Raw genomic sequence first — 144179 nt, 5'->3', positions numbered from 1 at the left:
GCATTTATGTTTTGTGTTACATGGTTGACCTTTAGTGCCCAGATTTAAATAAAATATGTATTTTATGTTATTTTCAACAGCGGTCTTTTAACAATGTTATTATTGTTAATTATACAGGGTGAGTCGCGAGGAACGACCGAAACTCCATACGTGTGAAGTGTACAAAGTACAAGTGAACACTCGGGAAGCACTAATTCGACGTATTAGAAATGCACCGCAGCCAAGAAAAGCATCAAGCAATTAATAGAGCAACAAGCGCCCTTCGTAGGCGAAGCAGAAAGTGTTTAGAGGTCAACGGGCAACGGCGGTATTTTTTAACATTTAATAAAAGAACGTGCTTATTAAGACAATGTTAATGTTTGCAATTTTGTTTATTTCTTATTACGCTATAACTTGAAAACAAGGGAAAATCGGATAAGAACATGAGTTTATTTTACATTATTTTCATGTATGAATACACTCATGAAGTTTCGGACGTTCCTCCCGACTCACCCTGTATTGTTCGATTACTACAAAAGATAAATTGAAAAAAAAAATCTTATAAACTATTGTAGAAAGGAGGGGTGACTAATAAAACATTAATAAGTTTTCTTATAAAGAACCCGACAAATGTTTGCTTATAAAATGTTACAACTCTCAAAGTTTCCTTTCTTTTACCGTGTACATAATATAGTTCTGCGTTGTAATTTGTAATTTCCAGTAATTCTCGAAACATTGCGTTTAAATTTTTCTATGGAGCTTTCCTGTATAAAAAACACTTTAACTAAACCCAGTTTAAATGTCAACGCTAATTGAAAAGATTATCTGATCAGTGATCATTTATTATAACTGATTAAATCTGAATTTTTTTCTTTTGTTTAGATATTTAGTTCTTATTCTATTATAAAAAAAAAATGTTTAAAGAGTGCCGTAATAAGTAACCAAGGCTAAAAAATAGGTTACTGAAAGTTTGTCGTTGTGAGACTTTTATAAATAAACGCAGAACAAATTTTTATTATCGATTACTTATAAGCTTAGTTACGATAAAGCGATGTTAACAATTATTTGAATGATACAGATCAGTAGATAGGTTAAATTAATTTCGAAATAACAAAGCGTTAAATATCGAACCATAAATTTTTGTTTATTCACATAAAATTTGTAGTCGATTTTTCTTTTCTTTTGCTGCAAGTCAATAACTTATAGAGGGCCGGGCGCCATGAAATTTTAATATGGCCATTTTCCTCGGGTAAATCCAATAATATCGAATGATATGGACATTAATCCATATTGGGTTCGCCACCATGGCGTAGTATTCGGGCCATCTGGTGGTTAAACTGTGGCGGCGGCGATCCGACCGCACAAGAAGCCGATCCAGCTACTCGGAAGATTTACATGATTGATGGTTCGGAATGACTGGTGGCCGGATTATCTGCATTGCGTGCATGTCTCCGTATCGATTGGCTAATGGTTGTCGATACAAAGTTTCATTACGTGATCGGCCGCTTGACTGCTTGTTTCGTTTCCTCGTCATCTACAAAACCAGAGCATCCCAACAACCCTTATTTTAATTTTAAATTCCGTCAGCTTGTCTCACTCTCCGCTCGGCTGATAGCGTACCCTCGATCTATATTTATGCCCGATGAGTCCTTAACTTTCGTTTAATCGATAATCACTTCTTCGGTTGCATAATTAGAAGCTATTCCTTTCAGAAATGGGCCTCGAGGAATTTGATAAAGACCTTCACAATCATCATTTAAGCGTATCCGTTTTAATTATTTTATTAATTAATCATCCCCTGTAAGACCACATCGGGATAAATACATTATGATAACAAAGAGCAAACAGTCACTTCCCGTTAAATAAAAATTTGGTAATACTCACTAACAAATCCTCTACGACAAATTTTAAACAATAAAAAAAATTGAAACAAATAAATCACGAGACAAGTTTTATAAATGATAATATTAGAATATCGACGTTTGAAAACCACATAAAGTAACTGTTGTTAGTTAATTACTAGATTGTAATTTATCGTTATTTCTATTTCAAGTTTTTTTTAATGACTTTTAAGGACAAAGTTGTTTTGGTACATAACAAAAACTATTAACAAATTATGAAAAAATTTAAGAGGACCTCTAAAACTGTTTAAAGTGAACAAAGAAATCAAATCAGTTAAATAAAATTAAAAATTCAAATTTAATCGTTATTGCCTTCAACTTTAAGTTTTCTAAAACTAATTTAATTCTTGACAAGGACTCACTACATATCTAAAGAAATTTTGTAACTATAATTAAAAGTTACGGAAGAAATAAAAAAACTATATTGAATGGTTAAGAAATATGAAGACGGCTTTCAAATAGGCCGAAACTTTCTCATCCATCAGGTATTGGATAATTAATAAATTGTGAAAAGCTATATAACTTTTATGTGACATTAATAATATCAAAATCCAATAGTCCAATAATCCTCAACGTCAAAAACTCCCCAACTTCCGTGGTTCACTTTACACATATTGCTTTTTCAACTGGTGTTATCTCCAGAATAAAGGAATTATTATGTAATATATACTTATTTTCTATGAAAATTGCAGATGCACCAAATGTCTTGTAGCATTAACCCTTTTATTCAAATTCTGAATAGGGGAATTGTTTAATTAAGACATCAGGTCAGATTAGTTCGACGACCATGAAATTGGGAATATCTTTAGCATTTTGATACATACCTACATTCGATCCATCAGAAAAATATTTTCGTTGTTCGTGCTTTTGACAAGCTTGCTACGTTACAGATATTATGATATTAAGACGTGTAAGTTTGTAAGTTATGTATTCATCATTCTGTAAGTCAGTTTTATCTTATCACCATGGAAACTTCAGGAACTCTCCAACTTGAATGAATTCGATGAATGCACAACTTTTCATCATTGATGGTTTAAATTCGAGGGATTAATGTATCAGGCCCTTGAAATCCCACGTGAGCTGTACTTAAAATGGACAGACAAAGGTAGTTATCTGGTATTAGCTGGTATTTTACATCAAACCTTTTTGATCTGTGTACGTCGGTATTCTAATTACGATTTTATACAATTTAATTAAATAAACGAGCAATTGTGACAACAGATTAATTCTGTTATTAAATTATTTGTCTAATTCCATTAAGACTTGTTTCAAAAATGTAGCTGCACTTAGGGCCAGTTTACAGAAGCGAAATTAAGTTAATCGTAATCAAATGCGAGATTAACTGAACACGTGATCAGATTGAACCAATCGCAGTTTCGGTTTCATAGGTTAATCGCGCATTAAAATTTAATTCAAATTAAATATTTAATTTTCTTTCTATAAACTGGCCCTTAATTTTTTTTTTAATGAACTGGTTTTTATTAAAAATTTGTTACACAGTCTAGGACTGGTTTTACAAATCTATGAGGGGCATGATGACCAATGGCTTAACGTGACTTGCAAATCACGAGACATAATATAGCTTTTTTTTAAATTTCTCCCTGGGTCGGAATTGAACCCCCGACCCTCGCGACCCTGAGCCGAAACGAACTCCCTTAGGCTATATTCTGCCTAAATATAAATATAAATATAAACATACTAGTACCTTATAATTATTTCGTAATAATTTGGTTACGTTATAAAGTGTGAAATAAAGACTACGTTTACAAATTTGGCTAAAATAAAACACTTTGGTTAATATGAGAGATTAACGTTGTTATATAGATACACATGATTTTATAATTTGGAGTACCTTCAGTTATTGTGTAAATACGTACTGGTGCTAAAATTAATTACTAGGAGACGACTGACATGGGTTGCCATCATAGTGTTGCTGAAATGTGATAATATTGATAGAATGTAGGGCCAGCATCAGAATTAAGTTAATCAATATTGTTACAAATAAATTTATACGGAAAAGCTAATCCGAATTAGTAACTCCAAGTTCTCTAAACTATTTATTTATTTATTTATTATATTATACGGCTGAAAAACCTCGGTCAATGGCCCTTTGGCTTGTACTTACAAGTGCGGTCAATAAATATTGTTATATACAGGGTGTAGAATGGATTTTGATACATAGGCACTTTACGTGTAATAGTAAAAATCCTCGGATATTGACTCGCCTAATTATTTTCGAACAAAACCTTAAATACAAAATTTGTAGAGTAAAAAAAATTGTACTTAAATTCTTTTAAAATTATATTCTAACGCCTTCTGGTTCTGTTAGACAAGAAAAATTAAATATTAAAAATCTATCGATAAAATAGTAATAGCCATGATTCCTGACTGCAATAAAGTTCATTTTTGACAAACGTAACAAGTTTGCTGATTCCTCAAAGAATGAACTCTTTTAACAAAGAAGAAAAAGTTAACTTCGTAAAATGGTATTAGTCCGGATTGTCTTTAAAGACATGCAAGCAAAATTTTCTGCATTCTATCCGGAGCGACCAATTCCAAGTTTGACATATCGAACATCATACATTGTCATCTTTGGTTGTCACCTCGGTTACACTTCACAGCTATTGCTACTTTGACAAATTCTTCAATTCCTTTTCCCATTATTGTGTACTTTCGGAAGATGTTAAAAAACGAAAATAGTTATTTATGCAACAAGTGCAAAAAGTGAATGATTATTGCAGGCGACGTGGAAATTGTCCCAACAGCCGCAGGCGAGTGGGACAACACGTCAAGTGCAATAACACGTTTTGCACGTGTTGCATACAACATTTTTTCTACGATCGAACAAAAAAACGAGAAAAAAACAACGATAAATAACAGTTCAGTCCTGTGCGTCGTGTGTGAAAAATGCAATAAACACTCACTTTTTGCACGATCGTAAGAAAAAAATAATTATGTATTGGGAACCCCATTTTTAAAACTCTACAACTTTTGTATTTAAGGCTTTGTTCTAAAATAATTAGGGGAGCCAATATCCGAAGATTTGTACTTTTACACGTATACTTATTAATTGAAATAAACAACGTATTATTATGAGCCCGAAACAGAATCCCTCAAAATAAATGCCTAGCTTATTATTTTTGTGAAATTTTAATATAATTATTTTGATTACTAGAAAGTTTTAAAGTTGAATATCACGCAAATTTAAAAACTACAAGTTCTTTATGTGCAAAGAGGGCCAGATAGTGAGATTTATGAATAGCTGCCTACCTTACCATGCGTAGTTACGTCGTAGTTATGTCAACTTTTCAAAAATGTTGTAGTGTAACGTTTTTACGTACTTTATTTTAGCTGGTTACTATGTTACTAATATCCAACATGCCAAGTAGATAACCTACAGTCTATTCCATTTAAGTATGCAGTACAGAATAGCATAGGGACTATTTTCCCGTCGTTGATTGGTCAAAATGAGAGAAAAGTTTACACCAAGCAATGTTCGATTTTTGATAACTACTGTCACATTTTGATATTTGATCGATTTTTTGGTTATTACTGCCAAACTTATCGAGTTTTTGTATCAAACGCATCATTAAACTACAGTTTTGTTATTAGAATACCACTACCGTAAGTTTCTTTATGACTTTTTGTTTGTTAATTTTGCTTGGAATGTATGTTTTCAAATTTGACGCGTTCGCCAATGTGAAACGTTCTCCATTCGAAGCGACATCTACTGCATTATTAAATGGAATGGACTGTAAATACCATGGCCAACTGTATCGATATACACTAGACGTGTATACATGGCCGTTTCATTTTGCAATTTCTCCATAAGAGAAAAATTCCGATGAAACAATTGAAATTTCCCGTAAAGTAGCGGCGCCATACGACTATAATTTTAACCAATCTTCAATCTACGAGTACGTCAACTTGTCAAATATATATTCTTGGTTAGGTAACGGTTAGTTGTCGTATGTTATTTGTCTGTTAATTTGCTTGTCACTCGAAATTAATAAATTAAAATGGACACAACGAAACTAAACACGACAATCATCAACTGAACAATAAATGTTATAATTGACAATGAGCACAGAAAGGTAAGAAAATACTTCCAAAATCTGACGTTTGCGACGTTCAATTTGACAATTTCAAATTAAAAAAATTATTATGAAAGGATCCAACAGATGTCGCTACTTTACGGTAATTCATGGTTTGCTTTCTAGGAACACTTTTATTTTGAAATTGAAACGGCCATGTATACACGTCTAGTGTATATCGATACAGTTGGTCATGGTAAATACGTTTGACGTTGGATTGAGCATTGCTAAATTCGAACTGTCATAATGACAGACGTTGATATTTGACATTTTCACGTAGCCCAATTTACTCCAACAAAATTTTGCTGTACTAGTTTTTCATGAATTCGATAGTACCTTCTTTTTGAAATTATAACTTAAACGTAAGCCAGCGTACATAGAAACCATCGATGTCTAATTAAAAACATGAGGAGCAAGTTGTATTCAAAAACTTATAGATAGTAAAGTTGGTAATACTTCTTTAGTAAGTTAATTTAAATATAGATGTTATCATCAAATGTTACTTTTTATACATTTTGTGTTCAGCATCCTATGTGTTAAATGGTCAAATTCAATAGTTTGCCTTGTTAAATAAACCAAATCCGACATGTCAGCCTGGAAAACCAAAAACACTTGTGTAAATTGAATGTGAGTAATTTGTCTCTTAATGAAATTAAATTAGTGTAAATTGCACACTACAAGAAATTTGAAATTAAAGTGGATTACTTCGGTTGTAAGTTACGTTCAGACGTACAGAAAGCTTCTCACCAACAAATACAATTTTCTTAGCAGAAGACTGAATTTCAAACATGAGTTCCACGACTTAAAAAGTAACTAACAAATATTCATATGTTAAAATTATTTTTTATTAGATCTTAAAAAAATATATTTTAAATCTGCATCAAAAATGAAAAGGAAAGATGTATCGGGCGTTCAAATGGAATTCTGAGCTGGAAAGGCGTTGGAAACCGTCAATTGTTTTGCTTTTTTAAAGTGTAGACTCATAGTTGTAATTAGAGCATGTTGACAGCTAACCTAAAATTTATTAAAAAAATCTTCCTGTTCTTTCTATCTTTGCAATGTTTTACGCTATTCCAAATGGTTTACTTTTTTCAACGTCTACTCAGCCTAGGTTTTCATTTGAACGCATGATATGAGATCACACGACCCCCTAACTGCTCTTACGAATTAAGCTATTATATAAGAAATGTTATCATTTATTTGTTTGAAAATTTTATAAGTTTCTCATATGTTTACAGATTAAGATAATATTTATTTTCACCAGTCATAATATGTTTTTAAGATTCCTATTGAATCTTGAAGCGTACACTGCTGGAAATTGGAAGGTGGTCCATCCCTCTCAGTTCTCAGTGTTGAGAAAATTGCAAATTGTAATTGTTCGTAAATAGAACGTGATTTCTGAGTAAAAACTGTTCAATAACTTAATGGAAGTTAGTTATTTCTTGGCCGTATTTACAGTCGTAAATAGCAGAAATGGGTGGTTCTTAGAAAGACGGCGAGAAGGCGTCGCTTCTCGGTAGAATAACAACTAGCGGAGAACGCATTATTTGTCTGCTCCGGTTATCTCGCAACGACGATTAGCAAGGCAAAACTAACGTAGGATTATCCGTATCTGAAGTGGGACGACACGCTACTGATACCAGTTTTGCAGGCAAAGTTGTACAGCCAACAGACCAATACAGTAATCCCCTTGGAAACCTCCCTCTGATCTTTGTTCTGTTCTATTACAACCGTGTTTTCGAACAGTCTAACCTCCTCTCACTGTTCTCATAATAGTAACTGTTGTCGGTGAAACGGCAACGGCGCTGGTTAAGTTGACCCCGGCGCATCCACCAGAATCTCGTCGGGCTCTCAAACTTTTTTCCTCGGACAGAATCAACATCGAGCTCAAAATATTATTGTAAACGCTGCCGCTATTTACAGAGTTGAGGGGACTTTATTCCCGCAATTTCTACTCTATTCACAATTATGTCGTAAATTGTCCGGCATCACGGTTTCACTGCAGATGTGCCGAATCAAAACGTAATTACTAACTCAATACACCTTTGACTAACGTCATTGTAGAGATGTGCGGGGGCGGCGAGAGCATTATGGTTCGAGAACATGAATCGCGAACTGTTTTACTCGATGTAATAGTTTCTGACGACTGTAAAAAGAAAATTGTGAAGGGGAAAGAGAAATTGCGAGACATTTCAAACGAGCGAAAAAGTGGCGTGCACAGCATTAGTACGTACGTATGCGTCTAACTTCCACAAACTTTAAGACACAATGTTTTGAAGACAGCAATAAAAGTCAATGGTATGTATAAGGTCGCGTCTTATGTCCGCAGGGATAACGGAATGTCGAAAATTCTCCTCCGGATAACTAAAACATACCTCTGTAGATGGTGGCACACCGTAATGAGTAAATAAGAAACATTATTTGCAAGTTACTGCAGAACCAGTACCACACGAGCAAATATTAAATTTTGTATGTAATAATTAAAAGAAAATGTGAAATATTTCGATTTTTTTCAATGTTTTATTAGAGTTTAGATCGAATTGTAATAGAACGAAAATGATCCGTACTTAAGTAAAGCTTGGTCTTGATATTTGACGTAGATTGGGGGGTAGTGTGTTGAGTTGGTTTAAGTCATATCTTAGTGGTAGGACACAAAATGTTAAAGTAAGGGAGACAACGTCAACCAACATAACAAATAATCTTGGTGTTCCACAAGGAAGTGTTTTGGGACCGCTGTTATTTCTATTATATATTAATGATATGCATTTAAATGTAGTTTGTGATTTTCTAAATCTGTTCGCAGATGATACATTAATTGCGTGTATATGTGACAATATTGATCAGGGAATAAAAAGAATAAACGAAATATTAGAAAAGGTAAAAATATACTTAGAAATTAATAAATTAAAACTTAATGTAAGTAAAACTAAAGCCATGATTTTAACTACAGACAACAGGTACAAAAAAATCAATATAAATCAAATTAATATTATTATTGATAAGCAACAAATTGAAATTGTTAAGGAATTCAAATACCTGGGTTTTGTCATAGATAATACGATATCGTTTAATAGTCATTTTAGATATATAGTTGATAAAATTTCTAAAAAACTTTATTTTTTCTCTAGAATCTCAAATTTTGTAAATATAGATATTTGTTTAGTGATATATAAATCAATAATTTTACCACACTTTGATTTTTGTGCCTCTGTTTTGTATCTAATGGATAAAACAAAAGTTGGTGTATTACAAAAATTACAGAATAGAGGCATGAGAATAATACTTAAATGTAATAAATATACACCTATTCGACTCATGCTCAGCACTCTACAGTGGATGTCAGTGGAACAAAGATTGTATTATATGTCAATGATTTTTATGTTTAAGATGGTACATAACATGTTACCGGCATATTTTAAATGTCTTATTAAATTCAATTGTCAAGTTCATCGGTACTCAACTAGAGACAAGCTTGATTTAAACATAACTAAAGTCATGTTGAGCCGAACAATGAACTCAATTTTCTACAAAGGAATGAAAGAATACAATGAATTGCCGATGAATTTGAAAATTTTAGGCAATGTAGGTGAGTTTAAAAGACAATTATCCAGATACATGCAATTTTAGAGCATAGTTGTAGATGAATAATGGTAACTAAATATTGTAAAAAGTATATTGTATCGAGACAATAATAATAAAGTTCTTCTTCTTCTTTGATTCCAGGGGCCTTTAAATATCTGTATTGGTGAATCATGATCATTACAAATTTATATACTTACAGGGTATTTCACGAGTGATAATGAGCCCGACGGAATTGAAAACACAACCCACAATACATTTGCAAAGCTAACGTGGATATTTATTTTTTGATTTAAAAAACGTAATAAATTTTGACATAAATGTGATACATATTCGCTTTTATTACATTCGCCTTAAATCAGGATTATGTCTGGTTCTCATCGTTCGAATACATTTTAATCGTCGTATTTTAACTTTTTCGTAAATGTCAGTTGTGACAAATAAAATTATTGGAAGCAAAGCTATTATGGATTCATAATTTCATTTTAAAACAATACGATATTTAAAATAGCCATGTTAACTTTGAAAATGTGTTGTGGGTTGCATTTTCAATTCCGCCGGGCTCACTCATGAAATACCTTGTAATTCAACATAACACGCCGATCAAGTAAGAAAGTCTTCTATTTTGTCAAAAATAGTAAAATATAATTTTGTTATCACTTACAAGAACACAAATGTCTCTGTTATAATGAGTACACATTTGATTTTTTTTTCATTTAATTAACACACCTTTGATTAAAAATGCAACTGGCAAAGACAACACAGCATATTAATGTAAGAATCTTATCTACTAATAACAAAATTAAAAATACCATTGAAGCGCTATGTTGATATAAATTAATTAACAGCTATTTTAGGTATTTTGCTGCTGCTTTTATTTTAACGTGGTCTATTTCATTTTAATTAAGTATAGTAGCGTTTCACTTAAACTTGTTAAAATATTTTTCCGTTGACCACTTGTTAATTTCAATATTAATGAATTCTTTTGTCTAAATTATAGTGTCTTAATGGACCTCATTAATACACTATTTTTCATTAATCAACGATTTTTGCGATTTTGATGTTTTGATTCAATTTTGATGTATAAACAACCTCGAACATGCATTGTTTGCACTTACCAGCACTGCAGCAGGTAGTGCAGCAGGGTTTTCTATATTTTATAGCTCGATAACTGCACAATTACAAATTCACTTTTTCAAAAACCGACATTTTTGGTTATAATTCGCATGTCATATTTTTCAAAGGTAACTAGGTTTCCGTAGCAATCGTGATTTTTACGTGAAATTGAATGTGAATGGAATTGACGTCTTCTGACACTCTTTGTGGAAAAGTGAATAGAAAGTGTTGAAAAAATTTTAAAATGGCCTACCCTGAGGACAAAGAAAGAATGAAGGTATTTATAAGGTCTCATCTTTATGGAAAAAAATGAAATTGATTTTGATTTGGCTTTAATTTCAAAATTTGTCACCAAAAAAAAAAGTTTGCGGTCAACGAAAAAATTTTGTAATAAACTCTTTTGTTAATGGGCGATTAATAATCTCAACTATTAAAGCCACTCACTCGCTACACTCGTTCGTGCTTTAAATAGTTTCGATTATTAATCGCCTTCATTAACAAACTAGTTTATTAAATAACTATAAATCTAGTGGAAGATGATACTAATAAGGTAATTCAGCATTTAATATCTCTAACCTAGAAAGTGTTATTTGACAAATAAAAAAATGTCATCTTCTGACACCAACATATCTGCAATTTAGTTGGTGCATCTCACAGTGTTTAATCGAAATAGCTAATTAATCATTCAATGAAGTTTGTCTTGATTAAAAAATTGTTCTGCGACCCCCTTTACAGCAGAAATAGCTCACAGTGATTGGTTTTGCTTTTCAAATTAAAGGAACGATTTCGTGGTCCTACTCATGAAACAATAATGGCAGAGTTAAAAGGTTCCATACTTAAAAGTGGGGTTTACACGACACAACAGATGAAGGCAAGGTCCTTTTTTTATTTGAAGGATACGTCTTTCCTCTAGGGCTCTATCTTTTCTTTTTTAGATTTCGTTATAAATAACAATAAAATAAATTGCAATTTGAGGACTATGCAGGAAACTGTAACACTAAAACCTAATTCGAAATTAACAAAAAAAAAAGTATGGGGCCCTCGGAAATTGAATTCTAAAGCGTTTGGTGCCATCACCGTGTTTCCAAAAAAATCACAGATCTTATTATACATAAACATACGTACCTACGTACGATTTTACCACTAAATTCACATTTGAACGTTTATTTGGGAAACGAAAATATCTAAAAGCTTAGTAATGAGATTTGCTGATTAACTACACCTTCTAGCAGGTACCGCAGGTACTTACCCATTTCAGGTAAAACTAGGCCAACTGAAAAGCCGTTTATTTCATTTCAAACATTTCAAATAATGCAACCCAAACTACACGAATTCTGAAATTTTCGTCAGGTAAACTCTATCGACAAAAGAGTTTCTTTTTGAAACATTTCTCAAGAGTTTTGTTAAACCAAGACAGTAAATGATAAACATTCCTCATATCTTCCTTTATGTTACGTAGCTGCAATGATTCCTTCAAAAATATGTTCATGTTCGTGAAACTTAAATTAAATTTTTAAAGAAAAATTTGTCATTTTCTCAAAAAAAAATGTATTTATGTAAGTTACCTACCATTTTTTTTTCATTCATCGTTTAGGCAGTATGAGAGTCTATCAGAAAGAGAAGAAAAAAAGTGGAGGTTGACATTTAAAAAAATTATTGATGACGTACTGTACTGAGTAAAGTACTGGAGATAACGCACTTTTTAAAAACAAAGTTGACCTCTTCGAGGATTTCGAGGATTTTTCCCAGAAATTAATACTTACAACTTTGTTGAATCTATTCCAAACTTTATGAACGCACTGTATAGTCATTTCCAAATAAACATACATAATAATACGGATCTTTAATAATTAATTTGTTTATTAATAATTGTGTTTATAGATTATATAATAATTGTATTTCTTAAATTTTTAATTGTATACTTGCTCTTTCTATAATTTCCCTACACATCAATCTCGGTTAAAAAGTTATTTCTTATTTAAAAATCTGCTGTTTCGAGCAGTTTTTTCTTTTAATCAACCAACTGCATAAGTTTTGAAGACATGCTACATTACAAAAGGGTAAAAAACTATGTATTTCGGTTTCATATCGAATGATGATTGAAAACAACATCTCTGGCAATCTTCAATAATAAATCAAACAATTTACTGCATGCAACTTTTCCTATTTGAAATCGATTTCTATAAAGAAATTCAACCTAAACATGTTAAACAATACGAAACTTTAAAACATTAATTTAGAGCATGAATTTTGTCAAAATATTAAGTAAACCTTAAATTTAATATTTTTAGAACACTTTCATTATTCCAAATGCCCAGCGATTTTTAATTAAACGTCCAAAATTGTTACATCTCGTTTAATGCAAATAGGTTTCTTTAATTTGCATTTATCTGATTAGGTTCATGGGTTCATCTTGAAGAAAGCTATCCAACTTCTGACACAACCCAATTTGAAACAAATTTCCACAATATTCTACCCAAAGATATCTTTTCCAGGAAACTATTTGTTGAAATAAAAAATGATAAATAACTTAATAAATGCATAATAAATAATAAAATTGAACTTTACCTGTTACGTTGGAAAAAATAATGTAGGCAACACATAATACACGACGGTTAGTAGAGAATTAACTGGATATTTAGCCGACTGTTTTGTATTAGTTTTGAATTACATAAAAAGACATCATTGCGTAAGAAATCTGAAGAAATGTAGAAATCGCCTGTTGTTGCCGAACCGCCGCAAACTAGAACATCCGTGCTGCACAAAACATTTAAATTTCGATTTATTCCTTATTGCAACCTTTACGGCGTTACTTTTTCATAAAGTTTAAAAAGGTCAATTCACGTGCAGATACGCTTTCGTATTTTAAATGAAACGACGCTGTTATATTACAATAAAAATGCACGGTACACAGTTTTATCAAGAATCTCAACACCATATATTTGTACTGAAGCGCCAAGTAAATACAACAGTGAACACACAGGACATGTTAGACAACTAAACTGCTCAATTTTGTTAAACCCTAATTTGGGTCCTTTTTTACTGCACTAAGCAATTTGAAGTCAAAAGTCTCTTCGTTATGGCGCGACTCTAATAATGCTGATAGCATGCAGTTACATCGTCGTGCATAAATTTCAAAAGATAAAACTCAACATTTCCTAGCTTTCCCGAGGGCTTGCCTTGATCGAGTCGGAATGGAGTTAAAAGCAGTCTCATTTTTATTCTATATTATCATAATATGACGTTTATGACCATATGAGTTCCTTGCATTTGGTTTCGAAAATATCCAAGTACCTAATTATTATGGATCTCATAACTCCGCTTTTATTTAGACAAGCCAACAACCCGAATCTGATCTTACCAGATATTCAGATTGCAAAAATCATTTTCGACGACTTTACTGCACTTTCTATCAAACTGCACTTTGGATATGTTATCGAATTGAATAAATTATCAATGCAATTGGGCACTTTGTTAAACTGGGACGTTTTGGCAACCAGCCATACTTTGAAATTAGGATTGTCAAAGAACATTCTTAAAAAATATGTCTTCCACGATCGTTCCAACACGACTCAAATTTCTTTTACAGTCACGCGACTTAATCGTGGACAATTAGCCCTCAAAGCTCTTTCCTAATGAACGGTTTAACGCAAAAAATTAATATCTCTGATTTGCATAATCTGAATAAAAATTAATGCCTTATTTTTCGACATTATAATACGATGCATAATATTACTCGGAGTTTAATTTTTTTATTGTCCTAATTTCCTCGTAAATAGAGGAGCCACGCTCTCGGAGCCGCGAAGTTGCTGACAGTAATTAGCTGTAATTCTTTTTAAAAAGTTATGGAATCATCTCTTACACAACCCCTCTTTCCCTTGTTAAAGGGTGAAATTCTCAAAAAATTAAGTCTTGTTCCAGATAAACAGTGCAAAATACCCAGAAGGATTAAATGGGGAAAAGAGATATTAAAAAACTTTTTAACGAAATTTCTTACTACCGAAAGAGGGATAATGAATAATGCTCCTCGCTTCCGGATCAAGAGGAAAATAATGTCAGCCTAATTTTCCTCAGTGATAACAAGCTTTTAATTGATTTTCTAAAACCATCGGGTGTCAGTACCAACAAGCTCCAAGACTGTAATTACTCGACAAGGATTGTTATCATGTACAGATATCGATTATCTTATCATTTACAGTTGAGTACTTGTCGATGCAGACCTCTACCTTCCAACAACTGGACCGTTTTACTAAAAAGGTCGGCTTTGTTAAATTCCGTCCCGGTTGGATCCACTCTAAATATAAACTAATTAATTTTCGTAATTCGTTTTTTATTTTAGAAATGAAGTATGTAACTATTCATTAACAAACTAATTGAGAAACTGAGTTACATGACGTGCTTTCAATTAAAGTTTTTTGTCGACATTGTGTTATCTATTAGAGTAAAATTAATTTCCAAGTATCGATGTTTCCAGGAGGAACGGTGACTGAACTGCTTTAGTTACGATGGCCCTCGCAACTTGCGGGTCTAGTCCTGCGACAGCAGGAATGTTCCAACAATTTGTAAATAAGGCGAAGCTGTCACCACCGTGCCTGCAGTATTCCTGTGTCTCTCACAGCTGCACAATAATTTTAGAAATATATTATTTTACTGTAAGATCATAATTACCGAAAATGGAAAAACTTGGGTATACTTTTGGCAGTTGCTGGCAAGTGCCGACTCTTCAGGTTTACCGGTTTGAATGATGGGGTAGATACAGTGTACCTACTTTTTCAGTCCTTAGTTTCTACCACGCCCTTGTTTGCTTTCGGTTTTTGCGCTAACGCCCTGAAATAACAGTGGAAAGTGCATTTTACATATAATGTGCCTACGAGTTGGGAATTGCATATCTAATAGGAAGTTAAACGAGAAAACATCTCTGAGCCTAAAGGAGCATCGTCATTTGCATATCATTAGGTGCGGGGTCGCAGCACATTAGAAGCGAGATGCGGTAAGCGTAGGGTTTACCCAGATTAAGTTGCGACGTCAAAATATATGTAATTTACCTAAATGGAATTTGTGTTATTGTAAATTAAGTTGTATTTTACGGATGTTGTGCTCGGAGCATCGTAAAAACATGCCCGAGCATAAGTCAAATTGTTATCAAAGCAATTTAAGGTATCGCTTGTTTGCAAAGCTCAACAGCACTGGAGGTTTTTTCCCAGTGAACAAACAAAATAGCCTTAAATTGCCGCCCTTGTAAATACTCGTTCAAAAGCGCAAGTTTCTGGTTTACACGTAACCAAAGTTCTTGAAGAGAGAATATGTTCGACCGAATCGATCGCCTAATGGATGAATGTTGGTGAACAACTGAAATAAATATCACTGCAAATCCCTCGGAAGACTAAAACTTGCCTAAGGAGATAAACTTTGAGAGAAAATGGTCACAGTGTAATCTAGCCATATTTTAAGAATAAGCTAAACACTTAAGACAGTTCTTGATTATCGCATATTAAATGCTTTTTGTTTACTCTGCACTTCATCCAAAACTTTGCGAGGACGCAACGCATTTCTACGACTAACTGCAGTGCATAATTAAGCCTTACAAAGGGCTGTTTTACGCGGCGATTTTATTTAATATAAAATTATATTTGCAGAGTATTCATAATACACCTATGGATCATCAAAAAACATCATGGACCAACGACAAATACAAGGTGATTCACGAGTAATAATGAGCCTAACAAAATTTGTGATGCAGCCAACATTACATTTGCACCTATTATGTGGATTTAAATAAATACGAATAGTATATCGTTATACGAGTTGCACAAGAAGCCCAGATGGGATAACTTGAGTACCATACTAAAGGTCAACCTTTAGTTTGGGACGTTACTATTGTAGATACACTTGCAGACAATTACGTTTTGAAAACTTCTGAAGTTTCAGGTTTTGCCGTTGAAATGGCTTGCAAACAATTATTTCATCAAATTACATATATAAAGATTTAGCCTTTGAAACCTTGAAGCCTTTGGTGCAAAGAAGCCATCGATTTCATTAATGTCATCGGAAACCGACTTATTGCGGAAGCAGGCGATTCAAAATCAAAGAAATTCCTTTTCGAGAGGATTTCCCTTGCTATTCAACGTGGAAACGCTACAAGCATTCTCGGGGCACTTTTCTAGATTCCGCATTATTATCGGAAATTTTTGTATAGTAAACCAAAAATGTTATGTATTTAAGTTGATTAATTTTTTATTATCTAGTGACTTTTATTTATTGGTATTGATGAAGCAATATCATTTCATTGAAAAGTAAATTTTGTTACAGTAATACTCGTAACTATAGTCCGTCCAACGAGAGATTTGTAGACTTGTAACCCAACACTACAAAATGGACTAAAATACATTAACTAGAACATACAGTCGCCGACAGAAAAAAGTAGGACAATGTTTTTTCGCTAATATAAGTCTGTTTACTATTGCTATGGTTACTATTAAAATATTTATTTATTTATTATAGTAAGCCCGGTTTACTCAACTTAATTTTGGCTAAATTTCTGAATAAGACTTGTCCTAGTTTTTTCTGTCCGCGACTGTATTTTCAAGGCAAAATATGTTATTGCTTGAAGGTAAATAAATAAATAATTTATGCTAGGTAGTACTTTTTCTGCGTAGAATTTAGTGATTTTTATGTCAACCAATCTCTCGCTTGACAAACTTTGCCCCCTTAATAGTTTATTTTGACCCTACAACAGATTAAGATGACATCACATTTAACATTTAACCCTGACATTTACTATCAATACCAACCCCATATTCAATCATCAACTAGAAACGATGCTATAAAATTGAACTTTGTGCGTTTGCGTTTGTGCGTGTATCTGAAATACGTGTGTTAATTTTAACCAGTGAATTTATAAAAAAAAGTTCTATAACATTTTCCAAAATTCGCAAAAAATTTCCAAAATTTTTGCCACCCAATTTTTACCAATCGAGTCGTTTTGTGTGATTAACTAGTCTCTATTTTTTTGTAACCATGATCATTTTAATTTGATTTTTTTTTCTATAACAATGTAACTTGTTTTACAAGGCTCCGTTTCTATTACAACAGAAAATGTTCGCCCTTACCCATAGGCGGGTATACATTTTGATGGCTAATTTATTCCAAATTTTAAATCAATTTGTAACGCTTTTTCGTAAAAAATTCAAACAGAAAAACGTTTCATTTAACAAGCTCTACTACGTGTTAAAATCAACTCAAGCATTTTAGATGCACCTGTATATTTTAATTTTATACAACATATTCAACATACCTGACATTACATTTGTCAAATTTAATCAAAATCATTATGTGAAATAATTAACAAAAACAGAAACTAAAAGACTATAGGGGGACATGTATAGTATAGCACCTATAGTCGACTCAAGTTGCAAAAAACCACTTGTCATTTGCAACAGCATCTTTTCAATATTTTCGAACCAAATAAAGGCACAAAGGGACCTGAAAATCATAAATAGTTTGGATTGAATATTTTCCATATAAGTACAGTTTTAAAGTAATTTCAAACGACTAATGCCATAAAATTGCTGTTGAAAATCCAAATTGGTTTTTTGCAACTTGAGTCAACTTTACTTACTATTCCGGACACGGAAGCTTGGCCACAACGGCCACAACTGACATTTAACTGACAAATATGTGTGAACTTGTCTTTATTGAATATACCTAACCCAACTTTTGACTCGACAATGCCATTTCCCTGCTTTTTTAATGTCACAAGAAAAATTTCAAAGTGATTTTTAATAATTGGCATTTATTAATGACAGTAATGATTAGTTTACATCATTTTTTTAGAAATGTCTAAAAGGGAGATTTTTTAAGCACTTCTCAAGATTTTTGTCAAAAAGCACTGTATCGTTATTAGGCTAAATGCATTCATCTGTCACTATGCTGAATTTTTCTAATCTTTTACTTCTTTGGCAAAGAAAATAAATGATAAACGACCCCCTGATATCTTTCTTTAAGTTATGTAGATACAATGATTCCTTCAACTTTATTTCTAGTAAGAGAACAGTTTGCAAACGACTTTAACGTGTTTACTATTGTAAAATGATAAGAATGTACAAATATGACAATACATCGTTGAAATTTGGACCCAGCGAAATGTATTAAACTATCGGACATTTACAGATTCCAATAAACAAAACGATTAGTTGATTACAGGGAACTTGTGAATGCAGCAATATCCTAAATTGTCGAAACTGAAAATCATTTATCGTTACGGAATAACGGTAACGTTTAAATCGACAAGACCGAATGAAATCCAGCGTTGTGTAAGCCAATAATGAACGAGACCATGTTTTGGCGATTCACTTTGCCCTCGACAATCTTTTGCGAATTTTGGATACCAAATGTAACATTTAAATGCATTGGTCGTTCAAGCAGCGGCAGCTGTCGGAATTAGCGTACTTACTGCTCCTTAGGAATTAGGATGCCAATCGCAAATATCTTCATATCTTTCTTTCACTCTTTTATACCCTTGGAAACTCAGACTGTCTTATTAGCCAGACCTCATTTTATTCTTTTTATTTATCAGTCGTCTAGTTTCTCTGGGAAAAAATTAAGTAATACTTGTCTACACTGGTTTTTCGCGAACTCAGACTAAAACTTTGGAGTTCTGCAAATAGTGTGGGTGCCTCAGAGGCAATCGGATCGTTCAGACAGTCGGCCATTTTAAAATAATTGCTTTCCACGCTTACATTAGCTCTTTAATGCTCCATTAGTATCTACCGATTAAACTTTAACACGCCGGACCGCACTATCACTTCACCTCAACCTTACACAAACTTTATTCGTCTTCTCCCTTTCTAAGCACTGCTCCTAAACCAACCCACCTTTCGATTCATTTCATTTTCTTGCACCTCTCAAAGATACGGATTTATTGTAGCTGTTGTGGTGTTATTTGCGAACAACTGTACCTCTGTACGAGCTGTAGATATTTTGTATGCACTGTTTCATAGAAGTTCCAAGGAAGGAAACAGATTTAAAAAAATGTATGTGCAGCATATTCGAGCCGTACATTGGTCTACATTATTTAGAAAATAAATAAAATGGATTTATGTTGGACGCGACTTGCATTACACAAAGCGAACAGAGTTATTATTTGGACGATGTTGGACAGTTCCAGTTATATGAATCGTTTTTGTGCATAGCTCTAACTTTATTTCATAATAACTAACATGTAATAGAGAAATATACGAAATATGGCAAGGGAAAATTGCATTAGCTTATTGTTTGTGCTTCAAGATTTAAGAACATTTTCATTTATCTCCCGCTCGGTGAACAAATATGGAGTGAAATTCAAACTGGAGATTATTTTGTTTTAATTAATTTCTCAGAATTTATTTCGTACCCGCGAAAATTAATCGGCAGTAATTTGAAGGCAAGGCGTACCAAAATATTTTATCGAATTACCTTGCACCCCATACGTAATTATTGCAGTTCGCTGGGCAGCCTCTTTAATTCTCAAAGGGTTTACTAGTGTCAATAAGATTACGATCTCGGAAAGGTATAAAACATTGCCTACACTTACATGAATGTACACTGTACCTACACCAAATTATAATGATTCCTGTTTTGTAGCAGACTTAATGAGATACTCACCTACACGTTTTGGAGTTGATAATAAACTTTTTTCAAACCTTGTGATGTTTTATTACTTCATAAATTTTATTTATGTCATTTTCTAAACTGAACTAAGAATTTGAAACCTACAGCTTCTGGTTGTTCGAACAACACAAAAAAAAAACTTTTACTACATTTCAGATAAAATCTCTGAGGAATTGTATTTTGTCGACTGCAACGCCTTTAAAGATCTATCAAATATTTTATGTTCAGTGGCGGCTCATTGGAAAAATTGAGACAATTATTCCAAATTTGTAAGACATCCATATCTGGATAAAGAGAACAATTCATCAATTATTGTCCTTAACATAGAAGCATACAACTGAGAAATTTGAAATTATTTTATTTTTCAACATAGTCCCCTGAAAGGTTTATATGTAAATTTAGCATATCGATGCTCAAGAAGCTTTAATACCGTTGTAAAAAAATCTTTGTTTTGTTCCGCAAGCCTCTCATTCACCGAAGTCATCACCTCTTCATCATCAGAAAAATGTATTCCTCGGAGACGTTCTTTTAATTTTGGAAATAGAAAGTAGTCACTAGGGGATAGATCAGGAGAATAGCGGGGCTGTCGGAAAATTTCAAAACCTGCGCTGTGAATAACAGCCATCGAAACGTGGGGGAGCATTGCGAGGTTGCTTTGACGGAACAGAACTCCGCGTCTCACTTTTCCTCGTCTTTTTTCTTTTATTGCCCGGCGAACCTTTGGTATTAATTTTGCATAATATTCACCAGTTATGGTCTGTCTACGTGGCAAACAATCAACAAGAAGTACTTCTTCAAAATCCCAAAAAAAAAACTATTGCCATAATCTTCTGGCTGAATGACGCGAAATTTTCTAGGTGCCTTTGTGCCTCTATTCCATATTTTGGCGTTTTCAGTCTGGATCGTACTGGTGGACCCAAGTTTCTCCCTATTTTCAAAAATTCATCTTGGTCTCTATTAACTGACGCCAAATTGGTCTCAGCGGTGACATGTCTGATGCACCGTTGACATTTCTGGTACCGAACGTGTCGAGATTTTTTTGAGCGCCAATTCATCGTGCAAAACTTTTTCCACGGTACTTATGGAAAACCACATCTTTCCACTATAAATCTGACAGTAGTTCTTCGATCAGTAAGAACCATATCATGGACTAAATCAATGTTTTATTTCGTAACGACTGTTTTCGGCGCCCTAGCACCTGGTGCGTGTTCACAAGACTCTCTTCCCAATACGAAGGTATGGACTATCCTTATAAATATCTTGGGGTGATAAGCCCTTTTTACAGAGGTTCTTAATCACAGCTCTTGTTCATTTTTAAAAAATCGCTAACGCCACGACGGAATTAACGTAACAGTTTTTAGACAGAAATACACATATAAACGTAACTTGACGTATATTAATGTTAATAAATAACAGCTCGGAAGGACACAACTTTTCATCTGTCAGTCAACGGCTTCTATGTTAGGGACAATAACTGATAAACAGCCCTCGTAATTCTAAAAAAGCATTCATGAATTAATAAATTAATTTAACTTACCTGAAAAATTAAATGAAGTGAATTTTTTCACGTTATGTCTTGTAGAATACCAGAGATTTTTTACCTTTGATCAAACAATACCCAAAAAGTGTTTCACTGCCTCTAAGCTACTTAAAATTTTCATACCACAAGACATAGAATAATCTCGCGTGTTTTGACTTCATTTGAATCAAATTTTACATATTACATCTCGGAATTGTTTACAAATATTTTGTCGTAATTTGGACTAATGAAAATGTTACGTCGCAAGAAACTAACGAGGACTATTTATTCCTTGTACGTTTCCCATTTTTATCACGAAAACCTTGTAGGCAATGAATGAATTTCGAACCATCTTGTCTTGCAGAATAAAAACTTGAAAATCAACAAATTACATCCCTTAACGTGTTATTCTGATTGAGTTTTTATGTTAAAATGGAATTAATGGGGAGGTATGAGTAAATGCCAGTAGTGAATGTCGCTTAATTTACCACAATAGACAGCCATTTAAATTTCGTTATTCTGTATTGTTAGTTGCATACCTACCCATAAAATGTTTACAAAATTTATAAATTGTTTTAACTATTTTGATTATTATTTAATTTAAAAATCAGTATTAGTTAGTACAAGGAAAAACCTATTTGTCCAAATTTAATACATATATGTAATCAATTTTCAGTTTACGCTCAAATACAAATTGTGTTATTGTAAATAATAATTATTATTACAAATAGCGAAATAATATTGAAAAAGTTGCAAATTAATAACAAAATCAGCATTGCCTATTCAACCAGTTAATGAGAAGCATGTTAAAAAATATACTAGAAAGCAAAAAAAAAATAAACAGAATAGCAGAATCTATCAATCCAAAATATGTCCCACAGGCGCCCTGAAAGGGTTACAATTTTAACCATTGTTAGGTATTATTCTCATTAATAAGGATATACTACATATTATTTTTAGGTCGTATAATTTTTTCTTCCAGAATAAGTAATAATAAGAAATAAAATACCTACTACTAGACACACTTCAAAAGAACCAGTAGATGACTAAATTAAATTTATAAATAAGCAAATTTATTGTCAATTGATACCTACGTCGATGTATAAATCAAAATTTTCTAGAAATAACCAATGTCTGTAACCCAAAACGTGTAATTATTAGAATCATTAAATAAGTTGTTAATATCAATTACAAGATTTTCTTTTTTGCAAATATCTTTTATGATAACTTTCAGAATTATTTTAAGAGAAATTATCAGTAGTACATGTCATCTACCTAATACATTTTGACAAAACTTACTTCTTTTGATATTGATCCAACTCAAGATTCCACCCGATTTATTCATTTTCCGGATTATGTTATACTTCTAGTTAACGTTATTCTCTACTGTTGTCAGTTGATTCTCTAATCAAAGAACAAATCATCTTAATGAAACATGTCATTAGTGTTTATTTTTAAATATACAAACAGTTGGAATAACTTCTATAGAACGAGATAAAAATTATACACTAAAAATTGTTAAAACTTGAAACAAAAAATAAAACAAATTACGTTTTGGGCGATCTCGAAGACAATACGTCCAAACAAACATTTTAATATTGGGGTCCGCTTCCCAATGGCTCTCTTTAAGGGATAAACCTCTGATCACTGTCGTAATTTTGTCCTTCTTCAAGCTTACGTTCACCTGAATAGTGGAACCGTAACTCACCATTTTCTGCAACTCCCAGCCCTCATCTTATCTCTTTTCTGGAGGGGTGGTTTAAAGTGTGTCATCGGAGAACAACCCTTGACAGGCAAGACAGGTGTTTGAGATGTGATGCAAAAGCACTAGCACTCGTGTGCAATCGAAATATTTTTATGTGGCTCAAGAGCGCAATTTCCAGTGAATGGGTAGTAAGTCAAAACCAAACAGTTTAATGAGTAAATAAATACAACAAGAAACACAATAATGCTCTGCATTCATTCTAATAGCTAGGACAAGCCAAGAAAGTAAAATAAGCGAACAGAGAGAGCAATTTCGTAGTGCACCAAATGAATAAAAACAGTAATTACGCTACTCTGTTTATATCTTACAGTGATTCGGTATTATACAATCCTATGTACAAATTGCCTAATCAACATTTACATAACAGCACAGTTATGTCGAGTATATTAATTACACGAACTCTACTTACAGCACGATTTTATAATTTAGGTACAAAAATAAACATCAGATCTCAGACAAAAGAATTTCACGTAGGAGCACAACATATTAAATATGACATCACCAATAACTTAAACTCGCTCTCTACTTCACGTCTTAATCATTTCCATATTGCCCAATTTGGCATGCTGCATGTCTCTATTGGTACACGACTTCTCGTTATTAAGAAAATCCTCCACTGAATCGATCTTTTTTTGGAGCTCAACACTGCTCGGTATAATTAGAGGATGACTGTCCATCGTCGTGTTTATTTTGGGTTCTACATTTCTCCTTGTCCCCTTGTCCAGACCATTCTGCTTATCTTTTATGCTGAACTCCTCCAGAATTTTCATCAGACTCGAATGTTCGACCTGTCCATTTTCTTCAGTTGGTAACTTGCCCGCGCTCACATATGATGAGTGATTTTCTTCTTTACTTTCTGGAGTCGAAGGCGGCGTTACACTCAACGCTCTTTGCGGGTTCGGCGCTTGGGACCTTCGTTCCACGGCTGATTCTGAAGCTTCCCTGTTAATTTTCTTCAACAAAGACTCCGACCTGCGCGCCGGAACTTGCGGTTTCTCGACGTCTTCCTCGTTGACAATCAAATCTTCCACCTGAGAAAGCACGTCTTTGTTGTTCCTTGGAAGTTTACTAGGTCTGGGCAAGCTGGTGTCTCTGGGATTGTAGTGTTCAATGATGCGAAGATCCCAGTCTTCCAGTCCTCCGAAGGAGTCGTCACTTTCTATATCTATAGGGATCTTCCTCACACGTAGTTTCTCCAAGAGTTGTTGTGGCAACAGAGATCCAAAACTCCTGCATCTCGTCATGCACGTTTCGAGCTTTCCAGTCGACACCGTTGTCAACTTCTTCGACTCTGTTGGCAAGGACACCAGAGAATTGTTGTTGGAGTGGTCAGACTTCTTGTCGATATCGTCGAAGGTGGCCACCGTCAGTTTCAACTCGTTGTAATTGGGCAGCGACACCACCGACAGATTTTTCCTCCTCTTGGCTTGCTTCAACTCATCTTCCACACTCTTCAGTTTTTCTTTTTTGTTGTCGTTCGTTTCGTTCGATTTGGGGTCGTGTTTGTGATTGCGGTTGTGTATGGCACAGTCGTGGTCATCCAGTGGACATGTGTGAGCCACAGTTTTCTTGACACATAAAGGTTCTTCCACAGGTTTCTTCGACTGGAAGGCTTGCAGGCTGTTTTTGGCCACGGCTTCGATCTTCTCTCTCAGGCCTTTCTTGTGTTTTCGCGGGGGCGGTGTGGGAGTGCTGGCGTCGTTGTCAAAAATCAGCGACAACTTGGGGTTTCGCAAATGGATGGCTTCGTCGCGGTCGGGCACCTCCAACGAGGCGTCCGTCCAGTCCGACGACTTGGAAAGGAGTTGCGTGTGCGCTACGTTTTCCTTTCGGCAATTGGGGTCGTCGGGATTTGTCTTGCACCTGAAACGGGGTACTGTCAGACAAAAGTGGCTAATTAAAATAGCATCTTGACTTGAACGGTTCAGCTCTACATATCACACTACTGACTGGATAATTTTGTTATCTTCCATCAGAAAACACAACGTACCTGTTGACCTGCTTCTGGTTCAAATGGGAATCCGACTTCCACGAATTCGGACGCAGCTGCAACAAAGAAATATATTTTAATGTTTTGCAAGGACATCTAATAAATGGAGATGTTTTCTCGTGTAAATGTAGTGTTTTTACTCATTGTTGTGCTGTAATAAGCCGCGACGTACAACCAGACACTGCCTTGTTAGCAAGTAAGGCGATACTTGATGCCTTTTTGCAGAAAATAGTTAAATTAGACCGTAGTTGAAACAGTTTTGCGGCGCTTCAGCCTTTGGCAGTCACACACAAAATCGCTGACGGTCTAATTTGATTTTAATTGTTAAAAATACCCTCCCACACTCGCTTTATATCGGCATTTCAAAGTTCGTATTCCATCTTGTGGCATTTATATTTATGCAAATTCGCCGTTTAACATTCGTTGAACTTTTTATCTACTAATTATATTCATTGTGTCGTTCCATAAACGGAAGACGCCTATTTTGGAATACCCACAAAACAAATAAGCGGTTTATCTTCACGACTTGCATCGATAAAATCATCAGAACAGCATTTTTCGCGTTATTCTAATGGGGAAAAGTTTAAACTGCTCAGAAAGCAATAGTTCGCCGAAGACGTGTGCGGAATCTTTCAACATATTGCAATTTTTAGATTTTAGCATGTGCGTTGCTGGGGAGTGTTAACGCAATGTGAAAATAAACACCAAGAACGAACACAATGATGAAAATTTATTTGAAAATACCGAAATAGTTGCGGGAAAACACTTCGGCTAATAACAATGGTAAAATGTACGAGGGGGCAAGGTGGAGAGCTGATTTCCCTGCGAAGCGGGATTTGAATTCGGTGTAATTATTCGTGAAGGCATATTTATTTTTGCATTTTTAAATTCCTCATTACTGCTTTCATTCCTTTTAATGGAATTTCTTTACAAATATTTAATTCGAGCGGAATTTGAGGTTTGATTTTTACAGGTGCGCTCAAGTAAATATTATTTTAAACACGTTACCATCTGTCTCGGTGTCTCACTCTTAAGCTCATTTTTATGTAACAATTAAGAGAAAGGCATGGCAGTTTGCTTATAAAATTGCCGCCTTGCTGATACGCCATCTGCATACAAGACGTTCTCATTTCTTTTATTTCAACAGAGAGAAAAGTTGCAATTTTTAAATGTTGTCCAGACACAGTGACTGCTCAAACTTTATTCTGTTTTTTATTAAAGTTATCGTTGGTGTGTTTTCGTCCCTTCACTTTGAATGCTATTCAAATGCAAGCGAAGCCACACCCAGATTAATCTCAATACTTAATCTTCACTGTTCGTAATCTTGAATCCATTTTGGAAATAATTTACCAACGATATTATTAGCCATCATGTGTATTAAAATTATTTACCACCTAATTACTGCGGAAGCTACATTATAAAATTAATGAAATTAAACAAAATCATTTCATTAATTTGATCTCAACACCCACCGTGAATAATTTAATAATTCTAATTGCATTTATAATTCATTGTAACAACAGATGAATAATTACGTTCAAAAAGACATTTATTTGAGTTAATTCATATTAACATTTATTATTTTCTAAACAGATACATATCGGGTGCCGACTGTTTCCCATTTATAAATTTAAATTTACAAAATGATTAATTTCACTGACTAAATGTGCACATTAGTGTCTTGTCTATCTTCTATTTTCTAAAAATTACTTCAACTTCCAAATTACCTAGTGACAATGGTGTATTTTTATACGAGTTGCACAAGACAGTCTATTATTATTATTTAGAGCACGACGAGAGTAACGAGGAGTGCTCTAAAGGAACGCGTTCGACAACATGCTTTGTGAAACGGGTGTAACATGCTATTTTTTCTATTTGGCTTTCATTAATTTAATATTTTTTAAGTTAAAAATATAATATGTATATGTTGTTCACGTTGAGTTGACAATTTAAAGGTCAAATAATTTTATTTTTTGGCTCTATTATTGTAACAACATTTGGGAGTCACTAGATAATTCTTTTTTTGTTCGACACTGTCAGAATTTGAGAATTTTCTCCTGTGTGAAGGGATTTTGATAAATGTCAAAACAAAACGTCAAGCTAATTTTAAAGATTTTAAGCGATTTGGAGGCTTTAAAGGGCTCGTCGAACAAAAAAACCTTGTATTCAACTCGTTCATGTGTAAATTGGGTCTTTTTTGGCACGAGTGAGCCATTTTAACGCGAGTGAAATGAGGCCCAATTTACACACGAGCTCATTAAATAAACTACTAAACCTTGTTTACGTTGAGTTGAACATTTCAAGGTCAAATGATTTAATTTTTTGGCTGTAATTATGTTTTGTAAATAGTGACATGCAGGTAAACACCGTTCACGTTGAATTGAACATTGCTAAATTGCATTATGTTGGTTAGCTGCATGTCACTATTTACAAAACATAATTACAGAGCCAAAAAATTAAATCATTTGACCTTGAAATGTTCAACTCAACGTAAACAAGGTTTAGTAGTTTATTTAATGAGCTCGTGTGTAAATTGGGCCTCATTTCACTCGCGTTAAAATGGCTCACTCGTGCCAAAAAAGACCCAATTTACACACGAACGAGTTGAATACAAGGTTTTTTTGTTCGACGAGCCCTTTAAAGCTTCCAAATCGCTTAAAATCTTTAAAATTAGCTTGACGTTTTGTTTTGACATTTATCAAAATCCGTTCACACAGGAGAAAATTCTCAAATTCTGACAGTGTCGAACAAAAAAAGAATTATCTAGTGACTCCCAAATGTTGTTACAATAATAATCTACCCCTTTAATAGTTTATTTTGATCCCACAACATGGATTCAAATTCAAATGATACATATCAGTATATTTACTATCAATACCAACCCCATATTCAATAATCACTAGAAACGATGCTATAAAATGTATCATTGTGTAATTGTTTTCAGTGTCACAAAATTCTCATTGTTACATTTTATCTAAAAATTATAACTAAAATTCTTGGTGTGAATCAATGAACTCAAATTTATTATTTTAATCATCACGATTTTATTGCAATCCTAATTAACATACACATAATTAACATACACTGTTAACTGAAGTGGAATTTGCAGTATGACATTTTGTGAATACATTTTTTGAAATTTATTTTAAACCAACAATCTTTTGGGTTGGTTTGGTTTTTTGAACTGGTCCTTTTCAAGCAGCTCTTTAACTCGAAAAATTATTATATTATTATTCAATGTACATCAGCTGGTTGGCGATTTAGAGTGTCAAATATCTAGATAGAATTAAATAAGGTAAACTGAAAGATAAACATATAAATCTCAAATCCCACACTGTACAATATGACGGAAAAATATTCGATGTACCATGAAAGAGTAATTTGATACAAATTTATTTAATTATATGTCAAGGTTAGTCAAGTTTTATTGTTAAACCTTCGACAGACCTGAACGTTTTTTCAATCGTCGTAAAATATTAATCGGTTTAAAAAAAATGTAGAAACCGCCTTGCTTTCAGAAACTTTGTATAGAAGTGTTCACTTGTGTACTTAAATTATTATATAATTTTTGCACTGTACTCTGTAACGTTTAGCACTTGTGAAGGCCACACAATAAATCTCTTTTGCGACCTAAAATTTATGCGTCCTAATTGTTATTATATAAATTTGTATTAAAAGATAATGACTAGCTTACAACATTTAGTGTGTAAGAATTAGAGTAGATAAATTAGTATGTCTGAAGAACAGATTTGCCTTCGGACAAAATTTAAATAGTAGGAAATTATGAATATTCGGACACAAAGTATTTGGCGCACAACTAATAACAGCATTACAAATCTCATTAATTTCGCATCACCCTCAACCCAGTAATTTTGAAAATAAATAGCAGGACAGCATGTGATTAAATTTATAACGGGGAAGGAGACTGCACCCGATCGTCAGTCAGGCTGCAATCAGTTCACCGACCAAAACGGTTTTCGATATTTAAAAATTATTAAAATGGATAAACAAATTAGAGCGATTTGAATTTCAAATTGGACTTTTCAGTTAGTTTAGGCGAACAATTAGATCGCGGTCGTCCTGCCGCGGCCGCCGCAGGATGCGTTGCGTGTTTTATTGTACGCGGTAATTACCGATGTGTGCGGTTTAAATAATACAATAATTCTTGTAACCTCTGGTTGAATATAACATAATTATGCGAAGAGTCACGGTGTTGTGCTCGCTGACGTAACACGACGAATTTAGGATCGCTTGATTGTTTACCCAGAAAATCCAACCTCATATTTCACATAATTTGAGTTTAAATGCAACTGAAAATACACGACATTTGCATTTTCATTCACGTACTGGAGCGGCCGACAAAATAGAGTTTCAGCTGAATGCGACCGAAATGCGAAATTTCTCCGCAACTCCTGAAATATAATATAGAGTGGAATTTTAAGATGCAGAAAATACTTTCATTTTAACAAACATGTAAATAAATATAAAAGTTCTAAACTGTAATTTTGGACGGAACGAGAAAGTAAAATTATATGGCATCCGCAACTCCTTTGCGCGCATCAGGGACGGCTCGTCAAGATAATCAAAAAGAAAACGAACAGCCAAGTTGCAATCAAGCCGACGCTGCACTGTCAAAATGTTGTTACTGCCGAGACGAGACGGAATTATCAAATTTGAAGCTGAGGAAGAGTCAAGATCGGTGTATTGCGTCTTAAATCATCTGCTTTTGTTCGACGAATAATTAACTAACGGAAATTACCGCATATAAAAAGGGGCAGCTAATTAACGCTCGAGCAATAAATTACACGTGGGCCAGAAAACACATTTACTTAAACAGAAAATCCTCACTTCTTCCATTATGTGGAGTGATCCGCAACCACTTTGAAGAACTTGAGATCGGTACACTTCTAATTTTAAAGTACAAGTTGTATTTTTGCGATTATCAAGCCACCGCACTAGCACAACTTCGCCTATTCCGTCTCTATCCGATTCCGATGTAATTTGTGGCCAAGGCTGAAGGTAAATAATTAAAATCTACTGAGTACACATGTCACAGGTGATCTTAACCTTGAAACGCAAATTAACGACGGTATAAACATTGCAGAACGTAAGAAATGTTTGCGAGGTGCCACTTAATCAAGAATAAGTTTTCACTTTCGTTGGGACTGTGTAGAACCGTGTTAAGGCCGTCGTCGACTGATTTCATCGCATCCTGACAAAATTTCGTGGTTTGTTCGGTAGGTGAGGTAACTTTGTAAAAATGTTTGATTTATCGGCGATTACAACCGATGAAAACCTGTTAAGTGCGTGACAGAAACAACATTGACCATCAGATGACTCACGTGTAATCTATTAATGATCCTATCGAAAGGTGTCGGCGATTTGGGATTATCCACAACATCCGATTTCTTTTTGCAGAGCTTGTTGCCCATAGCTTTTCGACGTGGAACGAAAGCACTTAAACGAAACAAAAGCACAAACGGTTAAGAGAACTGCACAAAACACTTGCGTTACTGAAAGTCTCCGCCGAACTACTGCAGGCAGATGTCGGGGGCCCTGTCGCGACCTTACCTAAGCTGTTGTATTTAACTTTCCTCTCTTTCAGGTAAGGTTAACTCGTTCACATGTGCTCTCCAACTACGTTAGCCGACTGTTACTTCTTCGATTACTTTTTGCTTTATTACGAGCCCGCAAATCTCCAACAGGAGCGCAACCGGTGACCTAGCTGTTTCAAGGTTTAACTGGTGGAAAGAGATTTAGGTAAACAATTTTTGGCGGAGGATTCGTATTCTCTGCACTACCGAAACCGAATGATGATTAAACTGGACGATTTCTGCACTTCTGCAGTGATTATCTAAATGTCACTTTGTTCTCACCCACATACCACGAAAAATAAAAGACGTTGCACTCTTATTTTATTCGCTGAGACGTTAAAACTGTTACATGTAAAGTAGCAAATAAATGTCAAGGTAATTTCCGTCTTTTTAATAACACCAAAGGAGTTATTCAATACATAGTTGTACTTAAAAAGGGGAATTTAAAATCGTTACAACATAATGTTTGCTCTTCGATTACAGACAGATTTTTTTAATGTCAAATAACAAAATGATATCGTTATATCAAAACTGTTACAGTACCCTATCCAGAAGGTATAATAAAAATAAAATGACATACATATACTCAGATAATACATATAAAATGCATATATTTTTACAAGACGCTTATAGTATTTTACAGTAGAAGTCCGTTAGGATAGCCTTTACTGCCGAGCCAGAGATTTTGTGAGACGAGCTCGCAGAGCGAGTCGAATAATACTGGCGAGGCAGTAAAGGCCCTAACGGACGTGTATTGTACAATAGTTTTTGTAATATCTCTACGATTCGTTCACAATTATCTTTTTGAAATATATTTTTTTCAACGCCATCGAAAAAACCAAATGATTAATAAGTGTGCGGAGGACGTCGTCATGTCAACCGTTGTTTGTGAAAAAAAATTGTTTCAATGTTGTTTGTCAGATTTGTTCAACGCTTAACTTTCCGTTGAAAATAAATGAATGAAACCAATAAAAAATCGCAATCAAGATATGCCCGATGTCCGGAGGTGAGGTATCGTTATTGCCTACAAAATCGCGCTTGTGTTAGTCTTAAAATTGTGAAGCATCATCTTCGATCTTGTCTACATTTGCTGCTGTTTGTCAGATTTGTTCAACACTTAACTTTCCGTTGAAAATAAACGACTGAAATCAATAAAAAAATCACGATCAAGATCCGATGTCCGGAGAGCAAGTGAGGTCATCGTTATTCACCGCAAAATTGCCCTTGTGTTGGTGTTAAAAGTCTGAAGCATCATCTTCGATCTCGTCTACATCTGCTAGTGGCATACGGATTTCGATTAATTCAAGGTGTGTCCCATAACATTAAACATTAATTATTGTACCAATTGTAAAAAAGTTGAAAAATAAAGTTTAGATCTACGTTGCTATAGTTATTTAGTCATTCATAACGGCCGCTCCCACTCATAACGGACACCCTTAACGGACTCCGGCCGTTATAAGGTTGTTTACATGGTGACAAACAGTCCGGAAAGCCACCTTTAACAACTAGATATTACAAAAAATAATTTCCTTGATATCCTCAGGCATTTTGTTTAATTAATTAAAACACTCAGTACCTCTTTAAAATATTTGTACTAAACCATTTTTGAAAAAATACATTATTATAATTCAGTGAAAGTGAAACGGAAATATTTTCTTTCAGATTGAGCTTTTTCAAAAAATGATACTTGCATGGTTAAATTACGATGTGGCGTAATTTTGATATCAACAAACTAAAACGATAAATGTTTAAAATATACAAAACCTCTTCAAACTAAAAACCTCCGAAATCAATGCATAATTAAGGATTGCTGGATGGAATTTTTTTGAGTGATTTACGGGTTCTCCCTATCTGACCCCATTAAATATTTCATGGGGTTATATCAAAATCAAGATTTACCTCAACTGTCCAGCTACATTTTAGCAACAGAAAAAAAAATACAGGATGAAATAGGGCAATCCATCTCGACACTCTTCAGAATATTTCGTTTCGACTTTTAAAAACGATTAGCATGTTGCCAAGAAGAAAATGACAGTTTTAATATTTATTTCGGTTATCTATTTTTGTTGCAAGAAGATTTTTTTAGCTTCTTAAAAGGCCCGGTTTATTCACCTTCAAGTAAATTAATCTGGCCAGTAGTTGCTATGATTTAGAATCTGCCATTGGTAGATCCATGGTAATTTTAATTACCGTTCAAATAAAGTTACTTGAAGGTGAATAAACCGGGCCTTAATGTGCATTTTAACTTGATGTTTTAGTTTGTTGATTAAAAGTACCTACTTTACTGATATTGAAATCCCGAAATTCATTCATGTGAATATAATTTTCTGATTAAATAAATTATTTTTTGTGGAATTTTCAGTGTAGAATTGGAATTTCACTGCCTTGTTACCACCTTTACAAATTGATATCTCAGGAACCAGCAATCCAAAAGTCATGCGTGATAACCTGATAACTAAACATAAATCAAAATTTAATAATATATCCAAATCCGCCAAAAAAATTAGCTGCAATTAAAAAAAAATTCAATGATGTGATTGCGCGGAAACGGTATGGTTGGAAAAATGAAAATTAACAGAAAATGTGTCTTTTAAAAAAATTAAATTGACCTGTCCCAGTTTCAGAAAGTTCAAATGATAGACAATATGTATTTCCAGTATTCCAAATTTTAGTGACACACTGTATATCCTTTTTTTTAAATTAAAATCTGAAAGCAAATCAAATTGTTTGTAATACAGATTTAATTCTAGAATACCACCTGATCTTCTGCTAACTGTTCGCAGATAATTGGTTGCAGATGGAATCAAAGAAAATAAATTTTGGCAGCCGAAAAATTAACGAAAGAATAGGTTTTATGTGAAGAATTAATGTAATTTTTTTAAATTATGTACCATTATAAATGTACATACTTACATAAATAAAAACACCGAGGATGGCTGGTCATTTATTATACAGGGTTAGTCACGAGAGACTACCGATGAACAACCGAAACTACAATTTCCAATGGTTTCTAGCTTCCTAAATTTATAAAAACAAAAAGTAATACTTAAATCAACGATTGCTGGCCTTTATTGTTTGTCATGTCAGTTTTCACATTTATACAGGGTGTTTTCGAAGTTGAAGCGTTGCTTGTAACACGAGGTACTATATACATTATTCTTAAGAATTTTAGCCTAAATCTTCTTAGTGAAATGTTTGTATTAACGGAGATAATTGATTGTATATTTTTATTGTTTTCTAAAATTTTGAGTCCGGTCCTGTCTATTTCTCCGCTGTACTAGATTAATAACTGACGTGGCCCAGGATGGTGTCTTTCCGGAAATCGCTCTGCGTACTCTCTGGACGCCGCAGCTGCATTCTGATAACCTGATAACATTACCCATACATTAGCAACATATCTGTGAGCTCACTATTTTCCTAATGATAAAGCCATTCCGACTAATTAGATGACAACTCTGACAGTGGTTTTGATTAACGGCCATGCTCATTTGATTTTTTTTTTGTCAATTCTAATTTCTAACAAATCAGCGCAAATTTGAGCAGGACCGGTTTCAAAAATTTCAAAAAAATGAACTTATTGTATCTTGATTACCGTACACATTTTACTAAGGTGATTTTGGCTAAAACTCTTTAGAACAACGCATACTATCACATGTTAAAAGGAACGCCTCAACTTCGAAAACACCCTGTATTAACTTTTGCTCATAACCTCAATAACCAGAAAATATCATGATTAATCCTATTCGCCAACCTACTTGGATTGCAAACTTATTTCGAATTAAACAAAATATCAAGTTCTAGGGGTTTCTTGTATTTTGGGTTGGATATAACGAAATTTTAATCGGAAGTCTCTCGTGAATAACCCTGTACATATGTAACACAGAAACAAACGACTAGAAGAATTCAAACCACGCTATTTTTCAAAATAGTAACCTAAAGGCATTGATACAGTTGGTACTTTGACGCCTTTGGAAAAAAAGTTTTATTTGTGCCTCGAGCCACTCCTTTACCTTCGTCATCATAGGTTCTTCGTCTGGAAAATGAGTATTAAAATACTTACGTTCTTTTAATTTTTCGAATAATCAGTAATCTGCTAGATCTGGCGAGTATGCGGGTTGGTGCAATATTTTAAAACTGGCATTTTGGATACCAGTCAATGAAATGTAACTCTTGTGAGACGCTGTTTTGATAGTACAGCACGTCAACTTAATTTTTTACTTAATGATATGGAGTGTTCCAGAAAAATATTATTGCCATAATATTCCATACTGAGAAGGTAGCACGAAATTGTTGAAGAGAAGATGAACTGTTGTTTCTTGACTCGATACTGTAGCATTTTGGTTCTGGACGACTGAAATTTTATCCTCCTTAACAATTAAATCGTCAAAATTTAATTTGTCTGGAAACGATGAAAAGCAACATATACATACTACGGCTACGGCCTAGAGTTAAAAAGATTAAAGTTGTATAGTTGCCCTTCATATTTTCCCGATTTAAGCTCAAGTAAGAACATGTTGGTTAATAATGATGCTTACTGTTAAATAATACATTTTTCCTCCAACCATCTTAAAAGAGGTTACTTTTAATAGGATCGTTTTCTGTCACAAAATTGATGTTTTTCTAACTGTACAAAAAAGTCACGTGTTACTAAGGCAACACTTTTACCTACTAGGATTAAAAGTACTTTTTCCATTACTAGTCTCAGAAGGCTTCATTATTGACTCTCGAACCGACCCCAGAAGTAGAATTTCTCTCCCAAGGTTAATAATAATTTTCATTATTAACCAAGGTCAATAATGAACAGCCGTCACTTAGCAACGAAAGATTTTCGTTGATTTCATTAATTAACGTAGACGATTTTCATAGCAACCGTTGAAAAATGAGAACTCGGATCGTCGCATCAGACAAAATAATTTGATTAATAATTATTATCCGAAAGAGTTTTAACGTATCTAGTAGCGGAAAAAATAGTATATAAACTACAGTGAAGAAGTCCCTATTAGCCTTCGCGCCTTAGAACCCTCGGCACGAATAAAACGTTCGCTTTAAAATTTTAAATGTACCCATGAGTTCCGTGCCTTTTATGATATTTATTTGATTGAAGAAAAAATAGTATATGTCATTCGGATTAAAAATGACTTTTTTTGACTTGCAATTATTGCAGTAGCTCGGCTATGCTACGCTTCGCCTCGCTATGCAAACAAATTGCTCGTCAAAAAAAGTACCACTTTTAATCCTAATAAATAACACAATCTACTATTAATATTCTGTACGCTTCATTTCAAATCATGATAATCACAATGCTATGATTTCATGTTCTTTGATAAACAAACCTCAAATATGTTGCTCTTTTCGTGGCTAATACTACTAACTACAAAGAAGTGGTTAACACAGTCAGATATTTAGATTATTTTTAATTCCTTGTTTTACTTTTCATTTACCATCTTAAACATGAGCAACCATGTCATCAAAACAAGCTCTTTTCTCCTTGTTTTGTTTTGACGGAAAACATCACCATTGTCCATTGTTTTATTTCATTTGAATATAGTTCTATGTTCGTTTAATTATTTTCGTATAACGACAAGATTTCTAATGTCAACATAATCATGTCAGCATAAAAACCTTTGTTTGCTTCCTTATACCGTTTCATTAATTCATAAAATGATTACTATTCCTACACTATTTTCACTCAGCACTTACATAAATTCGACATTTTCATGTTCATTAAATGATGCGTACAACCTTTTAGTATTAAAAATACTAAAATAAGAAGTTTTCTTCAACGCTTTAGTTCGAATAGAACACCTACAAGAATCTTTCCTGTACGAATTGATGAACTCTAACATTTAATTGTATGTATATTATGTATACACTTATAGACTCAGCTTCTAGTGTCATTTTTCCGAGAGAGAGAAAAAAGAGAAAAGAAGCAAACACTAAATCTGTTCAAATATTTTGCTCATCTTCACTGAATTACTAAGAGCATCGTACTTCGCTAAAATCTAATTTTCTGATGTAATACACACATTTAACAAAACAATCAGTTTCTCCAGTTAGCACGTAAAAGCCACAAACTTTCATTCAATATAACCATTAAAATTCACCTGTAGTGTTTGTATCATGTTTAAAAATTAACATGGCATCATCAGTGAATTTTACCGTATGTATCCAAGTAGGTCAGAGTCATTTTGATACTGCATGAATCATGTTTGGCTAACATAGCCAAGAACAGCACCAATGGGTTAATCTCTATGTTTACTTTTGTGACTTGGACAAGACGCAGTACTTATTTTTACACCCTGATAAACAATGGCTTCGAGTAATGAAAAAAATTATTAATTCTTGCAACGATTGCAAATTACCGTCAAGCTTATGCTAGTTAACTGCCTACATGCAAATTAATTTATATCTAAGTAGATCGTGCCATGTGTATAACAAGTGATCGTAAAACGTTGGTAGTTATTCATTAAACTGAATATTTCTTTTTGTTTAATGATACTACGGTAACGTTGTCATTGTATAACCACATAAACAATTCCCATCCCAGCGCTTCAGCCCGAAGATAAAAGAACATTATATTATAAACGCAGGATGTTTGTTTAATGTAATGCATTTTTAATGTGGAAGTTCTTCAGAATCGAATCAATTATATCAGAAAAGGTCACCGCAGGATTTACACTCCTGCGGTCGGCAGGGAAAGGCGCTCGCTCAAATGTGCAAAAACGGTTAGATATGTTGAGTGGTACATTATTACCACATACCTTCTACTAAACAATTGTTTTATTAATAAAAGAAACAACAAAAGTTAGCTAAATAAGGAAAAGTGGTAGCACTTCAATTTGCTTAATGACCCACTTTTTCCTCTTTAGAAACATTTAATTTCACCAAAACATACGTTTAGTAACAGCTTCCATTAGATTCGGTGAAATTTTCCATTGTTTTTTTATTGTTTGCTTCATTTAGAAGTGATCGTGTCTAATTTGAAAAAGCAACAAATATTTTTACTTCCGAGGCAGAAAATTCGATGAAATATGCTTCCGATACTAATGTGGGGAATTCATACGCAACAGGAATAATACGTATGGCAGTAAAATAGAATGAATCCCTAACGACCCATTCAATTTAAGCCTGTACGTAAACGTAACTGTAATAAATAAAAAGCTACAGTCACATGAATTTCATACTTAAGTTATTAAGCGGTAATTACCACCATCTCGATCTGGGACGTTTCAAAATTATTAGGCTATTCAATAATTACAAGGCATTATTTCTACCGAGATCCGAATTTTACTGTGATACTAAACAAACACATGTGAAAGTTACAACGTGAACGAGAAATAATTTTTTGTCAGCGGAATCAACAACCGTTTCCGATACAAGATAACATCCAACTGTATTTTTAATGCACACATACTTGTTTTACAATACGATTGTTGTTTTACTTCTGGGCAACAGTAAAGATATACTTACTTGTATTTTTAAATAATACATATGCAAAATAATTCACTACCTTCGTATCACAATCATCTCTGTAACTGTCACCGTCAGCTTACTACAAGTTTTTCAAAATATGTTATAGATGGTAAAATAGTGAGCAAGTAAAGGAGGTTTTATCTACGAAAATGAAGGTTGCTGTACGAGCCGAAGGCATGTGCTGCATGTAATCATTTGAGTGGATAAAAACTTTTACTTGCGAGTATAATACAGGGTCTCTATAAATGATTGTCGGGTCCAGCCAGCCATGGAAACTTGTCAAATTTTGAATGTGCCGCTTTGTTGGGCAAATAATGAATGTCACATTTTCAGGTTAGGTTGTTGGCTTTTAACCAGAGACAAGTTTCAACTGTGCTTTACTCTTGCTAACATTAATGTATTTATTATTTAATATCAACACCAACAGGGGAACAATTGTTGCCCCCATCGTACCGCCACACACTGTACAGGAATTGGTATGAGAACAAATCCAAACAGATAAATATTGAGAACACCTTGTCCCTGTATACCACAATACAATACTTGATACTGCCTTTTTGTCTGCTTTAGTGCTTTCACATTTCTTGTTTTATGCTAGTGGTAAATACGACCTAGACTGAATTGTCGAATATGGTATTGACTCCCATTTTTTCTTCCAATATAAATAACAGTGTTTTTCATAACAAATAAGTCTTACTGGTTTTTCAATAAAATCAAATGTATTCAACAACATAATTTACAACACTAAATAACGATAACAAATAGGTATTTTTTTTATAAAATAGATTGATGATGTCCCCCATTAACTTCTAAACACTTGACAATTCTTCATTTATTTTCAAAAATATTTTGCAGCATTTCTTAGTTAAAGGTACAGCAACACTGCTATCCACAGTTCCACACACCAATTTTCAAAACATGTAAAGGAGTCTCTACAAATTGGTGTGGATTCTCAGCACTCCAAATTATGAAATTGAGGTGATTTTCAAACTGAATACATTATTAAACACAACTTTGATAATCTACAGGTTGGAGTTCTTGTACAACACTAATTTTATAAAGATGCAGTTGTAGCCTATTTTTAATGATAAACAGGCTATGGATATCTGTAGAGTCTTTTCCACCATTTCTTTCAAATCCTCGAGTATTTCATCAGATACTGGTGGTTGTCCTAATGATTTACCCTTGCTAATTGTTCTGATTGTTAAAAATCTGTTCACAATGTTGTTCAGATATTTTGATGGAATTCATTTTTACAAACAGATAATTCCTCATTACTAAACCTTTCATTTCGAAAGTAAAAAACAACAATGAACGTGTTCTGTTCAACAGAATAAACCATTGTAAAGAAAATAAAGCTAAAATAAAACATAAAACATTAAAGCATAACCTCACAAATTTTGCCAGTGTATTTACCTCTAAAAGCGGACGTACTTGCAATTTTTATTGAAAAATACAGATTTTTGGTGTATATTAACTGTGATTAACTGCGATAAAACGAATATAAGGAACCAAAACTCGACTGACAAGCGCAAACGAAACGTCATTCACTAATGTCAGAAGTGACCGTGAAAACGAACTAGAATTTGGCATCGGTTTCAAAAAAGCGGAACAGTAAATTTTTTTTCCAAGGCTGGCTTGACCAGACAATCATTTATAGAGACCCTGTACTATACTCGCAAACAAAACTAAGCACCAGGCTACTTGACCACAACATTTTTTGAACACACGTTGCAACACCGTTTCGTCAAATATCTGCCAATTTTAATTTGTATGTTGCTTTCTTACCACCTTATCCTAGGTTATCTAAATTAAATTAGTAAATATCGTAACTGGAATTAAAATATTCCTTTTAAAACTTCTGTTTGTCCACGATATAAACAATTACATACATACTTGGACTTAGCAGACTAAAGTGGTTCATCGATGATTGTCCCTCATATAGAAGTAAAAGGCTGGGAAAATTAGAACAATTTTGTTTCCCAAAAAAGTCCTTTAGATATAAAATACGTTTCAGGTGACAATACTGGAGCACTTTGAAATCCTAAGCAAAAAGATTCTCTTATTTATGCTTAAATCCACTTACATACATATTTACTTTTGAGTGACCGCTCTATTATCTGGAAACGAGTACATATCACTAAAGTGTTAATCACTGGAAGGCAGATTTCGCACGTACTGCGGTTACTCCAAAATTTTTCAATCGGAATTGTATGTACGAGTAGATAACAGAGAACGAAATTCAACTCTTGTTCTGATATAATACCAAACTTTGTTCCAAATTTTCCCGCCTCTTTTATTAATAACATTGTACACAGCAAAATAATGTACCATAATACTCCCACAAAAAGTAAGTCAAAAACATTCCGTCATAATTTAAAATAAAATCAAAGCCTGGTTAGGTATGGCTAAATTTTGTTCAAAAATAACTTGCCAGCATTTCGATTTTGACATGAATATTTTTGGTACTGAATTTAAACTAAATAAGTTCAAGAGTGATTGTATGAAGCTTCTGAGCAAGTAATGTATTTCATTCTCAGTTTATGCTCCTATATGTTTACATGTAATGCTTTTCCTTGGCGTAAATAAACATTATTATTATTGGTATAATTAAACTTGATCCATTATGCAAAATTTTTATGCTACCTACAGGAAAGTCACAACTCTGCTATAAACTGTATTGCCTTTTTTATTGTGTAGAATTATGTACCAAATCAACTTTTTTTGTCACAAAATGTATTTAAAATCTCTGGACCAGTCGTATAAGAGTACAGCCTATATCTTTATGTGATGTCCATACATCTTGTAGTAACAAACCCGCTTTAAAAAAAATATCTTATTATCCGCTGTATTACCGTAATTTATTCAAGTGAATCTCAATACACATAAATTTATTCGATAATTTTAAATCACTGTATATATGAATACAAAATTCGGCTGTTTGCGATAATAAATAAATAAATTATGTCAAGCACCCGTGATGATCGAAATAAAATAAATATCCGCATTTAAAGAAAAGTTCAAATCTGGCCCGAAGGAATAAATTAATCGTTTATTTACTATTATTATGCTGTTGAACTAAACCAAATCTGGTTCATATACTTTCGCTAGTAATATATTAGACCAACTGGTATCCAAAATAAAAAAACAGAAACCTGGTCTGTGCATGTGATGTGTGAAACATTTTAAATTTCACTTCGTCTGATCGACAATTTTTTACTAGTTTTTGTGTAACCTAAACAAGGCAAACTAATAAGAATCAAGTAAAAAAAAACTTTTAATAGGATTTAATTATCAAAATAAGCTAGTAAAATTATAATAAGCGAGTTTTTGTCGGTGGCAAATAATGTGTGCCACCAAACAGAAAACACAAAAATAGCAGCTTACTTGACACTACACATTTTGTGCGTGTTAATTTTCAGATGTACACATAAACAGATTATTTCGTGATTAATGTTTACATGGCATAATAAAGATTTTTACAGTATTGAACAACATCCAAGAACGAACACTTCTTGCTGACTCACTGTGTAGAACATTGAAATGGAAATTATTGGCATAACTTTGTATGCAGATCTTGTTAAATGCTGGACGTTAAGAGGTCATATCATAACATTTGAATAGAACTCACTCACCCAGAAACAAGTAGTACGTAGTCGCTATAATGCAGCATATTTTTCTATTTTTAAATTACTGCTTAAATATTTGTTCTTCGTTTGGAGCAACAGTGAAATGTGAATCGATTTACCTTAAAAATATGCTGCCACCATCTGGAAATTTTTCCCTTATGCTGCTGCACTTCACACATTTTCACCCCGCATAAACGAAAATTAAGTGACTTATGACCAAACCCCGTAAATAATTTCGTGTAGACGACTTGGCGCATTCACAATATCTGAAAGCTGTTGTATCCTTGCCGACAAGTAATGACCAGCGTCATAAACAAATTAAAATAAAAATGATTTCATCACAGAAGATACAAAAACAAGTTTTGGAAATTATGAAGGGAAGAAATTTTAATGTCGAATTTTCTAAATTTTATAGCAAATTCATCATCGCAACATTTAGTCGTAAAGTTTCGAGCGAGTAAGGATCTGGGGAGCTCCCAATTTTGTAGCTTATTTAATTAGTTTGCTTATTTTAAATGTATTATGTTGTTCCTGAATTTAGGGAATGACTGTTTTTATGACTGCCTTAAACGCGAAATTCCTTCTACCTACTTCCTGACTAGCTTCGAGAAACGTTTGACTTAATTTAATTCTTCCTTAGGATTTCGGACGAATTATGGTTCACTTGTATGAGCGTGTACTATAAATTTATGTATTAATCTGCATGAATTACGTAATTTCTGCAATAAACTTGACGAAACCTTAAGTCTTCCGCCGAAGGAAACACCGATAACACTGGGAAAAGCATTAGAAATTGTTCTGTTCCATTCAATTTATATTGCATAATTTATGCAAATGTTGTGAGTTATGGCATTTAATAATAAGAGTGGGATGCAGATGGAGTATCTGCACTACGACACTGCAAGAATCACTTGCATTTTATAATTTACGAGGAAATGAACTCTTGACATAACCTTTCACGTTCTACCCCGAGTGCAACTTTTTATTTACTCTTACGAAACAATCTAATGGTGTAAATAAATATAAATCCCAAAGTGATATGCCAAGTCATCTTGGCACAAAACTTCCTCGATTGTCTGCTCTGTTAATCACGAATCTAATTGAAATTTAGCGACAATCATCATGTATCCATTATTAGAACGAAATATTCGTTTCATTGAAAACATTTTTTGCTAAATTTTAATATTGCTTCACATTTGAAAATAAATGAAATATGATTTATTTGAATTATGTGCTATTAAAAAGTCTTTATCCAATAAAGTTAAAATATATTTAAACAATTTTCACTTGACAGTGTCCTACAGAACCTGGTTAGTGTTTGCTTCCATTAAGAGATGGCTCCAGATCAACACAGGCGCATGACAGACGCATTTGATAGAAAATATGTTTTTCCACCACTAGTCTCAGAAGGCTTCATTATAGACTCTCGAACTGACCCCAGAAGTAGAATTTCTCTCCCAAGGTTAATAATAATTTTCATTATTAACCTAGGTGAATAATGAACGGCCGTCACCTAGCAACGAAAGATTTTCGTTGATTTCATTGGTTAACGTAGACGATTTTCATAGCGACCGTTGAAAAATGAGAACTCGGATCGTCGCATCGGACAAAATAATTTTATTAATAATTATTATCCGAAAGGGTTTTAACGTATCTAGTAGTGGAAAAAATAGTATATAAACCACGGTGAAGAAGTCCCTTATAGCCTTCGCGCCTTAGAACCCTCGGCAAGCCTTGGGCTCTAATCTTGGCGCTCTGGCTATAATCATGAACTTCTTCACCTTGGTGTATAATATACTATTTTATTCGATACCTAATTAACATTAGCAGCAATAACAGCAAGAGGATTTGATTGTAAAAGATGCAGCAATTTTAGAACTTGGAATGAGAAAATGAAGTCTCAAAATTCACTTCTATGAACATTATCAGTCATTGAGGGACATCAGTGGTGGTGTGAATGGTCTTTTATGAAGAAGAACATGAAGGCAGTTTAACGAAGAAATAATATTTTTCGACCTATAAATAAATGCAGTTAAAACATTATTATTGCCGCCCCGTTTCAAATATGTAATAATTTTTTTCTTTAATTATTTGGAATGCTGGAAATAAAGACAATAGCAAAAGAAACAAGCAAAAGAGCCATTCATGTATTTGTTGGCACCGCCCACTGATAAAGTTATAACAGACTACAATATATTTTTTTGCCACATCTGCAGCAAGGAAAAGACCAAACTCCCCTAAATATATAAAATACAAATAATGGGGCGTTCACAGACACAGTGAAAGTTCTAACGAACAGTAGTTTTATTATAATTAGTTTTAATTTCTTCGAGAGCCTTGTTTTATTTTCAAGAATCTTCAAAATAAAATTTTTAAAAATAAAAAATGATATTAAGGAAATGTACTGCATGGGCCATTTCGTTTCTTGTTTGGTGTGACATCCTGCGGGATTTGAGACACGCCGAGTTCTTTTCTTAAATGTAAATAAAACAAAGAGATTATCTTTTGTATCTTGTAGACGTTTGTAAAAACCTTTTAAATTGGAGCTTTATAATATAAAATTCAAAGGCAATGAACTGTCGAGATAAATACGGTGGGTGTTTCCTCCCACATTTCGTAGATTGAAAGAGCAACTCGATCCGAGAAACATAATCCAACACACTACTCAAGGTTTACAAAGACACTTCACGACCATCTAAATTGATGGAGATTGCGTCAAGTTGTTGTCCGATTTGATCAACTAATCTATTTCATCTCGAGCAAAGTTTCCGCAAGTCTCAGTGAAAACTATAATTATTGTGCTAGATATTCAGCGTTCACCCATTACGCGATTATTATCGTTCACTGTGCATGGGAGCGACAGTACAGACAATTCGTCGTTTACGCAGATAATTATATGAAAATAGAAAATAAAGCAAAATAAATTAAATAAATTAGATGGGATAGTAGAAATAAATATTCACTTGAATATAAAATCGAACTGCACCATAGATTTCAAAAATAATCAAAAATATACAGACTTTACGAGTTCGTGTCAAATTTGAGGCCACATACCTACCTATAAATTTGTTTAAAAAAAAATTGAAATTCGTGAAGGAAATATATTTTTGTAGCTTTCAAAAATCCTGATTTATACGAAGATATTTATATAGGGCGTGATAAATGTTGCAATTTGAAAGAAAATCATGAAATTTTGACGAAATAAAATGATTAATAATAATAATTAACAGTAGTATAGATGAATCAACTACAAAATTTAGTTTGAATGTTACATCAATCCCTGGAGAGGAAAATTTACCTTAGTAGAATTATTACTTAGGGGTTGGTTAAAGATGAAAGAAAACGTATGTATATTAATCAAATAAATAGTCCAATGTCAATGCAACAATGCAATGTTTAATAGTAGTTTATTTGATGAGTTTGTGTGTAAATTGGGCCTTTTTTGGCACGAGTGGTCCTTCAAAACGCTCGTTGCACTCGCGTTTTAAAATGGCCCACTCGTGCCAAAAAAGGCCCAATTTACACACGAACGAGTTGAATACAACGTTTTTTTGTTCGACGAGCCCCTTAAAGGCTCCAAATCGCTTAAAACCTTTAAAATTAGCTTGACGTTTCGATTTGACAAGTTGTGACATTTATCAAAATCCGTTCACATAGGAGAAAATTCTCAAATTCTGACAGTGTCGAACAAAAAATTTTTTTTTAACATTTTATCCACCATAATACGTTGATGAAATTTTTACAATTTTTAGACGATAAATATTTTAAAAATAAATTTTGTTATCTACCTAGTGACAATAAATGACTAGTATGGTACAAGTACGGCTACAATTAATATGTTTCTATATTTTGAAATTTTTGATTTTTCATGGTCAACTCCTCTACGGTCAACTTCGTTTACGTGGTAGCTGGCTATGGATTTTTATACTGGTTGTGCCCTCTAGCGAGGAGGTATTGAAGACTGTTGTAATAAGTGCAGGTTTCTCACTTAATAACTTTACCAGTATTGCGTGTTGCGTGTGAAATGGTCAAAAAACTTTCGAGAGTTTTATTAGAATAAGTTTGTGTTTATAACTAAATTTAAATTCAGAATACACATTAAGGGCCAGTTTATACAAAGAAAATTAAATATTTAATTCGAATTAAATTTTAATGCGCGATTAACCCATGAATCCGAAACTTGGATTGTTTCGATTTGATCACGTGTTCAATTAATCTCACATTTGATTACGATGAACTTAATTTCGCTTCTGTAAACAGGCCCTTAGACTTTTTTTTAGTAGAAAAATCGCCCATAACAACTACGAATGAATGTGTAAAGATTTGATAATGGTCAAGAGCGACCATTAGCAACTATTGCCAAATGTTCGTGAGCTACTCATTTTCATTGACGCGGAGATGAAATGATGAAATATTTGTAAATTATAATTTGTTACAGGTCTCCGAACATACCTAATAATTAATTTGTGTACATTTGAATAATGTGGCAGAGGGAAATCCTGCTATTTTTTACCTACATTTTCCATTTTGTTAATATGTACATATACATATACAGGTGGTCCAAATTTAAAAAATAAATAAAATGATATTATGGGCCGGTTGCACCAACGTGAGTTAAATTTAACTACAGATTAAAATATACGAAAACATTATAACAATAGGTAACTAAAGTAACGAAGCATTTTAACCTACAGTTAACTTTAACTGGCGTTGGTGCAACCGGCGCTATGTATTTCTAGAGAGAGGTAATTCTCAGGATACAGCGTTGTCTTTTTTATATTTTCAAAATGCGGATATTTCCTAAATAGAGGGTAAGGATTTAAAAAAAATAATTTTCCAGCACTCTAACACATCCCTAAATGATGTACTTCAAGAAAAAGCGGTACTTTTGACACCGATATTCTCTTTGGCTCAATTTATTTAAGAATAATTTTTAAACAAATAACAAATTCCAATGCGGCAAAAAAAGTCAAATGTTGTTTACACTGTTCTCAAAATGTATGAATTTTGTAACAATCAGAAAAAACTGTAATAATCTTAACACAATTATTTCAATCTGCGTGTGTGGACGGCAAGTTGTTCGGACTGTCTTCAACACCCTAATATAGAGGGTCGCTAAAAAGTATGGATACAGCTAAATATTTTCAGAACGGTTTAGCAGAGCTCGTTGAAATTTGGCAAACAGTTAGAAGTGTTGAAATTCTATTAATTGATATTTTTTTCAATTTTCTAACATCATTTACATATTTTGAAGATATAAAGCTAATTTGATTTTTTTAATGGTGCGGGGGGTGAAATTTAATATCTTTAAAAAGAGTATTTTTTATGAATTCAGTGATTATTTATTTATTTATTTTTTTTTAAATAAAGTTTTTAATTTGTTGGAGCCAATTTAGGGCGTTTTCAGTAATTATATGAAGTTCGGAGAAACCTTGCTGGAATTTAGTAAAGGGACATTCTTCCACGGAATTTTTAATATTTAGTTTCTAGTTTGTATGACTATTTACAAATGAGAAACAAATAAAATATTCAACCATACACGCAAGGCAACGGGTTTTACTGGCTCCAGAAGGTGACAGGCTCGTCTACGACTCGCCAGTCATATCCTTCTGTCCGCCAGTAAACACCCTTTGACCATGCTAGTAATGTTATAGTAAATTAAGCAAAAAATGAATAGGGAATTTTTGAATTTTTGAATTTTTTATATCTGCAGTTTAAAATTTGTAATGAAATGTGTTAGAAATATATGTATATGCACATTAAATGTAATGTACCTGTAACATTTCAAATTTATCTAGTGTTTAAGAATTAAGAAGAGGATTGGAGCAATTATTTTGTTTTTCAAGAAAAATTGTAGAATTCCCTATTCATTTTTGCCTAGTTTATTTTCTTTGATGAAATATTTCCTCCCATTTATTCAAAAATTCCTACTGTTGAACCTTTTACAATAAATTTCTTATGGTCTTTTTTATATTATTAAATATCTATTAAACATTAATTGTGAACTATTGCTTGATCAGTGGAAATAAACGCTAACAAAAAAACATAGAATACTCTGAGGTGAAAGTCGTTTATGAGGATTTAAAAAACCAAATAAGAGAAGAATGCAGGGCCATAACTCCTGGCACGTTACGTCATGTACGACGATCATTTAGAAATTGATTACGTTTGTGTCTTGAAACAAATAGAACACACTTTGAGCAACTGCTTCGTTAGCTTTTGTTTGTTATGTTATTAATTAATGTTTTTTGTTCATTATTGTTAAATTTGTTTTGAAAATTTAATAAATGATTAATGAAGGAAGGTACTGGCATCTTGACGTTTCGTACCAAGGGGCCTGCGTCATTACTCATTATCATTAATATTTTGTGTTGCGTTTACAAAAATTTCAGAAATAACTTTTATACGACTAACCATGTATAATGAGCAACTTTACTCTCTGATTGTAAAGAGTAAAGTGCCTCTTTTTCTCCCTTGTGAAAAAAGCATAGCCAGCTCAACATTTTGTGATAGAGTTAAGCCGGCCTGAGATATGTCATTTGGTGGGGGAAATCTGCGCGTACAAATCACTTAAATTACTCAAAAAACAGCTAAATGGAAACTTTTACTCGTTCACCGGTCACTGAAAAAATCAGCTGATTTTTAATCTGTTGAACACTTCTATTTTACGAAAGATGGACTCGTCCGACTGTTTTCCGTCTTCGCGCACCCCCACCAAATGACATATCTCAGGCCGGCTTAACTCTACTTACATATTTATTTCATATTAATTTTTTCTTTACCCGAGGTGCAGTTTGAATAAAGCACCGAGGGTAAAAATCATGCACTCCCGAGGTGTATATACCATTTTTTGCACGATCCAACGATTTTAATTGAAAAAACCGAAAGTTTTAAAATAAAAAAAGTTTAAATGTCATGTGTGTAGGCAAAAGAAAAGAAATCCACAGGAACAGGAATATGCAACATTTATACAAGAAATGACGTATTTATTAACATTAAATTGGGTTTCTTAAATTATTTCAAGTGTGCCTTATCAATTATTTTTTATAAATGCTGCAGTTTGTACTCTTCTATTTATTGTCTAGTTTGGATAATCCAAATAAGGTATTCGGGTAGCAAACAACGGCAACAAAATGGAAAAGATGCTGCAATAAAACACGTGTACGATAAATTTGGGTTTCTGGTTACTTTAATACAGTCAGTATAACACTCAAACAGGTTTCGAAAAGAATTCTTTTCGATACCGATTTCAGGAACATTTAAGTACTTAAATTTTTAATGTTGTTAGCGACTCACAGTGAGTAGTTGCTACGTAATCGATCACTGCACTTCACGATACTTTAAATTCAAAACTTGCAATTGTTCGTCTAGTTACTAGTGTTACCAGTCCTTTATTTTTGCCAAATATAATTTTCCTAGCATTGTGTTGTGAACTTTTTTAATTTAAAATGGGGGCAAAATAGAAAAAATATTGTATTACACTCGTTTTATAAGCCATTTTGTCGCACTTGTTTGCTTTATAGCACTCCTCGCTGTGCTCCTCGTGCTCTAAAAAACGAGACAAAATGGTGTCTTATAAAACTAGTATAATAAATTACTATTTCATGTGTCTTCACTTTCTTTATTTCAAAACGAAAATTGTACATATTACATTTGATTAAATTGGAATGTTTTTTTTTATCGTTCATAGGCGGATCGTCGGAGGCTCGCGGCGTGTTCGTGGCACAAAATTTTTAATGAACATTACAATACATGTTACAATGTTATACATACGAGTACATTAGAGGCTCGGCTCGCGTAGCCACTACGCACTCGTAGATAACAATTCCTTAATCCAGACAAATCCAACAAAACAACATAAAGTTAAAATGGGTAGCTTCCGGTTCGTCAAGACCGTGACTTTAGAGGCAACAAAAACATTAATTCCTAAAACTAAGAATTTTAATTTAAAAGTTTGAACAATTTTGTCGTTCGAACTTCCGCTTTGTAATGAAGTTCGTCGGAAAAATCCTTTGAAAGTTTCTTCCCTGTCGTTTGAAATAAAGACATAAAAGCTTTGAAAAATGGGGCAAATTTACCTGATTTGTGTACAATGGTTTAGGGAAAATTTGAATTATTGACAAAACCCCCGCATTAACGGGACAATGGACTTGTTTATGAGAGTGATAAATTTTTATTGCTTTGCACAATTGGCATCCTTTTGTTGAGTAGGATAATTGGGTTGGGAACGATAAAACCCTCTTCAGTAAAGGATACACAGCTGCATTTGCTGTTTTTGTTTATAGCCCAATTTTCACATCATTATCACGAGCACCCCAAAATAAATAGTAAAAAATATAAAATATCCGAAAAATCTAGTTTACGAAGTCGCTTTTAAATCAGGATACACCAGTCACAACAAGAAACAATTATTGCAAAAAACTGATAATTACAATAAATGCGTGAAAAATTTTACTCAATGAAATTATTTGCATTTGAAATTTACATCTAAATAAAGCATTCTTAAAATTTACCACTTAACAAAGAGTTTTGCTATAACACTAACCTATATCTAACGGCTTCTGTCCTACCTACTACAATCACGAAGAAAATGTTACCGGGCCTGCACACAATTAAATTACACCTAACTGTAACGTTTATAGTGACAACAATGACGACATTGTTTATTATTATTTATTGATCGTGGTAACAACATGCAAAAAGCGAGGTTCCTTTGTACTTAATAAAATTGTCCGTTAAGTGAACACATAAATAGTTGTACAAGCGCTTACAATACACACAATTTCTTCTAGGTATAGCAGCACGTAACACAAAAAAAACATACTTATGTGCTATAAAAAAAAAAACGAAATGGATTTACAGACACTGCACAACCTGTCCACAAATTATAATAAAGCATAGGATTTTAAATATTCTTTCTTTAAGAAGTTTAAGATTGAATTTGAACTATCTAAAAATTGTACAAAATTGTATAAAATTGGTGAGGTTATTGCTTTCATTGTTCTGATGTAAAAAGATTTCAAATTAATTTACTTGGCCGTTAATAAGTTATTACGATTTTAATCTTACACATGTTCTTATGGAAAATACGATTTTGTTGAATATAATAAAATAACCAATAAAATATTGAAGTAACGGTACTGGTTTTTTTCAAATTTTTTGTTCGTTTAGTTTTTATATAACTGAAAGTTTTTCTAAAATTGGATAGGTCTTCCCTAGACGGTTTTAGAACAATTAATTAAAATTCATGAAAATTTCGATTTTCGAACGGTGCATTTATTGACTGTGGAAGTGCGGCAACGTTGTCATCAGCTGAACAAGCGAAATAAACTTACAGCTGAAATTTTCTTTAATGGAATCAGTTTGTAAGAGCTCTATTTGTTTCCGTTGTTCTCATTTAGATACAGTCGGTAAAAATTATAGTATATTATATTATAAGTGATAGAAATGCATCATTATACAAGAGTGAAAATTTTTACCGAGGAGTGCGCTTACGCACGAGTGGGACACTTCTCACGAGTTTCATAATGGCATTTCGATCACGTGTGATATACGACGTTCTATCTTACAGATGCAACTATTGCAAAAAATCCAAGAAATGAAGTTTCATTCAAGTAAAATGACAGCTGTCAAATTTACTCACTAGTTAGTACTTTCTTTCACTTGTGATTAAAATTTGACTTCTGCCACCGAAAACAATGGTCTAAGGTAGCTCAAAAACTCCACCTGTAAGATAAAAAATATAATGGCTTTATAACAACATAATCTGGTCACAACTACCCTCAAAGTATGCACATGAGCAGGTGTTAAGATAAGAAAAGTGTTACAGTGTTGCCACGTTTAACCTGTTCCAGAGAGAGTACAGAATTATTTGAAATTATGTAGTTATTCAGTGCGATTCTGTTTCCAAATAGTTATAATATCGATCGTTACATTGAAAATTTGTTATTTTAAATATTTAAAAAAAAATTAGAAAATCACTTCCGAATCAAAATTTAAAAAAATCAAGTTAATTTAGCAAATATATACTTGTAGAGATCATCAACTTGCTTTAAGAAATCATAACAATGTGTAAATTGAATCGCACAGATTATATGAACAATACACACTTCCATCTTTTCCCATTATTTAAATCACATTTATTAATTTGCATCGATTTGAATTCACTCTCAAAATTGAATGTCACATAAATGATTCAATTGGCAAATAGAACTAAAAAAATGTTGTCAAAGAACAAAATACATTTTACAAGTAAATATAAGTACAATTCCGGCTGATATTTATGAATTTTGAATTTTAAGTAGGTACGTTTGACGAAGATTGTATGTTCGATACATCCTTAAATTTCAGAATAAAAAATTAACCTAAAGTCAACAGAACTGTTGTTTATTAAAAAGTTTTTTTTAATCTGCACAGAATCCTTGTGTACAGGAAGTAAACTGAAAGAACTAAATGTTCATAATTTCTCATTTATGAGGTAGACAAATAAAGCACTGATGCATAATAATTGCTAAAGCAAATTTATTTACTAATTTATCATTAATTTATTTTTTTAATGCTGCACGTGTCAGACAACCGTTTATTAATTTCTTTTTAGAAATAAAGATATCAAACAACACAAATGAATGGATGCATTGTTGTAATTTTCAACCATATAAAAAAAAATACGTTGCAAATATCACATTTTCTTTTTAATGGTCGATCTCAACCAAAATAATTTTGCTCTATCGTTCCATTACTAAGTTTGGCAATTTTCGATTTTCTTCGTTTAATTTTCGGTGGACAGAGATCGTACCCTTGGGGCACACAATTTTTCACCAAAAGTGTAGCAGTGGCCCTGTTATTACTCTTCACTTTGGTCACAGTTATGGTTGTGGTCTGGTAGACCCTCCTCCTGGTGTACTGCGGAAGAATAGATTCCAACTGATCCAATCTGTCTTCGATCAACATATCTTTAACTTCTTCCGAAGACAACGCTGGAGTCTTCCCTTGCTTGGTAAAAGGTCTAGGCACTTCGCTACCCTGGACGTACATGTCCAGTCCATCTCCAAGTTCGTTGACTGATCCTTGTTGCTTCCTTCTCCTGTCTTTCACGAACAACTCTTTCGTTACTAAATGTTCGACACCGCCTGCTTGGGGGTGAAGACTCTTGCACGTCGATTTCTTGCCACTAACTCTAACACACACTGGATTCTTGTATACGTATTTGGTCACGACGTTTATCACTTTGGTGGTGATCACCGGGGACGGCTTAATTGGAATGTTAACGTAAGGCATCGATAATGACGGCAATTGACTCATATAATTAAGCGGATTGTATAATTTACCGCAGTCGCGGTACAAATTGCTTTGCACGTCTGTCGATAATAGTATAACAACAAAGAAAAGAAGCGGCGACATTCTTACAAAGCGATGAATCGCTCGACATTTGTGCGGTAACTGGTAGAGAGTAAGCATCGCAACTTCTTTATAACTTTTCCAAGTAGACCACCAGATGCAAATTAGAAAATGTTCAGGCGCTTGCACGATTGTTGTGAACGAGCTTAAATTGAAATGGTGGTGGTTGATTGTGGCACATTTTTTCAGAGCATCCACCTAATTAAGTGACATTATGTTGTGAAACAGTAAAACAAGCACATCGATTTAATGAATTGGAAAATCAAGGCTAATTTGCGAAGTGCACGAACAAATGTTATGAGAAATAGGTTACAAATGGTCCCTGCTTATCGGCCAGCGATCAAAAGAACAATTTTTCTGTTTGTTAGAATAACAACCACAAAGACCGTGTGAAGAGAGTTGTCGTTTTTTAGAGAAAAGTGTGGAAAAGAGAAAATACATCTCTTACGACCACATTTTGTATCTAATGATCAATAATAATTACAGCACTTCGTTAACCCAGATGGGTCTAAAATTTTCTTGTTTTGGTATTTTTTATCAGAAGGAAAAGTGTCGAAAGTGATATTATATTCCTACAATGGCAACGTGATGTTCAAATAATTACATATCCGTTCCACTCAGAATATGTGTGTACAAAAAGTAAATGTAAATTATTGTGTTCCAGACAAGTTTCTGTTAATAGTTATGAATTGTTTTACAAAGTTTTTGCTCACGCTGATGTATTTAAGTAATTAGCTTTACGATTATACAAATGGGCTATTATACAACAAATGGCAGAGATTAAAATACAGTTATAATTTTATAACAATGTTACAGTAATTACAAGAACTTATTCAGACAGTCGTTTCTAATTTTATTATTTTCACTTCCAAAGGTAATCTTTTATAAATTATCGTTATTATAAATATAAGAAAGTAATTCAAACATAAGAACACTATCTAAAGATGTCAGTAAGAAAAGCATTTTGGTACTATGCTGTGGCACAATGATGGACAAAAAATATTAGAAGTTGAAGAAAATAGACAAAAAGTGACATTTTAAACTATTCCAATGAGAATCGCCCTCAAATGTCACATGATTTATATTGACAAATCACAACTCAGAATTGTTTGAATAGCAACCAATCACAATTTAATTAAGCGGAAATTTCCGATATAATTTACCTAAGGAAAAGTTTTTTTCGGGCGATTCTCTTCCGAATATACCTCGGGACAGATATATATCGCCAGAAATTTTTTCTTGCAGTCCAACACTCGTGTTGTCGCTCAAAATTACCCTCGGGCTGGCGCCCTCGTGTAATTTTCTTGCTACAAACACTCGTGTGTCAGGACTGCTCGAAAAAATTTCCGGCAATATATCTGTCCCTTGGTATATTATATATGACAATATAATTCATGTATCACATGATCATGAATGATCCAGTGAAAACGCGTAAAGTCCTTAGTTGCATGGCTATCACAGCGATAATAAAAAACAAAAAAAAATATCATATTTACTTTCGTCGTTACGATTTTTATTGAAATGAATTTGTCAGTTTGACAAAAATAAATGAATAATTTTGTATTTCATTAATTATATGTATTGTCTGATCGAATATAACACGTGGTATGATTAATCATTGATGATATTAAATTCGTGAAATTGAAGCAGGACATTTCACTCGTCCTTCGGACTCGTGAAATCTCCAACTCAATTCCACTCATAATATCATCGATAATAATCATACCACTAGTTATACATATTATAGCTGAAAATAATTTCCGATTATTTATCTATCCAAATCTGCAAAAAAATTCTATTAAATTTTTGTCTTCAAATAATTTCCTCATTATTTTACTTTTTTGAAATAAATGTCTTTTTTCTTTTGCTTTTTTCCTTCCGTAGTAACGCGCAAAATTAAAATATAAAATGATTGCACATTAACTCCACAAATCGAACAATATATATAACAGACAATACCAATGTCAGAAAGATGAAATAAGTTATGTCTGACGAAAATATTTTAGTTATTTACAAATCTTTAAAGAAACTATTTGCGAGTGTATGCAAATAGTTTCTTTAAAGATTTGTAAATAACTAAAATATTTTCGTCAGACATAACTTATTTCATCTTTCTGACATTGGTATTGTCTGTTATCCTACTATCCTATTCTTATCTCCTAACAAAACGACGTACATTTTACCTGCAATGTAAACGCACCTTTCTACCTGTCGATAAATCTTTGTTGGTGCAAACACAAAATTCCTCAGATAATGTAAAAAACATTTTAGACCCAAATTTATAAATAAAACTTTAAACCACAAGCACCTCAGTGAGTCGGTGGTTGTTGGTGAAGTCGTTCGTTCGCTTTGCTCGTGTAACAAAAATGACTAAGTCGCTCTGGCACTTCAACTGCATTTTTCTGTTATTATTTATTGAAATTAATCTAAACGTACACAGTGTAAATAGTGTTGCAGTTCATGAAAGAGCTTTTCGTAACCCTTACACAAGTACAGTTATTAAATCGCAAGTAGTGACATCACTGGTGCCTTCCTCATGTGTGCAAGTTGCAACCACGTTACCACCTTGTAAAAGTGTTCGTTATTTGAGATTTCCGAAACTTCCGTCCGTAACGTATAGTTCAAAATAAACAACGATTTTCTGTGTACACATAACTAATTTTGCAGATTCAACAATCCGGCTAATGAAGAGGTTATTAGTAATTGGAGAACTGACCCAAAAATTGAAACCACTCGGTTAGGATGGGGTGAATATTTCGGTTTCTATGCTCCCACTGTAACTATTACAAAAACGGATCTCCACATTTCTACTGTTCAAGATCCTTCAGTCGTAGTTACGTTTGCCGTCAAAGGATGCAAACCTCTCAAACTACCTCTAGATCTGGACAGATGTCCGCCAGAAGAGTTACCCTCGATTTCGATTGAAGAAATATTACCTACTTCTACGATTGTGCAACCTATTATACCTACAGAGACACTTTTGCCAACTAAAACAATGTCAGCGCTTACTCCATCTAGCACTCTTTATGGGATCTTGTCCGATTTTCCAGAACAACCAACTTTTCATGACGGTCTAAACTTACTTGAACCATCAGCTCAGGAACAGACGGAAAATATTCCTTCTAAACCAACAGCCACATTGCCATTAGGATCATAAATGTAAATAATTATACCATCTAGATAAAAATTAAATTTGCATTTAATATATTTAATGGTGTCCACTTATGTAACTGCGACCGAAATCTTATACAACCATATTACGAGTAAATAAAAATAATAAACAACAAAGAATGTATTTTTCTGTGACCGTTGGAGCTAATACATAGAGCATAATCCTTCTAACAATAGAATGATGATTTTTATACCGTGTGAGCAACAAGTACTGATTGAGTTGGCAATAAATTCTGGTGATTTTTGGTGACTTTTATGTCATGTTCCAACGAGAAAACCATTTTATTAATAAAAGATTACAAAAACCAAGACGTTTAAATTTGAAATGTGTACCAGGTGTCAATATTGTCAATAAAACAAACCGAAATAGGTACAATTCACAGTCTTGAAAATTTTATGTAAAATTTTTTTTTGCCAACTGTAACAGTTATTGTTGCTCACCCTGTAGTTGTGAGCCGTGTAATATCAAAGAAGAAAGGTAAACATTTGAGGTTTTATACATGTTTTGTAACAAGCTTCTTTAGGAAACAGAACAATACAGCAAAGATACAAAAAATAACAACAGTAAGACCGTTATATGTGTCAAAAATTATATTTTTATTATACCTGAATCATAATCCCTGTTTTTGACACTAAAATGCGTGCGAAAATAGTACAGCGTGATCAACATTGACTGAGTCTGTTGGCAATGAAACAACTGAAAAATATTGGTGTTTTTCTGTTTCGTGATTGGCACTGACCGGATGTTTTAACTTGACACGACATTAAAAAAAAATTAGGTTATGTCGGGTATGTTTATGCCACGGCCTCCTTGATTTATAAGAGACTCGTCTCTTATCCGGCCTGTCGCATTCGATAAATGTCTGTTTTTGAAAATTCCCCGTATAGTATGTCCATCTAGCGACTTTAATGTGACCCATATATTAGTATATGCAACTAAAAATACGTATGAATAATGACATTTTATATAATAAATTGTCAATTTGAAAAACTAAGTGCAGTCGAAACTTTAAAAAATGCCACAAACAAAGAAAAAATGTTGTATTAGTTCACGACATAAAGTTAACATTTCTTATCATAATCTACCCAATGATATCACTTTAAATGCGGCATAGAAGATAGGACTGAGAGATCCTACTGGTAATATTATGAGTGCCGCAGAATATGCAAGTAAGTAGTAAAATGTTACCAAGATTCCAAAATTTAAGGACCAATGTAAATATTTCAGTCACCTTGCAAGATAGTTCTCTGGAAAAACTAGAAAAATTGTCTTCCTTTACTTATTTGCCAAGTACCAATTTTCAAATTGAGACGGCGGCAACACCTTTTTTATCTGGCTACTTAATTATGAAAATAACGGAGGCAGTCCATGGATGTGATTATTGCTTGTCACATTTACAAGATTCAAATTCGAAAAAGAAAATCCCTTTACTGAAATTAATTTATTACTAAGATAAAGATAGAGGAAGGCTAAGTTACCCCAATGATCAATTTGTGGGTCTAGTATAGTTTGGGAATGAGAAATTGGAATTTTAGCTTCTTCACTTGCACTTGCACTTGCAATGGGTTTTGGGAAGGTTAAACATTATAGATAATAATGAAGATTTAGGACTATGAGCAGTTCATTCCAGGAGGGACAAACAATCTGCATTTTGCAGATATTCGGCATCCCTTTTTAGTAACTAGCAGGTAGATAAACTTACACTATCGTAAATCTTCATTATTATAATCTTTACAATTTACCCATTGCAAGTGAAGAAGCTAAAATTCCAATTTCTCGTTCGCAAACTATACAATTTACAATAATTTCAAAAATAGTAGAAATTCTACCAAGCATTCCAAAGGAAAATATAAATTTTGTTTTGAAGAATATCTTGGCATCAATCTTTCGGGAAATCCACTAATTCATTGTCCTGTTCATGGTAAAATGTGAGTGAGACACTTATTTAAAAATTAGAACTTCCTATCATTGTAAATTTTTGTAACTTGCACACAGACAAATAAAAAAAATATATAAAAAAGAAAATTGTTGAAATTAAATTTACCGTTCATAAAAAATCTTTTTGATTTGAGATTTTGAAAAAGTGTCAGATGTATGTGTGCGTTAAAACTGTTGAAAAATGTTGAAAACACGTATAAAACAATAATTTCCTGCAAGGCAGGCAACCAGTACAACACATAAGCCCCGTATTGTGGCGCACCCTATAAAACAAAAATAATGCTTAGAACTACGAATGCGGCAGGCCGGATAAGAGACGAGTCTCTTATGAATCTAGGAGGCCGTGGTTTATGCTAATACAAAAATGACCCTTTGATGGTAAACGTCAAATTCGCCTGTCAACTCTGTCAAAGCTGACAACCGGAAATGCGTTTAGATTACAGTGGTACCAAAATCGTTCAAATTTTCATTGTTACCAACAGACTCAGTCATTCTTGATCACGTTGTACATATTAAAGAACGACTTTTATAAGAGTTGATTTGGCGCACGAGTCCCAAGTGTAGAAAACGACCCGTGGGGGAGTTTTGTATGGGACGAGTGCGCCAATGCCCTTATAAAACGAGTTTTTTATGTTATTTTTTAGGATTTGCATCCTTGTTTTAATTTTTAAATAAAAAAATTAAATTTTCAAATTCTAGGGAATTTTATGTTAATTGGAAATTCAAGGTAAGGGATGCAACTACATCTGCAACATATATTAATATTGGAAGTTTTTTTGGTGTAAATCATCTGGAAAATAGCATTTACCTGACTAGGTAAAAAAATCGAAACAGGAATTTTTAATGAAAGATTTTAGGTTGGCAGCACAAGATGTTAATGTCATGTGGAATTTTTGTAAAATTTTTCAAGTGCGAATTTTAATGTCGGGCAAATTTGTATCCTTTATCGCAAGCTGTACAGCAGCAGTAGAGGCCGAGGGAGGTATCAAGCGATAGATTAGGAATGACAAATAACAGAAAGGACGACGATGGTTTTGAATATTTGAGGAATTGGTTAACTTTTGTCTTGACAGTCGCTTGTTGGATCCTTTATGTTGCCAATGAGCCAATGGAAGAAAAATAAATTCTCTATCCTGTAATATTTTAACAAAAATTATTATATTTTGGTTTAAATAAATTGTCGACCGAAAAAGTTTTGTATATTACACGACTAGAAAATGTTTTGCAAGTGCTCGCACTCCGCTACGCTATAATTGAATCAAATTGTTAGTAAGATCGAAACCATAGAAATCATACATAACAGTGTGTGAAATGCGATTTTAACCTTTTCTGTTTTTCACTTTACGCACTGTTGTTTATTAGTTACCTAGCAACATGGTCACTGCGTTGATACTTCAGATTTCCTCCAAAAATTTGAATTTTAAAATTTACTTTTGAAAGCAGTTATAGAAAAAACATTGTTTATATTTCGTGCACAAAAAACACTCACTTCACGCACTTAACATAAAAATAATACTATTAATGACCAATAATTTAGTTGCTATGTAAATATTTAGATAAACTGAAGTACATAATAAAAAAATATAGATAAACTGTTAAAACTGAAGCAATCAATTATACAATTGACATTAACAAAATGACATTAATAACTACGAATAGAAGTTCCATGCTCAAAAATTACTTTGATGCTAACAATGGTTGTTATTAAAGAGAAAGTAATGCTATATTCAAACAATTCTGGCATATTTTAAAATATGATGCTATAAAAAAATAGTTAAAGTAGGTAATGAACAAAATGAATTCAACAGTTTCCTTATATTATAACTCGGTAAACGTCGTCCTAAGAATGGTCGGCTCATTGGCTGCTTCAGCGGAAAAAAGATATGCGAACTTTGATTCGGTCAACTTTGGCAATTTTTTTTAAATTTCATGTTAGTTTAAATTACTAATGTTATTCATAGAGGGTTATTATAAATTATTGTAGTCGAAGCAGGGCATGCCCATGTTAAACTGTCAATTTTTGTCGCTGTCACTCTCATTTTTTAGGTAAAAAGTGCGGTGATGAGAATTTTATTTATTTTTTTAAATTAACGATTGAACCCAAAAATATTGAGTTGTTTTGCATCCAATTTAACTCCTGTGTGTGAACGGTGTGTACCATGGAGCTAGTTAATACTACCTCCATGGTGTGTACCTACTCATTTATTCACATAATTTTCATGTTTTTATTTGGAGCGGTAACCATAAATTTTACATTCAGTTTTTGCGCCTACTTGAACTATAATTATTTATACAGTGTGGAATAAAATGATTTACATCTATATAGTTACCTTTAGAATTTTTGCACATGTAAATTTTCCTGTACAGCTCTACTTTTTTTTCGAAATGCCGAACTATTGTAATGTCAATAAATGTCATCAATCGAATTGACAATTGTTACACTTTACTAAATTGAATTAACAAACATTGGTGGCACTTTCAACACTAGCTGTGACTTGCTTTTGTTAGCTCCTTTTTAATTTCAATCTCAACTTTGCATTCATATCATAATAATAAAGTTGGAAAAAATAAATTTTATAACGAACAAAAACAAGTCAAAAACTGTGTTACTAAGTACTTAAAATTATGGAATTAAATGTTTGAATTGCCATCCCCTAGCTTGTTGACAATAAGCAAGTTTATGAAGAAATTCCTCCTGTTTTAGTTTTATCTAGTTTTATCCCCGCACCCAATCAAAATTAAAATTTCTATACGTTGTGTTTTTGTTAAATGAGTCATTTTCGAAAACGTTTTGTAAAACAAATAACACATACGAGTACGAATGAAATTGACAGTAACATTTAACTGTTTGATTTACCTAGTTGATTTTTTGACTTGTTTTTGTTCGTTATAAAATTTATTTTTTTCAACTTTTTTTTTTTTTCTCAAAAATTTCCTTATGTAAGATAACAAAATTTTTATACTGTCGTTTAGACAATTAAAAGGGTTATCAAAATCAAAAAAAACAAAATAGGGAGTTTCCATTTAAAAAAAGTATCGATGACGTCATAACTCGAAAACAAATGACTGCTTGGAATTTTCTTTGGTACTAAAAGATGTATTTTTATAAACTAAAGTTTGAAATGGATGTAAACGAAGAAAGTTTATCATCTCAAAATCTTCATTATCTGTGGTAACTTTTGGACGGCCAGAGCCTGGTCTTTTTACGATGTTACCAAAGGTTTGAAGTTTTTGTTTGGCGAGCAAAACAGTGTTTTTGCTAACGTTTAGCTCGTTAGCAATTGCTCTTATGGTAATACCCTCCCCAAGGCGTTGTCTAATTACGTGTTTTTGTAATTCTGTTAGATTTGACATTATATCTGACAAGATAACTGTCAACAGTGATTGTAAAAGTCAGTTTTATTTTGACTTTATTTTGACAATTAAGAGCTTGATACAAACGTAAGAAATTTTGCGTGTCCCAGTTTTTTTTGTCCACCAACCGCACATAATCTGGTGTTTACTTTGACAGAACTATTTATAAAGTTAAATGTACTAAATGTATGTTTTTGATAAGAAAAAGTGTAAACGTAAATGCAATACCTACTTTAAAGAGAATTTGAAAATATATTCTATGATAATTTTTAAAGTTATCATCACATTTTACAGTCCGGAATGAGTTGTTCGCCTTAGTTCTAGATATAATCATACGTTTTTTGCAATCGAACTTATATACATTTCCTTATAATCGTTTTTCATTCAATTTTATTATTTGTAATCCCACATTGATGAAAAAAAATCTGCTGCAGAACCGGCACCACTGTTTTATGTGAATTGTAAGTTGTGACGTCATGCGGTACAATTGTACACAATTTACAGGTATAAAATGATATGGTAATTAGTCTCATCGAATTCCAATCGACATTTAGAAGAATAAGTGTTAGAAATTAACGATTTTACTGCGAAAAAAGGAACAGCAAACGATTCCAGCAACGTAAAATTCACCACAGCACATAACCTTTAAATTATCGCGAAATGTCAACACTAAAAGCAGTTTGGGATTGCATGTTTGGCCCCCGATTAATTAAAATATATGGAAACGGTCCAGTAGAGGTAAAATCAAGATTTAATCACGTTTTGTGTTTTAGATTTTGATTATTTTCAGAAATTTTATCAACCGCAGAGTTTCGAAAAATGGGGCGATCAAGTGATACATTCCGTAAGAGTGCTGTACTGTTGTTCTGAGACTTTTATATTAATCAAACTTGTAGTTGTATGTCATCTGGAAAATCGGCGTTTACACGTCACCGTTTCTAGTGGGAATACTGTATCAAAGAGGCTACTTTGCCATAGAGGGATTGGGGCCGTTCACAAAATTAGTTACTAGTATAAGTGTTATTCTTGTGGTGTCATACTGTTGCAAGGGGTTAGGTAGGTTTAACAATCCAACTTACGTGAGATTTTTGACCACATTAGAGGCAGCAAAAAAAGAAATGTCACGAAAAAATAAAGAACAGCTCTCTTTGTATGATTTTGAATTCCATAGCTGGCCTGTAGAGTTTGACATGCATGACTTGAAAAAGTAAGTGGTCAACAAAAATTTTTCAAATTTATTAACCAACGTTTGTTTAGGGGTTCTTCAAAATCCAAAACGTTCGTTAATCGACCTGTCTTGCACCAAAATATATTCCAGTATTTAACCAGCATACCTCTTAGAATCATAGCCTATGTAGCTATCCACACTTTCGGTATTCGATTGATTTACCCTGGATCGATTGGAGTTCTTCAGATGATACTCGGCAAGTTTTATTCTATTATAAAAATGATCAATTTCTTATAACTATTTATAGAGCAAAGTCTCTTACAAGGACGGTCGAGACTCATCGAACATAATCATGGAGAACGTTGTAAAGTGCGCACCATTGATAACAACGACATTGACACAATGTTCATAGATAGACGTAATTCCACACAACATGGAAATACTTTGGTGATTTGTTCGGAAGGTAATGCCGGTTTTTATGAGATCGGCATAATGATAACTGCAATAGAGGCGGGATATTCCACTCTTGGATGGAATCATCCAGGTTTTGGGGGAAGTACTGTAAGATGCTCAAAACAAATTTATAATTTACTTTACTAGATAAAATATTACGGCAGGGTAAGCCATATCCAACACAAGACGAGAATGCTGTAGATGCTGTTCTGCATTTTGCAATACACAGATTAGGATTCAAATTGGAGAATATTTTACTTTTTGGTTGGAGTATTGGAGGGTATACTACAGCTTGGGCGGCTATGAATTATCCTGACGTCAAAGGAGTAGTAAGTTGATGAGACAAATCAGTGATGTAAAGTCAAAAACTTATAATAAACAGGTAATTGACGCTACATTTGACGATATTTTACCTTTGGCAATAAATCATATGCCGCACTGGTGGGAGACGATTGTCCGACTAGCTATTAGAGAACATGTTAACTTGAATGTGTTCGAGCATCTTTCTAAATATCCAGGACCTATCCTGCTGATCAGACGAACTGAAGATGAAGTAATCTGCTTGAGGTAATTCTCCTTTTTGTAATTTTTAGTTTGTAATATTTACTTGCTGTAGGGAAAATGATTTGTTTTCAAATCGAGGGAATAATTTATTGATAAAATTGCTACATAACAGGTATCCTTATGTATTTGAAGAGAGGCAAATCGAACTATTGAAACAATATTTATCTGTTACTTCTGCAGCACAAGGCATGAACCATTTTCTATTTGATGTTTCTGTTACAATCTTGATATTTTTAGATCTGTTTTTGCAAAAATATGCCGTTTCTGAAAATGTCTGCAATTCACTTTTGCAAACGTACATTTCTGAGTATTCAAAGTCTTATCCAATGAAGATTGGTGAAGAATTTCAAGATCAAGAAAAGAACCAAGTGGCCCTCTTTTTGGTAATTTGATTTTTAGCCCAGAAACTTAACTGATTGACTGTTTGCAGGCCAGGAAGTACATGAAAGATTTCAAAGCTACACATTGTACCAACTTGCCTGCTGAAATGTTTCACTCACCCTGGGATGTTAACATAGAATCTGATTTTGTATTCACCTAAAATGCTTAATGTATAATATTATGAATTTCGTGATAAATGAGGTTTTAATAATATCTCTTGATATTTATAAGGTTTTATGGAGAATATTTTGGTGTAATTATGAAATAAATATATTATGTAAAGATTAGCATGTTAAATGAATTAATTTAGAATGGTGGGTGGACTGGTGTTCATATCCTGATGAAGACCAACAGAGGGCATCCGCATCACGATCTTTTTTTGATCATGATCATGGCCAACTCGACTAAACTACTGTATTATAGCACTACTTTCGTTGTTTTTTAATAACATTTGTAGGTTTTTTAATAATTTTATTAACATAAATTTGATACAACTCAAAACCACCAAAGGTCTCAGCTTACAGCATCTCACAGCTTACTCTTCTTTCTTGACATGAAGTTCATGATTCCATTAGAAAACTCTTCAGACATAAAACACTCAACCAATTGATTCAGCTCGCGCTCACTGTATTCACGAAGGATATCCTTATAATTATTGAGAACTAATTTTTTGTTAACTTTTACACTGTTGACTGACAGTTTTTTTCCCAATTTCTTTAGTTCATTGGTAAACTCAGTGAATTTGTGATCAGGCACAACTTCTGCAACGAAACCAAATTGGTATGCCTCTTGTGCTGTCATTTTCTTGCCCAAAAATAGCATTTCTGAAGCTTTACTTCTACCCAAGATGTGTGGGAAGGTGTAACTGGAAGCTCCTTCAGCACACAGTCCAAGTTTAAGGAAAGGTGTTTCAAATGTTGCTCTTTCGGATGCATAAATAATGTCACATAAAGCTGAAGAGGTAACGGAAATTCCAATGGCAGGTCCATTGACCAGTGCAATTAGAAGTTTTGGATAACAAATAAAGGCGTTTATCATGGCTCTTATTTCATCCACTCCTCTTTTATCTCCACTTCCAAACTTTCCCATGGCACTTTTAATATCAAAACCGCTGCTGAAGTATTCTCCAGTACCAGTTATAATTGTCACCACAACAGCATCATCATTTGCATCTGTATTCAATGTATTGGTGATTGTGTTGTATACATTGGAATCAAAAGCATTTTTTGTTTGTGGTCTGTTTATGCGTATAATTCTCACCCCATCTTCCAGGGTTGTTATAACTTCTGCAGAACTCATCATGATTGCAATTGGTGTTTGTTCAACTATATTCTTCAACTTCGGAATGTGATATCTTCACAAGTAAGTTAATATGTATTTATCAGTAGAAAATACTTGTCATTTTATTTGCTATATATAGAGTTCTATGTTGTTTATTATTAATAAAGTCTTAAGTCCAAGGTGCAACAATGGCACGTCAGCAAAAAAAAATGAGAAAATTGTTTAATCAACAGAGTGCTATATCATTACAATTAACTTAAAAACACGAAAAACACATCACAAGATAAATCTATTAATATGTAGAATAACAAAAATACAGTTTTGAATTTAACATAACCTATAAACATTAATTAGCGCTAAATTTAAAATGGATATCGCTTGCGCCTTTTATCTTAACACATTTTAAATTTAAATGATAACAGCTGTTAAATAAAAACATTTTATTTTGATAAATACAATAGATTCATTTTTTTGTAATGATAAAATCGATGATTAACTGCATTCGGAAATGTCAATAAAATACTGTAAAAAAATTTAAAATAAATTATAAATAAAACTCGATCCACTTTTCCTATAAAATCACATACATTCGACCTGAATTTTAAGTTTACAAAATTTGAATTAAAAAAAATCGAATTAATAAGTACATAGTGTTATGTATAGGTATTTTGATGTAACTATAGCTGTAATTAATTGCCAGTATAAAAATTCACAAAATTTACTAGATTGAATAAAAAATTCAATTTGATAAGTACACATTTTCATAACATTTATTTTTTATAAAAGCATTTACCACTCTGAAGTTCTTTAGGTATGTTAATGTAAAAGAATAATAATAATAATTATGTTTTACAATATAGAGAGCTGTACAAGTTACAACTTGATAAAATTCCACTTGTAAACAATTGCTATAAAAAATGCAGATTGTTTTAATACTGATTTTTTTGAACATTAGCAGTTTACTTTATATTTTCATCAAGTAAAACTTAAAACATATTTTCTGATACATAATGTCAATAATGAAATAGGTAATTTTAGTTCATATTCTCCTTGAGCAGCAATGAATTTATGGATGTATGCAAAAGTATGTGTGGATCAAGTGAGCAATAATCCTTAATAATAGTGGTCATAAATATAACATAAAATGTACTGAGGCAGAGTCAAGCCAAAATCTGCTATGAGTTATGAGATTGTTGGAAGTTTTGTACCATCCTTCGCCCCCAAAATCCCTCCAAGTCGAATGGCTCAAAATCTTTTAGATTCTGGTTTTCCTGTTCTTGATAAAAGATAACAGAAGTTCCTGTACTTCTGTCCACTTCTTGAGAAACCTTATTCCACGAATCAAAAATGTATTTTATTAAATCATCATGTTGAGTACCGATGGGCTTTTCATTTGATGGCATTCTGTTGAGATCTGTAGGCCTTCTGTTATTTCCGTTCATTTGAGACATACCCATACGTGGTCCACTAAAATTAGAAAACAATTTTAGGAAGTTATCAAAGCTTAAATATCTGGGTCCAGAGTAAATTGCACAAATACGGTGCTCACCTCATTCTGACGTCCACAAAATTGTAAATACTTTCAAATAAATGAAATTAACACATAGAAAAGTGTACTATAAACTCAATTATGATTTTTTAAATAATAAAACTATAATTGTTAGCACTTTTCGCCAAAACGTCAAGTTACTATGATTGTAAACAAATATCTCTGCATTGCCGACTGAGGATAAATTGAAAATTGCAGTGTCTAAAAATGTTTCTTCTTCAAGCTTACAGGGTACGTTCAACATTTTTACAGAATTCGACAGATTCAAAATTCGAAAGTGCCAGGCAAGAAGTAGATTCATGATTCATGAATGAACGTTGCTGCCGTTTGATGGCAGGAGGCATTGGTTGAGGAGATATTGAGTAATTCAAAATGACTGTGGATAAGTATGGCAACTATGTACGAAAATTTATGTGGCAACTTTGTGGGTGGGGTAGAGTTGACATTTGTATGACATTTCATATGCGTGCATTTGATTTTTTTAATACCATTGCACGTTAACTTGACAATTTTCATTTTTTATCTTTTACAAGAGTCGTTTCACAAAAAAATCTTTGAATATAAGGGGTATCTACATTTTTTATTAAAAATTCAGATGTACAGTGTGTCCCCGGATTTTGAGATTAAAAAAAAAAAAAATTTTTTTAAATTATTATTCTTAATGACGCTGTGAAGCCCGTAACAATAAGTGATTCTAATAGTATTGTTAATATAGTACGATTCTAGATGAAATTAATTTAGTTTTCTTTAATTCAGAAATCGTAGAAATTTGTGTTTCTTAAACTTAATTTTTTAAGAACCGAAAAAGCTTTTAGTTTTTATTGAAATAGAAATAGGAACATTTTTTAGGAAACCCAATCGCACAAATATAAAACAAAATACAGGGTATTTTACGAATGATAATGAGCCCGACGGAATTGAAAATGCAACCGAAAACATATTTGCAAAGTTTCGTAAATTTTTACATATAAACGTCATTCGCTTGGTTAAATGAAATTGTAAAAAAAAACGAAGAGTTTTTATAGGAACATGTTTATTGTCTGTATAAACGCGCGACAACAGAAGCATTTTTATTAGATTCTCCATAAATTATCATCATGTCTGTTTTCTCATCGTTCGAATACATTTTAATCGTATTTTAATTTTTCGAAAATGTCATTTGTGACAAATAAAATTATTGGAAGCGAAGCCATCATGGATTTATAATTTCATTTTAAAATACGATATTTAAAATAACCACGTTAACTTTGGAAATGCTGCATTTTCAATTCCGCTGGGCTCATTATTACTCGTGAAACACCCTGTATCTACCGGGTGTAATAGAAGTCCACGTAATAAATTTAACCACCAATAGGACTCGCTAAAATAACATTTATTTTTTTAATCATTTTTTCCGCAAATTTTTCCAAACAAAGTTAAAATTCATACCCGCTCATGTGTTTACACATTCATTGATAACGAAGGACGGAAAAAAATACTCGATTATAGTCTTTCTAACTCAGGTTGAGCCAGCAATAAAAATAAACTGCGCACCCTCATTATCGCAAGTGCCACCTCCTCTTAGCTTTACAATGAAGATGAATTTATGGTTTAAATGACAGATGTTTTTCTTGCTCTTTCTCGATGGTTTCCAGGTACACCGGGCCCAACAGGCCGGGCTTCTTTTCGGTATAAATCCATCTTTATTTAAAAGTTAAGAGGATGCTGGCACTTGCGGTAATGAGGGTACGCAGTTTATTTTTATTGCTGGCTCAACGTGAGTTAGAAAGACTATAAAATACTCGAATGAAAAACAGTAAAAACTGTATTAGAACAGCGATTGTTCTTTCTTCAAAACACTGTAACGTTTTTATCGCACAAAAACATTTTCACACACTCTTTCGTTTCAATTGATCCCATGAGCGAGTGTCAAATTAGGGGTTAGAAATAGTAATTTCAAACCAAGGTAAGAAAGTGGTTTCTTGCAGACCGCAGGCAAAGATTATAAACCGAGTCGTAGACGAGGTTTGTAAGTGCCTAAGGTCTGCAAGGACACTTTCTTAACAAGGTTTGAATACAATTTTTTTCCCTACCGGCACAACTTTGTTGAAAAAAGTAAAAAAAAATGGTTATATTCGTGATTAAAACGAAAAGATTTGAGGTTTGTTCGAAAATTTGATATAAACAGGGTAAAGTAATCTACCTACCTAGCTTATCTGTTTATTTTCCAGATTATATGATTGACCTACCAACTTACTTCATTGAATTGGCTTTCATTTATCAATAACTTATTTCACTTTTGACACTTTTGACATTTGTATTTTGGTACAGTTTTACCATAAACATTTCATGATTAACTTTCTTACCTTAGCGAGAAAGTTGAATTTTCTCACCTCAAATGAGGTATCCACAGCCTACATTTCTAACCGATAGGGAGAAAAATATTTAAAAATTTAAATTTAGAGAATTACATCAGATTTAAATTTTATTGAAATAATTATTAAAGCACAATTTTAAAAAATAGATAACTACAAAAATAAATGACTATGAAAGAAAAATATTGCCTATAACAGTTGTTCAAAATGCCCTCATTAATACATGACACCTGTGATCCATTGAGTCGTAAACACGCGCTATTGTTGCATCATCTTGACGAATAATGAAATTAATTAGATGATCTTTTTGTTTTTTAGTCGAATATGTGTATTTATTTCGACACTGTAAACCATTTGCTTCAAATCCCCCAAAAAATCCATTGAGTTTAAGTCGAGAGGTCGTGGGGGCCAAACAATAAAATGTTTATGTCTAGACCATCTCTAGACGCCTGAAGACCGTTACCATCATAATACCCATCAACAATATTTGCATGTTCAGCTACACTAAACTCATTCATTTTGGCAACTATCAATTACGAGTAGTTACAAATTATGTGGTTCATTACCATTGCTACTAGAATTGTACTTTATTTCAATAAAATTTAAGTCTGATGTAAAGTCCATTCAAAAATTAAAAAAACCACCACCTGTTGCTTTAGGTTGGTAAAATTTAAAAAACCCTCGGTAGATATTTTTTTATACTATGTTGGTAACTATAAATTATGACATCATCTATTTGATTCAAAATAAAATTCACTTGCTTTGAATTTCGTTCATATTATTTTATTAGCAGCACGTTTCATTTATGTATTTATTGATTCTTATTATTTTTACTTAAACATGCCCAGAAAAACAAGACACTTAATAAACATTTAACTTCAAAATTACAAGTCTCACTAAATTTTACACTAGACAGCGTTGCCGATAGTAATTATCGAGGAAAATGCGACGTTGGTGGTTTTTTGATTTTTGAATGGACTTTAGTTCTGTAAATAAACAAAATATGACCTATATTAACATAACATTTTTTTCTTAAAATGACTTCCCGAACACGATGTCAAAGTTTTTTACACCTATTATAAATCACGTATAGGTAAATACAGGAAGAAAAAAAATGCATTGTAATTTTACAGTAAGATGTATTTGCTACCAAACATTACACTTAAAACATTTTTGCACCTCGCTGTACAATACATTTTTATAAAAATACACAAATCGAGCATTTATACATATTTAATACCAACAATTTTAAGTTTCTCCTAATATTAGACCAACATTAACAGCTTTTTTAATAGATATTTTAGGCATATTGATACACATATTCAGTATATTTGTAGATTCTTTTAAAGATGAAAATCCATTAGTTGACTAAATTAATATTGTTTTTATTAGTTCCTTAAATAAAAAGTTAAGATAATTTACAAGACTCTAACCATTTTAAGTCAGTGCAGTGCTCTATTTAAACGGAGAAAACATATTTTTTAAACTTATTCTTGTCTGTAAAACTATAACTTTTTTTTTGAATTTCAATAGTTTTCAGACAGATTTTATAAAAATTATTGTAACTTATTATATTCAGAAATTTTCTTACACATACCTATTTTATATTTTAATCACCATTTTTATCAGCATTGATATAAGTCACAATTATGTATAAAAGAAGTAATTTCAAAAAGATTCACTGTTACCCCTGTATATGCCGTTCACGATTGTTTTAAACACGCAGGAGGCCATGATATTTTTTGTTAGATTGGCGTCAGGTCCTGTCATATGACGTTTCGTTATTAAATATTCGTCTTGTTGTCAATTCCCTAATTGATTTAGTGTAATCCAATTATAACCTAAAATAGATTTATTATGCCAAATCACAATACATATTGCCAACTAAAATGTCAGATTTTCATAGACAGTCCGAATTTGAAACAATCGTGAACGGATAATACATTGTTATTCTATATTTTAAATTGAGTTAATTTCACTAAAACTGTATTACATAGCGTGATTCCGCTGTAATAAAGATAAAATTTTATACATATGTAGAATTCAGCAAGCAAATTAACAAATCATAAGTCATATCTTTGTTTCAGTCAAACACATTTATAATTTTTCCCATAGAAAAATATTTTATAGTGTCTTAAATAAGATATGGAAGTGTTTTATTTGTAGATCGAAAATTGTGATCATCTTTATTCTTCATGTATTAGATATAGTTTCTGTAATGTTATTTTTAACATCATATCTTTTATAACACATTTCAATACCATATTATATTATTATTGATGTTTATCTGCCATACTAAAATACAATAGAGTATAAAGAAGTTTGACACAACAAAATAAATTAAAATATCTATCAAATTCGTAATAACCTTTATATACCTACCCTTAAAAGTGTAAAAATTCAAAATATTGGTCATTTTATAAAACATCTTAAGTGCTATCTTCATATTTGCAATAACTTGTTTACACGATAAGTCTGAAAGTATAAGTAAGATTTTATTAAAAACAGATTTCAAATAAAGCGTTTCTCTTTTGACTAAGTTTCTTATTAATCGAACGAACAGCTCCTCAAGATTTTTTTTTTTTAATTTTAACTTGCAGACACTCATCTACCGTATCAACCACCAAACCTGGCCATAGGCACATTACACATATTAAAATAATATATGAGTTGCTATGAAACATATTATTGTTTCGTCAAATTTGCCCAATAATTGAGCATAATACTGCTCTGTGATCGTTCTTCCCTTTTCCAAATTTCAAAAGTATTTCTACTTTCTACGTGACCCGCATCAAAACTTTCCTGATGGCATTGTTTGTACGGATGATAATTATAGCTGTCAATATGACATTACACAATAATATATTTCATAGCAACTCATATATTATTTTAATATGTGTAATGTGCCTATGGCCAGGTTTGGTGGTTGATACCCGGTATATGTCTGTATATTCCACAACGTTGGCTAAAAACAGTCACTGATAAAATTCTTGATATTCAATCAATCAGTATTCCTTCACTGACACTTTTAGACCATACAGTGTTACATATAAAGCCATGCTAGCTGACAACACGTCGCACGAAGCTTTAAAAAAATCAAATTAAATAAGATCATTAGCGCCAATTACTTTTTGATTACACGTGAATGCATTTTTGCACATTACAAGAAACCGACGTTACGAGGTTTACAGTACCATGAAAATGTATTATAATAAATTCTAATTTTGGTATATGTATTTGTAAGAGACGAGTATGATTAAATTTTGTAAATTATAAGCAAATGTGAATGTTTGTACACTTATGTTTACATATGTCTTACATTTTGTGTAGCGCTTCCCAACACAAACTTTTCGGGTTTCTTTAAACGTCGATTTGGTATTTTAGTTTTAAATCTACATACGTATTCTACAATACACAGAGTATCGTGTACAGAACATACGTTACATATCAATTTTCGAGAAGAATTTTCTTTGGAAACTTGTTGTTTTGTATTCTATTTAGAAGTTTTCTTCGTTAAGTTGCTGATTAATAAAATCAAAGTTTATCAAGAATTCAAATCTAGAAAATTGTAATGTACGTATATTCAGCAAGGATATTAAGTACATTTTACATAATGAACTACTGCTATGTCACTCTGTGATACATTAGACACAAACAATTACACTGTATATGCGAATTTACAAGGATTTGTAAACCAATTTTAATTCTTCTTTACGGCACTTGTTAACACTTTGGTTTACAAAACTTTAACGTACTACAAATAATCACTCTTGCAACAATATACTTAAAAAAATCACAGTTCAAAATGGTTCAGGACGTATAAAGATAAAGAGTAGATTTAGGCAATGATAGGCGTAAAGTTATCTCTAAAATTATTAATGATTTGAATAAATAATGTCGTATTTGCGTTGCGTTAATCATTTTAAAAAAGTCGGCTAAATAAGAAAATTTTGAATAACAAAATTAGATTCTTATCTAATAATACGACATTAGCTTATTCTAAACATCTTTATACAGTGTTTTAAAATTTATATTATCACAATGATTATGATATACTCGTAAGTGGTACTACATACAGACATGTACAAGTTTCTTGATTCCAAGATCGCATGACAATTATTTTCCGCTCTAGAAATGAGGAATATACTCACACAGGCATAGCTAGAATAACACCATGTGCAATCGATAGTAAATTCAAACTATAGTCCGTTTTTTTCAGAAAGTTGCGGTTGAAAAATGAACAGAAAGGATTTGTTTTTCTTTAAATTTAAGAAAAACTGTACTATGTTTTGTGTTTTTCAAACCGTTCTTATACCTAATCTTGCCATAATAAAGACTAGAGTAGTAGGGAACTAAAGTTGCTATAACAAAGTTTAGTTCACGGATCGTTTACATGCTGCTGATAATTAAAGCTGCCAAATGGCATACTGACAGGAATCCTTTTCAAAAACGAAAAATAATGTTGAGTGAGTTGCAAATGTCGCCGAATTCAGACATTCTAAACTTTGTCTGACGGATGATTTAAAGGTAAAAAAAAAGTAAAAATTGCTACAAAATCATCGGGAAATGTTCTTTTTGGGTGAAGAATTTTTCGTTGTGGAAGTGAGTGTCAAAAAACAAAACTGCATTAGTTATTTGTACAACTAGTTATGAAAGTCATGCCTACTTTTTTTTCATGAATTTGCATTTTGATTAACGAGGACGTAGCCCGAGTTAATCAAGCATATAAGTGAAAAAAAGAGACTTTCATAACGTGTTGTACACACAATTTTTTTTGCATATAAAGTAGGTATGCTTTGATAATCATCTCCAAGGGGATGGAATAAAATGATGCAAAAAAGTACTACTTTCACCACGATTTTTCGTGTAAAAAATTGCTACTTTCACTAGGATTTTGCGTGTGCCACTTTCATTACGATATGCAAAAAATAGTAGTTTATTTGACGAGTTGAATACAACGTTTTTTTGTTCGACGAGTCCCTTAAAGGCTCCAAATCGCTTAAAATTTTTAAAATTAGCTTGACGTTTCGTTTTGGCAAGTGGTGACATTTATCAAAATCCATTCGCACAGGAAAAAATTCTCAAATTCTGACAGTGACGAACAAAAAATGTATTTTCAGTCTTCTAAAGAAGTTTTTTGTAATTTGCCTCCATTTTGATTCTCTAATAGACATATTAACGAACGCGACGTCATCATCTGGGATGTCCTTATAGACATTATTTCACGGAACATTTTACGAAAATTTTTAGGTTGGCAAAACCTGATTCATCATGCGTGTCATTTTTAATTACAAAATGTGCAAAGAATTGTTTATCAGGATTTTTCAAGCAACAAATTCGCGACCTTATTTTTGGGAATTTCACGTATTTCAGCGGGCGTACATGAAAGATTATCTTTCATATTCGTGTTTTGCGACAGAATTTGGATAACACAAAAGGCGACTTTGAAGACTTGATCAAATTTTCACTTTTAAAATTAAGACATTACCAACCGCCACGAAAATCCCTAAATCGAGGAAAGTAAACATTTTTGTTTAAAAACGGCTTAAAAAGGGCAAATTACAAAAAATAGTATAAAAAACTCGTTTCATAAGACCTTGAAGCACTCATTCTTTAAAATAACTCGTGGCTTAGCCACTCGTTTTTTAATCTTGAATTCGTGCTTCAAGACTGGTCTTATGAAACTTGTCTTTTAATATACTATTTTGTAATTTGCCTCCATTTTGATTCTCTAATAGACATATTAACGAACGCGACGTCATCATCTGGGATGTCCTTATAGCCATTATTTCACGGAACATTTTACGAACATTTTTAGGTTGGCAAAGCTTGATTCGTCATGCGTGTCAGTTTAAATTACAAAATGTGCAAAGAATTATTTATCAGGATTTATCAAGCAACAAATTCGCGACCGTATTTTTGGGAATTTCACGTATTTCAGCGGGCGTACATGAAAGATTATCTTTCATATTCGTGTTTTGTGACAGAATTTGGATAAAACAAAAGGCGACTTTGAAGACTTGATCAAATTTTCACTTTTAAAATTAAGACGTTACCAACCAATAAGACCTTGAAACACTCATTTTTTAAAATAACTCGTGTCTACGCCACTCGTTTTTTAATCTTGAATTCGTGCTTCAAGACTGGTCTTATGAAACTTGTCTTTTAATATACTATTAGAACTCGTGCTTCAGATGTCGGGATCGCAGTTCTTTGCTGCTTCCGGGGCCTCTTTATCGGACCTCTTTACTCAACTTTGCGCATCCCTCACAGCTCAAGCTACAATGGGCAAGCTGTACCTACGTACAGAAAGCAGCAAGGTACTGCACAAGTGAAGCAGGTCGGATGGAACTCTTTTGCATCAGCTTCATATACCCTGTAATAGAACGGTTGTCATAGTTACCGCACGTCCATATAGATTCTAAGGGCCAGTTTCATAATAAACTTAAAGTCGACTTTATCTTAACGTGACTTTAATGGATTGTTGCAACAATATGTTTCTATGGTAAATGGTGAATTTTAATGTTAAAATAACTTTAGGCTGATTATGAAATTGGGGGTAAGTGATGCACATTTTTAACCTGCCTTTTGCTTCGCTTCGGCTTCAGTTTTAGTTAACATTAGATTATGTACTATAAATATACGGAATAGTAAATAAATTAAAGTTTAAATAGGGTAAGTTCAATGACATGTGTTAAAACTGATTTTTTTAATAAAAGTGGTACGTTTCTGTTATTATTATCAACGTCTGTGATATCCATTACAGTAGATGTATTATGGAGAAAAAAAAAATTAAATCATAAACTTAAATCAAAACAAATTTAACAATTTTTAAAGCAATCCAACTGAATCAAACCACTCATAAAAATTAAATAAAATACTCAAATAAATAATTCATAATAAATACTTTATAAATAACAACAATAAATATGTATTTTTATTGGATTGGTAGCGTCATATGCAAAATTATCTATAAAGGTAGGTATTGCATTTCCCCTAGGTTGATGATTAATGGATTTTGACACACCGTAATATTCACACAGAACAGTGTCTACACACTCAGTTATCTGCACCGAGCGCAGTTATTTTTCAAACAAGAACAGATTTAGCACAGGTCCAATTTTTTGGTTTGCATCAAGGCCGGATTTCTGTTTAGACACGATGATTTATCTTTATCTGAGCAGACGAAAAGGCAGACCAAGTTTCCAAAATTTGAGATACATACACTGTACAGTATGCCACGATACTCACGATAGAGAAGTAGGGAAACCGTTTTTTTAATGTCTGTATAAAAGTAAAGAGCGGCGCTTTCAACAAATACTTTGCTGTTTTATTTATGGCAGTGCTAGGTAATTAAATTCTGTACTTTAAAACTCCGTTTAGTGCTGTTCTTGAGCTCTGTTATGGCAATTAGTGATATATGCAACGGTTAGCCACAATGGTAAAATTTGTATTATTTTTCTGTACTTATAAGTTCTTTCTCAAATAAATGGAATATAGATAAATCTGGAAAGTCAAACAATATCTTGGACACTAGTGGTAGAAGGTGGAAGATCTGATACTTTGACAGATAGAATTACTGAATATAAAAAAATCTATAATAAATAAAGAGTGATCAAATTAATTTGTAATCGAGTTATCCATGAATCCGTAAAACACAGAGTAGATTTCGACATATTAATCGCAAAAGACATACAGATTCAAATCTATGGATGACTCGATTAAACGCTGTTCAAAAATCAAAAAACCATTGTGGTGCAAATGACTTATCTGTCACTGTGAACTGATAAGTAATAGGAAATGTCATGAGAAATGTGTGTTATTTGCATCACAATGGTTTTTTGATTTTTGAATAGCGTTTACAAATTAATTTGATTGTTCAATATAAAATCTATGTATGTATACAGCCTGTCCCAGAACTCTCTGCCCATAGAAAACAAGCATGTGTCGACAGTAAAAGAGATTCCAAGATGACTAAAATAAATTTTCCTGTAGCTCACATAACCGAGTTATAAAGTTTTCAATTTCATCAATCCCAGAAGCTCGTCCTCAGGTAGGTATGTACATATTACTAAAAAATTGGACAGATTGCTAGACAGCAAAAATAATTATTGATATCGCAACAATTGGCGAAAATTTTATGTATAAGCCGTTCACGATTGTTTTAAACACGCAGCAGGCCAAGATATTTTTTTGTTAGATTAGCGTCAGGTCCTGTCATATGACGTTTCGTTTTTAAATATTCGCATTGTTGTCAATTTCGTCATTAATTTAGTTAATAAGAATTTACCCAGAACTGCCCTACAAATATGTAAAGTCCATTCAAAAATCAAAAAACCACCACCTGTTGCTTTAGGTTGGTAAAATTTAAAAAACCCTAAGTAGATATTTCTTCATACCATGTTGGTAACTATAAATTATGACATTTATTTGATTCAAAATAAAATTCAATTGCTTTGAATTTCGTTCATATTGTTTTATTAGCAGCAGGTTTCATTTATTTATTGATTTTTATTATTTTTACTTAAACATGCCCAGAAAAACAAGACATTTAATAAACACGTAACCTCAAAATTACAATTCTCACCAAATTTTACACTAAACAGCGTTGCCGATAGTAATTATCGAGGAAAATGCGACGTTGGTGGTTTTTTGATTTTTGAATGGACTTTATGTTTTATTTCAATTACTTAACCCTCCACCACCCGGCGGCACGGCAATTTTGCCTGAGTACATACACAGTAATAGTGCAGTGCTTATCAACATAATTACCGCCTCCACATTTTGACTTTTTTGGGTTTTATGTTCTGTGTCAATTAGGGATGGGACATCGAACACAAACATCGATGTTCAATATCGGTGTTGACATCGGTAGCGACCATCGATGGGTAGGAAACATCGAACAAAAAACATCGATATTTTGAAACATCGATGGTATTAAAAATTGGGGCGAAAATAGTCATTTGAACATATTAAATTAATAAATTGATAAAAAACATGTTTATTCACTGTTTAAAGTACAAAACTAAAATATCAAAAAATTAAAATTAGGTAGGTATCCAACTAGAATTACGAAAATTATAGATTCCAAAAGCTTTTATCAATAGATTGCAAAAATAATAACATTGACAACAAGAAGTCTTTCACTTCTCTTCTGTTCACTTTCAACTCAGACTCAGAATCAGAGAGACTCAGAATGAAACGCAAAAGTAAATGCGATGGCAGTGCCGCAGTGGAAAGTGGAAACAGATCAACCGATCCCGATTTGCGAAGTCAGGGCCAAATATACACGTGCACTTCCCAGAAGGGCCGTGCACGTCATCTCTTGGAAACTGTATTCCTGTTTGTTTTTTTTTTGTCGATGTTCGATGTTTTATTACGAACATCGATAAATATTGACGTTTGAAAAAGAATACCATCGATGTCAAAATATCGAAGATTGAAATCAAAACATCGATGTTCGGCTAACATCGATGTATATCGCCCAACCCTAGTGTCAATGTTAAGGAATTTCCTCACGATATGACATGAGTAGGTATAATAATATACCTTTTTGAATTTCAACCACCAATGTGTTCTCCAAGTCCAAAATTTTACGATTATTGTTCCTAATTCGTTCAATTATTTAAAAAATGTAACAACCTGGGAGTGTTCGGTTGAATTATAACCTAAAATGGATTTATTATGACAAATCACAATACTACCAACTACAATGTCAGATTTTCATAGATAGTCCGAATTTGAAACAACCGTGAATGGAATTTTGACTTCGAAATTTGGAATTTTGACTTCGAAATCCCGGCAACGCAAAATTGCGGTCATCCTACCTTGATGGTGCTCAACTCTGATTGGTTAATTTTAGGATGTCTTTTCTCGATTATCGCTTGAGATAGGACTTTTTTTTTCTTTTAAAATTCATATTATCACATTTACCCGAATACTCCCTTTTTTCTCTGGGGAGGCAATTCTGGGACACCTGTACAAATATTTGCATTATACAACAAATTACAAATTATCCTTTACGCACACATAGGTACGGTCGGTTGACAAATAAAACTGGGACACTTAAAATTTAATCTATGTAAATCAGACCATTGAATTGTCAATATATTTGTCAGTGTCTATATAATATGTCATACCAAAGTTAACCTATTTGTGAGAAAGCCGTAATTAAACCATGCAAATTTGTAAATTTTGACTTATGTGATTGTCATTTTTGTCCCAGTTTTATTTGTCCATCGACTGTACATAAACAACAAAGTTCGTAACATTTTCGTAGTGGCAAATCCTAAAGAAAAGTTGATTTACTCTGCGTTTTTTTATATTAAAATCTTTAAGCCTATATTTTGTTGAATAAAAACAACAAAAATGAGTTTTTGCGGTGCGACTACTTCGAAATATTATTATTTTTAATAATACTTTCACAGAAGGGAATAGAGATAAATCAAAGATACCATTCATATAATATTTTTATCCTCTACAAGGCTACGATTTTTTTAAAATTCATGTTGGCAGTAAAAGTCACATCGGCATTTTATATCGAACAGTTTGATAACAGGTGTTCAATTGAAAAGTTCATCGAATTGGCTTTAGCTTTATTTTTTAAGAGACAACATCGTAAATTAAGTTGGTTAGACAAACATAGCAACAAAGATCAAAGCCATTTCGATGAACTTTTTAATTGAACACATGTTATCATTTTAACAGAAGAAATTCGGAAATATTGCTCGAAATTCTTTTGTAAGTAAGTAAGTAAGGAATAAGACCGTTCTCCATGATATTATTTCGAAAGTTACTTTCATTGAGTAGTAAAAGTTAAGTGATTCTGTCAAAATTGTATAGGTTCTATTAAGTATTAAAACTATTTACACACCATTGCCAACATAAATTAAAAGAAAAAAATTCTTAACCTTCTAGACTTTAGAGGATAAAATTATTCGAGTATATGGTACGTACATTTTAAAGATTTAGATGAAACGTTTAAATGTGACACAATCTTGATGTTTTTGCTTTGTAAAGTCATAGCAGCAGTTCAGTTCTCGTGTTGACGACGTGGCAACTGTGTTCAACAAAAACACAACGTTATAAATTTATTGCTATCTTGTGTGAATGCCTAAATTGGTAGAATTTGCACTTGAATGACTCCACTGTAAAAAAACTAACTACTGCATGGAGCAATTGTTCTCGATCCTTCTCCAGCTGAGGGGCGAACTGCTGGAGTTTGAGTTATTGTCCCCTACACTACAAGTTTTGGTTCTCATGATCATTAAGTCTGTCCTAATACTAGGTCGTCTCACATTAGGCGTAACGACGCCGCATGCATCACTTAATCTACGTTTCACCGAAAGGGTGTACTTCTTAGTGTGATGAGATGGTGTAGAAGGAGGCAGAGGACACGGAGCCCCGAAATTGGCACTAATTCTTTTGTGATGGTTCGGGGCCATTTCTTGAGGCAGATTAGCCACCACAAATAATTGGTAAAAAACTTCATCTACTTTAAAGTTTTTCTTGGCTGATGTTTCTACAAAGGCACAGCCTGAATCTTGAGTGTCACAGTATAATTGAGCTTCCTCTGCAGTCACCGTCCTGAAATAATGAAACGTCACTGTAGAATAACAAGGCGCGCTCTTTCATTATCTTTTTTCAACTGCATTTCACTGTATCCATTCCCCTCAAACGTAATTGTATGAAAATAATTAAAGTGGTGGCGCTTGAAAAGGCGCTCCTTTGAAAATCCCCGATTGTTCAAATTTATTTTTACACGTTCGCAGAGTCACAAAAGCGACCGAAAAATACAGAAACGCTGCAAATTTATTAGCGACATTGGTCTTTTACATCGAGCATAAACTGGAAAATAAAATCATTTCCGTTTCTCGGATATCCTGAAGTTTCGCCGCTTTTATGTTTCGCCGTTAGGTTCACCAACGCACAACGATGAAATGAGTAAATGGGGCGATGGCTGCGGAATATTACTACTACTCATTCTGTCGCACGCTTTCGGAATATCTCTGAAATTAAAAGAATCACTCTCACTTTTTCTCCTTGGGGTCATGAATCTCGAACGATTTTTTCAGTTTCCGCAATTAATTCATAAATTAGCAGGCCTCAATTTTTCAATTAATTTCACTTTCGCATGTTAAAATTCAGTGGAGATAATTTATTTTAAAAATTAATTAAATTTGGTGCGTTATCATTGCTTGGTAAACTCTCTAGAGGCTTGCATGGCATCAAACATCTAGAGTTGGTTATGGAGGTTCTGCATTATTAATACTTAAATTATCGATTCGCTTTATTAATAGGTACAAAAGAATATTATCATTTCGGTTTTAAAGATTCCACGATCTCACATATTCTCCCCCGACAAGAAGTAAACAAAAATAAAAATGCCCAGAATAGAACTACTCCGGTATACTTGAACATGCTGTCGGTGAAAAATGATGTAAAGGGCCCTGAATTATTGATCAGAATCCATAACCGTAACACCTCCGATTACGAAAAATTCGTGAATTTCTCTTACTCTCTGCAAAACTCTGGTCTAGGTTACATTTTTCTAAAATTACTCGACTTTAAACGAATTCAGTAAACAGGTAGGTGGAGTTGGGACACAGAAAATGACGTTGAAAGCGTACGTGCAAGGTATAAATTTCCAAAGTTGTGAGTGTTGTCATACATATATTTCAATCTGTCAGAGATACAACTCTCAAGTCTCCCATTTCAAAATTGAATTGTCGGAGGGACTCGAATTTGATCAATCTCGCTAATAAATATGAAACGTAATCTTCTTTTGATTCTAAAGCCAATTACTTACTTCATTTCCTTATCGGTTTTGTTCCCTGCCAGGATCATTGGAACCCGTGGTAAAGTTTTTTTTCTTGTTAAACCACCGCTGTTCGCCGACGCTCCAGCATTAATTTTCGTTTCTAATATCTGCTCTCGCAATCTTATTGCTTCTTCAAACGTTTCACGGCTGTCCATACTGAACACGATAACAAATAAATCTCCTGAAAGTAAGTGAATTCTTTGACTCTTCAGCGGACAGTTTTTCACATCTAAATAAAACGTATTCATACCGCTAAAGCACAGTGATAATTCTTTATCAAAGCTCAAAAGCGTGTCGGAAAGCATATAGTAAATAAAGAATAACACAGTCTGCTGGTCTAATGTAGTGACGTCACCATTTACACGCGCTAATTAATGGTGTCCATATCACTTTAGTTAAAGCATTCATAACGAAGAAACCCTTTCCTTTCATTCTATACACACGTTCCCCACTGATACACTCCTTTCAAAAGCAATTCAAAGTTGCGCGGCTTAAAAGCTATTTCGTTATGAAATGATGGAGATATCTAAACGGTGCAGAGCTTTGGAGCAAACATGCAAATTCATTCGTTTTTCACTGATTTACCTGTGAGAAATGACAACCTTCTCATAGCGGGAAACGGGTGGTTGCCGGAAGTATCCAGGATATCCAGCTGATAAATGTCTCCCCTAATCCTGTACAGTTTTCTGTGGAAATCCTCTATGGTGGGTGTGTAGCTATCTTGAAATTTACCACCCAGAAATCTAGAAACTAAACAGGTTTTACCTACTCTAGCTGACCCTAAAACGCAAACACATTTCAAGACTTGTTGTCGCGACAAGGTGCAGGAGCATACCCAGCATTACCAATCTGAAACAGTTCTTTTGCGGTGGAATAACGTCGTCACAAGAGTTTGAACTTCCAGGGCTTGGTCCAGGTCCTGAGGTTACAACAGTTTGGAAATCTGTTGACGTGTTTGGAACTTTTTCGTTCCTTTTGGCACAAAACCAATTCGTACAAGAGCTTAAATCCATGATCCGGTTTACTTGTATTACAGTACATCACGAGATATTAAAAGCTGCAAATAACGTTTCAGTGAAATAGTAACAGAGACAATGTTGCGATGCTTTCATTAATATCAAACTTCCTAATTAGACGTACATACTCGTAGATGTTTTAGTACAATATCTTTTGTATTGCCTAGCGTAGTAGGTTGTTTAATTTGATTATTTTCGGTTTAAGTTACAAGTTTGTATTGAGTTGTAAATCTAGAGGTAAAATGTTATCAATTCGTTAGGAAATAAAAACAATACATGTCTGTATTTTTCACTGCTACTGCAAAGGGTAACATGAGTAGTAGTTAAGAATTTTATTTTTCAAATCATGTTGACGTTCGCATGCGTCAAATAAGATATACACGAAATCTCCTATAAACGGACACCGGCCGTGACAAGATTTTTGTCCGCTTAACAGAGGTGTCCTCTTAATAGAAATGATAAACAACAAATAAAAATTATATGTTATTAAAAATGTTAAACATTTGAATTATGTACTAATATCTACTCTTTTTGGAAAAAATGTAATAGTGTAGTTTGTCTGTTGTGTTTGACTTCAAAGATCGAGTTGGCATAATACGTTTCCATTTTGGTTGCCGTTATGGCATCTATATGATTCTTTAGAGGACAATCTATAAATACAACTCCTCTATTTCTTCGTCGACTTCATCAGGGTGCAAAGCAGAATCTTTGTCGCTGAGTCAACATCGTCATCTTCAAATTTATAGTCAAAATTAATAAAATCGTCAGTATCAACATTATTGCTAGTTGCTATTTGCGCATAGTCAGCCAAAAGAATTTCATCCTCCGCACCAAATTCTTCAGGAGTTTTTGCATTTGGAAGTGATGTCATGACGATTTCGAAAATTTTCGAGCCACCCTTCAGAAACTTTAAAATTTCCATTAAAAGTCTCTTTGGCTTTTTTCCTACAATAGGTCCGGACAAAGGAATATTTTTGTTTTTATAAAGCACTCGTAAGTTAATTGATCTATTTTCAATCCTTCAGTTTTCAAAAATCTTCGCTTTTCACTCATATTTCCACTTAATAATAATATTTGCTGTTTGTGTTTTTCCTATTTCAATTTTTTTCAGAATTAGAATGTTTTCTTTTAATGTTAACATACGTTTTTTGTGATTCCTCGAATTTCCTAATGTCCAGTCAAAACAGTAATACTAAAGTGCATACCATGCTGTCCGCTTAAAGAAGGAAATTTTCTCAAAGGTGTCGAATTGGATTGTCCGCGTCCGGTTAACGGAGAGTCCGCTTAACAGAGGTGACATCTCATTTAAAATACATTGGCTCGAAACGGGGCTAAGAAAAATGTTCGCTTAACAGAGGGGTTCGCTTAAGGGAGGTGTCCGTTAAGAGAGATTTCACTGTATATTAATTAATTATTTTTTTGTGCAACCGTACGCGAACGAGCACAATCCAATTTTGCGGCCGTTGCATTTAACGACGGCTGTTTCCATAATACTGGCGTTTAGATTTTTCCTATATGAAATTAAAAACCGCAGAATTTATAATACGTACTTTTTAACTCTGGAGGAATACTATGGCGGCCAAAAAATTTTAGCCGTCACTATCTTGACATTCACGTAAAGTGTAAATAAACCTTTACGAACCGTAACCCCACTTTCGATTCTTGTCATTTTGACATGCATATTATTATTCTGACAATCAATTTGAACTGTTTAAAGCTCACATATTCCAAAAATCCGACATAAATGAACAAAATTAGAGCAATTGGATAACCTGAGGTAAACGTCTGTGTAGTAGAAAATGACAAAATAATTTCGAGTTTTGAAATTTACCACCCAAAAAATAACAATCATAATCAAGACGGTAATCATAGTGACAATAAAGTATGGCTTACAATTTTTTTTTAAAGTGACAGAAATTGACGGCTAAAATTTTTTGGTCGCCATAGTACCTACACCTATACGAAACTGAAACATCACTTTTACTACAATTCTCTTCCGACATTTTTACGATTATTTATAAAATGAATTGTTTTATGTATGTCATTTCCGTAGCGACATATAACCAATGTATTTATTGACAGTGAAGTAAATTTTACTTGTTCGTTTTACAATGATTACAAATTTTTGGTTGCACAAAAAATGTTGTGTGCATCTTGGCCGCGAAATCCTTTAACGTCCTCGAGATTGTCTAGCTCGGCCGCAAGCGGCCTCGGCGACTATTTTTCTCTCGGTTCGTTAAAGAATGATTTCGCGGCCTTGATATACAAATAACTATTGTTTTGCGCTAATTAATTGACGCTTCCTTTTTAACATGATTAGAAAAATTCAAAGAACCTTCCCATATTCTAGTTGTCTAGTTGATTACCTACATGCTGCATCATGACCATACGTTGTGAAACAGTATTGATTTACAAATTAATTCCAAACTATTTATCCTGACGTTAAATTTTTATGAATTCAGGAAAACAAAACAACCCTCGAGGAATGTTATAATAGGACGACAAATTGATTACTTCGATGACTGTCATTTGCTATTGTCGCTTTAACCAGTCAACAGTAAAAGGTGCAACCATTTACTTTAAGACCTCGAACCAATCATCAGTTTTTTTTACCGCTCCTGTCACAATACAGTATCCTTTTCCAGCAGGTTCTCCTTCCGAAATATATAATGCAACGCTGTAGCAACTTTTGTTTTTACTTCTTTCTAAATAATGAATTAAAAATAAATAAAATATTAAAATATGTAGAACATCATACAACTTTAAAAGGTACATACATATTTAATTTGAACGGTCAATTTATTTAAGCCCTGCATTAAACTTTAATTCATCAACACATTGCTCTATTACCTCAACGATTGCCGAAATATGTCAAATAAATATTACGGCTGACATCGCAGTAATGAACAATTTAATGAATTTATTCATTTTTCTTATGAATAAACAGAAGTTTAAACAGAATAGACTAAAAAAGTTGTCCTCATTAATTACAATTTAATTCTCAGTGGAACAAGAAAACACAAACAATTTCTAATTTCACCTTTTGTCATTGTTTTAATATCACTTGATAGTAAATTTTGGAATGTTGAAAATATGTTCTGTCTTTAACTTTGAAAGGTATTTGCTTTTATGAAAGCAATTTAAATTCTTGTGTCGAGTAGTTCTGGTTGAAATGACACATTTTCTGTGCATTCTGTATTGATTTGAAATTTTTTCTTTATTTGTACGTCGTACACTCAGCTACTTTTAGACGTTTCGAATGAGGATTAATTGAATTTCCGTACGTCCAAGTTGGATCGTGTAGTTTATGGAGCACCCACGGGGCAAACTATGTATTAGCTTGGCATTTCTCTTGCAAAAAGAGATCCCTCAAATGGATAAAGCGTGTCACATATTTTTTGGTTAATGCAAGTTCGCACTTTACACGCCAGTGTCTAGAGCGCCATTACTTTATTAAGACGAGTTGCGAAATAATTTACTCCAAAGTTCGATAAAATCAATTTGAAAAAGTTCACACTGATCTTAAATAATTAACGAGAAAAGTCCGCCCGGGGGATGTTTTTCAGACTACAGTCATTATCAAGTTTTATACTTGTTTGATTTAATCGTATTTTTCCTCTTATATCGAAAGAAGTTTTCTTTGAAAGGAGGAAATATTGACAGTGTACGGTAAACTCGGTGAAGTTCCCATAAATCAAATACTTAGGACTTTGGCAAACATCAGTGGAGTGTCATCAAAGGAAACCAACAAGTAGTTAACGTGCAAATCAAAGTTTTTAATCCGATTTGCTAAACGTACATTTGATAGGTTATGGGAAACATTTTGAATAAATTCGTATTGAACGAGTTACATAACTGTACGTAACGATCGGCTTTATTGTTACAAATGTGTAAAGTGCTGACAGTAAACTAGTAATGCCCGTGAAATGTCCATCAAATGTATGGACACTTGAGATGATGCAATAAAAAGATAATAACAATCAAAATAAGTAACAAGTATTAACGATACTCTTACTCTTTGTGTTAAAATTATTCTCGCATACAAAACATCGGTAGAGAATCAGTTTCGAATAATGCTTTTCAAATATGGAACTGCATTGTTTAATTTCACCTCAAAGAGCGCGGAGGAAGAGAATCGCTGAAGGGGAAAGTAAAATACGAAACAGAGTAATAAAAAGGAATAAATATTGAAACAGGCCACATGAAGCAATAACAGCTAAATTGGTTGCCATCGGCCACAACAACGCGATGAGAAATACCGAAAAATATGAAGATAAAAACACATTTGTGTTATGTAAGAATAAGGAAATCTTCAAACGTGAAAAACACACGACAGCGTGCGCAGATGCAAATTGCGAAAAGCACTGAGGAAAATGAAATTAAATGAATTATGATTAGCTCGCTAAAGCACATTTGCCTGGAAAATTTTATGCCTCAGTATGAAATCATACACTGTAAGAGGTTTTTTAAATTTGTGGTTCCCAGGAGTCTCAACTTAACGTTTTTACATCACTTTTTGCTTTACGTGTGATGGAATTTTTAAAATATGAAACATGTTTACTAAGGCGTGGTAGTTCAAATGACAAGAGTAGTTCCTGATTGATTAAATTAAATCTAATTTCACCCCACAATTCTACAAGGACAAGGTGTATTTGTTATTCAATCAGAAACTCAATTTTAAGGGATTCACGATGTCCCTAAGGACTAAGAGAAGATTAAAGTTGGGATAAGATTTGTTTAAAAACCTATAGCTAAATGTGTCATATAGATTTTCGATTTTCTTAGTAATTTCAGTCTTCCTGTTTAAAGATGCGAGTACACACATTTCACAATTATTTATTATATGAGTACATATTTACACTGATTCTAAGAAACTTGAAAGGTTATTCTAAATTTAAACAAAGCAATTATGTACATACAGGGTGGGACAAAAGTATCAAATATTGGCTGTAACTTTTTAATTTGACAATTTATGAAAAAATGTTTAATATAAAAGTTGATTGGTGTAAAAAAAAACAAAGGTGATAAAATTAACTTACTAAGTAATAAAATGCAATATCAAGAATGCCATGGAAATTTGACAATTTTTGTTGAACGTCATGCATGATAATAAACCAAACAATTTTTATATTAAACATTTTTTCATAATTTTTCAAATTAAATATAAAAATTGTTTAGTTTGTTATCATGCATGACGTTCAACAAACCATGGGATTCTTGATATTGCATTTTATTACTTAGTTACTTTATTACTTGTTTTTTTTTTTAATTTATTCTTTTTTCCCATAATGGCAAAACTGTATTTATGAATACAGAAAGATACGCTTGTTTGAAAATCACACAAAAAATGTATGAGTGCTATTTAAAAAACCAAAGTTGGTTGCCATAGCAGCGAAGCAAAAGAAGATAGGAACAAACTAGAAAGACCAGATGATGCAGGATAATACACCAATCAACTTTTATATTAAACATTTTTTTATAAATTGTCACATTAAAAAGTTACAGCCAATATTTTATATTTTTGTTCCACCCTGTATATCGAAAACTTAGCTTGACCATATACAGGGCAAGTCACATAAGGTTTATTTCTGAATTTATTTTGTACGTAACCAAAAATACTAATGACGCTGACCACTTGATACCGTTTATAATGTGATTTAATTTAGTAATCAGCGTAGGTATGTAATTTGGCTAAAAATGTCAAAATGACAGTTGATGAACTTAATTTTTGATTTCATTAATCAGAACAGGAAAACGTCATTTTGACATTTTTTGCCAAATTACATACCTACGTTGATTACTAAATTAAATCACATTATAAACGGTATCAAGTGGTCTGCGTCATTAGTATTTTTGGTTGCGTACAAAATAAATTCAGAAATAAGCCTTATGTGACTTGCCCTGTACAAAGTTGTAAAAATAGATATGTACTTATTTATTTTTTTATAATTATACAGGATGTTTCTGAAATACGTGTGTTAATTTTGACCAATGGAAAAACGCGCCAAATCATGGAACTTTTCTCTATAACATTTTTACGCAAAAGCAATACAAATTGATTTGAAATATGAAAATAGAGTCTTAGTTAAAAATATTAATAGTTCACATAATTGGAAATCCCCTGGAGGTGACCAAATTCATAACTTTTGGTTAAAAAAATTTACTTGTATTCATAAATGCTTACTTGATCACTTTAACGGATTTATTAGGGAACCTAACACATTTCCAGAGTTTTTGGCCCATGGTATAACATATCTGAAACCAAAAGATTCCGATACTAAAAATCCATCAAAATATAGGCCAATCACATGTCTGCCTACAATTTATAAAATTATGACATCTTGCATTAAAGTAATAATTTACGACCATTGTCAAAAATTAAATATACTTAATGAAGAACAAAAAGGTTGTGTTAAGGAGTGTTTTGGTTGCAAAGAACAACTTATAATAGATACGGTAATAATGGAACAAGCTAGAAAAAATAATAGAAATATTTATACCGCATTCATAGACTACAAAAAAGCCTATGATTCAGTACCACATTCATGGTTAATTAAAATTCTTAAAATTTATAAAATTAATTTGGATTTGATTAACTTTTTATCACATGTAATGACATTTTGGAGAACTACTTTAAATTTATCAATAAACAATACTAAATTAAAATCCGAGCCTATTCAAATTAAACGGGGAATTTATCAAGGAGATTCTTTAAGTCCTTTATGGTTTTGTCTAGCCATTAATCCTTTGACAAATCTATTAAATAGCACTGGATACGGTTTTAATATTAGACATAATAATACCACACTATCAAAATTAAATCACCTTCTTTATATGGATGACATAAAACTTTATGCATCTAAAAAGAATCACATTTTATCTTTATTAACAATAACTGAAAATTTCTCAAATGATATTAGCATGAGTTTTGGTATTGATAAGTGTAAAACGCAATCAATATGTCGCGGTCATTACGAAAATTTAGAATATATAACTAAAGAAGGAGAAATAATTAAAAATTTAAATAAAGGAGAATTTTATAAATATTTAGGTATTAATCAATCAAATCATATTCAACATTCAATTATAAAAGAAAATTTAGAAAAACAATTTTATTTAAGAATTAAATCTATTTTAAAATCAAAATTAAACGGTAATAATTTAATTAAAGCAGTTAATACATATGCTGTTCCATTGTTGACCTATTCTTTTGGTGTTATAAAATGGTCCAAAACTAATTTACAAAATATAAATATTCAAACTAGAGTTCTCTTTACAAAATTTTGTAAACATCACCCCAAATCTGCTATTGAAAGATTTAATTTACCACGCGAAAATGGTGGCAGGGGTTTTTCAAATCTAGAAATTCTACAACATAATCAAATTGCTTCACTAAAAAATTATTTTCTTAATAGAGCTAGTGATAACACTTTTTTTAATGCTTTGGTTTCAGCGGATAAAGGCTACACACCTTTAAATTTAAGTGATAATATAATTTCAGATATTGTTGAGCCAAATATACCTGACACTATAGCAAATATAAAACAAAAGTCTTTACATGGGAGATATTTTAAAGAGCTAGAGCAGCCAGAAATTAATATTCAAGCTTCTCATGCATGGCTTAAAAAATCAAATATTCATCCTGAGACTGAGGGTTTTATATTTGCAATACAAGATCGTGTTATAAACACAAGAAATTATAAAAAACACATATGCGGTTTACAATCGATCATTGATAAATGTAGGATTTGCGGAACTGAAGGGGAAACCATTGAACACATCATTTCTTCTTGCACCGTTTTGGCTCAAAGCGAATATAAAAAACGTCATGATATATTCGCAAAAATTATACACATGAATTTAGCAGTTAAATTCAATTTATTAAAGGATACACAACCACATTACATTTATAAACCAGAAAGTTGTTTAGAAAATGACAATTACAAATTATATTTTGATCGGACAGTTTTAACTGACATTCACATTCAGCATAACAGACCAGACATTATTATTTTAAATAAACAACAAAAGCAAGCATATCTTTTAGATATAGCTGTTCCAAATTCACACAATATAACACAGACATATAATACAAAAATTAATAAATATTTAGAACTCTCCGTTGCTATGAGAAATCTTTGGTGTTTAGAAAAAATTTCGATTTTACCATTTATAATTTCAGCAACAGGAATAGTACCCCAATCTCTTTTTAAAAATTTAAAAATTTTGGACTTAGAGAACACATTGGTGGTTGAAATTCAAAAAGGTATATTATTATACTCATGTCACATCGTGAGGAAATTCCTTAACATTGACACAGAACATAAAACACAAAAAAGTCAAAATGCGGAGGCGAGACGCCGGTAATTATGTTGATAAGCACTGCACTATTACTTGATAGTATTATCCGTAATAGTGTATGTACTCCGGCAAAATTGCCGTGCCGCCGGGTGGAGGTGGGATAGGAAAAAATATTAATAATATCAGACGAGATTTAGGTAGAATAACTCAATATTTAAAGGGTATAAATTCTAATCATCTAAATAATTGTATTCAATCCATTTTAAATAACAACCGAATACATTGTTTAAAATATAATGAATATAATAAAACATTAATAGAAATCAAAGACACTTTATTACAAAAGTTACATATTTATTCTAAACGACTCAAAAGATATAAAAATAATAAACAACGGAAATTTGAAAACAAACTATTTAGAAATAATGAGAAGTTGTTTTACAAAAATTTAGCAGATAATAAAACTCAAACTAATAATGGTACACCAAATATAAACGAAATTAAAGAATTCTGGTCAAACATATGGTCAAATGAAGTTCAATTTAATAATCAGGCAGAATGGATTCCTCATTTAGAAAATGATATACCAGATAGTAATAATCGACATCATATTCAAATTAGCCTTGAAATTTTAGTTAAAAATATTAATAGTTCACATAATTGGAAATCCCCTGGAGGTGACCAAATTCATAACTTTTGGTTAAAAAAATTTACTTGTATTCATAAATGCTTACTTGATCACTTTAACGGATTTATTAGGGAACCTAACACATTTCCAGAGTTTTTGGCCCATGGTATAACATATCTGAAACCGAAAGATTCCGATACTAAAAATCCATCAAAATATAGGCCAATCACATGTCTGCCTACAATTTATAAAATTATGACATCTTGCATTAAAGTAATAATTTACGACCATTGTCAAAAATTAAATATACTTAATGAAGAACAAAAAGGTTGTGTTAAAGAGTGTTTTGGTTGTAAAGAACAACTCATAATAGATACGGTAATAATGGAACAAGCTAGAAAAAATAATAGAAATATTTATACCGCATTCATAGACTACAAAAAAGCCTATGATTCAGTACCACATTCATGGTTAATTAAAATTCTTAAAATTTATAAAATTAATTTGGATTTGATTAACTTTTTATCTCATGTAATGACATTTTGGAGAACTACTTTAAATTTATCAATAAACAATACTAAATTAAAATCCGAGCCTATTCAAATTAAACGGGGGATTTATCAAGGAGATTCTTTAAGTCCTTTATGGTTTTGTCTAGCCATCAATCCTTTGACAAATCTATTAAATAGCACTGGATATGGTTTCAATATTAGACTTAATAATACCACACTATCCAAATTAAATCACCTTCTCTATATGGATGACATAAAACTTTATGCATCAAAAAAGAATCACATTTTATCTTTACTAACAATAACTGAAAATTTCTCAAATGATATTGGGATGAGTTTTGGTATTGATAAGTGTAAAATGCAATCAATATGTCGCGGTCATTACGAACATTTAGAATATATAACTCAAGAAGGAGAAATCATTAAAAATTTAAATAAAGGAGAATTTTATAAATATTTAGGTATTAATCAATCAAATCATATTCAACACTCAATTATAAAAGAAAATTTAGAAAAGCAATTTTATTTAAGAATTAAATCTATTTTAAAATCAAAATTAAACGGTAATAATTTAATTAAAGCAGTTAATACATATGCTGTTCCATTACTGACCTATTCTTTCGGTGTTATAAAATGGTCCAAAACTAATTTACAGAACATAAACATTAAAACTAGAGTTCTTTTTACCAAATTTAGTAAACACCATCCTAAATCTGCTATTGAAAGATTTAATTTACCACGCGAAAACGGTGGTAGGGGTTTTTCAAATCTAGAAATACTGCTAAAAAATCAAATTGCTTCACTAAAAAATTATTTCCTCAATAGAGCTCGTGATAACACCTTTTTCAATGCTTTGGTTTCAGCCGATAAAGGCTACACACCTTTAAATTTAAGTGATAATATAATTTCAGACATTGTTAAGCCAAATATACCTGACACAATAGCAAATATAAAACAGAAGTCTTTACATGGGAGATACTTTAAAGAACTGGAACAACCAGAAGTTAATATTCAGGCATCTCATGCATGGCTTAAGAAATCAAATATTCACCCTGAGACGGAGGGTTTTATATTTGCAATACAAGATCGTGTTATAAATACAAGAAATTATAAAAAACACATATGCGGTTTACAATCGATAATTGATAAATGTAGGATTTGCGGAACTGAAGGGGAAACAATTGAACACATTATTTCTTCTTGCACCGTTTTGGCTCAAAGCGAATATAAAAAACGACACGATATATTCGCTAAAATTATACACATGAATTTAGCCGTTAAATTCAATTTATTAAAGAATACACAACCACATTATAGTTATACACCAGAAAGTTGTTTGGAAAATGACAGTTACAAGTTATATTTTGATAGAACAATTTTAACTGACATTCATATTAAGCATAACAGACCAGACATTATAATTTTAAATAAACAACAAAAGCAAGCATATCTTTTAGATATAGCTGTTCCAAATTCACATAATATAATACAGACATATAACACAAAAATTAATAAATATTTAGAGCTGTCCGTTGCTATGAGAAATCTTTGGTGTTTAGAAAAAATTTCGATTTTACCACTTGTAATTTCAGCAACGGGAATAGTACCGCAATCTCTTTTTAAAAATTTAAAAATTCTGGATTTAGATAACACATTGGTAGTTGAAATTCAAAAAGGTATATTATTATACTCATGTCACATCGTGAGGAAGTTCCTTAACATTGACACAGAACATAATACACAACAAAGTCAAAATGCGGAGGCAAGACGCCGGTAATTATGTTGATAAGCACTGCACTATTACTTGATAGTAATATCCGTAATAGTGTATGTACTCCGGCAAAATTGCCGTGCCGCCGGGTGGAGGTGGGATAGTGTTAATAGTAATAATTGTGTAAAGGTGTGCGTGTATATATTTTTAATAATTTTTAATGAGTTTTTACATTAATTCATTCATTAATTTCATTACTTATTTTTGATAAAGAATTTAATTTAGAAAGAGAAATTTAAAAACAAGCCTATCTACTGGGTTTTACGACAAACAAAAAATATAGTTAGTAAACAACTTTACATTGCATTTAGTTGTTTTTTTTTGGAATTAATAATGTTATAAATTCATTATAATTCCGTAGATTCAGTTTTGAGTATTTTTCTCTTGTGCTTTCTAGAAAAATAATTTGTTATTCTTTTGTATGTAGTTATTTTTCTAAAATCTTCTGTAAATTACACCTAAAATATATATAAATGTATTTTTTGGATGATCTTTGTACAAAGGACTCGTATTCTTTTAGTCCCTCAAAACAGGAAGTAAAGTAGTAGATACTTTTAATCCTTTGATAGTAAAAACAACCTATCAAATTAATTTGTTAATAGTGGGATTGTTACGTTGACATCATTTGTCAAAGTAATAATAAAGGTATGTATGAACAAGAAAATTAAAAATACCCTTGAAAGGTATAATATGAAATATTCATTCGCAAATTCCTTTCAGGACTAAATTATTAAATGCATTACGTCGTGCAAAAGATAACATATGTACGAGTATATACCTAGCACGGGACTAAAGTACCTTGTCTACCCTCGTACAATTACTGCTCTCGCTGCGAGCAATAAACTTATATTCAGGATAAAAAGATTTCCTTATTATTCTGGTCTCTTATATAATAATAAGTAAACAGCTTCTGTAGATACTTTTAATACATATTCTACTCACACTTTAGTCTCCTTGTTTTGATTTTAAAATTTAACAACTTGGAATTATCATCTCGAAAAAACTCCCCAATTTGAAACAGAAAAATCATCAAATCATAACGAAAATTGTTATTATATTTTTGAGTGATAATTTTTTTGATTTGAAAATTAAATCACGCTGAGGGTACTAATGCCCTGGATTAAAAATCCTACCAAATAAATTGTTCCTTTAAAAACACCCGACAATAAAAAAAACTCCCCACAATAAAAATACACCATTGTAAAAACGATTACCAAGTAATTGAGGGTGTATTTATTCTGCGGAAAACAATTAATCGCAAAATAATTCACTGAATAACGATTAGGTACTTAATTAACCAAACAATTATCCGGACAATCAACGGAATTATTTAACGTATCATTTATAATTTTATCGCCAACCTGATGTATATGTACATACAGTTGCGGCCGTTGAAATCTCAGACAGGAAAGATTTAAACACTCTGTATAAATTCCGAAATTTGATTAGCGTAAACAGGATTTTCATCAAGGATTATAAAGTCAGTGTCAGTATTTGACATATTAGGTCAGAATCGCGCGTAACTTTTGAAATGCCGCAATTATCTGATTTGCAAAAATGTGTTTGACTGAGGGACCGTGTGAGTATAAGAGCCATTGCGAGAGAAATTAATGTGGATAATGTTTGAGTGACATTTTGAGAAACGTCACTTTCAATACCACTTACAAAGCTAAAAGTTTGGCGTTGTCAAAGTGTCGAGTTTTCAACGGCCGCAACTGTACGTACTTATTTGACGATAGCATTATTCTTACGAGCTCTAAAATTAGTATTTGGTACATATTTAAAAAATGGTATGTATGTATTCGTAACATAACGTAACCAATTATGTAATTGGAAAATAATAATTGACTTTAAGAGATAAATTAATGTTTTAAAATTGTATTTCTTTTTTTGTAATTGTTTGACAACTTGTGTTGAGATCACTCCAAGAAATGATGTAGAATTTTCAGAGCCAGCAGTTTTTTTTTAATTTCAAATTAGCAATATTTGCTAAACGTAACCAAAATTGAAAACGCTTTGATCTGCATTAATTTGAAATTAAATTTTATACAAAATAATTGTAAAAATGTTTTGTCTGATCGTGTTTTGTAACGAATATCGGATTAAATAATGTTAATAATAAAATTATAATTTTATAGAGTCGATGTGGTACTTATCGACTTTGGTAAGTTCAGCCACGTAATGTCGATAGTTTCAACAGAAATATTAAAATTAATGTAAATACAAATAGATTGTGGGTATCGCATCTGACACGAATATTTCATCTACAATTTGAACTTTATCTTGTAGGAACGACGGAAAGTTATTTTGTGTGAAAAGTGACGAAATTAGATAGTACAACAATGTTTGTCGCAGTTACGTTGTCTTTAATTAAATCAGAAGTAAATAACTCCCAGCTGAAACACCAAATGCAGCAAGTGGTCAATAAAGTAATAAAAGTAGTTTGCAAGTTGAATGGATTTTAGACAACTTACTCAACATTCTTAACGTGTAGTTGTTGACGAAACTAATTTAAACAAAAACAACAACAACGACTATACATACCACTCATGCAGATCTCTATGAATGACAATTATCAGCAATCTTTAATTATTTTATTTTGTATTAAATTTTTAAAGGCCTCCATTTTAATCCTTGTGTTAAAGCTATTAAATTTTAACTCATACAAAATTGAAAACACTATTCATTAGTCAACATTGTAGCCATGTAACAGACCAGCGACGCACGGCGTCGGTAACTACAAAAGCGTCTAAAGCGCCCATTTATGAGGGACCAGACAGACATCCGCCCCCACCACCATTTGAATTTCCCCCCACTCCAAGCCAAAATCAATGGCATATCCTCGGTCGGTTACGATGATGCCTGTTTTGTTTGTTGTTTAAGTTTACCTGTCAAAAGTCCGTGTTTATTCACTCAAATAATAAAAAAAAACACCCGATTTTGTTTCACCTTGCGGTTTCTCAATAAGCAATAATTTTGCACGAGTGCAGTTTGATTTTTTATTACACCTCGACAATAACGAGTTCATTAAACCTTATAAATAAATGCACGTCATTATTATTATTGTCCATTGAAAATTCGTAATGAAATCATGGTCGTGACGTATGTGGTGTGACGTTTTTCTTGACGGTTTTTATAGCTGTTTTACTGCAGGTATGTAATATTTCGTAAAATTAACTCGCGCAACACACCACCGATTCGAAAAGTTGCCGCAACACCCGCGTCCGTCATGCCATATTTACTGTTGTAGGAAAAAATGCCACCCCCGACGGAAGAACTGGTGCGGAAGCGGACGTCCGAGGATTTCGTTTTCGGGAGAGTCATCGGTGAAGGCAGCTTCAGTACCGTCTATCTTGCCAAAGATGTGCACACGAATCGCGAGTTCGCAAGTGAGTCGGTCATGTATAATATGGAGATTGCATTGTGCCGTTATTATTTCAGTTAAAGTCCTGGAAAAGCGGCACATCATCAGGGAGAAAAAGACAGAGTATGTTACAAGAGAGAAGAAAATTCTGCTAACTTTAGGAAGTTCCTGTAAATATTTTGTCCATTTATATTTTACTTTTCAAGACACGGATCGGCTGTATTTTGTTTTGACTTATGCAAAGAACGGCGAATTGCTCCAACAAATCAATAAGGACACCTGCTTTAGTGTGGAATGCACCAAGTATTATTCAGCAGAACTGGTTCTTGCCTTAGAATATTTAAATGCTAAGGGGATCGTGCACAGAGATTTGAAGCCAGAGAATGTGTTGTTTGATGAGAATTGGCACATACTTATCACAGATTTTGGTAGTGCAAAAATGTTAGGTGAAGATAAATCTTCAGATGAGGAAAACCAAAGAAGGCGTAAATACAGTTTTGTGGGAACTGCACAATATGTCAGTCCTGAAATTTTAAATGATGCGGAGTCAACTTGTGCCTCAGACTTGTGGGCCTTGGGATGTATCATTTATCAGATGCTTACAGGTCAAATGCCGTTTCGTGGTGCTAGTGAATATTTAATATTTCAAAAGATACTGAAACTTGACTACGAATTTCCTCAAAGCTTTGATAAAAACGCTGAGGATCTAGTAAAGAAATTACTTGTGATTGCTCCCAGTGGTAGACTGGGAGCTACAGATCAAGTACCTTATAAAAGTATACAGGAACATAAATTCTTCAGGGATATTAAGTGGGACAATTTAGGGCCTCCTCCAAAGTTCTTTAATAAATCTGATAGTGAACCTGAAATGGTCATCATACCAGATGATTTAGAACCAGGTTTGGATGAGGAGAAAGCATCAAGGCTACACTTTGAGATGCTTTCACCCCAGACGCCTCCTAGGAAAAAATCTGAACCCAATAGAAAAATAACTGATCTAAATCAAGAAGAAATTGAGCAAAGACTGGAATTACAAAAAAGTAATGTTTATCATGAGTTAGTAGAGGGTAATTTAATACTTAAACAAGGTATCATTGAAAAAAAGAAAGGAATCTTTCCTAAGCGCCGGATGTTGTTGCTCACGTTTGGGCCTCACTTATATTATGTAGATCCTGTTACTATGATTCTCAAAGGTGAGATTCCCTGGAGTGAAGATTTACGAACTGAGGCCAAAAATTTCAAGAAATTTTTTGTACACACTGTAAGTTGCTGTTTTGTTAAGAAGCGGTGTCTTTGATGAAAATTTTGTTTCAGCCTAATCGAATTTATTACTTGGAAGATCCAGACGGTTACGCTTTGGAGTGGTGCAAAGCAATAGACGAAGTAAAAGCCCACTACTATCCATCATTACAAGATTCATAGATAAATTGTAGATCAATGGAAATTGATTCTTTTAGATTTATTGTATTTATTTATATTTAATTTAAAATTTAAATTATTTGTTAGCCTAGCAAAATTATTAATCTGTAGCAGATCGTCTTATTTATAATATATTGTTTTACTTATAATTATTGAGATTTGTATTTTCATTAATAAATTAATTGATCTGGCTAGTGCGTTTGGTGTCGTCGTGTTGGTCAACCTGTTTGTCAAAATGGCTGCCAGTGATTTCGTTATTGTGACATATGAACTGTTGTCCATTATTTTGAGCGCAAAATAGAATTGATTCGAAATTTATGATTAGTGATTCTACGCTCGTGGACCTTAATTTATTACATAATTACTAAATGGACGTTATCATCCACAGGTAAGTTTGTTGTTATTGGTATTCAATTATTTTACGTTTTGTATAAGACCACCCGCCCACTCCAATTTATAAACCACCACATGATATTTTTGTTTATATTTTCTGCGGATATTAAAAATTCACGATGATATTTTCGGGCCCTCGAAAAGGGGCAAAGCCGAAATTTTCATTCACGTCGATCCGGTCAGCAACCGGCACAATTTGTTGTAGCAGTTGACAGCTGACCAATATTGTTAACAATTTGTGCTAGATTTAAAAAAATGTTGCACAATCGTCTCAGAAAAGTGTCAGTAATGTGGGAGAGTCAATGAGCTGTAGTTTAAAAAAATATTATTCTTGTTGTTATTGGTGCGTACGTAATGTACGCTTTTAGTCCTACGCCACCAATAACAACTTTAATGGTTTGCTTAATAACTAATAAATTATTTATGTTTTTCAGTATCTTTTATTTTGTATAATGGAAAACACGTGGGTTATCGGCAGAAGTACGCATAATACATAAGAAACTAGAGAAACAAGTTTGTAAACAAAGACAATTAACTTGGTTTATTATAGAAATTATAATTCATTTTTGGCATTTTACGTTAGAACGTCCTGTTTTATATTCTGTTGCAATCCCATTTTGTCGGGAACACGTACGTTCTTGACCGGCTAGTTTTTAATTAATGTTTTATGGTTCGATGGAAAACATCACGTCAACGTACGATCTTTAATCACTCGCTCGTTTCTTCCTATTCTCTTGAAGAGACGCTGCGTGCCTTGCCAATGACCATGTATTCTAGACGTATCATATCTGAAATTTCACAGATGTTAATCGTCCGACTAAAATAATAAACTGCGGACTAACGTGGCACACGTTTGTACGCCAAAATTCAGTTTTGGTGAGTGTTCGTTTATTCCATTTTATTTAAACACCATTCTTACTCATGATATACGGGAACGCTGTTTAACAATCTAGAATGATGAGTCACATGTTTAGAGCGTCGCGACGGAAACGTCGCACCAACCTCCAAACGAAAGTGTTTCGTGGACGGTCGACTCTTCGAAATGTTGAATCCGATTGACGCACTCCATCCTCTGTCGACAATCTTTCATGGGTTTTCGTCGAAAAATTATCGCATCATTGTTTTATGTATGTAAATAATTTGTACGTTTTTGTTCAGTCTAAAGCTTGTTTGACACGATGCTAAATTTTGTAGAAAATTTGTTAGAGAATGAGAGAGACCCTCGATCAGGATCATAGTCTGTCTTTGTCAAATCCTGATCGTTCATTGGTCCTCTCTCATTTTCTAACAAATTTTCTACAAAATTTAGCATCGTGTCATACAGCCTTTACAACAGAAATGTGAACCATAAGTACGAATTCATTCTTGCAAAAATGTTCTTAAATAAAACAGTTTGGAACGAGATAGCATTATCAGTTTCTGTCTCGTTATCCATGTTTACTATTTTTTTACTTGGAAATTTTTACGATTCGATATGCTATCTTTTACTAGTTTTTCAATGTATTCGCAAGCTTTCGCAAAAGGTACCCATGCGGTTTTAATTTTTGAAGATTTCTATTTTTGTGCGAGTGAAAAGAAAGATTTATCCGGTGAAAATGCGATTACATATATGTTTTTATTAAAATGAAATTCAGACCTATGTTGATTTTTATAAAACACATTGATAAATCTAATTTTGGTTTGACGCCAAAATAATAACTTGCATAACGTGATGAATGTTGTTTTACTCACTTTCAAAACAAATGTGTTTTGTAGAATGCAGATGTCGGAAAGAAATGTTGCGGTCAGAGGAAATGTTTCGTTGTTTGTGTATTGGCCATACGTTCCTCAAATTAATATGTCTGACAGTAAATGATAACGAATTGTTTAAATGTCACCAGATCAGTTGTCAATAAGAAGGAATTTGTCTTGTCGGTATCCACTCTCGTTGATATTTGGAAAATTACACATTTATCAGTAGGTCACTATTTCGCAATTATGTATAGCTTAACATTGCCAATTTTTATAACTCTGTAACACATGGATGGATTCGACTGTGTTGGATCCAGTAGGTCTCTGCTGCAAGAGATTATTGAACTTAATTTACATTAACAATTAGGAAGCGGCTGGTATATGGTGTACCACAGCAGGAATGTTATTAAGGACTTCAAAAAGCTTTAGATGGTTGGAAGCAGTAAACATGTTGTATCGACCTAATGTTAACATTATAACATTGTTGGAGCGTGCGTCCTAATTAAAAATTCAAATAACATCACACACCATTCCTACGCTTTAGTTTCCTACGTGGTAAAAGAATTTTTGTCAGTTGTGCTTGTTAAGTTTGATGTTTCTATCGTTATATTGCTTTCTTAACGCGTGAAATTTTGAAAATCGGCCAAACACGTGTTTTTCTTATTAGCCTTTCTACATTTTCGCCACATAATTTACAATGAAGAACGTGACAAATATTCACTGCATGTGATGAGTTGTTTAAAAGTTATTTATTATTATGAAGTTGTTGATTTTTGTGCATTTAGTAACCGATAAAAATTCAAATTAGCTTAAAAATAGCCACCATAAAGTACAAGTCAAAATCGACTGTCTCACATAGAGACAAACAACGTTCAGATACCTAAAAATGTTTTAACTTGCATAACCTGCGATTAAGCGATTAAGTTATGGATTTGTAAATGTGGTAGAGTTGTCTAATTTGAGTATTTTATCCGAGTGTATCAAAAGTGCTAGTTTTCAGAGAGCTTAGAATATAACTAATCGAATTATCAACAGAAGAGATGCAGCTTGGTGCATAAAGTTAAGAGGATTTGTCTGGTTTGCGAGGCAAGCTTCTTAGCTCTAAATGCAAAACAAATAGTTGTCGGTATCTTAGAAAGTCGCAGTTATCAAACAGAAACTTCGACCTAAGATGTAAAGTAAATTAAATAAAATTAATACAATTTAAATCAAAATGAACGGGAGTTTGGGATACGTACAAATTTAACTTCTTTTTGAAGTAATAACTTTAATTGCTCCATTATAAATATGTACATAATTACAAATATGATACAGGAGATTGATAAGATGCTTTTGAAGACAGATTTTTCGAAATACAGGATCGCTAAAAGTGTGGAAATAAACTGATCGAAAAAAGTTAGGGATATTATTGATATTATAACGTATCCCAAGAAGATATTAAGAAAAAGTTTGACATAAGTTAAAACTCATTATACAGGTATCCCAAAAAAAAGACGAGTCCATAGCTTCCTTATTTATCGGAGGATTTCATTATCTATACACCAAATTAAATGGTTGTGAATAGGCTATAAGATAGCCTACTAAATTCACGTATATTACTAAAAAAAGTATGTATAATCTGTTTCAAAATCAAAAATCCGCCACCTGTTGAATTATGTTGACAGAAAAAAAGAAATCCCTAGAATAAGTTTCATTTTTTGGGTTGGCCCAACCTCCCGCCAAAATTTGACATTGAACTGTTGAGTTGAGTTATTTACGTAACACAAAATAATTATTATGTACAAACAGGTGGTAGCTACCGTATCATAACTTTTGAGTGATATGATAAAATGAAAATAAAAAAACACCATGAATTACGATCGCAACAACTGTCAACAGTTTTCTTTCATAACCTCACTTTTTTCTGACACTTGCAAACACACTAAAAACAAAAGTTGGCGACGTTGTCGGTTGTATTTTCGAGGTAGAATGCAGTGTTGGTGGATTTTTGATTTTGAAATAGACTATATGTACATATTCCTATTTGGATTTTTTTTTGACAATTTACCCTTGAAGCACTTAGGGCTATACAGGTCCTTTTGTAGCCTATTCGCAACCATTTAATTTGGTGTATAAATAATTAAAATCTTCCGATAAATAAGGGGGTTATAGACTCGTCTTCTTTTTTGGGGACACCTGTATATGGGAAAACGTTTATTAAAAAAAACATTTCAATAATTCTTCGTAAAAAAGTTAACTTAAATATTTAGCAATGTCCCTAACTTTTAAGGCCGTCCTCAACTCCGGGTACCTGGTCAACTGAACCTGATCACGGTGGATATCATTCGAAAGTATTCTTTTAATAAGTAATTTTTGTTCAGACATTAGTTCTCTAACTTTTCGCGAATAATAATCTTAAAGATACAGGCTTTAGACGCTTTGACGCTTCTGGACGTATGTGTCCAGTTTTGGTGAAAAATAAGATATGCATATGTTACATCATTGAATTCAGAAGGAAATGCTCTTTTAAAAAATATAAAATTTTACCTATAGTGGTATTTAAAAAAAAAACGAGTTATCCTTATAACTCAAAAACGATTGAAGATATATAATTTAAAAAAATTACAAGTAAGTATGTAATAGAACTTACTTACCTTTACTAAATCTCAAGGAATTCCGACCACCTGTTTTCAAAGCATTTAAGTGTTTGCATATTTTATCATAATCCTGCATATATTTTATTAACAACCATTGGTTGACGTAGTAAAGGGTGTTTTTTTAAATTTGGCGTCGAAGTTGGCGTTGGAGAGTCGATTGAGATCGCACCACTCGTGTAAAGCGTAAAGCTTGTTTGACACGATACTAAATTTTTGAGAAAATTTAGTAGTAAATAAGAGAGGACCAATGAACGATCAGGATCTGACAAAGACAAACTATGATCCTGATCGTTCATTGGTCCTGATTGAGGGTCTCTCTCATTTTCTAACAAATTTTCTACAAAATTTAGCATCGTGTCAAACAAGCTTAAGATTTAAACAGCTGATCCGTGATCCGTAACCTGTATAGTGCGGTCACAATCGACAGTTCAACGCCTACTTCGACGCCAAATTTAAAAAAACACCCGTTATATATTTCATAAATGTGTCAAAGGATGAAATGGTCGTTTTAGAAAAATAGAGGACATTAGAATATTGAAGGGAAGAAATTGCATTGAAAAAAACTTACCTACTTATGAAAATGAAAGGTAACTAGGTTCTGTGGGGTATGCATAAACTGGTTTTCGACTCTTCATTATTAACTTTCATATATCGTATGCGAAGCTAAGGTGGATCAATATTTTTCTTACATCCTTACAAACACAAATCTATAATCAGTTTGTAAATTGAAAATTTGTAGAGTGCTTCCGGAAAATGTATCTGTCGTGTTGTTTTCTTCACTTTTAGTGCAATACGTGTTCTTTAAGATTTTGAAAAAATAATTAGGATCAAAATTTCTAAATCATTCATTTTGCTCAACTTACCAACAAGACGATTATCTAAATTTAGAAATATCACAGAAGGTCAACCGCCATCATGTAATTTTTGTCAGTATACATATTTTGCTGTTCGTACTTTATGCATTTTTTAATAATAGGTGAGCTGAAAGTATTTGGAAAACATTATTATTGCTAGAGTGATAATAGATAGGATTCATATTGGTATGTATACTTCTGTGTCAATGGCGGGATCTGAAATTCTTTTTTCAGAAATAGTGACCTGATTTGACCTAACTGAGACCTTTCCATTAAAATGGTCTTTTGATTTAAATTTTATGTTTTTCGTAATCCCCGTATAGGACCCATCGTTTCCAGTACATCGATCGTTTTCTTCTTAAAATGTCTTCTCAGTTTTCGAGTTTTTTGGAATTTAAGCAAGTTTATCGCTGTATCTGCTTGGGTGTCTTTTGTTTTTTATAGCAATTTAAATTGGTTTTTGTCGTAAACGTTTACATCTTCATGAAATCCTAGATTTTCTGTATAGTTTTCTCTGAGAAATTACGTTTTTATGTTCAACGTTTCGAATTAGTTTTTTTTTGCGCCGACTGACTAAAACGTGATGGTTTACCTGTTTTATGTCCTTCGTTAACAAATATTCTACTTTCAGAACGCTCGATAGTGATGTAAATTGAGGAAGTAGGCACATTTTCTTCTCTAAAATATTTTATGACGTCCCAGAATATCACATTCACGCTTCCGTAAATTTAAAGCAGTGGTTCTTAACATTTTTCAATTGCCGGGAACCCTTTATTTACTAAAATGTATAGACTGTTTTTTAATCAAAGAACCACGACCTGTTGATTTAGGTTTGCAAATATAAAATTTTACTAAATTTAGGGAATTTAATGATATCTATTGGCTATACCAGCCAATGCCTATCATTTTTAATGTCCTTGAAAGTACACATACTCGCCATTTAAAATTTGAACGTGTTATTAAAAATGCCTGGCAAGGTGAGACATTTATTAAACTCTCAAATTAGTTGTTATTAAATTAATTAGCATACTACGCTACTAATATCTCTAATAACGTCAATTTTTATTTGATTTTTAACCCTAGGTCAAAAGTGGCCAGCTCTATTTTGGGTGTAAATTGCGGTGTTGTGGTTCTTTGATTAAAAAACAAAACGAAAACATAGTTTTTCGCAACCGCATGACATTTTTTTAACTCTGAACATAGTCCATACTTATTCCCTTGTTCAATTTTAAAAAACACAGATCAATGCATTGTGAGTTGCTATGAAACCAACTATACCGAATACCAGAGATTTTGAAATAATGTTAAAAATTGTTCCGATTGATGGAATTGGTCTATCATGTGTTGCATTGGAAATGTCACGCACATTTCTAATTCTCTGATTGGCATAGAATAACTGCATTATGTGTATTTCTTCTTCAAATAACTTGACCATTTTGTTAAACTGTCAAGTACTTATTTTCGTTACCTTGGTTACGTGATTACATACATGCATTGACCTGTGTTTTTTAAAACTGAACATAGGGAATAAGTATGGGCTATGTTCAATGTTAAAAAAATGTCCCGGTATATCAGTTGTACGTGGCTCCCTAACGAGCGTTCAAAAAAATATGCGATCACGCAAGGCGTGGTTTTCCTCGCCTGTACAAACGTAATTCGTGTTTTTAACCGGCGTGCTTTGACACTTCTTTCAGATACGTAACTTCACTTTGACCTACATTTTATTGTAAACTAAATTATTAATTTAAAGTAAAAGACAGTCATGTATCTAATAATAAGAACAGAAGGAAAATTGTTGTTGGTTATTTAAAAAAAGAATTGTTTCATGCAAAAGAAATAATTCACATCACTGCTTGTTTGCTGAACAAATGACGTTTGGCAACTGTGGTTTGACAGCTGATGAAGCTACACTATACCTTAACCGAAACAAAAGCTACCACCAGGGCAATGACCACAAATATTTTTGAAGAGTACAATTAATTAAGATTTCTGATTTTAACGTTTCGCAGCGCCATCGCCAGGAGGTGCATGCACACTTGGTTCAGAACCGCTGATTTAAAGTTTTCTCCACAACAATGATATTGTTAGTAATTAACCTTTTTACAAAATAAAAGCAACTATTTTAAAGTAAATTAATGCTTCATAGTCAAATTAAATTTTTGGCACCCTCCAACTGTGCGTTTAATACTTTCCAATTATTTTTAGTCCACATTTTAATTCTCTACAATGTTGAAAATAAGCTTATTTTGTACATAGGTTGTTTGTAGTAAATGTACAATAATATGTATAACATTTATTATTTTTAAAATGTTTTTCTAAAGCAGTATATTCAACGAGCGTGTAATTGTGGCTAATACGCACGAGCATGATAACATCTGAGGGCGTAACAGCCATTACACGCACGTATAATACTATACTTTTTCTATACGGCCACCGGACTACCGGAATTATTTTATTACATACTACTTTTTCATAAAAAATAGTATTAACTTTCGAATTTTCAGAATTTCAAAATAATTATGACAGATGAATATTGCGTTGTATCTTAGCAATTTGAGTGATAGTCTACTCGATGTCGTTATTAATCTTCAAATTGAAATTGGAGTAAGTACGTTGTGCTTGACCGAAATGACAGGTGAAAAAGAGAGAGAGAAGACCTTTCGAATTGATTTTGAAAAAATCTTTTTAACGTTATCAATTCTGTAAAAGTTTGAAATGCTAAATAAGAATAAGTAACTGTTTTGGGCCGTCTTTGAGGTTCGTCTGCGGCTTGCCCCTTCCGTGGTCGGTAGAAGCGCCGACACAATGACATAATCTTGGCAGCCCTTTGTTTTGCATTGAAATTATATTGAGCATGACGGATTTGTTATCCTAAAATTCGTGACGGTTTGCTAACGTCCCCCACCGTTGAGGCGCCGTGACGCTTAGTCCGGCAACATACGACGTCGCGTCGAACCGTTTGCTCGCCTCTCGTCGTTTCAGTAAGTCGTTGAATGTGCGAACCGTCGCCTAGCGTCCGTCCGCCGCCGCGTCGCCCCAGGAACATCACAGAAACGCACACGACGACTCCTCCGGCAAAGAGATGTCTCCTCATTGCCAACGCAAGGGGGTGGTCAACACGCAACAGGGTGGTGGCGTGTGAGCCCAGCCGACCCCGGCAGCAGCTAGACCATGCCCGTGAGCACGGGGTCACTCGGAGAACCTCGCGCCAAGCGCTGCAAACTTTGCGACGGTAAAAAAACAACAACCCCCAAGTGTGGCGTTCTCTGTTTTGTGCATAACTCACTACCGCTACCCAGAGACGACTTCTGGATTGCCATTCTCCCTCTGCTATTAACATGCTAAGCTAACAAACACGGCAACGCCCAGGGCTCCACGAAGCCGCCATCCGTTGATTGTCAATGCCATTGCTAATACAATCGACGGTTCGATGTTGATCCAGATCCAGTGCACTCGCCCCAGACGGGTTTATTACACTGGAATTAATTTTCCAATTAAACCCCTCATGAATAATATTGGTTTTGTATTGTTTTTGACGTTCGTTCCTTCGGAATCAGGGGCCCGCTTTACTGATTGCGCTCTCTCTTCTAATTGCTTGGTTTGTAAACACGGCACACGTTTTTGAAGAAGCGTCATCAATTTGAGTTTTTTTGGAGGTGGAGTGGCGTGCGCATCGCAAGACATCATGCTGAAAAGGCAGACGAAAGTTTTGCCAATGTTATAATTCATTTTCTTGTCAAACAACAATTTTTAACGAGATCGTCTATTCTTATTTCGACGAATTTCTGAAAAAAAAATAGTTTTGTTCTTAATGAATGTAATAATTCTCAAGAGTGTTTTTCTGTAAATGAGTTTGGCTCAGTATCTTAGAATATTCATTTCATCTAAGCCGGGTCTAGAAACATATTTTATGTAATATATTATTTGCAGACGTGCAGAAACACAAATTGAAATAATAAGAGACAAAGTTAGTTCTTGCGTTTTTGCTTTCTGCGTATGAATTAAAAGTCTCTAAATGTAACGAAAAATCTGGGCGGTTGAGCAACAGTTTTTTAACGTTTCGCTTTGAAATTAATTTCTAATGAAATTTATTTTACTTTGGTTAATTGAAAAGTCAAAGTGTATTTTTGGAGCAAAATGGATTGATTTAATACATTTTTGAATTTTGAAATGTGGCCAGGGGTGGAAGTATTCATGCGCGACAGAGAAAGATATAGTGAGGAACTCTTCCTTTTTTACGGTCGAGTAGATTAGTCCATGTTTTCAGATTTATCTGCCTGTTGAGTGATGACACGAAGTGGATATAAAACGAAAACGACGTAAAAGCAATCATCATTGAGAATCCCGAACTTTACAACTACATAAAATTTATTATTTTACTATAGTAGGAAACACATTCACCTTCAACTGCATATATTTTCATTCAATTAAACATAATTTTTCTCTTGGAAAAATTAGAAAAGCTACATTGACACGGTTCAAACGAAACCTTTTTGATACAAAAACAAGATAGATACTACCTACAGAAAGGGCGTCTATAACTATATGTTAATCAATATACTTAAGACTGAGTTCTTGTTAAAGTGCTAAGTGTACAAGACTATCACTATCACAAGACTATCACTTCTGTGGAATTCAAAAAAAAAAAAAAATTCAAGAATTTTTATTTTTCAATAAAGTCATACTAAACTGACGAAAACTTCTGATTGATCGATGCCTGTTTTGTTAGCTTCGATTTAGTAATTTACAGAAGTGAAGACAGCTCTTCAAACTATTTGATGTATCATATAAAATGATATTTTTTGTTGACAAATGACATCAAACAACTCGTTTCAACACGTTGGCTCGTATATTTTCCAAAGATGTTATGCACTTATCCAATAATGCACATCTTTAAAATTATGTTTAGTTAAGTGTTTTTGATATCGCTGTTATGTTAATTTAAAACCAGACCAAAAATTATCATGACCATTGTACTCGTAGATATAGTTTGGACAAAATTGAATGATTATAAAGAAAGGAAAGAAAGTCTTCAAGAGCAGTCTGCAACACAAGTACTTTGAGGAGAAAACTTTTAGATCTACGTCTTTCAGAACACGTAGTATACCTGGTGTCTAATGTATTCGTTTTGATTGAAACGCACCAACATTGAAAGATTTTTTTTTGTGTTTGGGTGTTTGACTGACGTCCTGTTTCAGTTTTCCTGTCTTTTCTTTTGAATGTTGGTGAACTGTTGAGTATAATTCTCCAGAACATCCTTCTTTCTCTACTAAATAATCCTACAAAATTGGCATATACCACACTCACGTAAGCTTAAACGAAAGATTTATTTTTTCCTGAGTCATGCATAAGCTGTTTTCGAGTTCCTGAAATATGCAGCACATGGTGTATGTGTTTATGATTTTGCGCTTAAATAAAACTCCTCCAGCGATATTAACATGACAAAAGGCGAGCCTGCAACAGTGTCCTGAAAGCATGTCCACTACATAATGCGACAATTTATATAGAGGCATCGTTCGGGTCGAGTGGAGTATTCCATAGAAGTCACGCCAATGGCATTAGTTGACGAGGAGAACATATTAAGTTGGAAGTTGAATAGTTCGTCAGAGTTGTGTTCACAATCCGACAATGCGAGTACGACGCTGCTGACGGTGGCGTCGCTAACGCTATCTTAGGAAGGCTATTAATACCGCGGCATACATTCTCAAACCGTGTCGGACAAACTCGGGCTTAAATCCAAATGCTTCCTTTCGTATTGCTGACGGATCGTGGAGAATTATTTATTACTTGGCCGCTGTTCCAAATCAGCTTAATTATAAAACTTGGTTCATCCTTCTTGAGTTTGTCGTGTGGAGTTTTCGCTTTAAACAGTCTTGGTCTCAAGAAGCTCTCATCTCTTCGTCAACCTACGTGCCCACCAGTTACAGTTGCAAAATATCCGACTAGAGAGAGCCTTGGCAATTCTGTGCCGGCACTTGGACGATGTTGACACCAATAGGATCTGCTAAACCTTTGCCTAGGAACAAGACAGTCAAATCTCATGTTTAAATGGGACGAAAAAGTCAGTAACAATTTTTGGACGTGGGTACTTTAGGATTATGTCAGTGATGATAACACTGTCATTTTATGTGATGAGTTTTTTTGGAATGGAAACTAGAAGTCAGAGGCATTCTTTATCACAATTTGGATTTTCTGTTCGTGCAACTACATTTCATTTAATAGACTTACGTCACAAGGGCAAACACATAGAATCGATTTTATTAGTTAAAAACCGTGATTTTCGATTATATAATGGATTGTAAATAACTTTTCATATTGACAATTGTTTGGAAGTCTTTTTTGTATTTAATTTCTAACCTTATTCTAAGTGTAAGAATAAAAACTACTATTGGTACTGAGCACGATATATGAATCAGCGTGCCACGTGTTACTAAAAAAGTTTGTTGTACCTCGTTAAAATCGTCATTGTAGCATGCTATAATACATACTTATAATTAATAATGAAGCAGACAGTGTCTAGACTAATACATCACCAACATTTACCTTGTGATTTATGCATTCTGATTGAAGTGAGGTGTAAACATTAATTATTAAATTGTTATATTAGCCTTTTGTTTATCATAATGAGTAACACTATGAAATAGTGTATAGTTTGTCCAGCGAGAGATTGACATAAAAATCACTAAATTCTACGTAGAGAAAGTAGTACCTACTTAGGGCAGTAACTAAAAGCAGTACCATTTTTGGCCTGAAATTATTCTCTAATTCATGTATTCTAGTGCAGTTTGTAGCGTTGGGTTAATTTAATAAAATTTAAAATCTCCCAATCAATCGCTGGACGAAGTTTATAAAGAAATAAATATGATTGTAGTCCCATATTGCTGTAAGGGGTTTGAAATTGAACATTGTCATAAAAATGATTCCGTGTTTTAAGAAATTTCTGGTCAAGAGTAACTGAAAAACAATAGGATCGAAAAGGTCGCTTTAGGCACAAAATCATTGTCTGAGTAATCAGAAAAATTCATATACATAACCTAACTTAATTATTCAGAAGTATATTCCGTTAATTTATGTTCCAATAACACTAGTTGTAATAGTTATTTATGTAATATGTGTATAAGACAATATTTTTTTTAGAAGTGGGAAGTTCACATGCACGAGCCCGCGAGTATAAACAAGCGCGTCATGTACAGGGTACATACATATACATATAATTTTTTGCAACATCACTGTCTCTGTAAAATAAGATTATTACGAAAAACTAATTAACAAATTTTCAAAATGTTAATTAGGTGGCATTAATTTTCTGAAATATAGTTCATTACATTGCGTCCATTAAATAAAAAATAAGGTTGGCAGATCTATCTCCTATACTTGGGCCAACCAACAGATATAGTAATAAAACCGCCCGCTAGTGTCCGCGTATTTTAAATAGCAGCTTCCAATTGGCTTATTCAAAACGTGCGCAGACTTTCGAAAGCCTGATGTACATCCACAAAAATTACTTGACGGCATCCGGTATCTCATTCGTTTTAACCTCGCTTCGGGAGTTTGACCACGTGTTTGCTTTAAATGGTTGGTAGCTTTGATTTTTGTCGGCAGGGACATTTTAGTTATTTTCATATGAGTAGCGCTGTCAGATTACTTTTCAGGTATAAGGCCAAAATTTGAAGCACGAGGCGTCAGCCGAGTGATGTAAAACAGGCCGATACCTGAAAAGTGACAGCGTACAAATATTGAATAACGTTTTTTGTGTTCGTTTGAGCAAAGTCTTAAAAACATTAATTAATTGTAAATTTTGAGGTTATCTTTGACAGATGTCAAGTTAGGTATATAACCGGGAACGTTTATATGTTTACTTATATACCACTTTCCCGGTTATATATCTCGGAAACGAACACGAAAAAACTAATTTTTATACATTTGAGACTTTGCATTTACATGTTTTAATGGTTATTGGTCGATAGGGCGCGGCGGTCAGTTTACCTTCTGTCCAATGCTTAAATAGGCAATAGGACACTTGCGCGCAAATGGGAGATTAAGATTTCAGTTAAGTACCTACCCTTAATGAGATTGGCTTTTTCCCAAAATAGACCAATGTCGATTTCACTCAATCCTAGTTCAGGAAGATTAAACATTTAGGGTTGGTACTGGAATACAAAAGGAATGATTCTTTAATAGGTCATTGGTTGCGATGGATATTTGGTTTACTCTTTTTAGATGTGACGTAGGGAACTGTTCTGTGTTCTGAAATTCCTCAAAATAAACGTATTATTGAATCTGCTGATTATTTAGTTGATAACTATATGTAGACATATCTTTCGATTTTTTTTTTTTACATCATACATGTGGGCATCTTGTAATAACACAAATCGCACTGCAAATGCTTGCGAATCTTTTCACAGCCAGTTTAATGCAAATTTCCATGTTTCACACCCAGATATTTACAGATTTATAGATGTGTTAAAAGATATACAATTGGATACTTTACATTAAAATTAACAGTGTTAGTGTGTCTGTAATTTGTAGAAATGTATAAGAAAATAGATAAAAGAATATCTGCAGATTCGATTTTATAAAGAAATAAAATATTTTCAGTGATACAGGTGTTTTATTTTAAAAACGAAGCACTCGTTTGCTAATATGAAAATAATTTCTTAGTTCAGAGTAATCCTAAACGATTGGTTCGCTATGATTAAGTAAGATTTTGATGACCAGACGCGCAACTGTCCTATGCGGCAAGGGTAAGCGACACGCAACTATCCCACGGGATTAACACAACCCACTAGTTTTCCTGAAGTGACCCATGCCCATTTTAATTTGGTATTGTTGCGTTTTATATGCAAATTCTTCCGATCTTATGTTCACACGATCTTTCTTGACGTTTTTCATATTTGACACGTTGAGAAATTTGTCCTCAAAACACATCTTACACCACTCAATTTTGTGAAATTTACACTAGGGAGTGGGCGGGTAGTATGCTCTAGGTATTATCCGTTCACGATTGTTTCAAATTCGGACTGTCTATGAAAATCTGACATATTAGTTGGCAATATTGTGATTTGGCATAATAAATCTATTTTAGGTTATAATTGAATTACACTGAATCAATTAGGGAATTGACAACACGACGCATATTTAATAACGAAACGTCATATGACAGGACCTGACGCCAATCTAACAAAAAAATATCGTGGCCTCCTGCGTGTATAAAACAATCGTGAATGGCATATATTGGGTGATTCAAAATGATTGTGGCCAAGTATGGCAACTATGTACGAAAATTTATGTGGCAACTGTGTGGATGAGGTAGAGTTGTCATTTATATGACATTTCATAAGCGTGCATTTGATTTTTTTGATATCATTACACATTGATTTGACAGTTTTCAAAATTGCGCGACAATGAACTGTCAAAGAAATATCAACTCTACCATACCCACACAGTTGCCACATAAATTTTCGTACATAGTTGCCATACTTGGCTACAATCATTTTGAATCACCCAATATGCTGTTGCGTAGTTTAGGTAATCGGCTAAAAGTCAAAAGATGATTTTTATTCTATTATCTATTTGGAATAATTCTTTAACGAGCTTTTTAAAGCGCAAGAGATTCGAAGAGTATGTATATAGATCTACTTAGGCATCGAAAGCTCAGTGTGTAAAAGATTTAAAAATTACGAAAGGATAAGTACATATCTATTGTCACTGTGAATGTAAGATGCATTCATATTGTTTTGGCATAATGGGATGCCATGGAAATTTGCATTTTGCATTTAATTTGGTAGTAAAGCTATCTGTTGAATTAGGTTATACAGTCTGTCCAAAAACTAGCGTTTTCAAAAAGTTTTCTGTTGATGGTATCTGTTTGCTGTTTTTGATGACCTTGAAAGAGTTCTGATGTCATCAGAGGTTTTTTTAAATGCCAACGTCGCATTTTTACTACCGTTTTTAATAGATCTTTTGACCCGACGGTCAAAAAAATTTTCAATTTACATACGAAATTCCCTGAAAAAACCTAATTGGTTATTAGAAAATAAAGAAAACTTTAATTTTGAAAGGCAAGTATAATTATTCTTACAACAAATGTTCAAAATGTTGTCCTTGAACATCTTGACAGTATCCTAAACACCTAAACGATAATAAAATTGGGTTTGACGTTTTCTATTATTACAGACACTATCAGCAGAAAGCTTTTTTAAAACACTAATTGCCCTGCCTTTCGATTTTTTCCAAAAATTATGTTTTCATTTGGGTGTTTCCAGACTTTTTGAACATACTGTATAGTGTCAATGGCTAGTGCATTGTTGTTAGTTTAACTTGTTTCCAATAGAAAAATACTCAGACATCGCGAGAAATTCAGCAAAATGTTATCTTCATTTTGATAGGTCCGCATGTTAGGAACTTTAATGACGGAAATCAAACAGTGTGTCCAACGTTAAAAAAATAAATCATGGCCTCCCATTATGCAAAAACAACGTGAACAGTGTTTATTCAAGAAACAGTCGTTTGATAAAGATATTTCAGTAATGTGATTTTGAGCCTTTGGCTTACACCCTGCGTGTCAAATTAATTGATTCAACTAAAATAAAAATTTCCAAACACGCGGATGTTTTAACTTCAAAGTGAATGTATTAAATCATAAACACAAGAAATTTTTAATAAGTATTTGACGTTGAAGCAAGAATCACCCAGTAAATAATTTGGTGCCTATATTATTATTGTTTATATTTAAAAAATGATTCGTAAATACATATTAAATTGATCGATGATACCCACGTTATCAGCACTTGATGCACCGGTGTAAAATTTTTAAAATAATATTTATGATCAATAATGAAAAGAAAAACTGCGAGTTGCTGCAAGTTTACGAGTATAATATATAGCAAAAAAAAATATGTGCAGTTAATCACGTGACTCCAATATATTTTGATTTATGAGAAAAGTCACTTTAAAGAAAAGTAAGTAGCTAATTATAAGGCTCATTAGTCATTTACTAGTTTGGACAAAAGGGCATAGTGTAGTTGGCATGATTTTTTTTCAAAAACTCATTTCAAATTAAAGTGTCCAAGTGTTGTTTCCCATACTGTGCCAAAATAATCATTTAAAATAGGAAAAAATAGCCAAACTTTTCAGCGCGTTGCTAAATAATTCACTTTGACAATTTTTATATTGCTGGCAAGAAAAGAATATGGATTTATCCAACCTTGAAATTTTTCTGTTACATGTTTTCTTCCATTTCACTTTTACATAACAAAAATAGAAAATGGCGAGTCGAGATGGTTCACTTGTTTCTATGGTTCAAATCGTGAGTTCCTTGTTTTGTCTGGATTATCAAGTGTGGGAAGTTAAGTTTAATTTTTCCGTACAACCGTTTGATAATGGATCAGTGCTTCATTACTCTTGCATGATAATGCGGACTATAACAATAACGTTGCACGGCCTATTGTGACTCCAAGGAAGCAAATTCATTTTGAATGGTAATCTCAATAGCCCTCGTCGATAGTTATCATGGAATCTGTGACGACAATGACTGCCTAAGTAAAATCGATATGCCGTTTTGTTTTTAATCAACAGAGAATAATGAAGAACAAAATGCCAACAACAGAACCTTAACATGGACATAGGAATGTTTTTGACCGTCTTTGTTTGCAGGCGGTTGCCACCACAATAATTCCATTAAAATAAATAGCTTGGAACATTTGTGTTTTCGTAATGTCGCCACTTGATTGACATCAAAGTATAAATTTTGATGGGGTGAGGTTTCGTGATGATTTTTTTTATGTACATTGAGTAAATATAAACAGCCACTGGCGCCAAAAAATGATGAACAAACGCAGCAGCATTGGGCAGGTAGTCAATTTGACGATGTTATTTCTATATCACCTTACGTGAATTGTTTTCAAAACATTTCCTAACAAAATGTGATCGAATATTATTTTTGTATGATATGTTTATTTTTCTATGTACACATTCCTCGCGAAATGGCCCAATATTTTCGGTTGCGGTCGGTTAGTTTTAAAGAACCAGGGACACAGGCTCGTCCAAGTACATTGCAGTCCGATTTATCGCAAGTGAAAACAGAATTAAAATAGGCATTGTTTGTCAGAAACTAATTACAAGAACTGCCCAAAACCATTGCTCATATTTTAGCGCTTCCCACTGTTGAAAGATATTCACGACAAACGGTTGATGTTTTCGACTTTATTTATCTAATAAACAGCAAAAGCGTGGGTAGTACCGAAGGCCGGTGTGTGGGTAATTACCAACTAGCAAATTTACCTATGCATTTGATCACGCATACACTTAAGAAACAAGATTTGATAGATTCCTGTTAACAAGACCTGCTCTAGATCGAGTCTTAAAATTGCGCTACTTCAAGCTAGATTGATTCTTTGATTTTTTCAGTTTTTCGATTTTGTCAGAATGTTGCGACGGAACTTACGGATGATGTATGGATTGGTGCATTCACGGTTCGCGATTTTCTTTAATAAAAACCGTTAAAACACATAGTTGATCCGTAGCCACATACCTTCATATTTTTCAAAAACGAAGGACCACGGTTTGGCAAGTCAAACGTTTCCTGACCCCTCGACTTGATTTTCTAAATGAGCTTTTTGTGGATTTCAGCAAATTTCGAAAATGTAGTTATTTACTGGTGCAAAACACAATCAGTTACGAATGCAGTTTATTCGGTAAATATCCGGTGAATGAGAGATTATGGGAATGTGGAGTGTTTAGCTTTGTAAGTACATAGCTTGAAGTTTTGAACATTGATAATATGGCTCCACCCCACTTATCTGTTTTCAAACTAGAATTAAAAAGAAAATTTCAGGTAATATCTGAAATGTAATAGGTATATGAAGGTACCGTTGTTAATCCGAGTTGTTCAGATTTACGGGCAAAATTGAGCGAAACTTTATTTTCTGATAGCAGCAGAGCAAAAAGATATGCATTACGGACCAGTTGCTTTTGTAATAATGACGGCAATTATTTACTGGAAACGTTCTGCGAGGAAGTGATTTAAAGCTAATTTAGTCTTGTTGAAAGGAACAGAAAAGCGCATGCATACGTATTTCATTGTTGGTTCTTGTTTGCAGACGTTTGGATGGATTCCAATTCGATAAAACATATTATGTGAAGGGATTAGATGAATCCGACAGTAATATTACGAAACTTCAATTTCAACGAAATTTTGTAAGAGCGATGAAACTATAATTTTATTAATTTAGTGTACTCGTATAATTAGCTAACCGTGTTTTAAATGTGGGAATGGTAGTGGCCATATTACATTGTTAACAAAATTAATCTCCTTAATTGTATATTTTTCGTCAGTAATAATAATTATTCAAGTGCTAAATTTAGTTTTGTTTTATGTGTTTGTTGCTAGTTGGTTTAGCGGGACGAATATACCAGCATTTTTAAAATGTATTCAACAAGGAGTATACATTGATTCAATTTCTAATAGAGCAAGATACTACTAATTCTTGTAGATTGACACAGGATCGAAAAGTCAATTGATTGTTCTTGCGCTAAATACGTAAGAGTGATCAACAAGAAAACAAATCAAGAGTACTACCTCATCTTTTGTTTTATCGAAACGTCTGTCTTATCTTAATCGTACACATATGGATACTTGCTATATACGGTCATTTTATTGGTTGCCTACGTACCTCTCGAAAATTCTATTATTAATTAATTATTAATAATTAATATTTTATCTTCAATGGTAAAACTCATTTTACCACTTATTCTGGGATAATTGTTGCTACAATTACAGGAAACGTCCGTAAACTTTGCCGAAATCGAAAACTATTTTCAAGATTAACATCAATACTGTTGCTTTAAAACTAACGTTTGCTTGACATTTCACCGAAAAATCTGCTTACCAGTGGCGTCGCGTTTGGCAATAAAGCTGGTAAATGACCCAAACTTACGAATGTAAAATGTTGCTCTTGTTTATTTGCTCCATTATCTGATAATAATAATAACATGCACAAATATAATTCCAACGTCTAAAATTAATGAGGTATGATTGATTTATTATAAAGTAGCGTGTGATGCCACAAATTGTCTACGCCCATGCATTTAAAGCTTATTTACATATGATTCTGCTACGACGTGACCGAGAATTTGCAACGCCTGCTCTGATTTGTCATCTTTTTGATTACTTTGTAGATGAGAGATTAGAAGTTGTTTGAGATTAGTAGTTTGGGAGTGGATCATAAAATTTGTTACATATTTTTCAACAGTATCAGCCGTCATCATATTTCCAAAACGTATAGCATAGTTATCTATTTAATGCACTTCTAACATTACAGAAATGGAATAAATAGTAGATAACAACAACAACATTTTTACCAAAGTGCATTAAACTAAGATAGACATTGTTGATTGTCCCAATGAAAACGGTGCGTGCCATGGGTGTGTGCACACATTGAGTTTTGCATTAAAATATGTTTTTATTAATTTGTTTATTTTTTATTATTTTGTTGTTACCTACTATTTATTGCAACGAGATTTTTGAATAAAAATTCAAATAAAACAATTGCTTGATAAAAAAAGAATATTTTATTCAAAAAATAGAAATTACGCCAAAACAACTGGGAATAGGCATACACAATGTTAATAAAAGGTAAGTGTTGACAAAAGGACGTTTTAAACTCAAAATTTAACGTAGAATCCTAATTTGAAATCAAAATGGCGCCTTCGACTTAAAAAACAAAGCTGGCGTCGGTTTTCGGTATTTCCAGAAGTGTCATTTTCAAAATATTTTATTTGAACTTGGAGCAGTTGATGATAGTCGATTACCAATTTTCACGAACGGGCTACGTAAATCACCCTGTATATAGGGTGATTCATCTTTTACCGCCCGTGGCAAAATGACCCTTAAGAATTGAGAAAAAATTATGAAATTTACAGATTTGATTTGTCGAAAAATTTACTTTCAGCCGGTATAATTGATTTGAAATTTTTTTTTTCTATGAGCAGATATTTATAAAAAACTTAAAAAAAAAATGTATGTTTAAATTTTTGCATCAGAATGTGGCTAATAATGACGTACAAAATCAATATCTGCAACCCGTTTCGAAAAATGTTTGATAGCTTTTGAATTATATCGATTTTAATGGAAAAATTGCTTTTATTGGTAGTTGTTGGCTTTTAGGGTTGTAAATTTTCCTTAACAATGACTACCCTGTAAAACTGACCTGAATTTACGATAGGATTTGTAAAGGACCCACTGCTATGGCAATAAAGACCTTATTGTTAAGATATTGGGACATTATGTCGTAAATCATAAAGCAAATACAAATTTGAATATCAAAATGCGTTTATTTCAATAATACCATATGCTAAAATTGATTTAACATGGTAAAATTGTGTGAAAATACCTAAGTGTGCATATGCCACAAGATTGAATAAATTAAACAACTAATAATTGAGAAAATGTCAAAATTTGACCTAATTAACTTATAAATTCCATTTTTTGATATTATGTGCCTTATGGATAATAAATTAGGTCTGCAAAATATGAAAGTGAAATCATAATTTTTAAGGTCAATTTTGCCACCAGCGGTAAAAGATGAATGAATCACCCAGTATAAAATTTGTCCCGAAATTAAATTATAAATAATGCTTATGGAAATTTTCTTCGAATTTCGAAGAGAGGGTATTTAGAATATACAGGAGATTTCAAGAGTGATATGAGCCCGACGGAGTTTTTGGGAAAATTTTTATTGTCTGCATAAAGGCGCAACCGCAGAAGCATTTTAGTACATTCGCCATAAATCAGAATCATGTCTGTTTTCTTATCGTTCGAATACATTTTAATCGTACATATTTAACTTTTTCGTCAGTTGTGACAAATAAAATGATTGGAAGCAAAGCCATCATGGATTCATTATTTCATTTTAAAACAATACGATATTTAAAATAGCCACGTTAACTTTGAAAATGTATTGTGGGTTGCATTTTCAATTCCGCCGCGCTTATTATCACTCGTGAAATACCTTGTATGTGAGGATGTAAAAGTCTAAATAGAGGTGCAAAGGCACAACACTCAAAATTTCCTCTCGGTTGATATACTCGTTCATTTGGAAAAATTTCCTTCTTTTTATAAAATGTATACATATACGAGTATACTGGGTGCCCCAAAATTCGCTAAACAACTCAATGGGGCAATGTCAACTTATGCTAGAAAATTTTGAGAAAAATATTAAATAAATTCTACATCTTTAGGATTTGAAGATATGGGGGCTCAAAAGGTGTAGCTTTGATCCAATTTATTTTAAATATTAAAAAAGATTTTGAATATTTGTTATTTACTAGCTAGTGGTACATAGGTATAACAATCCTGAATGATTTTGATCAGGGTTGCAATTATTATTTCCAGCATTTCCAAGTGATTTTATGTCGGTGTTACCTCAAATACATATGGCAACATGCCCTTGATTGTTCTGTCTTATTTCCATGGATACAAAAAATATATTTATCTACTCGCGTTACAAATGGGCTCATTATTATATCAAAAATGAATCATATTAAACTGTTTTTAGTAACTTTTAGCTTTTGTTATATTGGCAACATCAGCCGTTTGACGTCAGGTGTCAAGGTAACGAGTGAAGCTATGAAGTAAATTTAGTAAATATAACCTTACATTTTTGTGAAAAATGTCTGTTGCCAACCCACGCGAAAGGCCCTAGTCTAATTTCAAAACTTGAGCAGCTGAAATGTCAGGAATTAGTAAAGCAAAGTAGATAAAATAGTATATTATACTCGTTTAATAAGACGTTTTATCACATTCGTTCTATTAAAGCACTTTTCGCTACGCTCGTCGTGCTTTAATTTCTGAAATAGGTGCATTAATTTTAACTGGTAATAGAACTCTCTCAAAAGGAACAACTTTTCTCTCTGCCATTTTGGCGAAAAACGATGTTTAATTCCAAAAAAAAAATTGGAGAGATTTTTCACTAAAATAGCTCGTTTCACTCGCGTTTTAAAATGGCCCACGCGTGCCAAAAAAGACCCAATTTACACACAAATTCGTCATGTTGTATGTATTCAACTCGTGGGCCTTTAAAACGTTCGTTTGACTCGCGTTGTAAACTGGCCCACTCGTACCAAAAAACCCCAATTTACACGAGAACTCGTCAAATAAACTAGTATTTTAGGATCAGTTGGAGTAATTGTTCGTGGTACATTCTAATATTGATAATTAAAAAAGTTTTAAACAAAATGCATTTGACATTATTTTCGGGGTACGTTTTTTCTTATTTCAGAAACATACATTTTTTGCACGTTCGATTCTAAAAACTGACAAGAGATTATCTTTGAACTGATAGAAATTCTGTATAGATTCACATATATGCCAGAAAATGCAGAAAATCATGACGAAATTATAATCAATTAAACACCTGACAGAAGACAAATTGGTTTATTGTTAATTTAGAACATCACAGATTAGCTTCGTTTGCAAAACAGATCTAACGAAACGTAAACTAAGTTACAAATTTAATGGCAATGTATCTAGTAATTAATTGTTTTATACGCTTGCATTAACAATCCTGGGTTCTGGTTTAATTTAAATATTCAAATTTACGTTTCGCATTAATAATCTTATTTGCCCATTAAAAATTACAATATTTTTATTACCACGGAAATAAGTTTCCCAATTAAAATATCACTGATGTTAATTCTTTTCTTAGTTGTCTTTGTTATTTTAAGAATTGCTATTAATAAAAAATACTGGTGAAGAGTACAAAAAATAATATTGAAATTAGATTTTTTTTGTTGGAGGACACAATGCTAGCAACAATTTACTATTAGACATATTTATAGTATCTTAGCACAGTTGACCTACATGTTCTACGCCATATGTGTTAAAAAAAGAATCGTCAGACATTGATTATTTGGAACACAGGTATACTTGCTAATATTAGAAAAATCGCGTGTAGTGCTAGCAAGTAGTTGTTAACAAAAATAAACTTTTTTAACAATTTCACTGAGGGAACTTCCAAAATTTAAAGTCTCGATTTATTGATTTTTAATTTTAAAAAACACGAATGAACATTCAGCGTAACACTTTTACTTATTAGTTGATCAGTCATTTACATTAACTAAAATTAGATGAATAATTCCCAGAGTGAACATTCTTATATTGTTTCTCACGTAGGTGATTTCATTTTCGTTGCATGTGTAATGACGTTATACCACCTACGATTTGTTTTATACGTTAACGTAGGTTTACTTTATTGAGCGAACTAGAAGTTGTAATTATTGATAATTAAGTAAATCAATTTGTAAACCCCGTATATTTTTACTTCTCGAAACGTACATAATTATGTTCCGTACGTAATAGCCGATGCCGCTCTAAATTTTATAGCTATAGAGGCAGCCATGTACTTAAGTCGGAAGACATTTTGTAATGTAGTTTGTAGGTTAGTTAATTTAACTTGGGTAACGGCGAACAATGTTTATTGTTTCTCAAAGTCTGGAGGACTTTTGCAGAAATTTAGGTTAGACAACCTTCTATTTCCGAGAGTGGGGCAAACGATTTTGCCATGTTTTTTCAAAATTTTACAAACGGTCTGAATCGTGTTTTCAGAAAACAATACACGCGATTAAAAGATGTTTATTCAATGTAACAAACACATTTATTAGGTAGTTAGATAACTGGCAGAATAATAAAACTGTTTTGGTCCAAATATAAAACAGTCTAATTTTAACGAAATTTACCTTTCATTCATGGCCAACAAAATCGTCCATTAAACGCCTACACCATACATTTCTCCAGAAATTCACACCACACTAGTGGTACGATTTCCCCCAATTGTTATTATAAACACGAAAATATAGAGTTAATGTGGTGGAAAAGGCGGTTGTTTTAATCATTCGACAATCGTATTTGGCGCCGGTAGTATTTTTTTATCACAAGAATGATCACAGAAATGTCATAAGGAGCTTATTAATTTTGAAAGATTTTTCCGGAGATGTGTCACCCGAGTGAGTCATGGCGAAAATCGAAAACAAAGTTGATGTCAATAGAATACAGCGAGCGTCAAGGAATCGAAAATTATGCAAATAGTGTTTTTTGTACATTGGCTGTTGGTGGTGCAAATCCTCAACAACAAGACTCCGAAGACGCATAAAATGGGTTAATATTTATTTTTGAGACTGAAAGCGACCGAAAGTTGTTACACATTTATCGTAATCAGCCCATAATATTTTTTGTCTCTGTATTTATAGCCGAAATATTTTTTAAGTCGGTGCCAAACTTAGAAAATCCGATTTATAAATATACATGTTATCTGAATTAACGTTTGCGGCACCGGTCCGCGACAATCCGCGCCGCCTCCGCATCCCGTGTTTTGGAAATGTTTTTGCACTTATTTGTTTATTACGCATCGTATTGTAATCTCCCGATTTTGTAATCTCTATTTTCACTTCGGTTATAAATAGCCTCGCCGGTGAATTTCCACAAAACTGATTTTTTTCCAACTTCATCGAATAAATCGTGAAAAAGTTTTGAATTGCCTCCAGACAATCTAAAAATTATTTTTGATAAATCCTTGAACTTTGTTGAAGAAATTTTATGAATATCTAAATTTAACTTGTATGATCTTTTCGAATAAACGAGAAAAGTTAAATCCTCGGACGTATTCGTCATTATGAATAATTTTATGTAGGTATAATACTGTAAAATGGATGGAACAATCCGTAGAAATTGTAAACTTCCTAATTTTAACGGCATTCTTACTCATGTTATTTGGGGAATAATATTTGCATAAAATAATAACTACAACAACTGCAACACATTAATTTCATGATTTTTATTCGATCTTCGTACAACAGTTCTATTACCCGTAAAATAAGCACTTGGCGTGGCAGATATTTATGCTAATAACATTAATACATTAACATATTTTGCATTGATATTTTTTAACGACTCAGACATTCTAATTTTTAACTTCCTGTTAATTTTTCTCTGCACCAGAGAGTATGTCACATGGTCGCAAATCTGTGCAATGCAACCGCAACTTAAATAATTTTCCGCCCATCTTGTTTTTCCTTGACACGACTTTCTACTATGACGTTTGTGTTCCAGTACTTTTTTTAAAAGGTTTATCATGCTTTAGTACGAATATACTTTTGACAAGAACCCGAAAAGAAGTGTCCGATTTGTACTTTTCTATTGTATTCTTTCAAATAAACCTATTAACCCATTCTTGTGGGGCGTGGTTTGGCAAGCCTTTCTCGTTACTTGCCGAGCAACGTTACATTGGAAGGGACTTTTAGATGAGCTTTCCTCTTTCATCTACCTGTTGGTGGGTGGCACCGATCCAGGCTGACAAAGTCGCGTGCTGCGTGAAACAGGCTTTAGACGTCTCGGGTAGTTGGACTCCTAACAACATTTTCATTTGCAACATTGTTTTTATTTTTCGATTCAAATGTCGTTAGTAATTATCTCAACTAAAATTGTAAGCTTTTCTCATTAATAATTGTCATTTGAAGTTGTTATTTTTTTATGTTGCTAAGAATGTGTAAATTCTATTCAGTACGTGTCTTCTGTTAGATGCTTCCATTTTATTATTTTTCTTCGAACTTCAATTTAATTTCACAGAAATAACCGTAAAGCCAAAGCTAAGATCATGACCGGCATGATACATTAGACATTATCGAGGCAAGAATTAGGAATTGTGAGTCGATTTTTAAATTCTACTCGTCTGAAACATGTTTGGGAGACACAGGACGAACATGCCGTGCATACAAGCATTATTATTGTTTACGGTGTCTTTTCTCGTCCTAAGGTTAGAAGTTTGTTTACCCACGTGAAAGATAAGGCTCTTTCATCACAAATATTCAACCGTGTTTACAAAAGCAGTAAACCCGTGTAGAAGATTGGAAATTTGAAATTCTGATATTGACACCGATAGTGGCTTTTGCAGATAACCGATGATTCGTAGAAGTCGTCCTTTATTTATCGCAATAAACGAAAGCATCTAGGTTCCGAATGTGGGTCTCGTGGTTATTCCTCGAAAAAAATATTTTTGGCACTCGCCAAGAGCTGTTGCTGTTCGCAACTCCAGATGTTCTTTAATGCATGGCAATAGACTTGGGCCGGCGCGAACCCCGTGTGCTTGAAGTTCTAACCTAAATTTTTGCAGTTCTCGGGTCTGCCGAAGAACAAGATCAACAATTCGGTGCACACCTTGTCGCACCAGAACCGTCTACTAGAGGAAGTGGGGTGACGTCGCAGCGGTCGGTTGGCGGAGTCGCATCCGCGTTATTTTTAATTGGTAATGGTGCATCCCCAGGTTCAGCAGATGGAGATGCGCTCGAGTGTTGTCCCTGGGCGTGAAGTGGTAAACGTGCGTGAGGCGGCAGCGCGCTTTCCACGCGCGCCCACCATTCCAATTCATTTTGTTATTCGCTCTCTGACAAGCGTACACAAGTTCTGATGAGTATGCGGCCGATTCCAGGGGCCACCGGTGCTATTTTTATACTCTGTGTGCGAGGGAGTGCATCGCATGCCCTGCCAACTTGTCCGACATACACAGACACAAACACACACACACTCACATTGATGGGATGGCTGTAGATGTTGAGCTGCAGAAGCAGACGCACTCGTATCGTCACCAATTACTCAACTTCTCTTAATCGACACGCTAATAGCGCCACCAATTCGCCAGGACTGTGACGAATCGTACGAATTCGCTAAGCTTGTCAAGGAAACGTCGCAGATTTGTCATCTAGTACGTGGTCTTTAAAGCGACCTTCGGCAGGAAGCAGGTGGCTGTAAGGCAAAATACACCCGGAGATTATCCTTCAAAGAAAAGCTTGCCTATACAAACTGGAACCGGCAGGATCGCCTGTAACAACCAAAAAGAATTCTTTCAATTAGAATAGATTGATTCTTGAATGGCCCGAAAGAGAGGTAACGTCGAATTCGACCATTTCGAGGATCTGGAAAAGAAAAAGTAAATAAAAGCAGTTCAACGTTCTTGTAACAATATTGATGTTTTGGGAGTATCTCTAGGCTCGCCTTCGACAAACTCGAACGGACGCATTTTAATTTTGTTTAAAAAGTGATCCAGCGCTTTCAGTTCATTCGTCATGATTGCATAAACGAGCCGAAAACTTCTCGACTCCCATGTTGAACGAGTCGTCCTCACGTATCTGTGTTTTTGCTGTTGTAAAGTGATTTTTGATGTTGAGAGATCTCGTGTTTGACCCAATTATTTTTCTAATTTGCGTAGAATCTGCAGTTAGAAAACGTAGATGATCCACTGGGTCGACCTTTGCGACGTTCTTTTTAGCTAGTGACAGATCGTCTTGCTCTTAATGAGAGCTTCATTTTTAGAACTTTGAAGACCAAAACAACCCGGCGGGTATTTGAAAAATGTCGCTGTCTCACAAGGTGTCATTGCCTATTATTTCGAAAGGTGGACGTGATTTATAGGCGAAAATCGCGCGGAGAGCCCATTCGAAAGTGTAACTACACGAAGATCTACTTAAAATTTAAAAGCCAATAACTCCAAATGTTTGTCGAAATGAATTATTGTCCGTCAGAAGTTGCACTTTATTTTTAGCCGCTCATAATTTAGCAGGTGAGAAAGGTTAGTGAGTTATAAGGAGTGCCAACAATAATAGCTTCCAATATTTTAGCAATTCTGTCAAATTATTTATTTCGTATTAAAAACAAGCATTTATCGTGGACAAATCAAAAGCTTTTGATGCGAATTTTTATTTATTATCTGTGCATCTGATTCTGAATTCCCTGAAAATATTTCACCAGTCGGAATAATGTATTGAAGAATCCTGAGTGACGTTGTGTTTACTGTTTTCGTAAATATAGTTCAAACTAAAATAAAGTACTGGAATAAGTGGATCATCACATTGTTTTTAGTTATTTACAAGGTGCACCTCTGTTTCCTAATAGCCTTGAAATATTCAGGTGAAAACACATAAAACTTGAAAGAGAAATAACAGGATTTGGTTTTACAGTTTCGTTTAATTCACATTTAGTAGGTGAGCTAGCCTGTCGCATCCACCATTTTTCCTCGTGGGAGAGTTCTTTGTGCACCGCACCGTTGGAGTCGTTCTTATTAAAATAATTTCGCTGGAGCAGCTCTTGTTGATTCCAAGCTATAAATAATAGTCGATGCATGCATAATTAAATTGTCAGGAAGAATTGTGATGATGTTCTGGCAAAACGACTGCAGGAGCGTGCCAAATTGCACTTTATCGTAATGCTAATCGTTGCATTTTTCGCATTATCTTTTGGACAGTTAGATTCACGTTGTATTCATTAATGACAATAAATGAATGGAAATGAGAAACAAAACGCGGCAAAATGAAAAAGGGGCTCTGTGTTTGGCAACTCTTTTGATAACAATGGATATAATTCGGTTTCAGTGAACTTGCGGGGCGCTAAATTGTTCGTTTTTCTGCGGTGTTACATTGTGCGGACAAGATACAGATTTGTGAATTGTGTAAAATCTGTGCATCAAGCGGCCAATGTTTTTGAAAAGTTCTAGCGCAGTGGATCAGAAAAATAGTTTATTTTGAATAACCAGTTATTTGAGATATGCCGTAGTGACAATCAAGTTTAGGAATTTGGTCAGGTAACAATTGTGTTTCGATAAAACCATGTTTGTTGAGAGAATACATCTAGACGCTTTGAAAGAAAATATGAAATAAGGTAATGTAGCTATATCGGGTACGTGTATTTATACAAGATAAGTTTTAGATTAACATACGACAGTCACTGTCAATGTTGCAGATAAAGATAAGAGTGAGTTTGACGAATATTTGATGTAAAGAACTTTATCAAAAATATACAAAATGAATCAACGAAATGAAGTGAATAAAAGTTAATGTTTTTCAATTTACAAAAGGTATTTTTTAAGATTTACTTAATATAGAACAGTAAGATGAGAAGAGTAGAAATGACTACAAAACTGTTTTTTTTTTAATTCCCATTAAATAATGCATTTGTTATACATATGTTGTTGAGTACTATTATTCATTACACACGGCAGTGAATAATGACCTATTACTCGAGGGGTTGTGATGAATCGCAAAATTGTATCTGTCGTTCGCATGTATAATTATTTTGTAATGTCATAAGTCGTGAGTCTGCACTTTTTTTTTATTAAACGGAAGTATTAAATAAAGAATTCTGATTGTGAAAATGCCCCCTAGAAAAAGTATCGTATTCTCTCGCGTGTAATGGTCATCACCACTCGAATGATTACGGCACTCGCCTGCTGGTCGTGTCGCAAACTTTCACCTCTTCTGTAGTAGTGATCATAACGCTCATTGAATAATATACTATTTTGAAGGCCACGTTCACCATAATGTATTTTAATAATAAACGGTATTTTTGAATGAATCAGTGGATGTCCGACGTAAGTCCAAACTTTTTTCTGCGGTTTGATTTGAATATATTTTTTTGAACCTTTATTCGAGCCGCTTAAATAACTGAAACTGATCTAAAATACGTATAAGTATACAAACGTGAGACAAGAATTCTAAAATAGAAGACACCATTGTTTGGGTGTTAAGAATATTTGGAAGATCTAGATAGCATGTCAGGATATTTTTGTTTGATATTTCTGTCATCAAAATGCCCAAAATTTATTTTTGGAAAACATATTCTGTTCTGTAACGATTTTCGATATCTTTATTGTTTTGACTTTTATTGTCCATAGTTTACTTTAACTGTTATTTTACAAGGCTTTTAGACATTTTGAATTGCAAACATTCACTTTATTTAGCTGCCGGTATTTTTGGACGTGAATAGAAAGTGAAACAATAGTTTGTAATATTCCTCACTGTTAATTTTTTTAAATTTCCCTCGTATGACGAGAAAAACGTTGGTATGTATTTAGATTCTATCTTAGTAGTCACAAGCAAGAAATCATTTTTAAAACACAAATTGTTTTAAGGCTTCCTTTCTATCTTGAGTTAGCCAAAAATGTTTCTGGTGGATTACTTCAAAATAAATAAGCGATATCCGTTTTGTATAACATAGACTCGATAATTATGCAGCAGCAGGCGCTACTGTAGAGATAAACTTTCATTATACAGAATTATGATGTCATAAACTAATTTGACTCCTCGAAGTCATCTTTCATTATCGACGACCTCCGGCCTACATCAGTAAGTCTGCACTAGCAAGTAAAAGGTCGTTTCTGTAAATCAAGACGTGTCGATCTGAACGTCAAATTTGTATTTAATAATTTTATGACATCTACTCGTATGTTTTGAAGTGATTTAATGTGAAATGGTCTAAAAGGAGCAGCGCAAAACGCATCTGAATGGCGGAATTAAATTGGAAAAACATTGGGCGTTTTGATGAAGCGTAGTGTCATCAATAACTAAAAATGTCATCATCCAGACAACGTATTGGCTATCGGACGTCGAATTAACAGCTGCTGAAAAATACTTTTGCAATAAATATTTAAGACCGAAAGTAATCATATTAGTTGCGTTGCTCAATATTTTATCTGGGGGCAGTGCTCTTTTCCTCGAAATTGGTGAATCTCGACGGAAATTTTTCTCATAAATTGGGCTAGACTATTTCAGGATTCTAGTTCTTTGGGTTAGTGACTTCGCATTCCAGGATGATTGGTTAATTTACAACAGTTGCTTTCAGCACCAGCAGTTCCATTATAAGAGACCGTCAGGACGTTACACGTATGGGATAGGCAGCCGAGTTCGTTTCGATTTAACGGCCAGGCTATTTATTTTGACACTGCAACCATGCGACTTCAATTAAGTTTTGCGCCAAGTGTGATTAGCGCTCGTCTTGATTTAAAACCGGCTTGGACCCGTCATAGTAAAAAGTTGTCACTATGATAGTTAACGTGAAACATAAAAATAAACTTTTGTAAAACTCGGACGTAACGTCATTTCAAACGCCGAATCACTTGCAGCGACCTTTCTGAAGGCGGTGCAGGAATTCCGTCTCAGGAATCGTTATCTTGTTTCTTTTAGATGCACTTAATTGGCCATCTGAAAGAGCACTAACAAATGTTCGGATCGTTTGTATTAACGAACCCCGGTTTGTTGTTATTAAAGGTAACCTTCCGAAGATCTATTGGCAATTATAGGGTTTATTTTAAAAGACCCAATTCAATGAATCGCAGTTCGCAAAAACAAGAATTGTGTACTCCAACTCGTGTAAATACTTTGCAGATCGGGCCTTTTTGATTATTAATTGGCCCAATTAATGCACGTCGTCTTGCGAAATTTTCACTTTAAAAACTCTGACTGCCCTGTAAACATTCCTTTAAGATTAAAAACTAAATACCCGGTTAAAAATTATATGTTGACATGCCGAATAATGAGAATGATGAAAGTCGGACGTTAAAAATGGTCGAAAAATGCGCAGGTTTAATTTTAAAACGTATTAAAATCACCTCCCATGATTCATTCATTATTATTGATGAAGACAAATGATCTTTCCATCGGAAGTAACAAAGAAAATTAATCTCAAAGAATGGATTCCAGTTTTTCCCCTGCTTCTATTTTTTTCGTTTCCGTATATTTATTTTTAAACGAATTATCTGATAATGCTTGTGTAACTATTACCGTTCAGATAAAATTTTATCTAGATTTGGTGAGGTGAAATTTTATTATTAATGTATAATGTCATCGTAGCAGTGGTTCGCCATTTTTTTAATAGATACTTTGACCTATTGTCAAATGCAAAACTCTGATAAAACAAGAACTGTTTACGTACAGCACACGTCTGTGTTGCACACTGCATTGTAGTTTTGTGATGACTTATGTTGGGTGTTCTTGTGTTTTTTGAATCTCCTTGAAGATGGACGGCTGGGAAAGCGTACAAGAAGAGGCGCCACCTATAATGAATTTTTCTAGTAAGAAAATGTTTAACGTATTGACCCAGTCACTGATCGATTTTAAAGAGTTTTTTTCCCAGTACTGTAGACGGTGATAATAGCCTCGATAATTGCCATTGTTTATCGTTATTTAAACGTATTTATTACACTGGAGTTGTTTGTAAACTCATTTAATGGATGTAGCATATAAATTCCTATATGGCGCCAAATACTAAAGTGTTGTTGGTGTAAATTGATTTATGTTACAGCTTTTATTTTCAAAAAACATGGATTTATTTAAAATATAGTAAAACCATATACTTCGGCGTTAATGACTGTGATTGCAAATAAAAACAAAACATTAACCTTCTCTTCATAACTACACCCATTTATTTGAATAACCGTTTCTTTTGTTTGTGGCTCCATTGACTTTATGCCTAATAAATTTTATTTACTCCATTAAGTAAATTTTATTTTTATTTTGTCTCCGTCAAAAACCGTAAATTCGATCATTTCTAATCCAATACACTTAACGCAATTGTCCAATTCTGAGTCGTTTACAACGTCAGTTTGCCGTCACGATTAATGAATATATCGCAGATATCGCTCCTGTTTATCAAAATACCGTAAGCAAAATGAAAAACAAAGTAAATAACCCAACTTACAAATACTTGCCAGTCAGTTTTTTTTTACTGGCAAATTTTTGTGTGACAGTTGAAGTATTTGCGAATTATTTTAAACTTTCAAAATTTAATCAAGCTTGTTTAATTTAATGTGGGGTAATATGTTAAAGTGACTTTAGTGTACGTAAACTTCCTCAAAAGCTATGTGGCCCCCGAAGACATCTCCTTTATGCCTTAAAGTTGTTCAGAAACGGAGCACCGCTGTATTAAAACTTAAAACGGGAGATTTTCAAGAATCTGATGTTTTCGAAGTGAAAACTTCTTTAGGCGCACCACGACATTATTCTCGGGCAGTAAATTAGTTTCAGCGTCACGCGTGGCGGGTCACGTCACACGCTCAGAGGTGAAAGGCTCATTCGAGTTCGGGGGAGCCGAGTTTAGCAGAGCGAGCGAGGAACAGACAAATTTCGGGTGAAATTTTCAATATCTATCGATTTCTCGATAGAAAAATCAAACCCTTAATTGATTTTTAAAAACAGCAAATATGTCAATATGGAACTGCAATAGATAGAGTTGTAACATGTTTAAATAGATTTGAATCCAAAGTACATATTTATTTCGTATTTTAGCTATCACTCCTGATTGCTCCAAGTATGTACTGTCATCCATAATAATATAATTTAGATAATATAGATACTCATATATCACTTAAAATCAATTAAGAACGTCAAGAAGTCTTAAGCACACACTCTTTTTTTAAAAATCAATCAGCTAAGTTTGCGTCGTGTCAAAATTATGTTGCCCAGATTGACGGAGGAACTGTTCACATGGTGATTTATAATGAGCCTTTCGATACTTGTTAAAGCTGGTTTGACAGTTTGCACAACGGTTACGGTAGTTGTGATTTACCGTTAAATACTCCCATCTTTGATAGAGTTATAACTTGGGAAATGTTTTGGCTAATCCTTAGAGATTGAGGTATAATTTGATTACAAAATTACATCCAAAATTCGCCAGTTTTAACGGCGGAAATTCGTAATTGGTGCTCGGGGTTTAGCAGATGACTAAATCTGTAACGTTTTTTATTCTCAAGTGGAGATTTTTCAAATTCGTGAGTTCAGGTACAGATCTCTGAGACGTGGAAATAAACGAATATTTGAGCAAAGTTCACGAAGTTTAGTGGCACAGTTTACGTTTTCAACGTGTAACATCTTGGCGTCCAGACGCTTTAACATCTGGGTTGACCGAGCTTGACGCCTTCGGGAAGCCACAACACAGGTTGTGCAATGTTTTTGTCTGTTTCGATACTCATAAATGTTGCTAAATGGAGGAATTTGTTTCTTCCAAGCGAAAATGCCTGTTGCTAAACATAATTTAGTAGATCATAGCTAGTAAACAACTGTACTTGGAGCTTTATGGCTTTTTTAATAGGACAGCATTGATTTATCAGATAGGCATTTTCTTGAAATGAGCTTCCGAATAAACAACAATACGTATAAAAATGGAAAGATAAATAAAGCGATCCAAAACCTAATTTCGTACGTTTTATTTACTTCGGAGTATGAAGATGGAATAAAAATTATTCCCACTTTGTTCACTCTCGCGAACTAAGGTAATTTCTGGTGGCGTTTGGCGAGGAACATTTCGACATGTGAGTTGCACGAAACAATTAGAATTCCTTTGCAAGACTCGTAAAATCCAGAAATAACATTTTATGAAGAATTTTTAAAACGCATTTTATTCTCATGTTCATTCTATTGTGTGTATACCAAAGAATTTCATTAATACTATTGGTGCTGTAACGGGTGTCGGCCAACAACGAAGGTTCGTTTGCTTTTACGTGCTGTGATTTCAATTTCGTCTGCATATTTTTGTCAATTTCCAAAAATATTCAATCTAATACGGAATATAAAAAAGGACGACCCTCTAAAGCGATTTTAGTTGAAAAAACAACATTTCTTACTCCTCATCTAATGTGATCTTTTTTGTAGCTTAGCAAAGCTGTACGATAGAAATTTTATTTTAACCGAACCATCAGTGAAATGTGGAAATTATTCGTGACGTGTAAATTTAGACCATTTACATTACAAGTACACGAAGTTACGGGACGTATCCCACATTTTAAATTTAAATAGGGGCAATAAATCGCAGCGGATTCCTGGCTAGCGCGTTATGTTATGATTGCAGTTTTAAGACCTTTCGGTACGTACGGGTAAAATTTTTGTTACAATATTTTCGCAGTTGGCCTAGTTTTACGTTGAGATGATGAAAGTTTGTTGTTACGTGACTAAGACGACCATCTGGTACCGACTTCGATAAACAACCCAAAGTCAACCTTAAGGACGTCGCAATCAACGTTAAATTTGTTCCTTTCGGGATGATGAAATTCCACGAAGAAGAATTTTACGTTTTCGACCTTTCTGCCGACCACGCATCGTCGAGGTTCGTTCATTCATAAGTTCGATTTTGAGAGCGCCGCCTTCAGGTGCTGACGTCCAACTTGACCGAAACATTTCACTTCCCCAGTAATTATACAAGTCGAATGACATTAAGGTGTGGATTAGTATTGACGCCCACGTCAACGATCCAATTTTTGATTCGATTGCGATCATTTGCATAACGCGTGGGTCCACTGTCCTGCAAAACAAGTGTATTTCAAGTGCGCCTCAACGGCACAAGCAAATCGCCGCTACCGTGATTATTGCTAGCAAGACGATTACTTTGGACAAAAATCGTGAAGTGGCAACGAGGATTTTTTTCACTTGGCTTGACTTTGCGCCCGAAAGCGTCGCGCCCAGCTCGCTTTTCGTGTGGGAATTGCCCGAAGTGTTTCAGATTTAAAACGAGATAATAAAGATATGAGACGTAAAGCTCTTTTATTATCCTTTGGTTTTTATGCAGAAAAATCGCGATCAGATCCGGTTTCACTTGGAACTGGTTACGCCTTCGTATTGTGGAAAACATTTCGAATGTAAGTTCAGTTCAATTCGTCCTTGTATTCGTTCAATGCGTTTTGTTAATTATTGTGGTACTTCCTCGTTTATTTATGCAATGCGAAGGTGTCAGCCCAGTTTTCAAAAGATTTGGAGTGACAACGTGGCAAGGTAGATTTTTTGTGGAGTGCGATTACATTTTTATAACCGACTTTCAGCCTCTCAACCAGTACGTGGGAGGAATGGATCGGTGAAGTGAAGTAAAGCTGAACTTCTTTTCTCTCGACAACCGCACACGTCGATTGTGAAAAGCTTGCAAGATGAGTTTTCAGCTTTTTTTGTAAAAAAATATTACATCGTACATGTCAAAATGTTGTTTAAGATTTTTTTGAGAGCCTTTTCAAATTCGAAACAAAACATTGCAGGAGTAAGTGAAGCAGCAGGTTAAAAAAAAATAGGAGACAGAATTCAGTTAGGATGGTTTTTTGAGGAATAAATTATTTTCACAAGGAATACGTTTGCGGCGGTTTATTTATTTAAAACATTTTACATATACTTTCCGACTATTTATTGTTTTTGGTTTTTCTTTTTTGCCGCATGTTTAATTGTGTAAATATTTTTTCAGAGTCAAATCACCGGAGTGAATCGGGCTCTGGGTTTTGGCAGCTCCAATTAGATCGAGACCTGGTGGATACCATCTCCGCAATTTATCCGGAGTGGTTTCAGAATAACATGGCCGAGGGAGGATCGCCATCGACTCCACGGGAGTCACCGCCCAAAGCGGTGATCGACACGTCGCCGCTGCACATAGATCAAAATAAAGAATGTAAGCCGTCGTTTATTACAATTTCAAACATTCGGTAATCTTGGCAGACTTTTTTTTTTCTATTCAATTTAACATGCCAAGAGCATTCGTTCGAGTATTTTCAATAAGAGTTGCGTAACGATTAAAATACAGTAATCTGGAGCCTACGTCCCTTGTAATCCTCCTACTCACATAAATTGTTTACGTTATACAAAACGAAAGTGAATTTGGTGTTAAACACAGTATCAACAAAACAGTCGGCCAGTTGACTTATTGCATAACACGCGCGGGCACACATTCGTTCTTGCGGTGGTGCTTCCGGAGCGCACCGGAACATGCGGCAACGTGCGATATTGTAGTTAGAGTGGTCATCGAGTACGCGAAGTAGCTGTTGTCTGTTGACCCCCGCTAGGTCAGTGTCGGATATCGCACGCTTTGTTCTTCCGGAGACGTGTGCCGCCTTGAAAATTTTCACACTTTCGCCGACTGCGGTCGTCTTCACAACATGCGCTCTCATGTTATTCTCTTTTGCAGCCCTCAAGGTGAAATTGATGCTGAGACGACCATTCGATCAGCTGGTCGCGCAGGGAATCATGCCTCGTAAGTTCGCCTCTTGCTCACCCGCACCGTGCCTCTTATCCAGCTTACTAACAACACTAATGCCCTTTCGCCACACGTAGATCTAGAGGGGTCGGGATCGATAACGACCCGTGTTGAGCTTTGGCTTGTGCTAGCGTCGTTCCGGGGGAGTCGTTCCATACTGATGTGTTGTTTTTTCTTTAGCTCACAAAACGCCCGCAGCCTACCACGGCCAGCGTCGCCAGTTGGAGCGGGCAAAAACTGGCGACATGTTGAAGGCAAAAATCCAGCAGAGGCCTCCACGGCAAGAACTCGAAAGGCGGCACATTCTAGAGGCGGATCCAGGTCACGTAGATCCCAGTTTGGCCGAACGCCAACGGATGCTCAAAAAAGCGCGCTTAGCCGACCAACTGAACGACCAACTATCACACAGACCCGGTCCCCTTGAACTCATCCAGAAAAACATTCTTCACACGGAGGAGCCCATCGAACAGGCCGTAAAAACCGGTCGAATACCCTACAAGGCGACGAGCGAAGGTCAGCTGAACCGTCCTCAGCATCCCCAGAGCTACGTCAATCCGGAAGACGACTCGCAAAGTTCCGAAGGCGACAACATCGTCAGTCCAGGACCTAGTGACGTTCTAGAAACCGCTGCGAAATCGGCGGGTATCGTGGTGTCTCTCATACCGGCGACCGAAGGGACCGTTGTGGTTACGACCGCGACTCCAGTGTTAAGTAAAGACAACAGTGAGATAGTGTTTGCAGATCTGTGCAGATCAGTAGCTGCGCCTCTGCTGCCCCAGGTCTCCGCTTCGAGCCCCGCATCGTTAGGGTCTTCCGCATCCACTCTTAGTCCGTTATCGTCGGTCGCTAGTCCCGTGCCTTCTATTGTTTCACAACCGGCAACACCAGTGCCCCCTCCGCCACCTGTTGTACTTACACCCCGCCCCATTCAGTCACCCGCCAAGAGCGATGCTCCGGGCAAAGACAAAAACAGGAAAAAATCCAAGTCCAAGTCGACACCCAAAGCCCGAACGATCAAATTCCACGAATACAAAGGACCACCAAGTGCTCAAAAGAATTCAAACAACAACAGCAGCACCGGGGAGAGTTCTTACGATCTCTTGTTGCAACAGCAGACCCTGTTGCTGCAATTTCAGTTGCAACTGCAACACAAATACCCACAAATCATATTACCCGCATCTCAGAAAACTTCTAACGAAACAAACAACAACAATCCTCTGCCGTCGCCGGCGCCGTCGACGTCTTCAGAATCTTCCACTCCTGCCAGACTCACCGGCAGGTTGGAGGATATGAAGGTGAGCGATCTGAAAGCGGAGTTGAAACGCCGCAGTTTGCCAGTTTCCGGTTCGAAACCGCAACTGATCGAAAGACTCAAACCTTTTGCCGGATCGGACACGATCAATCAGAATATTTCGTCGGTAGATTCGACTCACAGCAATTCGAGCGTGGATCAGTGTCACAACTCACCTCAGTATCAAGAAACTGGTTCTCCGCAAGGTTCAGTCAAGGAAGAACCGTCGGAACAGATGGACATCACGGATCCCATGAGTCCGTTACCTCAACAGCAGATACAAGAACAGTTCCAACAGATACAGCAGCAAATTGCACAACAGAATCAAGAAAATTGTCAAAAAACCCAAGAGGACATCGTGAGGGAACAGCAAAGGCAAATCGAGGAGCTTCAGAGAGAGTTGACGCTTTCGAAGCTGCGACTGCAGGAAGCGACGCGAGCCGAACCCAAGGCTCAGCTCTTGGCCTTGCAGAAGCACTTGCAGGCGAGACAGCACCAACAACAGCAACAGCATATCGCTTTGCAGATGCAACAGCTGCAAGCCTTGCAAGCTCGGCAAGCTCACGTCAACGAGGAGCAGCAGAGGTTGCAGCAACAGCAGCACGTGGCTTTCCAGAATCAGAAGAACATCGCAGGTGGACTTCTCATAAACGGCGACGCAGCCTTGGTGTTTAATCTCATGCAAGGCAAAGCAAAAGTGGTCAACGGTCACGCCAGAACCAATTCTTTGCCAAGTTTTTTGAATTCCATTGTGACGCCGGTGATTGCGGCACCAGAAATAAAACCAGAGTTCATCGAAGATGTCAAACCACCCCCGCCCCTATACGAAGAAGCCACCAAACACATAAACAAGAAGAACAACGTCAAGAGTCAGATCGTCGACGATGTTTTGGAGATACTGATCAAGAACGGGGAACTGCCCCCGAGTGCGGCCCAAGACCCTTCGACGCCGGGCTCGGCCGGAACGAAGGCCGCCGAACCGGTGTTTCCCAACCAGAATCAGAACCAATCCGCGGTCGATCCCAACAGTCCGGAGGCTGCCCTCGGCCTGGATCCCACCGACATATTGGACAGTCTGGATAACTTGGACAGCATGGATTTCACCCAGTTCGTGATGGAACTAGGCGACGGCAACCAGCACCATCCGGAGAACAACAACATGCACGACGACCACGACCAAATGTCAGTTCCCATGGACACTGACGACTGGTTGGAATCGCTGTGCGTCGAGAACGGGCAAAACGGCAATAACGGTTCGTGCACGGCTCCTCTGGCCTCGCAAGAGACGGACCTGGTGGGTTACGACCCCCTCTTGGGCATAACTCAGGATCCCTTCGATCCTTTCAATCTGGATGAGTTCCAATCGCCCGCCGATTTAACCGCATCGCTGTCTTGGGACAAAGTTGACTATGCAGCGTAGTTGTTACGGTGCGCGCTTGTTTATTTGATTTCGGTGCCGCTTATTCCAGTGATGTGCGATTCCACTCGGTAAGAAATTGACATTCCACGTGCGGCCGCCAAGATCGCCAGAGGGCGCGGGACCAGGGCGGCCCCAATCGGCCAGGGAACACATCAACAGATGATATTGTATATACATACTTGTAGTGTTAGATAACGCTTAGGATATAAAAATTCGTAATTTAGGCACGAGGCTCTAAATCGTTTTAAGAGAGTGGCAATTAACATGTTACGAAGCGGCGCGGAATTAAGATAAATCGGAAGGGAAGTTTTCTTCTGTCCGCAAAATTGTGCAAGTGTGTAAAACTTACGTATTCCATTTCCCGTGAAAATTGCTCATCGGTTTTAAGGCATTCTTGTTCTGAACTGCTCCAATGTAATAATAGCATAAATTACAATCGGTAAAATACTCTTTTAAGTGCCTCAGGTAGCAAACATTTTTTAAGTAATTTTACTGTATTTTTATAAAGGGTTGAAAGGCTGAATGTTTGGTAATGTACTTTCATTTCGACACAAGTGGGATGTACTGTGTAACGAATTCTTCTGATTTATATGTATATTTTGCATTTGAAAGATGTGTATTTATTTTAATTGTACCACGTCAGGGACCGGGATGTCTGTTGAAATTTCTATCGCGACTTTATTTGTTAGTAGCTTACGTTCTACTTCGATTTATCTTTTTTGTTAACGAATCGACGGGGGTTTCTCTTGAAAATTTTTAGAGCCGAGTGTCAATGTCTGACTACCTGTACAGATTGTTTTCTGACAAAGCCTTCAATTGTTAAATTATTTCGAATGTTAGACATTTATTTTGTTGACTATTTGTATTTAGGCAGCCTTGCTTGGTTGCAAAAGGAATGTCGCGCTCTTAGATTGCCTAATTTATTGTATGAAATAAGAACTTGAGATGCCTTATGATGATTATACATTGCCTCCTTGTGTTTGAATATGTTTCAACCCATACTGTTTGAGTGAAACATTTTACAGTTGCTGCAATTATTTATGAACAGTATGCGGGGGAAAAGCTTCAATCATGATGTAATAAAATTGTAATTAATTAATTAAATCGTCTTTCTTTCCACAATACCCAATTCATTTGTTACTTCACAGTAGAATATGAACTCTGATGTATTTTTCATCCTGAAATTGAACATTTATTTGATTAATTCATTCAGTAAGAAGCGAACAAATAAATACCTGCGGCCCACACGGTTCAACAGTTTCGTATTTCGCCATTAATAAATTGAAATTCCACCGAATCTCGCTGTGAATGTGACTGCAGTTGATGAGCAAATTTGGTGTTTGACTTTTTTCTTTGAAAAACCGAGCCAAAGCAGCTTTGAATGGCACGAATAAAAACATTCGTGATGAATAGTCGGAGCGTTATCGAGTTGCCGCGTTCAAAACGAAAGTATTGCTTTGAAGGATTAAATAGTAGCGGGGCGAACGTGCCATCTAATTAGTTAACGTAATCTCGCCTAAACCGTAACCCCTTTTCAGCAGGAAGTCGTGCATCTTGTGCCCCTAAACCGGGTTATCTGATCCAAAATCGCACTGTCGTTTGTGGCCAATTAAGTTATCGAGAGAATTATATTTGCGGATTCAATACCCAACATTATCAAGGCTCTGATAGGTGTAAAGTGCAATTAAATCGACTCTCCCAAGATGTGAATTCAAAATCGATGTTTTAACGGCAAGTCCTCATTGTTTAAAGTAGTGCACAGAAAGCGCGGTGTGTGATTGGAGAGAGGGAGGTTCGCTAATTGCTTTCAAAATCTTTCAGGGCAGGCGAGGGTTAATTATGCTCATTTTCCGTTGTGCGTGTCGAGAGCCAAAGGGTCTACCGTTACAACTCTGTTTATGAATCTAATGATAAAGAAAAATCTGTGATAAAAGTTGCTAAATGAGGGGTTAGAGCAGCGGGGTGGGCGTTTTCATCGCGTTATTACAAAAAATTGTGACCCGCCGGGTCATTTATCAGGACTTTAATAAAATTATTTTTCACGGAAGGCAGCTTTACCAGTCCGGAGACACGCTAATTCGGATTTATCTATTTTCTTAGATCAGACAGAGAGGATGGTTGAATGGGTCGCGTAGTAAGTGGTATTAATTTAAATTAACCCAGTTAACACCAACATCTGATCGAGTTCGGAAGTGATTTTGGGTCATAATTCAATTATTTCCGCATCAATGAACCATTTCCTCAAACAACGTTGCTTATTATTGCTTGTATTAGATAATAAATTTGTGTAGCACGCCAGCCCCCATCAATGAATGCGGTACACGCGATAAACCCTGGTTATTAGGTACGTTCATTTTATTCGGTATCCTTCCGCAGGTAAATACGTATCGTTTACCAAATTACGGATGTTGGTATGAATTCAAATTTTCCGTGTAACGACGCCATTGGTGCATAGCAGTAACCTTGTTCCAAGTCCAATTTATTAAATCGGTAGCTGGAAAAACGAAGTTTTTGTGACAAAAGAAAATTTCAGGTGTTCCGGTAAATAATAAAAAGGCTAAACGGTGATGTTTCTGCGGAGAAACCAGCAAAATACAATTCCTTTGGCTGTTATTCTTTTCGGTTAAATTACCTGTAACCTATCCGCAACAGTAATCTCAGATAACAATAATTTTCTTGCAAGAAAAGTAAATTCTGTTACTGTTTTTCCCGAACTGATGGTATATAAAATGTGATTTTTAGGAGGCTAGAGGTCAGTTGCTTGTTGTATATTTCTAAAATTCTAAAATCTCTGTTATGGTAAAATTTACTTGTTTTCTTTATGTAAAAAACTGCAGAATTGGGGCGCTCTTGTCGAGAAAATGAAAATTAGTTTTTTTCGGTTGACTGAAAAAACCTTTCTTATCGAATAAAATATTCAAGAGCAAAACGTTTTTGCTCCAAAGTGAACGAAGTTAGTTATCAAAATAAATTGTGAAAAAGTTTCATTCAGACTGGACTTCAATAAATAACGGCAGTCAACAATAATTTCTTTTGTAATTCAGCTGAAGGGAAACTTTTCGCCTTATTTTTATCACTCATGTGAATGTTAGCAAATTAAAGTTTGCTATTGCTAAAGGGTCAACCGTTATTGAAACTGGAAGAAATTATGCTGCGATCGACTAGAGAAGATGAAACTTTAACCGGACTCTTTTTCTAACGTGAAAAATCAATAAAATATAAAAATGTTACTGACGTAAATACTCGTACATTTATAATTATACTGCTTTTTAATATGCAGGTGTCCCAAAAATGGCGCACTAACGGTGCACTACGGTGTAGAAGAAATTACCGTAAACGTAAAAAATTCTATTGGACTTACTTGCTAATTTGGCGGTCTTTGAAAGTGGCACTTAATAGGTCAATTATTTCGAAATATATGCATTAAATTGCCATGAAAACTACCTTGAATCGAACGTATTATCACAAAGTACAAGATCACTCACTACCAATATCTAATTCTGTATAATAGAGAATTTAGAAGCTTTGAAAATCGTAAAAATCATCTTAAATCCAGTACGGCAACATTGAAAGGTAATGATGTATGTACTTTTGGGGACACGGAAAACTGGGCAGATGTGTGATTCAGTTGTCAAAATTTCTAAACCATACCTTAGCTACTCATAACCAAGTTGACAGTTTTTTTGAAAATATCAATCATAATGACGGTAAAGGTGCATTTACATTGACATTTTTTCAAATGACAATAATAGACTCCCAGGATTCCATGTCTCTCATTGTACCAGTATATCACACGCGAAATTTTAACACAGTTTATAGAATTTTACAGAAGTCATAATTGCTAATGGCAAATAAAGGCTAAGGAGTATATAAACAAAAGTCAGGCCTATGATGAGCTTGCAAAGTACTGCAAAATTTATTTCCCAAAAGCAGATCGTGGTTTTGTAACCAAAAAAATACAAAACATCCGAGCTGCTCAATCTTTTCTTCTCGAGCTTTTTTTGGGTAAAATTTCTAAAATCACGACTATAATGCCAGCACAAGCAACATCCCTCATTTTGTTAACATTATTTTTTAAAAGACTGGAACTGCCAGCCAGATCTTTTAGCTCACCTAAAATACCACGAGCCAGATCACATCCGCGTGAAATGAAGGATTTTTCTCCATTAACGGACGGATATAATACCTCGAATGAAGATTAGATGAGCGTACTTGGTATTATAGTTAGTGGACATAGAAGGATTTAGCTCGTCCGAGCAATAATTGCAATAATTTTCACAAAACTTCTGACAGTATTTTTACTATTTTTGCT

General features: G+C 33.7%; 6 protein-coding genes and 4 long non-coding RNA genes across 17 annotated transcripts; 5 read left to right on the top strand and 5 right to left on the bottom strand.

Moving 5' to 3' along the window:
* Positions 1 to 23734: 23734 nt before the first annotated feature.
* Positions 23735 to 42568, bottom strand: LOC138127079 (uncharacterized). 3 transcript variants are annotated; one of them, XM_069042948.1, is made up of 4 exons: positions 31163 to 31368; positions 30934 to 31048; positions 25592 to 25647; positions 23735 to 25464 (listed from the first exon to the last, which is right to left on the bottom strand). In XM_069042948.1, the coding sequence occupies exons 2-4, from the start codon at positions 31021 to 31023 to the stop codon at positions 24129 to 24131; spliced, it is 1482 nt and encodes a 493-aa protein (XP_068899049.1). In that variant the 5' UTR covers positions 31024 to 31048; positions 31163 to 31368; the 3' UTR covers positions 23735 to 24128. The 3 variants fall into 3 exon arrangements, with proteins under 3 accessions (XP_068899049.1, XP_068899044.1, XP_068899053.1); XM_069042943.1 differs by lacking the exons at positions 30934 to 31048; positions 31163 to 31368 and adding an exon at positions 42407 to 42568; XM_069042952.1 differs by lacking the exons at positions 30934 to 31048; positions 31163 to 31368 and adding an exon at positions 30440 to 30596.
* LOC138127109 (uncharacterized) lies at positions 30482 to 32540 on the top strand. The gene is made up of 2 exons (XR_011158100.1): positions 30482 to 30610; positions 30696 to 32540. It is a non-coding gene; the product is annotated as an uncharacterized lncRNA (long non-coding RNA).
* On the bottom strand, positions 39356 to 42397 carry LOC138127104 (uncharacterized). Its single transcript, XR_011158099.1, has 2 exons — positions 40075 to 42397; positions 39356 to 40016 (listed from the first exon to the last, which is right to left on the bottom strand). It is a non-coding gene; the product is annotated as an uncharacterized lncRNA (long non-coding RNA).
* A 13268-nt stretch (positions 42569 to 55836) lies between the features above and the next one.
* Positions 55837 to 56944, top strand: LOC138122288 (uncharacterized). Its single transcript, XR_011156419.1, has 2 exons — positions 55837 to 56298; positions 56352 to 56944. It is a non-coding gene; the product is annotated as an uncharacterized lncRNA (long non-coding RNA).
* A 5624-nt stretch (positions 56945 to 62568) lies between these two features.
* LOC138126264 (phosphatidylserine lipase ABHD16A) lies at positions 62569 to 65001 on the top strand. 2 transcript variants are annotated; one of them, XM_069041989.1, is made up of 10 exons: positions 62574 to 62886; positions 62939 to 62992; positions 63045 to 63355; positions 63406 to 63572; positions 63624 to 63877; positions 63934 to 64098; positions 64152 to 64336; positions 64386 to 64519; positions 64571 to 64716; positions 64764 to 65001. In XM_069041989.1, exons 1-10 carry the CDS (start codon positions 62809 to 62811, stop codon positions 64872 to 64874), a joined length of 1605 nt encoding a protein of 534 aa, XP_068898090.1. In that variant the 5' UTR covers positions 62574 to 62808; the 3' UTR covers positions 64875 to 65001. The 2 variants fall into 2 exon arrangements, with proteins under 2 accessions (XP_068898083.1, XP_068898090.1); XM_069041982.1 differs by having other exon boundaries at positions 62569 to 62886; positions 64386 to 64716.
* On the bottom strand, positions 64763 to 66325 carry LOC138126277 (enoyl-CoA delta isomerase 2-like). Its single transcript, XM_069042002.1, has one exon. It carries the CDS (start codon positions 66014 to 66016, stop codon positions 65243 to 65245), a length of 774 nt encoding a protein of 257 aa, XP_068898103.1. The 5' UTR covers positions 66017 to 66325; the 3' UTR covers positions 64763 to 65242.
* Positions 66326 to 78883: 12558 nt separating this feature from the next.
* On the bottom strand, positions 78884 to 97806 carry LOC138122470 (GTP-binding protein Rhes). The gene is made up of 5 exons (XM_069036735.1): positions 97491 to 97806; positions 83554 to 83775; positions 83304 to 83498; positions 82707 to 82899; positions 78884 to 81484 (listed from the first exon to the last, which is right to left on the bottom strand). The coding sequence occupies exons 2-5, from the start codon at positions 83729 to 83731 to the stop codon at positions 81061 to 81063; spliced, it is 990 nt and encodes a 329-aa protein (XP_068892836.1). The 5' UTR covers positions 83732 to 83775; positions 97491 to 97806; the 3' UTR covers positions 78884 to 81060.
* An 8-nt stretch (positions 97807 to 97814) lies between these two features.
* On the top strand, positions 97815 to 99920 carry Pdk1 (Phosphoinositide-dependent kinase 1). The gene is made up of 4 exons (XM_069036734.1): positions 97815 to 98099; positions 98197 to 98335; positions 98388 to 99571; positions 99625 to 99920. The coding sequence occupies exons 2-4, from the start codon at positions 98203 to 98205 to the stop codon at positions 99730 to 99732; spliced, it is 1425 nt and encodes a 474-aa protein (XP_068892835.1). The 5' UTR covers positions 97815 to 98099; positions 98197 to 98202; the 3' UTR covers positions 99733 to 99920.
* A 50-nt stretch (positions 99921 to 99970) lies between these two features.
* On the top strand, positions 99971 to 140971 carry LOC138122468 (myocardin-related transcription factor A-like). Of its 5 annotated transcripts, XM_069036733.1 has the most exons (5): positions 108311 to 108575; positions 118444 to 118540; positions 136374 to 136574; positions 137088 to 137153; positions 137337 to 140971. In XM_069036733.1, the coding sequence occupies exons 3-5, from the start codon at positions 136481 to 136483 to the stop codon at positions 139865 to 139867; spliced, it is 2691 nt and encodes an 896-aa protein (XP_068892834.1). In that variant the 5' UTR covers positions 108311 to 108575; positions 118444 to 118540; positions 136374 to 136480; the 3' UTR covers positions 139868 to 140971. The 5 variants fall into 5 exon arrangements, with proteins under 5 accessions (XP_068892833.1, XP_068892830.1, XP_068892834.1 ...); XM_069036732.1 differs by lacking the exons at positions 108311 to 108575; positions 118444 to 118540 and adding an exon at positions 99971 to 100117; XM_069036729.1 differs by lacking the exon at positions 118444 to 118540 and having other exon boundaries at positions 108310 to 108575.
* On the bottom strand, positions 100540 to 101743 carry LOC138122471 (uncharacterized). Its single transcript, XR_011156517.1, has 2 exons — positions 100965 to 101743; positions 100540 to 100910 (listed from the first exon to the last, which is right to left on the bottom strand). It is a non-coding gene; the product is annotated as an uncharacterized lncRNA (long non-coding RNA).
* Positions 140972 to 144179: the final 3208 nt, after the last annotated feature.

This window comes from Tenebrio molitor, chromosome 1 (assembly GCF_963966145.1).
Source record: "Tenebrio molitor chromosome 1, icTenMoli1.1, whole genome shotgun sequence".
Classification (NCBI taxonomy): Eukaryota; Metazoa; Arthropoda; class Insecta; order Coleoptera; family Tenebrionidae; genus Tenebrio; species Tenebrio molitor.
Note: the sequence above shows the minus strand (reverse complement) of the source record. Positions and strands in the feature narration are given on the sequence as shown.

Coding starts and splice junctions, on each gene's coding strand:
- LOC138127079 (XM_069042943.1), bottom strand. CDS start 42,544: ATGCGCCAAGTCGTCTACACGAAATTATTTACGGGGTTTGGTCATAAG. Junction 25,648..42,406: donor GGTGGCAGCATATTTTTAAG/GTAAATCGATTC, acceptor TCTTTGTTGCAG/CTGCGTCCGAATTCGTGGAA. Junction 25,465..25,591: donor AACCAGAAGCAGGTCAACAG/GTACGTTGTGTT, acceptor ACCCCGTTTCAG/GTGCAAGACAAATCCCGACG.
- LOC138126264 (XM_069041982.1), top strand. CDS start 62,809: ATGTCAACACTAAAAGCAGTTTGGGATTGCATGTTTGGCCCCCGATTA. Junction 64,099..64,151: donor ATCCTGACGTCAAAGGAGTA/GTAAGTTGATGA, acceptor TATAATAAACAG/GTAATTGACGCTACATTTGA. Junction 64,717..64,763: donor ACCAAGTGGCCCTCTTTTTG/GTAATTTGATTT, acceptor GACTGTTTGCAG/GCCAGGAAGTACATGAAAGA.
- LOC138126277 (XM_069042002.1), bottom strand. CDS start 66,016: ATGATGAGTTCTGCAGAAGTTATAACAACCCTGGAAGATGGGGTGAGA.
- LOC138122470 (XM_069036735.1), bottom strand. CDS start 83,731: ATGGATTTAAGCTCTTGTACGAATTGGTTTTGTGCCAAAAGGAACGAA. Junction 82,900..83,303: donor AAGGTTGTCATTTCTCACAG/GTAAATCAGTGA, acceptor ACTTACTTTCAG/GAGATTTATTTGTTATCGTG. Junction 81,485..82,706: donor AAAACCGATAAGGAAATGAA/GTAAGTAATTGG, acceptor TCATTATTTCAG/GACGGTGACTGCAGAGGAAG.
- Pdk1 (XM_069036734.1), top strand. CDS start 98,203: ATGCCACCCCCGACGGAAGAACTGGTGCGGAAGCGGACGTCCGAGGAT. Junction 98,336..98,387: donor CACGAATCGCGAGTTCGCAA/GTGAGTCGGTCA, acceptor TTATTATTTCAG/TTAAAGTCCTGGAAAAGCGG. Junction 99,572..99,624: donor AGAAATTTTTTGTACACACT/GTAAGTTGCTGT, acceptor ATTTTGTTTCAG/CCTAATCGAATTTATTACTT.
- LOC138122468 (XM_069036729.1), top strand. CDS start 108,515: ATGCCCGTGAGCACGGGGTCACTCGGAGAACCTCGCGCCAAGCGCTGC. Junction 136,575..137,087: donor CATAGATCAAAATAAAGAAT/GTAAGCCGTCGT, acceptor TCTCTTTTGCAG/CCCTCAAGGTGAAATTGATG. Junction 137,154..137,336: donor CGCGCAGGGAATCATGCCTC/GTAAGTTCGCCT, acceptor TTTTTTCTTTAG/CTCACAAAACGCCCGCAGCC.